General features: G+C 56.3%; 9 protein-coding genes, 1 long non-coding RNA gene and 1 other non-coding gene across 15 annotated transcripts; 7 read left to right on the plus strand and 4 right to left on the minus strand.

The window, feature by feature from the left end:
- The first annotated feature begins 14,493 nt into the window (after positions 1–14,493).
- On the plus strand, positions 14,494–17,400 carry ZBTB32 (zinc finger and BTB domain containing 32). 2 transcript variants are annotated; one of them, XM_058675207.1, is made up of 6 exons: positions 15,358–15,756; positions 15,951–15,998; positions 16,201–16,274; positions 16,372–16,440; positions 16,537–16,701; positions 16,835–17,400. In XM_058675207.1, the coding sequence occupies exons 1-6, from the start codon at positions 15,500–15,502 to the stop codon at positions 17,110–17,112; spliced, it is 891 nt and encodes a 296-aa protein (XP_058531190.1). In that variant the 5' UTR covers positions 15,358–15,499; the 3' UTR covers positions 17,113–17,400. The 2 variants fall into 2 exon arrangements, with proteins under 2 accessions (XP_004595197.2, XP_058531190.1); XM_004595140.2 differs by having other exon boundaries at positions 14,494–15,998.
- A 799-nt stretch (positions 17,401–18,199) lies between these two features.
- On the plus strand, positions 18,200–37,596 carry KMT2B (lysine methyltransferase 2B). 2 transcript variants are annotated; one of them, XM_058675205.1, is made up of 38 exons: positions 18,200–18,734; positions 19,801–19,873; positions 20,091–21,561; positions 21,856–22,429; positions 22,624–22,737; positions 22,834–22,984; positions 23,257–23,536; positions 23,710–23,765; positions 23,985–24,260; positions 24,454–24,548; positions 24,821–24,919; positions 25,031–25,144; positions 25,281–25,427; positions 25,520–25,615; positions 26,035–26,152; positions 26,613–26,726; positions 26,836–27,020; positions 27,096–27,185; positions 27,295–27,399; positions 27,519–27,592; positions 28,153–28,268; positions 28,351–28,442; positions 28,540–28,677; positions 29,237–29,395; positions 29,625–29,745; positions 29,822–29,900; positions 30,002–30,162; positions 31,102–31,329; positions 31,409–32,705; positions 32,789–32,866; positions 32,944–33,053; positions 35,256–35,393; positions 35,472–35,546; positions 35,639–35,816; positions 36,020–36,127; positions 36,250–36,333; positions 36,786–36,915; positions 37,007–37,596. In XM_058675205.1, the coding sequence occupies exons 1-38, from the start codon at positions 18,372–18,374 to the stop codon at positions 37,280–37,282; spliced, it is 8,163 nt and encodes a 2,720-aa protein (XP_058531188.1). In that variant the 5' UTR covers positions 18,200–18,371; the 3' UTR covers positions 37,283–37,596. The 2 variants fall into 2 exon arrangements, with proteins under 2 accessions (XP_058531188.1, XP_058531187.1); XM_058675204.1 differs by having other exon boundaries at positions 18,202–18,734; positions 20,091–21,223; positions 22,274–22,429.
- Positions 37,597–37,910: 314 nt separating this feature from the next.
- Positions 37,911–40,338, minus strand: IGFLR1 (IGF like family receptor 1). Its single transcript, XM_058674858.1, has 4 exons — positions 39,387–40,338; positions 39,001–39,185; positions 38,353–38,719; positions 37,911–38,272 (listed from the first exon to the last, which is right to left on the minus strand). The coding sequence occupies exons 1-4, from the start codon at positions 39,538–39,540 to the stop codon at positions 37,911–37,913; spliced, it is 1,068 nt and encodes a 355-aa protein (XP_058530841.1). The 5' UTR covers positions 39,541–40,338.
- A 2,869-nt stretch (positions 40,339–43,207) lies between these two features.
- PSENEN (presenilin enhancer, gamma-secretase subunit) lies at positions 43,208–44,084 on the plus strand. The gene is made up of 3 exons (XM_004595047.4): positions 43,208–43,413; positions 43,569–43,673; positions 43,786–44,084. Exons 1-3 carry the CDS (start codon positions 43,353–43,355, stop codon positions 43,923–43,925), a joined length of 306 nt encoding a protein of 101 aa, XP_004595104.1. The 5' UTR covers positions 43,208–43,352; the 3' UTR covers positions 43,926–44,084.
- Positions 44,085–46,232: 2,148 nt separating this feature from the next.
- Positions 46,233–50,768, plus strand: LIN37 (lin-37 DREAM MuvB core complex component). Its single transcript, XM_004595046.2, has 9 exons — positions 46,233–46,634; positions 48,544–48,619; positions 48,766–48,816; positions 49,082–49,111; positions 49,193–49,278; positions 49,385–49,551; positions 50,256–50,396; positions 50,475–50,548; positions 50,629–50,768. Exons 1-9 carry the CDS (start codon positions 46,289–46,291, stop codon positions 50,708–50,710), a joined length of 1,053 nt encoding a protein of 350 aa, XP_004595103.2. The 5' UTR covers positions 46,233–46,288; the 3' UTR covers positions 50,711–50,768.
- A 54-nt stretch (positions 50,769–50,822) lies between these two features.
- Positions 50,823–52,784, minus strand: HSPB6 (heat shock protein family B (small) member 6). Its single transcript, XM_004595045.2, has 3 exons — positions 52,557–52,784; positions 51,843–51,965; positions 50,823–51,761 (listed from the first exon to the last, which is right to left on the minus strand). The coding sequence occupies exons 1-3, from the start codon at positions 52,752–52,754 to the stop codon at positions 51,594–51,596; spliced, it is 489 nt and encodes a 162-aa protein (XP_004595102.1). The 5' UTR covers positions 52,755–52,784; the 3' UTR covers positions 50,823–51,593.
- A 705-nt stretch (positions 52,785–53,489) lies between these two features.
- PROSER3 (proline and serine rich 3) lies at positions 53,490–62,236 on the plus strand. Its single transcript, XM_058674790.1, has 11 exons — positions 53,490–53,842; positions 54,332–54,428; positions 54,656–54,843; positions 55,981–56,108; positions 56,228–56,331; positions 56,687–56,769; positions 56,869–57,005; positions 60,574–60,740; positions 60,845–61,760; positions 61,856–61,937; positions 62,068–62,236. Exons 1-11 carry the CDS (start codon positions 53,832–53,834, stop codon positions 62,207–62,209), a joined length of 2,055 nt encoding a protein of 684 aa, XP_058530773.1. The 5' UTR covers positions 53,490–53,831; the 3' UTR covers positions 62,210–62,236.
- Positions 62,237–66,512: 4,276 nt separating this feature from the next.
- On the plus strand, positions 66,513–79,391 carry ARHGAP33 (Rho GTPase activating protein 33). Of its 3 annotated transcripts, XM_058674661.1 has the most exons (23): positions 66,847–67,048; positions 67,775–67,857; positions 68,914–69,011; positions 69,103–69,187; positions 69,484–69,564; positions 69,672–69,809; positions 70,212–70,304; positions 70,859–70,981; positions 71,071–71,148; positions 71,230–71,296; positions 71,378–71,437; positions 71,536–71,688; positions 71,770–71,872; positions 72,893–73,037; positions 73,118–73,200; positions 73,285–73,392; positions 74,946–75,091; positions 75,719–75,872; positions 75,968–76,113; positions 76,193–76,267; positions 76,977–77,648; positions 77,741–78,132; positions 78,217–79,391. In XM_058674661.1, exons 2-23 carry the CDS (start codon positions 67,780–67,782, stop codon positions 79,000–79,002), a joined length of 3,864 nt encoding a protein of 1,287 aa, XP_058530644.1. In that variant the 5' UTR covers positions 66,847–67,048; positions 67,775–67,779; the 3' UTR covers positions 79,003–79,391. The 3 variants fall into 3 exon arrangements, with proteins under 3 accessions (XP_058530642.1, XP_058530644.1, XP_036348455.2); XM_058674659.1 differs by having other exon boundaries at positions 66,513–67,048; positions 77,741–79,391; XM_036492562.2 differs by lacking the exon at positions 67,775–67,857 and having other exon boundaries at positions 66,906–67,048; positions 77,741–79,391.
- Positions 79,392–79,437: 46 nt separating this feature from the next.
- Positions 79,438–79,798, minus strand: LOC131482222 (uncharacterized). The gene is made up of 2 exons (XR_009246817.1): positions 79,729–79,798; positions 79,438–79,645 (listed from the first exon to the last, which is right to left on the minus strand). It is a non-coding gene; the product is annotated as an uncharacterized LOC131482222 (long non-coding RNA).
- A 4,753-nt stretch (positions 79,799–84,551) lies between these two features.
- On the plus strand, positions 84,552–84,684 carry LOC118757723 (small nucleolar RNA SNORA29). The gene has a single exon (XR_004995336.1). It is a non-coding gene; the product is annotated as a small nucleolar RNA SNORA29 (small nucleolar RNA).
- A 3,382-nt stretch (positions 84,685–88,066) lies between these two features.
- PRODH2 (proline dehydrogenase 2) lies at positions 88,067–94,705 on the minus strand. Its single transcript, XM_004595145.2, has 10 exons — positions 94,532–94,705; positions 94,260–94,456; positions 94,015–94,153; positions 93,834–93,920; positions 91,171–91,251; positions 90,878–91,033; positions 90,621–90,787; positions 89,145–89,255; positions 88,700–88,785; positions 88,067–88,251 (listed from the first exon to the last, which is right to left on the minus strand). The coding sequence occupies exons 1-10, from the start codon at positions 94,703–94,705 to the stop codon at positions 88,067–88,069; spliced, it is 1,383 nt and encodes a 460-aa protein (XP_004595202.2).
- Between the last annotated feature and the right edge of the window lie 9,705 nt (positions 94,706–104,410).

Consider the following 104,410-nt stretch of genomic DNA (forward strand, 5'->3'; position numbering starts at 1 on the left):
ATAACTAGGGTTGGTGTTATAGCACAGAGGGCCAAGTCACCACCTATGGTACCAGCATCCGATCTGGATAGCACCTGAGTTTCAGCTGCTCTAATCTCTACTAACAATCCTGGGAAAGCAACAGAGGATGGCCGCTGACACCCATGTGGGAGACCCCGATGGAGCTGCAGGCTCCTGGCTTCCACCTGGCCCAGTTACAACCATTGTGGCCCTTTGGGGAGTGAACCACTGGAGGAACTCCTCTCGCTCTTGCTGTCTTTTTCCTTTCAAATACATAAATATAAAAATCTTTAAGAACATAATACAGAGAAAGCTTAAGTCACATCAAAGGGTACTCATTTAGTCATTTAGTTCTGTCAATACGAGGAGGTAAAATTTACACAGAATCACAGCTGTATTTGCTGGTAGAAACCATCTCCTCCAAGACACATGCTTCAAGACAGGACCCTTGGAGAACAGAAAAGACATCAGCAGAAAGACAAATGCAATTTCTTTTTTAAAAAGGTTTATTTGTTTTTATTTGAAAGGCAGATTTTATAGAGAGAAAGTCTTTTATTTACTGATTCACTTCCCAAATGGCTACAACAGCTAGAACCTAGAACTTCTTCTGGGGCTCCCATGTAGGTGCAGGGTGCCAAGGACTGGGAAATCCCCTGTGGCTTTCCCAGGTGCATTAACAGGGAGCTAGATTAGAAGTGGAGTACCTGGGACATGAACCGGTGCCTATATGGGATGCTGGTACCTCTCCCTCCCTTCCTGTCTCTGTAACTGCCTTTCGAATAAAAAATATTTTTTTTCCAATTGAAGATATGTCTATTTTTATTACAAAGTCGGATATACAGAGAGGAGGAGAGACAGAGAGGAAGATCTTCCGTCCAATGATTCACTCCCTAAGTGACCACAATGGCTGGTGCTGCGCCGATCTGAAGCCAGGAGCCAGGAACCTCTTCTGGGTCTCCCACGCAGGTATAGGGTCCCAAGGCTTTGAACTTTGAACCATCCTTAACTGCTTTCTTAGGCCACAAGCAGGGAGCTGGATAGGAAGCAGGGCTGCCGGGGTTAGAACTGGTGCCCATATGGGATCCCAGTGTGTTCAAGGTGAGGACTTTAGCCACTAGGCCACTGTGCCAGACCCAAAACAAATCTTTAAAACACACACACGCATACAAAAATAAGCTGAACCATAACTGGGAAAGGAGGAGGGAACTTTGGGCAGCACACTGTCATCCTGAGTGGATGTGGGTGCTTCCAGTAGTGCCATGAGGCGCTTCTACGTGGTTCCCTGCGGTCCTGGCCCTTGCTGTGCTGAGCCTGGGAACAGACTTGGCGGACCACTCCCAGGGCACACCTGAATCTTGGAGAAAGCAGCCTAGGAGCTGGGCAGGGCTGATGACCTGGATCCGACTGGAGTAGGGGGCCAGCCTTTGGGGGTAGAAGGAGGAGCCTTCCTCCCGGCAGCAGGTGATTGGTGACCCAGGAAGCACTTGAGACTTCCAGATGATCATGACTATCACCCTTGTCCTCCTTCACCTCAGGGGATCCCACCCTCAAGGGGCCATTTGTCGGCAGGCCCTAGGCTAGGCCTTGTCAGTAGAGGGCGCTGGAGGGACGCTGCTGGAGACAGGCGCCTTTTCCCGCGGTGGCTTGCAGGCAGTGTTGGCTCTCCTCTGCTCTGTAATCCATACTTGCCTGGCCTTTTTGGCCTAGCCAGGAGCACACCACTTAACTCAGGAAGGAGATAGGAGAATCTATTAAAAACATGAAGTTAGAATCATTACTTAGCGCTGAGCTGGCTGCAGACAAATCAGAGCTAGCAAAAGGATGGAAATCTGTTCTTTATTTAAAACGTAGACTGACGGAGAATGCTTTAAGAGGGAGAGATTTGCTACCTACTGGTTCACTCTCCAAATGCCTCCAAACGCCAACCAGGGCTGGGCCGGGCCAAAGCCAGGAGACTTCATCCAGGTCTCCCATGTGGGTGGCAGCTTCCTAATTACTTACTTGGGTCATCACGTGCTGTTTTTCCTACATTCCCTGTAGCCTGAGCAGGGAGCTGGATTGGAAGTAGAGGTACAGGAATATGGGATATGGACATTCGAAGCACCAGCTTAAGCCACTGTGCCACAATGCCCACTCCAAGAACATAATCTTTCAAAAGAGCTGTTGCCAGCTTTGCTGAGGGGAAAGGTCAAAAGAAAAAGCCTGCTACTAAGGCCTATTTCATAATTGTTAGGTTCAGAGAGTGGGGAGAGGCTTTTGTTCAGGCAACGAGTTTTATTAGGGGAGAGTCTGAGGGACTGCTCCCTGGTGGGAGACGACCCGGGACAATTCCACATGCGGGCTGTCCCTGTGAGGGAAATGACTGCCCAGGGTATGCAGCGTTGGGCTCTTAGAATCCTCGGTGTGGGGTGTGGGACAAGGCAGTAGCTTCTTGGGTTGCACATGTGTGTGAGGTGTAGCAGGCTTGCTCCTCCTGGCGGGTGCTGACCTTCTGCCCAGAGACAAGGTCAGGGTGATTCAGCATTCCAAACATTCCTGAAAGGGAGTGTCTGCTTGACCTCAGCAGGGTGTTGGAGTCACTTCAGCTCTGCCCAAGCTAACAATAGTTCATGGCAAAATTTGAGGAAACTGAAGAAACTTTTTAATCTTTCAAGTTTTATTTATTTTATTTATTTATTTGAGAAAGAGAGACAACACGAACAAGTGGCTTGGGAGCCAGAAACTCCACCCAGATCTCTCCAGTAGATAACAGGAAATCGCCAAGGCTTCCCAGAGTCCGTCTTGGTACGAAGCTGGGGTTAGGTGCCAGAGCCAGGACTCAAACTCAGATACTTGGATGTGGGAGACAGGGGTTTTTTTTCTTTGTTTGTTTAAGGTTTATTTTTTCACTTAAAAGCATAGTTATAGCGCCCGTAGCAGTTAAGTTCTCGCCTTGAACGTGCCAGAATCCCATATGGACGCCAGTTCTAATCCTGGTCAGTCCTACTTCCCATCCAGCTCCCTGCTTTTGACTTGGGAAAGCAGTCAAGGACGGCTCAAAGCCTTGGGACCCTGCACCCGCGTGGGAGACCTGGAGGAGGCTCTTGGCTTTGGATCAACTCAGTTCTGGCCTTGTGGCCACTTGGGGAGTGAACCATCGGATGGAAGATCTTCCTCTCTGTCTCTCCTCCTCTCTGCATATCTGTCTTGCAACCACTTGCTTTGGGTCAGACTGAAGCCAGGCGCCAAGAGCTTCTTCTACATCTCACACGTGGGTGCAGGGCCCCACATACCTAGGCCGTCCTCCATTGCTGTCCCCGGTCATTATCAGGGAACTAAGAAGTAGAGCTGGGACTCAAACTGGTACAATATCACATCCTGGCATCACAGATGAGGCTTCCGTTGCTAGGCCACAATGCTTGCCCTAGGACATAGGCTTCTTACTTACTAAGCCAAATGGCCATTTCCAAAGAAATTTGGAACTTTAAAAAAATACTATACTCAGGCCCGGCGGCGTGGCCTAGCGGCTAAAGTCCTCGCCTTGAAAGCCCCGGGATCCCATATGGGCGCCGATTCTAATCCCGGCAGCTCCACTTCCCATCCAGCTCCCTGCTTGTGGCCTGGGAAAGCCGTTGAGGACGGCCCAATGCATTGGGACACTGCACCCGCGTGGGAGACCTGGAAGAGGTTCCAGGTTCCCGGCTTCGGATCGGCGCGCATCGGCCCGTTGCGGCTCACTTGGGGAGTGAATCATCGGACGGAAGATCTTCCTCTCTGTCTCTCCTCCTCTGTGTATATCTGGCTGTAATAAAATGAATAAATCTTTAAAAAAAAAAAAAAAAGACTATACTCGGGCCCGGCGGCGCAGTGGCCTAGTGGCTAAAGTCCTCGCCTTGAACGCCCCGGGATCCCATATGGGCGCAGGTTCTAGTCCCGGCAGTTCCACTTCCCATCCAGCTCCCTGCTTGTGGCCTGGGAAAGCAGTCGAGGAAGGTCCAAGGCCTTGGGAGACCCGGAAGAGGTTCCTGGCTGTTGACTTCGGATTGCTCAGATCCGGCTGTTGCGGTCACTTGGGGAGTGAAGCATTGGACAGAGCATCTTCCTCTCTGTCTCTCCTCTCTGTATATCTGACTTTGTAATAAAAAATAAATAAATCTTTTAAAAAAGAAAAAGAAAAGAAAAAGACTATATTCGGGTCCAGCACAGGGCTGAATTGACTAATCCTCCACCTCCAAGTGCTGGCATCCCATACAGGCACAAGTCTGTGTTCCCGCTGTGCCACTTCTCAGTCAGCTCCCTGTTTAAGGCCTCTGAGAAAGCAGTTTTAGAGAAAATCTCTTTATTATGTTCAAAATCAACCCCCACGGCTGGAACGCTGGATTCTTCACCAAACAAGGTTCGAGTCCCAGTCATGCCCACAATCTCGCACCTTCATCTTTCTGACCCTCCGAGGTTAACCTGGCCGAGCGATCGTCGTTGCCCTCGCGGGGTTAGGGAGTGTTCCGTGGGGGTGAGGCACGAAGCACGGGACTCGTGAAGGGCTCCCCTGATTCTAGGGTAACTCGCCATGGGCGTGTCTGCCGTGACTGACAGACAGCTCCAGCTACCGTCCCAGGCCCTTGGCCCTCTTCAAGACGGCCTTCTTGCCCACCCCTATCCAGGTCGCCGTAGAGAAGGAGGAATCGATCACACATCGCAGAGCCGAGGAAGGTGAGTCTAAGCCAAGGAGAGAATCTCAAATCCCAACCTGAAGCCTTTCCTCCAAGCTCCAAGTTGTTTCGGCCGCCTCATCAATTCAAGATGAAGCCGCATCTTTGGGACCAATCAAAAGCGGCAGTGAGGGGCAATGTCCGCCTGCTGAAAGCACCCTGGGACCCCATTGGTTGCATCTGAGCGCACGTCCACGGCCAGCCAATCAGCGGTGCAACCGCTTCCAGCAGAGAGTGAAACCAGGGAGGCTGTGGACTGGAGATGGACCGGCTGTCCCCTGGCTGTGTGTGAGCAGCAAGGAGCTTCCCAAGCGGAAAGCTTGCGGGCTGGGCTCTCACCCCGCCGGGGCAGCGGCACGGGCTGTTCTCTCCGCTGCAGTGTGGTGCTGAGAGGCTAGTGCATGAAATATGTAGTCTCCGCTGCTGTCCAGGCAATCAGCAGCAAGGAAGCTGTGAATGGCAAGTGGAGCAGCCCCGGCAACAACGGGGCGAGCATATGGGAGGCTGGTGTTGCCCGGATACCACAACGCCGCCCCGAGTGAAAGGGTTTAAAACCATGGCCCTGGGCAGGGAAGCAGCGTTGAAGACAGTGGCATCTCTAAGCTCTTCCCGCGGGGGCATTCTGGGCTAGTCCAGCCAAGGAGGGTCTTGACAGAGAGAGTGGCAAAGGGCAACTCTGCAGCCAGTCTGCTTTGGGGTGGACTGAAAATCCGGATTGAGATTTCGGGCGCAGAGGCCCTGCGGGCTTGGTCCACCGGGCAGCTTTAGTCCACGGGTCAATCAGACACAAGTTCCTTGCCCTTGCACTGGCAAGGCGCGAGCTCCACAGAGCATGGCCAGTCAGCGCCCGCCCAGGGGAACCAGGTGTTTAGAAGCTGTGTGCCATCGACCCCCTTTTCTAATGTCCACTGTGACTTATGCTGACTGTGTGGGATGTGGCATGGGGAGGAGGCTCGGGGTCTGAGTGCGTGAGTATCATGGTAATTTCTTGTTTTCCTTCCGGCTAGGGTCTGAGCTTGGCCCACTGTGGTCTGGGTGCTCAGTTGTCTGCAGTTCAAGATCAGAATGTGAGGGTTGTGTCTAATCTCTGTCCTGGAGAGGCTGGAAATGGGGGGCTGCTGGGCACCTTTGGATGCTGGCAGGACAGAAGCCTGCTGCTCGTTAGTCCATGGTCCCTGGGGCCAGGTTAAATTGGAAGCGTGTTCTGGGAAAGTGAGAGGTCCCTATTTATACCCAGAGTCATTGGCCATGAGCTGCGGTCTTGGGATTGAATCTGGATTTGCTGACTGAGCAGAGAGGCCAGAAGCTTGCCGGAGGTTACAGGGAGTAGTCACCCTGCCAACTACTGCGCACTGAGGATGTGTTCTGGGGTGGTTGGGTCTTGCCTGGACTAGCAGTGAGTGTTGATGTTGGCCACTTGAAGTGCCACTGGGAAGTTAAAGGTCGCTGCATCCAGGCTGCTCTGAGAAGATGTGGTTGGAAGGTTTTTGGGGGAGTTTTCTGGACTTCAGCTTGTGGTGCTCACAGCCAGCAGTCTTTCAGTAGGAAATTAGGCCATCAATCCTCAAGAAGTCCTAGAGGGCCCAGCACGGTAGCCTGGTGGCTAAAGTCCTTCCCTTGCGCACACCACAATCCCATATGGGCGCCAGTTTTTTTTTTCTTTAAAGATTTATTTTATTTTTTATTGCAAAGTGAGATATACAAAGAGGAGGAGAGACAGAGAGGAAGATCTTCTGTCCAATGATTCATTCCCCAAGTGAGCGCAACGGCCGGTGTTGATCCGATCCAAAGCTAGGAGCCAGGAGCTTCTTCCGGGTCTCTCACACAGGTGCAGGGTCCCAAGGCTTTGGGCCATTCTTGACTGCTTTCTTAGGCCACAAGCAGGGAGCTGATGGGAAGCAGGGCTGCCGGGATTAGAACTGGTGCCCATATGGGATTCTGGGACGTTCAAGGTGAGGTCACTTTAGCCACTGTGCCACGCCACTGGGCCCTGGGCGCCAGTTCTTTTTTTTTTTTTTTTTTTAAGATTTATTCATTTTATTACAGCCAGATATACACAGAGGAGGAGAGACAGAGAGGAAGATCTTCCGTCCAATGATTCACTCCCCAAGTGAGCCGCAACGGGCCGATGCGCGCCGATCCGATGCCAGGAACCTGGAACCTCTTCCGGGTCTCCCACGCGGGTGCAGTGTCCCAAAGCATTGGGCCGTCCTCAACTGCTTTCCCAGGCCACAAGCAGGGAGCTGGATGGGAAGTGGAGCTGCCGGGATTAGAACCGGCGCCCATATGGGATCCCGGGGCGTTCAAGGCGAGGACTTTAGCCGCTAGGCCACGTCGCCGGGCCCTGGGCGCCAGTTCTAATCCCGGAGCCCCACTTCCCATCCAGCTCCCTGCTTGTGGCCTGGGAAAGCAGTTGATGATAGCCCAAAGCCTTAGGACCCTACACCCGCATGGGAGACCCGGAAGAGGTTCCTGGCTCCAGATCAACTCAGCTTTGGCCATTGCAGCTATTTGGAGAGTGAATAATTGGAAGGAAGATCTTCCTCTCTGTCATCTTCTCTCTGTATATCTGACTTTCCAATAAAAATAAATCTTTTTTAAAATTTTTTTATTGTATTTTTAACAATCTTTACATAGTTAATTAGGGCATAAAGGTTCAAGGGCTACAGGAAAGTGGGTAAGACTATCATTTCCACACATTTTTTTTTTCTATATCTGGGGTAAAGGGGGAGGTAAAGGGAGAAGCCCCACCCAGGTCCCCCATGTGGAGCATGCTCCGAGGGTCTTGCTCAAGTGGTTTTGATAGTTCAACAGTTATGGATTGCTGCCAATCTCGCCATTCCAAGCATGAAGAAAAAAAAAGTCTTAGAAATGTCTAAAGCCGGTGAGTTTGGGAGGGGTTCGGGCCTTGGGTTTGGGGGCAAGTGCTGCTCCTCACAGTGTGGCGGCTGTGGGTGGTGCCCCTGCCAGGTTGGACCCAATGCTGGGGGCTCACGCCAAAGACACTGCCAGAAGGCAGTGAGTCCTCGGCCTCCCCCAGGGCGGCCAGTGCACCATGTGGTGCCAGGCTTTGTCTGCTGGCCGCCCGGCGGCAAACTCTGGGGTTTTTTAAGATATGTTTGCTGCCTGGGGACACCCATTACTAAGTCCAATTTTAGTGTAGGTGATTAGTGTATCTTGGGTGATTCCCAGTGACAGGGTCATGGAAGTTTTAGGCATGCGTGGGGACTGAGACCTGGTGGTTTGGAGGGAAGTAACCAGGAGACAATTACGGTTAGTTAGATACACCAACCCAATTCGGAATACAGAAATGGCCGGTTTACCTAGAACATCACTGATCGTCACACACCAGCCCACACCAATGCTATGGATGGGGACCTCTTTGGCAGTGATGGGTACCATTACCCAACTGTTTGGTGGAATGGTGGAGTGGTCACATTTGGCAGGGTCAAGACTGTATCCAGCAGGCGAGAGAACTTGGTCTGGGGTTGTGTGGGCCCAACCCTGTGGAAATACAAGTTCCCCTGATTAGCTCACAAGCTGGGGTTGGGATGGACTAAGCTAGATGTGACCATGCCACCTGCCATCACACACGGGTGCAGGAACCCAAAACAGTCAGCGCAGGTCAAGGCAGCAGCACCTGAAAGTACATCCTTTAACAGGATGTGGGGTGGGCCGGGCTGCCACTGGAAGGGCACAGAATGGGCAGGGCTGAACAAACCTTAACTCACAAGAAACAACAGAAATGAGGTTGGAGCACAGGTCATGCCAAGTAGGTCCTTGCACCTACTGATCTGCGTAAGACAGGGATGCTAAGCCACAGCATCTAAGGGGACAGGAGAAGAGAGGGGCTCTACCAAGTTGAATCAGAGCAACCACTGGCCTTCACGAGATCTAAGGCTGGGAATAGGCCCAGTTGGGCAGTTAAGGGGATACTCTAGCTGGGTTGAGTTTCCCACCAATGAGCGCATGGGCTGTAAATGGGGCTGCGTTCCGATCAGGATACGAGTGTAATCCCACTTGGCACAAGTGTGGACTGGGAATGGAAGCACCAAGCCGGGCCAGACCCCAACACCATCTGGTGCTCTGCAGGAGCAGGGGAAATGTATGGCAGTCTAGGCTAGGTCTCAGCCCTTACTGAACCATGTGTAAGCTGTATGGGGGTATGGAAGAGCCATGGCTGGGTTGAAACATCCAACAATAAGAACCAGATTGGGTTGAAGAACAGTCAGGAAACACCACTGTTCCTGCTAGGACAGGAGGTAAACTGAACAGGGCTGGCTCATGGACCCACGGGCATGCGCGAAACCTGGCACTGGGAGAGTTTTTGATGGAGGAGCCTGGGCAACTCTTCTGGCAGGACACAGTCCCTGCAGGTAAGTGCAAGAAGCACAATAGGAAACAGCCCAGAACAGACTATGGAAATTATCCCCCTGGTATACACATGGCATGGGTTGTGGGCAGACCAGGCTGAACCTGTTCACATCACCCGCTGGTGAGTCCAAGCTCCAGAACAGAGTGTGGGTCGAGCCAGGTTCGGTTGAGACACATACTAGTACACAATAAGGAATGCCAAGGTGAGATGAGCCATACTAGATGTGGTTGCAGTGCCCAAACAGCACATGTGATAATCAGGGGGAGGAGGCAAAGCTGACAGGGGAATGTGGGCTCCCCTGCTGGACAACTACTTCCATTGGAAAGCGTGAGTCGGGATGGGGGCAGATCTGAATAGGCAGGGCTGTTACACCTGTGGGCCTCATGTGGGCTAGATAAGGGAAGGGCCACGGTGGGCTGACTGTTCCAACTGGTGCAAGCAAAAACTAGAGTGGGTGAGGGTTGGTTGGGCTAGCCGCAGTACTAGCTGGCAGAGGCTGGCACTTGGAGCTAATTCTGTCAAGTCAAATGCCAGAACTACCTGGAGAGTGCATAATCTCGGAGTGAGTGTGTCCTAGAAGGGAAATCGTGGGCACCTCCTTCGAGGCTACCACTCATTGGACAGCATGAACACCAGGACAGGGGTAGGGATGACTGTACAGAAGGGCACCTGCTAGTAGGTGTGTGGGCTGGATAGTAGGTTGGTTGGGTTGAGCTGGGCTTCAATGCCCATCGACACATGCAGGAGCTAAACGGGGTGTGGGACAGACTTGACAAGCCTGCAGTGCGTACTGGCAAGCATGGGAACCAGGGTAGGGGGCAGAACTGGTAGGGGTTATAGGGAGTCGCCCCAACCAGGCTGCAGCTCCAACCGGTTTGCGTGAGGACCGAGTATGAAGTGGGTGGGATCGAACTGGACTACAACACCCGTTGGTTCACGAGGAAGACAGGGCTGGAAACAGAACGAACCCAGCAATCCCAACAACCAGCATGAGCATAAGCTGATTGGTGTGACGGACGGTGTCGGACTCTGTACTAGCAAACTTGCACAAGAATCAGGCCTGGGATCATCGCAGACAAAGTTTCTTTGGAGATCCCTCCTACTGAACTGCTGATCTTAGAACCCCAACCATGAAGAGACTGTCAGCCAGTGGATTCTGAATAGGGTTCATTGCGATTGGAACTGAGAGGTTGGCAGCAATCCAGAACTGATGAACTATCAAAACTGTACGAGTGGGACCCTCAGAGCGCGCCTCCCGTTGGGGATCTGGGATGGGTGAGAGGTTGGGTGGGGCTTTTCCCTTTGTTTTTTTCCCTGACCCCAGATACAGGGTAAAATGATATTGATGTGGCAACTTTCACCCTGTAGCCCTTGACACTTTGTTCCCTAATCAACTAAGTAAGATTATTAAAAAATAATTTTAAAAAAAAAGAAAGAAATGTCTAAAGCCGATACAGATTTTTGCACTATATTGAGTAGTTTTGGCCTGTGGTGACTCTAGAATTTAGACTGGACTGCATTTGAGGCTTTTCACAGCCTCTGCCCTCGTCCTTCCCCCGCCCTTCCTGGTCATTCCCAGCAGCTACCAGGCTCTGAGCGTGGGACAGGTGCACTGGAAGATGAACAGCTTACTGGAACACTGCAAGAAGTGTTTGAGATATTCTACAGTTTAGAAAATCCCCTAGGTTGTCTTCACTGATGATCATTTAATATTTCGAAGAGAGGTTTTCCATTTACTGATTCCTCCCCTCCCCCAAAGCCTGCAAGTCAAGAGCTAGGTTAGGCAAATTCAGGAACTGGGGGACTCAATTTGAGTGTCCCACATAAGTGACAGAGACCCAAGTAACTTGACCCATCACCTACTTACTCCCAGGGTGTGCATTAGCAGAAAGCTAGAATTGAAGGTTGGAGCGAGGGGGTGGGGCAGCACTGGTATCCCATGTGGGTGCTGGTTCATGTCCTGGCTGTTCCACTTCTGATCCAACCCCATATTTATGGCCTAGAAAAACAACACAGGATGGCTCATGTCGTTGGGCTCCTGCACCCACATGGGAAGCCCAGAAGTGCCTGGCTTTGAGTTGGTTCAGCTTGGGATGGTGCAGCCATTTGGAGAGTGAACCAATAGATGGAAGACCTCTTGTCTCTTTTCTTTGTAAAATCTGCCTTCCAATAAAAATAAATACATCTTTGGGCCCGGCATGGAGGCCTAGTGGCTAAAGTCCTTGCCTTGAATGCGCCAGGTTCCCATATGGGCACCGGTTCTAATCCCAGCAGCTCCACTTCCCATCCGGCTCCCTTCTTGTGGCCTGGGAAGGCAGTGGAGGACGGCCCAAAGCCTTGGGATCCTTCACTCGCCTGGGAGATCTGGAAGAGGCTCTGGATTGGCTTTGCTCCAGCCACTGCAGTCACTTGGGGAGTGAATCAACGGACACAAGATCTTCCTCTCTGTCTCTCTTCCTCCCTGTGTATCTGACTGCTACCCCCCCACACAGAAAAAAAAGAACCTTAAAAAAAAGAGAGAGATACAGGATCTCAAACATCTTCCTCAGGAATGTGAGCATTAGAGCAGTGACAGGAGCAGTCACAGCCTCCTTTCCCCACAAGGACACGCCTCCTGCAGTCACGTGCTCCTTGGTTTCCCCTGCCTACTCTACCCCTGTGTTAGAGACAGGAGCGTGTTCTAACCTGTGGTTTCTATCCCGGGTGGACAGCTCTTGGAAACGATTCTTCCACCCAGACAGACTAGGAAGCAGAAGGCGGTCCAGGTGTCTGAGACTGGGGGGGGAGGGTGGTGGTGACCTTTCAAGAACAGCCGTGGTCAGCAGGGTCCCTCCCCTTCCACAGCCGAGTGCCTGCTTCCTCAGCGCAGGCTGGCTTGGGCTGCACTGCCAAACACGTAGGGGGAGGCTAAGGAGGGGGTTATGGTGTCACCAGCAGGCAGGCTGAAGCACAGGGGGCCCTCTAAGGAGGCGGTTTCTAAGGGGATAGCCTCTGGTCGGGTAGACACCAAGTGGGAGGCAAGCTGGGGTTTCCCATCCGTGGGGGCTTTCGCTCACTGAATGGGGAGTCCCCTTGCCCTTTCTCCCCTCCCTTTTAGGGTTCCCCGAAAGCCCACGGGCTCTCCACCCACTACGTTTTGCTGTGAGAGGATACTGCACTTTGAGCAAGTCTCCCACTCTCTTGATCATCAATAGACAAACCACACAGCAGTGGGGAAGCTGAGTCACACGCACATGATGTGCAGGGCCGGGAGGTGACGGTGGCTGCACGCCGCCGGGTGATGTAATCTTCAGACCCCTGTACCTTTCCTTTCCTCGCAGCTTCTCCTTCCTGGCTTTCCCCTACTCACTACTCATCTTCAGGGATTGTGTCTATCTATATTGCAGCAATGACGTTTTCCTTTGTGCATCTCCATGGTAAAGGGATTGATGGCTTACCTAGTTTATACAGGTGTCTACTGCATCACTGGGTGTGGCGCTGTGAGGAGTTACAATGCTCAGAAATGGAAACATTTAACATTCAGAGTAGCAAATGAATACAGCTTGCCCATTTGCATTTTCCCTTTCACTCTGACTCATCTTCCCCTCTCCCCACTCTGTTGCCCCCACCAGCCTCACCCACCAGCACACTCCGACCGATCTAGGAAGGATTAGCACCTGCTTGTGCCCAAGTTAGATGAGGGGAAAAGCACCTCGGGTCTGAAAGGAGAGAGGAGTCTAGTCTGAGGATCTCGGGCTCCTGGGGCCAGAGGGAGAAATGGAGGCTGAGGCTCACAATACCAGATGGAGGAGAGGAGCAGGAACTAGGGAAGAACTGTGAGGAACCTAACGGTCACCAGAGGAGCCATCCTGATGCCTCCAACTGCCTGTTACCAGGCATGATGTCACGGCATACTTTATCAGCGTTTGTCCAGTGAAGGAGAACCCTCCTGCGGGCTCAGGGGATGATGGGATCACAGGAGACAAGAGAAATTTGAATCTCTCAGGTCTCATTCCTTCCTCAGGTTACAGAGTGCTAAAGTGTGAAAAGTGGGGGAAATCTCTGGGGACCTTGACCTCTTTGTCAGGAAATGAAAGGAACTCCTGACTCCTAATTTCAGAGAAAAGCCATTTGTCACAGGCCCAAGAAAAATGAAGTTTTCTCTCTGAACACCACCGCAGGCCCCTCCTGGGGTTGCCCCCTGGAGTTTGACGGAAGGATCTGAGTCACTTGCACATGCTGTCCCCAGCGGTGGCCCAGATGACAGGGTCACCCTACACAACTAGTGACACTTGTCAGCATCAAGCTAGGGAGAAGGAAGACACACGTGCTTTTGGCTTTCCTGTTCATCCCCTTCCTTGGATTCTCAATGTTTCGATCTCTGCTTTTGAGGTCATGGTACTAGCTTCCCACGCGCCCCCCCATTAAGGTGACGCTGTCGCCTTGAGGCAACAGAACTGCCCTTCAAATGTGACTGTGTACTTATGAAGCACCTTGAAATTCATTTCATCATGGCACTTTCATGTTCCCCACTCCCTCTACATGAGGTGACTGAGGCCCAGTGGGGTGACTTGCCCAAGGTAACTCAAGGAGTCAAGTGCGTCATGACAGTTAAATGCAGTTGGGATTATGCCCAAGTTCTTCGGGCCACACATACATTTCTGTGACGCCAAAGAATTCACAATTGAAGTGAAGTCAGGGGACAGCAGGTTAGCAGGCAGAATGGTTGGGGTCTGGAAGGAGAGAGGCTTTTTCTTCTGCAGGCCTAGAACCAGGAGTATCAAACCACACCCCATGGGGCGGGTGCCTGTGGGGGGGACTGTGGCAGACTGATATTTGGAACATCCAATGGAGGACTGTGAGCTCAGGGGGGGCGGGACTAGCTCTGAGGTGGGAGGGGGACCCTGCAGGAACCCCAGCACTTCAGAGCATGCGGTGTCCAGGAGGTTCCTACACCCGGTGAGTGGTTGCTGCCCCCCCCTCCCCAGACAAGGCTTCCCTCCCATTCCTCCCCTTTCTGTCTACTCCCTGCCCACCTGCAGCCCCCTTGCCGAGGTGTCCCTTCCGCAGCATCTGGGCCTGCTGGGGGCTAATACACTCTCACTCTTTGTATTTGAGTTCCCAGTTCTCTTGTTAAAAGCCACTGTGGTCATTTTGATGTGTGATGAGCTCCTGTCTTGTTGGGTTGTCTTTAGTTTCTGGCTAATGAAAAAACAAAATTAAACCATCTGCTTATCCTAAGCTTGAGATGAAACTGTCTGTCCCGCTATAGTTTCCATTTCCTTTTCTCCTACTTCCTTGGGTGTGTGTGTCAATGCTTTCTCTAAAGCTTCCTGTCGTCCTCAACTAAGTCAGCGGTCTTCTCTCTGATGGCAGCTGTACCCATTCTCTTCACCCAGTGGACGGGAGTCTGGTCTCTTCTGGTTCCTTCTGTGAGGTGTACTTCAGTGTCAGGGAGACGGATCAAGGCCTTGGAGTAAGCCTGCCTTCCTGCAGCTGTGAGCCGTACTGTCCCGATAGGCATGATGGGCAGGTGGAGGGACTGGCTTCCTAAGCTCCCATATGAAGCAATGTCTTGCTCCCTCCTTGTTGACTGGCTTTTGCGGTGATCCCTTTTGGAAGGACAGCTTGGTTGTGTGGCTTGGGAATCTTGCCCCACCATGGAACTCCTGGAGGAAGTAGAAGTTTCAATAGTATCACCTGTTATTCTTTAAGCCAGAGCTTGCCAACTGGCAGGCTCCACTTAATGCTTGTTTTAAACACACTGTTTCATCCTTGTATTAATGGCCTGGCTCTTGTTCTTTTTTTTTAAGTCCTGAATTTGATGTGATCTCCATTTTTCCGCATTCCATCTCCACCGCTGGTTCCTGTTGATTTTTTGATAAACTCATATCGTCTTTTATTTTGCTCCATCCAGGACAGAGCTGTGATGCACGACCAAGAGCTAGCAACTCATTCTTTCCTCCCTCATCTTCACAGGCCCGAGAATATGCTGTTCCTCCTTTCCCACCCTCTTGTGGACGCCTCACTGTGGCCTAACTCTCAAAGCCTCTGACACTGGTACCCAGGCAAGGTACAATGTCCCTGCCGCCATCCAAACTGATTAGCCCCTATGGTTCTGACCGGCTGGTACGGCTTGCAGCCACGCTACGGCCAGCACTCTGCGACACCCTGATCACAGTAGGCGACCAGGAGTTCCCTGCCCACAGCCTGGTGCTGGCGGGGGTGAGCCAGCAGCTGGGCCGGAGGGGCAAGTGGACCCTGGCGGAAGGCATCAGCTCTTCCACTTTTGCCCAGCTTCTAAGCTTTGTGTATGGGGAGAGTGTGGAGCTCCAGTCCAGGGAGCTGGGGCCTCTAGAACAGGCAGCCAAGGTGCTGGGGGTACAGGCTCTGGAAGAGGCATGCCGGCAGGCGCAAAGGGATAGAACTGAAGAGCTGGATCACGGGCTAAAGAACCATGAGGAGGAGCCAGAGCAGCCCACAGGGGACCCTAAGAGAGGAAAAGAGGCTCAGAAACCTGGGACTTGTACAAGTGTTGGGCGAGAATCGGAGATGCCACACCAGCACAAGTTACCAAGAGATAGCCCTGAGATGCCAGAGGCAAAGCGTGAAGGTCAAGGTCAGTGGCAGCCCACGGGAGCAAAGGAGGAGAGCCGCAGCCAATCCCTTCCTGGCCATGGGGGAGCATATGGGAAGCAAGCAGCAGTGCTGCGGGTGAATGAGAGCTCTAGGGGCTCTGAAGAAAGTCTGCGGGAGTTCCCCGGCCCCCTTCCCCCGCCAGGTTCTCTCTGGGCCTTTGACCTCCCGGGGCCCCGCTGGGCTGAGGCCCCATGGCTGAGGGAGGGCCAGCCCGCCCTATGGAACATGCTGTTGTGGCCGCCCAGATATGGCACTCCTTTTTCCCATAGCACCCCAAGCACGGGAACCTGGCAGAAGCTCTGGCCTCTGCACCAGAGGTGAGTGGTAGGCCAAAGGGAAGGACTTCCAGAGAGGGAGGCAGGGTCCCAGGAGAGGAAGCCGGGATAGACCTCTACAGAGCTGAGGCTGGGACTAAAAGCTCCCACCTGCAGGAAAAAGTCAAAACCCAGCCCAAGAGGGGGACTGGGGAAAGGGTCAGGGCTTACATCCAGGCTGCGACCTCTTTCCTGTCCCTCCTAGGATTCCACTGTCCCTGAATGCCCCCAAAGGGCTCTGGAGTCAGAACCAGTTGGCCTCTTCCAGACCTACCCCAGGTAAGCCCTTCCCGGTGGTCCTCGGGGCTGGAGCTGGGGCTCCAGGAACCCAGCCACAGCAGCAACCCCCTCCCCATGCCTCCCTCCCTCCTTTCAGGTTCTCTGCCCCAGGGCCCAGCACAGCTGCGTCCAGGGGAGACACCACAGTCCCAGCAGGGGCACCCAGGTGAGTAAGCTGAGCTGTAGCCTAGTCTGCCTTTCCGTGGGGCTCCTGGCTGTGAGAGTCCTGGCCCAGGCCCATTTTGACTTTCTGTCCTCACAGGCGTGCCCACAACCTGTCTGGATCGGGAGGGCACTACAGGTCATCCACTTGGCCAACAACCTCCCCTGCCCCCTCCCGCGAGGTCTCGGCCCTACTCTTGTCCTGTCTGTGGCAAGAGGTTTTCACTCAAGCACCAGATGGAGACGCACCACCGAGTCCACACAGGTAGGGGCGCCCTGCCCTGTGGGAACTGCCCAGCTCCCACAATTACCCTGCCGACTCATCCTCCACCTTCGGCTTGCACGGGCTCCGGCCCGACTTCCTCCCATCACCCGTTTCCTTCTGCGCCTGCCCTTAGGAGAGAAGCCCTTCTCCTGTGGCCTCTGTCCTCAGCGCTCCAGAGATTTCTCGGCCATGGCCAAGCACCTGCGGACGCACGGGGCCGCGCCCTACCGCTGCCCTCTGTGCGGAGTCGGCTGCTCCAGCCTGGCCTCCATGCAGGCGCACATGCGCAGCCACTCGCCCAGCCAGCTGCCGCCCGGATGGACCATCCGCTCCACTTTCCTCTACTCTTCCTCCTCGAGACCGCCCCGGGCCTCGACCTCTCCCGGGAGTCCGTCTTCCGCCTGTCTCTGATGGGGTGTGGATTTGTCCTTTAAGTTTCTTTTAGCCTTGGCCAGGAATGCAACTAAAGAATGAAAGATGGGAAGGCTCCGCTAGTGATCCGGAAACCACAACCTCTGCTTCCAGGCGATTCTGCCGCCGGGGTGGGGGGGGCCTCGACCCGCCTACTACCATGCCAGCGAACCCCTGTGGAGTGGCGGTGATTCCAGTCTGCGAGAGCGCGGACGAACCGCAGGGGGAGGGAGGTTGTCGATTGCATCACCATAATAAAAGAATTTCCTGTGCTTTTCCGCTTAGGGCGAGTAAGCAGAGTCCCGACTTTTTCAGTGTGTGCGTCTGGTCCTGTAGCGGCCCCTGGTGGCCACGCGACTGCCTTCCAGTGGAGCGCACACTTCCTCCATCTCCCGGGGCTAGCTACTTTCCCTCAGAAGCAATCAGCCCCCGAGGGCTTAGTGCCCGGCGAACTTCGGTGCAGGCCCTGGGAGTGTGGGGGTTGTGAGACCCCCAAGTCATTGGCCCATTCCATGGCAATCCACCACACTCGGCCTGGAGCCGGAGAGGAACGCACTGCTCCGGCCCTGATAACGGCAAACTCCCGCTCCTCTCCCTGCGCACAAGGGTCTGTCCCAACGCAACGCTGGCATCTTCTCCGCGACGTGCGGAAGAGCCGCCGTGTGCAGCCAAGAACCGACGCTAAGCATCCACACACCCCCTCCCCCATTCGTTCGTCCACGCCTCGGCGGCGGACTGCATTTCCCAGGGTCTTCCGGGTTCCCAGGGTCCGGAGCCCGCTGCACCCAGGGAAAGGTAGTCCAGGCGGGCCGCTGGCCACGACGAGAACAATGGGAGGAGTCTGGGGCGAGAACCACACCTCCCGGAGAACGAGGGACCGGTCTTTCCGGGTCCGTGGCCGAGAATCTCCATAATCCCAGCTCTCTGGCGCCCTAGCTCCCGGGGGAAGGAGCGAGGCGGCCGAACTACACTTCCCGGAGGCCTCTGCGCCTCCCCCGCCTCCGGCCGCTGCGCGAGGTCTGTTGCTCTGGAGGCGCGGGTCTGAGGGTGGCGGCCGACGGGCCTCGGACTCCCGCTCCCGTGGTGCCCCGCGCGTGGCGGCCCGGCCCCCGGTTCCCGCCGACCCCGCGGCGGCGGCGCGGGCTGTTGTCGTGACCGCGGCCGCCCCGCCCCGGCCCTCCTCTCTCCCGCCCCTCCCCCCGGCCCTGCGCACGGGCCGCCCCTCCCCCCGCCTCCCCGGCCCCTCTCACGGTGCCAAGATGGCGGCGGCGGCGGGCGGCGGCAGTTGCCCCGGGCCTGGCTCCGCGCGGGGCCGCTTCCCCGGCCGGCCGCGGGGCTGCGGCGGGGGAGGGGGGCGCGGCGGACGGGGCAGCGGGGCCGAAAGAGTGCGGGTACCTCTGCGGCGCGGCGGCGGCGCGGCGGGGCCGTGCGGAGCCGAGCCCGGGGAGGACACGGCCCTGCTCCGTTTGCTGGGGCTCCGCCGGGGCCTGCGCCGGCTCCGCCGCCTGTGGGCCGGCCCGCGCCTTCAGCGAGGCCGGGGACGGGGCCGGGGCCGGGGCTGGGGCCAGAGCCGGGGCTGCGTGCCGGAGGAGGAGAGCAGTGACGGGGAATCCGACGATGAGGTGAGGCGGTCGGAGGCGTCCCCAGCGCCCGGCGGGGCGGAGGCCAGTGGTTTGCAGAGGGTCTTGGGTGGCCCTAGGGGGTGGCGTGGCCCAGTGGGGTCCTCGGGGGCCCTGCAGAGACTGGGTCGTGGAAGGAGATAGGTTGCATGGAGCTTTTCGGCGGCACGGGCCTGGAAGTGGACTGAGAAAAAACTGCGGCTGGCACTTGGGCCCGAGGCGGGTGCTGCGGGAGTGTCCGGGGCTGATCTTGCTCGGTTGCCTAGAAAACTGGGGCAGTGGAGGTTGGGGCGAGGAGGTTGAGGCAGTGCAGAGTGCACGCCCGGCGCATGGCGGTTGACAGCAGTGGCGTGCCTTTAGAGGCACCCGGGCTTGAGCTGGGTCCCCGGCTCGGAGCTGCAAATGCCTCTGCTCGTGCTCTTGCGCGGTCGGTGTGGCCCCGGTGCCGGCATGTCCTCGCTTCTCGTGCAATGAGGTGGACTGCTGGAAGATTTCCTCTTGCTGCTCTGGTTGGAGAGAGAAAAGAAGGTTGGGGCCAGACGCTCTGGAGCGGGTCCTACGGGGTCACCTGGGGGTTTATTGCCCCCCCCCCCCCAGCTTCTAGTCGAGGCTGGAAGACATGAGTTCCCTTGAGAGCAGCTGGTAGCCGCCTACCCCTCCACACACACTCGGGTGCCCTTGTCCCAATCTTCATTCAGAAAGAAGCCATGGCTTACAAGGGTGTAAATGGAGGTCCCACTCTGACTGGGAGCCGGCCCAGGGTTGGCTGCCTGCTACCTGGCCTGAGGACACCCCGATGTATTGTCTTGGGAGAATCAGCAGTGATTGTGCTGGGGTGCTTTGGTGTGGGGACGTGGGGGCAGGGAGAAGGGGGTGCTGTAGCAAATGCCCTGGCCCTCCATCCCTAGGGTGAACCTGTGTGTTCCACCCGCTGGTGATTTTTCCAGGCGTCTTCATTCTTTTGTAAATAGGCTGGGATAGCTGGGGATGCTCCCTGACCACCCAGGTGGAACAAATGTTTGGGCGCTGATGGCTGTTTCTCCCCTTTCCCCTTGGCCCCCCGAATTAGGAGTTTGAGGGTTTTCATTCAGATGAAGATGTGGCCTCAGGTTCGCTGCGCTCTGCGCTCCGATCCCAGCGAGGTGAGTGCTGGGAACTCTTCCTCTGGAGCTGTGCAGAAATGTTCTTCCCTGCCTGGGCGGGCGCTCTTCCCTGGGCGCCCAGTCTCCCTCAGTTCCAGAGCGTTTTCTGAGTTCAGAGGCTAGGCTGGACTGTGGAGGAGACCAGACAGGCTCCGTCCCTGCCCCCATGCGCCTGACCAGTTTGACCCTTCTCTCCCCACACCTGTTCTCCTTTTAGGTCGAGCCCCTCGAGGTCGGGGCCGCAAGCATAAGACAGCCCCCCTTCCTGCTCTTCGCCTAGCGGATGTGACTCCTAACCCCCCTAAGCCCCCTGCCCGGAAACGGGGTGAGGAGGGCACAGAACGGATGGTGCAGGCACTGACTGAACTTCTCCGGCGGGCCCAGGCACCCCCACCCCCCCGGAGCCAGGCCTGTGAGCCTGCCACTCCCCGTCGGTCTCGGGGACGGCCCCCAGGACGGCCAGCGGGTCCCTGCAGGAAGAAGCACCAAGCAGTAGTGGTGGCAGAAGCGGCTGTGACAATCCCCAAGCCTGAGCCCACACCTCCTGTGGTTCCAATAAAACATCGAACTGGCACTTGGAAGTGCAAGGAGGGGCCTGGCCCAGGACCTGGGACCCCCAAGCGTGGAGGACAGTCTGGGCGAGGAGGCCGCGGAGGCAGGGGGCGAGGCCGAGGCGGGCTCCCCCTGGTGATCAAGTTTGTTTCAAAGGCCAAAAGAGTGAAGATGGGACAGCTGTCTTTGGGAGTTGAATCAGGTCAGGGTCAAGGTCAACATGGGGGAAGCTGGCAGGATGCTCCCCGAGGAGTTGGATCTGGACAGAAAAGGGGCTCTTGCTGCAAGAATCGGGAGCAGAAGCTGGAGGAGGGAGAGGAGGTGAAAGAAGAAAACGTCAAGGAGGAGGGAGAAGAGAAGGAAGAGAGAGCTGTAGCAGAGGAAGAGGTGATGCTAGCCAAGGAAGAGGGCGACCTGCCATTGGCACCCCTGACTCCGCCAGCTCCTCCTCCTTCTCCACCCTTCCCACCCCCTTCAGTGTCTCCAGCCCCACCTTGTGCCCCACCACCCCCGGTGTCACCCCCACTCCTGCCATCCCCTCTGCCAGCCCCTGCCCCGGAAGAGCAGGAAGAACCCCCTGCTCCTGTGGTCCCTGCTGCATGCTCCAGGAAGAGGGGCCGGCCTCCCCTGACTCCCAGCCAGCGGGCAGAGCGGGAGGCTGCCCGGGCAGGACCAGAGGGCACTTCTCCTGCCCCAACCCCCAGCGCCATCGCAGGAAGCCCTCCAGAAGATAGTCCCACTGTGGCCCCCAAAAGTACCACCTTCCTGAAGAATATCCGGCAGTTTATTATGCCTGTGGTGAGTGCCCGCTCCTCCCGCGTCATCAAGACACCTCGGCGATTTATGGATGAAGACCCGCCCAAGCCCCCGAAAGTGGATAACTCCCCTGTTTTGAAACCTCCCATTGCCACTTCCCCTCTTGTTCCCCCAGAACCAGCCCCAGCCCCCTCTCCACCACGTGCTCCAACTCCCCCATCTACCCCTATCCCACTCCCTGAAAAGAGACGGTCCATCCTAAGAGAACCCACATTTCGCTGGATCTCCCTGACCCGAGAGCTTCCCCCTCCTCCCCCTGCCCCTCCACCAGCTCCAACCCCCGCCACCACCCGAGCCCCAAACCCTACCCCCGCCCCAACTCCTGCCCCCACTCGAGCCCTAACCCCTGCCCCTGCCCCAACCCCAACCCCTGCCCCAACCCCAACCCCTGCCCCCGCCCCAACCCCTGCCCCCACCCCAACCCCTGCCCCCGCTCCTGCCCCCATCCCCACCCTAGCCCCTGCCCCCACCCCCGTCCCAGCTCCCACCCTAGCCCCAGCTCCCACCCCCACCTCGGCTCCCTCCCTCGCCCCAGCTCCTGCCCCTGCCCCAGCCCCAACCCCAGCCCTAGTCCCAAGCCCACCTCTACCCCTACCCACTTCCACTCCCGCCCTCACCCCTTCCCGGAGGCCCCTGCTCCTTCGGGCACCTCAGTTTACCCCAAGTGAAGCCCACCTGAAAATTTATGAGTCGGTGCTTACTACTCCTCCTGGGGCACCCGAAACCCCTGAGCCAGAGCCGCCTCCTGCTGACGACTCTCCAGCTGAGCCTGAGCCCCGGGCGGTGGGCCGCACCAACCACCTCAGCCTGCCCCGCTTTGCCCCTGTAGCCAGCACTCCTGTAAAGGGCGAGGTGCCCCTTCAAGGGACTTTGGCTCTGAGCAGTGGGCCGCAGCTGCAGCCACAGCCACAGGCTCAGCTCCAGCAGCCGCTTCAGGCTTTGCAAACCCAGCTACTGCCCCAGGCACTACCACCACAGCAGCCACAGCTGCAGCCACAAATACAGCTGCAGCCACCGCCTTCACCACAGCAGACCCCACCACTGGAGAAAGCCCGTGTGGGGAGCCGGGCCCCGCTGCCGCTGTCTGGAGTGGAGGAGAAAATGTTTAGTCTCCTGAAGAGGGCCAAGGTGCAGCTGTTCAAGATTGACCAACAGCAACAGCAGCAGAAGGTGGCAACCTCGACGCCGGTGAGCATGGGGCTTGGCCACGCCCCTACCACGCGGCCACCCAGCCTTAATTCTCTGCTACCCTTGAGCTTTTTGTTTCCCTAGATATACTTTGGCCTGCAGGGACCACCCCTTGGTGCCAGTGCTTCCTCCCTGCACCCATCTTTCCCTGTCTTCCCTCACCTTCCAGCCCCTGAGCCTGTTTGTTCTTCCAGCCGAGCCCTGGGGGGCAGATGGAGGAGCTCGTGGGGATGGTCAAGCAGATCTCAGACAGAGGCTCTGTGCGGTCTGAAGATGAATCGGTGGAAATTAAGAGAGAGAGACCCTCGGTAGGCCGTGGGCGGAAGGCCTTCTGAAAGAGGGGCCTAGCTTCAGGAGCCCAAGGAGCAGCCCCAAACATATTCCCCTGCTTTCTCCTCTCCCAGGGCCCAGAGTCCCCTGTGCAAGGCCCTCGCATCAAACACGTCTGCCGTCATGCCGCGGTGGCCCTGGGTCAGGCCCGGGCCATGGTGCCTGAGGATGTCCCGCGCCTCAGCGCCCTCCCTCTCCGGGATCGGCAGGACCTTACCGCAGAAGGTAGGGGATGCTCTTGTGGGGAGATTTCATAGCCATGTCGGTTTTGGGGGTGAGTCGATAGCCTAGGGAGAGGGAGCCTAGTTGCGTAAGTTCTGGGGCAGGTGGGCTGGAGTGCAAAGTCTTAGCCAGAACAGTCGGTTTAGGAATACCTGGAACCTACCCGTCTGGGAAAACGGGCCAGTGGGTCAGTTGGATAAGATCTAAGGGAGAGTAGAGGAATGAGGTAAAATCCTTGTGATTCTGCGGTTCCATCCCCTTCTCTCTGCTGCCAGATACGTCATCAGCATCTGAGACAGAGAGTGTGCCGTCACGGTCTCAGCAGGAAAAGGTGGAGCCAGTAGAACCTGGAGGAGACCTGGAACCCGCGGGTTCTGGAGGGCCCCTGACCCCTACACCCCGGCGCACTCTGCCCTCCCACCATGGCAAGAAGATGCGGATGGCTCGCTGTGGTCACTGTCGGGGCTGCCTGCGTGTGCAGGACTGTGGGTCCTGTGTCAATTGCCTGGACAAGCCCAAGTTCGGGGGCCCCAACACCAAGAAGCAGTGCTGTGTGTGAGTAACTTTCAGATAGCCTCTGTCTCCACCCGTGGTCCTCTGTGCAGGCCTCCCGCCCTGGCCCTCTGCTGCCCAGTCAGAGCTCGGGGTTGGCATCCTTGTAGAGAGCTTCCTCTCTTCCCCCAGACCACCAATCCCCTACCCTGGTGACGTGCTGCTCCCCTCCCCAGATACCGGAAGTGTGACAAGATAGAGGCTCGGAAGATGGAGCGGCTGGCTAAAAAAGGTAATGAAGTTTGAGGTGCAGTCTTCCTAAAGCTTTCTGTAGGTGTGTGGATGGAGGAAGTGGTGTTTTCTTGGTTCTCCCCGTATCTTTGCAGTTGTTCACCTCTGTCTGTTCCACCGTGTGCTTTTGTATCTTCCCCCATTTCCTCCTGGCTCTTCTGTGCCCCAGTGTCCCATGTCTGACTAAGCTCAAATCCTATTAAGTCCCCTGTTCCCACAGGCCGGACGATAGTGAAGACGCTGTTGCCCTGGGATTCCGATGAATCTCCTGAGGCCTCCCCTGGTCCTCCAGGCCCACGCCGGGGGGCGGGAGCTGGGGGGCCCCGGGAGGAGGTGGTGGCCCTCCCAGGGCCCGAGGAGCAGGACTCCCTCCTGCAGCGCAAGTCAGCCCGGCGCTGCGTCAAACAGCGGCCTTCCTATGATATCTTCGAGGACTCGGATGACTCGGACCCTGGGGGTCCCCCTGCTCCCCGGCGTCGGACCCCCCGTGAAAATGGTGCGTACCCCCGGTGCCTCTGTCAGGCAGTCAGTTCTGAAACTGGTGTGGAAGAGGCAGGGCTCTAGCAGTCTGCCAATGCCACTGGCTAAGAGCAAGTAGGAAGGTGATACTTGGGACTTGAAGAATGAAAGGAGTTGGGGACAGAGCATGGAAGGGGATTGGGGCCTCACTGCTGCCATGTCCTGCCTAGAGCTGCCGGTCCCAGAACCTGAGGAACAGAGCCGGCCCCGCAAACCCACGCTACAGCCTGTGTTGCAGCTCAAGGCCCGAAGGCGCCTGGACAAGGTCAGCACGGCCCGCTCCAAGAACCCCGACCTTGTGTGAGGCGTGGCTCCTGCCCTCCAGGAGCTACCTGGCAAGTCAGGGTGACAGGCACAACTATGTGTTGTGGTGTGTTCCCACCAGGGGACAGGCCCGAGGGATGGTACAGTTCTGCTTGTCTAGAAAGCAGGGTGGGAACTAGCCAAAGGCAGAATCTGACTGCATGGGGACAGCAGTGAATAGGGAAGTGGAGGGCGGCGATGCCTGCCTCTGACTTCCGTACTGATCTTCTCTAGGATGGTTTGGCCTCTGGCCCCTTTGCTGCTTTTCCTAATGGTTGGACTGGAAAACAGAAGTCCCCAGATGGTGTACACCGGGTCCGTGTGGATTTTAAGGTACAGCACGGGAGGGTGGGCCCCATGGGAGCTCAGGGCTGGAAAAAGCCTGCTGCATCAGGTCTGTGGTGCTCAGACTGTTCTCTGAGCCTGTGCTTCCCCCTTCTGCAGGAAGACTGTGACCTGGAGAACGTGTGGCTGATGGGTGGCCTAAGCGTGCTCACTTCCGTGCCAGGGGGGCCGCCGATGGTGTGCTTATTGTGTGCCAGCAAAGGCCTGCATGAGGTGGGAGCTGTGGACAGGCTCCCTGGCCCCCCTGCCCTTCCTGCCTGATGGCTTACGACATTCCTCATTGCCTGAGCCTCAGACTTTGCTTGGTGCCCACTGGTACCCATTGTGCCTTCTCCCGCTCCGTCCCCAGCTGGTGTTCTGCCAAGTTTGCTGTGACCCTTTCCACCCCTTCTGCCTGGAGGAAGCCGAACGGCCCCTGCCCCAGCATCACGACTCCTGGTGCTGCCGCCGCTGCAAATTCTGCCATGTCTGTGGACGCAAAGGCCGGCCATCCAAGGTTTGGACTCAGCGGTAAATGAAAGTAGGGAGGAGGGAGCATCCCTCTGCCAGCAAATGTTGCCATTGCTGTCTTTCTCCAACATCTACTAGCACCTCCTGGAGTGTGAGCGCTGCCGCCATGCCTATCACCCAACTTGCCTAGGACCCAGCTACCCAACTCGGGCTGCGCGCAAACGGCGCCACTGGGTGAGAGACGACGCCCATAAGCTTTGCTTTGGTGTTGTGATTTTGCTGCCACCACCCCAGACTTGCTCTTGACCCAGCTCTCAGGAGGAGGAGGGTAGCGGTGGGGACGCCTTTTGAGAGTGTGATAAACATTTCCTTTTCGAAACTTTGATGTAGGCAAGACTTACATGCAGAATTTCTATGTCATGGGTTCGGGAACAAGTGGATTCCGTGTTTCCAGGCTCAGACCCCTACTCTCACCCCATATCTGCTCCTGCCCCGCCGTTCTTCCTTTGGTTTTCGTCTCCTGCCTAGTTTTCCTCCTCTTTCTTGCCTGCATCTGTTTCTTGCTTGCTCTCCACTCTTTCTTGCCCACCTTCCCCTTCATATTGCTCCAGCCAGGTGTTTGGCTTCTCCCTAACATTGCCCTGCTCCCCCAGATCTGCTCAGCCTGCGTACGCTGTAAGAGCTGTGGGGCAACTCCAGGCAAGAACTGGGATGTCGAGTGGTCTGGAGATTACAGCCTCTGCCCCAGGTGCACCCAGCTCTATGAGAAAGGTGGGGACCTAGCAGGGGAATGTCGCCCTGGGGGGCCCTAGGGGCGTGGGCCAGGCGTCTAGACAGGCAGGTAGAGCAGGTGTGTTCTCCTAGTGGCTTTCCTTTTCTTGGCTGTGGAACTGTTTCTGCAGTCTGTAAAGCAGGGATGCAGAACCTCTCCGAGGGCCATGGGAGTAGAGGACCTAGGACCCCACACTGCTGGTCTCCATGGAGCAGTCGTAAACCCCATGCTTTCCTCGTTTACTCAGGCAGTGTGTTCAGCAACGCCCTATTTTTAAATGAGGCATTGGGGCTGCAGATTTTGGACAAGTTGCTTCATCCTCAACCAGCTTTTTGGGAGTGTCAGGACACAGATGGGACCTGTTGGAGCAGACTGTGCAACAGTCAAGGTGTTGTGATTCTGGATGGGTGAAGAGTGACTCCAGCCCCTCTGACTCCCTTCTCTTCCTCTTTTCTCCAGGGAACTACTGTCCCATTTGCACACGCTGCTATGAAGACAATGACTACGAGAGCAAGATGATGCAGTGTGCACAGTGTGACCACTGGGTGCACGCCAAGTGTGAGGGGCTCTCAGGTAGGTAGACAAAGTGCCTTGGGTATGGCATCATCCCCAGGGGAATCCCTCAGGTGGGAACCCTCCCAGACTCCCAAACTGTTTTCTCCTTCCTGCCATACCACTCTAGATGAAGACTATGAGATCCTGTCAGGGCTGCCAGACTCGGTGCTGTACACCTGTGGACCTTGTGCAGGGGCCACACAGCCCCGTTGGAGAGAGGCCCTGAGTGGAGCCCTGCAGGGGGGCCTGCGTCAGGTGCTGCAGGGACTGCTGAGCTCCAAGGTGGCGGTCCCGCTGCTGCTGTGTTCCCAGGTCTGGAGGGGCCAAGAGGCGAGTTGGGTGGGCCCAGGTCCCGCTGGCCCCTTCTAACATTTGTCCTCTGTGCAGTGTGGGCAGGATGGCAAACAGTTGCACTCGGGACCCTGTGGTCTGCAAGCTGTGAGTCAGCGCTTCGAGGAAGGCCACTATAAGTCCGTGGTGAGTGGGACACGGGGAGGAGCAGGTGGGTGCCAGGAGGAGAGGGCTGGACTGGAGGTGGGGGTGAGGAGGGGGCTAGAGACTCAGACCCTGACAACCCCGCTTACAGCACAGCTTCATGGAGGACATGGTGAGCATCCTGATGCGACACTCGGAAGAGGGAGAGACCCCCGAGCGCCGGGCTGGAGGCCAGATGAAGGGACTCCTATTGAAGGTGAACTCTTTGGGGGAGGTCTATGGGGGGTAGGGCAGGAAGAGGGTGAGTCCCTCTATACCCGTCCCCATCAGTTCTTCTCGGGAAGCCAGTTCTTATCCTGTTAACCTTCTTCCCAGCTGCTAGAGTCTGCGTTCGGCTGGTTCGACGCCCACGACCCCAAGTACTGGCGACGGAGTACCCGACTGCCCAAGTGAGCAAGGCTGGTAGCAGGAGGGGAGCCAAGGCTAAGCAAGGGCTCTTGGGAGTCCAGGGGACAGGCTAGACTGAGAGTGCATGAAGAACAGAGTGATGGATTGGAGAAGAGGCAGGGAGAACCCAGGCGGGAATCCCCATTGGTTCCAGAGACTGGGATTGTATCCTTAGCTCTCACTTTGTTAGTATTCTGCACAAGGCCGAATTGTGTAAAGAGCACAGAACAGGTAAGATTGGACTCTGTTACTGCCTGGAGAGCTACTATCTAGGTGGACTAGGAAACACCACTGACCCAGATGGTTAGGGTGGTTTTGGGAAAGCCTATAGAGAGCACCTATGGGTCCTTCAAGGTCTAAGAAGGTTTCCTGAAAGAGGTTACCTTGAAATATAACTGTGGATGAAGTTAGCTGTAAGGAATAGTATTTCCAGTGTCAAAGAGGCCTGGGTTATTTGAGAGAGATGAGAATATAGGGTGTCATGGCATGCTTAGGCCAGTGTGGTGCTGGCGCAGTCCAGCCATCCTTGTTAGTGTCAGATGCTAATCCTGTCTGTCCACAGCGGAGTCCTTCCCAATGCGGTGTTGCCCCCATCCCTGGACCATGTGTACGCTCAGTGGAGGCAGCAGGAACTGGAGACCCCAGAGTCAGGCCAGCCTCCAGGGGACCCTTCGGCAGGTACTGGGAAGGGGACTGCAGGCCAGGGCTCCTGAAGTGGGGTGCCAGGCTGTAGGTCCTGATGCTCAGATCCCCCTCCCAGCTTTTCAGGGCAAGGATCCAACCACTTTCTCACACATGGATGACCCCCGTCAGTGTGCACTCTGCCTCAAGTATGGGGATGCAGACTCCAAGGTGAGGGCTACTATGTGTGTGAAGCCTCAGAGGTGGGCAGTGGCTCTGTTCTTACACACATTCACACACCCCATCCACCCACTCCTTCTCCCTGCAGGAAGCAGGGCGGCTCCTGTACATTGGGCAGAATGAATGGACACACGTCAATTGTGCCATTTGGTCAGCTGAGGTGTTCGAGGAGAATGATGGCTCCCTCAAGAATGTGCATGCTGCTGTGGCTCGAGGACGGCAGATGGTGAGGCTTGGGCCTTAGGCGGGGGCTGCTCCTGCTTCCCTGCTCCACTCGGATGTGTGCCCTTGCCATGGTCCTGGGTGCAATTGTGGTCATGCCCGGCCTCAGGTTTTTTCCCTTTTATACTCTCTGGCCTTATCTGGGCCTAAAGCCTAGGGGACCTGGTGATTGAACCCGTGCTGTTTGCCTTCCTGACAAAGTGGCATTTTGACAGTGGGCATGTTCATGCTGGATCCTCATAAGGGGAGGTTTTTAGTTGGGTTAAGAATTCCCCTGGGCCCAGTGTTGAAGAGTACCCTGTACCCTCCGCAGGGTGACTGGGGAAACAATAGAGGATAGGATAGCTACTGCGGGGTTGTTGAGGACTGTGCAGAACAATGTGGCGCCACTCAGGGTTAGCTGTTGCTCTCTGTTTGCTATAATCCTGCTGCTCCTGGCCCATGCTACTATGTCTGGTGCAGTCTGTGGCTATGGTACGTCCCGGGATAGACGGAACAAAACGGTTTAAGTGGTATGGAGCCTATCACCGGCTTCTCCCCTAAGTACTTCTTGCTGCCTGCAGCGTTGTGAGCTCTGCTTGAAGCCTGGAGCCACGGTGGGCTGCTGCCTTTCCTCCTGCCTCAGCAACTTCCATTTCATGTGTGCCCGGGCCAGCTGCTGCATCTTCCAGGATGACAAGAAAGTTTTCTGCCAGAAACACACAGACCTGCTAGATGGCAAGGTGGGCCAGCACGGCAGAGGCAACTTCTGAGTACAGTCTTCCCCACCGCTCGAGGGTCCCCCTTGTCCTCAGACCTGGTCCCTATTGCCCCTCGCTGGCTCTACCACATGTTTTCCCAGAGCCCTATGGCCGAACCCTGCCTGATCAGTCCTTTCCTATAGAGCCTCTCCCTTGTACTCCTCTCCCATCACCACGGATCTAGCAATCCCATTTGCCATCCAACTCCCAGGAGATCGTGACCCCCGATGGTTTTGATGTTCTCCGCCGAGTCTATGTGGACTTTGAGGGCATCAACTTCAAAAGGAAGTTTTTGACAGGGCTTGAACCTGATGCCATCAATGTGCTCATTGGTAAGCTGCTCACTCTTGACTCTGGTCTTCCCGACTGGCCTCGCCTGTCCCTCCTGACTTGTCTTTGGCTCTGCAGGCTCCATCCGCATTGACTCCCTGGGCACTCTGTCTGATCTCTCAGACTGCGAGGGACGACTCTTTCCCATTGGCTACCAGTGAGCAGTCCAAGGGGGTTGCTGGAGTGGAGGGATCCCAGGCCCAGAGCTCCTCTCCCAGATAAATCCTAACGCCCTTGCTCTGCGTGTTCCCCGACCAGGTGCTCCCGCCTGTATTGGAGCACGGTGGATGCTCGGAGGCGCTGCTGGTATCGGTGCCGGATTCTGGAGTATCGGCCCTGGGGGCCGCGGGAAGAGCCAGCTCACCTGGAGGCAGCTGAGGAGAACCAGACCATTGTGCACAGCCCCACCCCTTCCTCTGGTATGACCCTCGGGACCGCCTCTTCTTCCTGAGTGCTATTCTTGTCATGACAATCACAGATAACTTGCTGGCCCTGCGTGTCTGGCCATGGACTGTGCTCTGCATTTCCCAGGGAGTGAGGAGGCGAGAGTACTGTGCGCCTAAGGGGAGCGGTGGCTTGTGGAGGGAGCAGTGTTTACGGCCCTGTGGCCTGGACCACGTGCTCACATTAACACTCCCCAACCCTCTGGGGAAGGCACAAGCTCTGTGTAATGTGCCTCAGGAATGAGGAGTGGGGGCAGTTGCTCTTTTCAGTAGTGAGATAGTGAAATCTGGGTCTGCTGGGTTCCCAAACTGTCATCCTTAAAACGGTGCTGGCAGTTTGGGGTACAGCCAAGAGCTGGAGGGCACAGAACAGAGAATGGGAAGGGCAAGGTCAGCTTGGGCTGAGCCAGAGGCAGAAGCTGCTCAGGTGGTGTGGTTGTCTGTGCTCAATCAGAGCATGCTGTGGAGAGCTGAGGACAGTGCTCCCTGGCTGGGAAGAAGAAAAGAGTGGGAGGCAGAAACGAGTTTACAAAGGCTGTGTGGGGCGTGGCAATGGCTGGGTGGGGTGTGGCAATGGCTAGCCTCCAGCACTAAGGGCGGATGCCTTTGATGTGGCAAGGATGCACAGGCCAGGGGAGAGTGGCAGGACTGGCTGTGCTGAGAAGACATTGTCCTCCAAGGCAGGTGGGGCCTGAATCAGGCAGCCGGGAAGTGGGGGACTGGGAAAGGTGGACGGGAAGTCTTGAGGGACCTGAAGCAGGAGTATGGGAGACTGCAGATGCCCCTGGTGGAGCTCGGGGCCTGTATGGTCCCTGGTGACTGGGCAGTTAAGCCTCTGCAGGGTCCTGGAAGGGCATGTGAGAGAGGCTTGGACAAAGAGTCCCTGCTGTAACCTGTGTCTTCTTGTTTCTTTAGAGCCCCTAAATCCTGAGGAATGCCCCCCAGACACAGATGCCCTTGCCACTGGAGCTCCTGAGCACCATTCACCTGTACAGAACCTGGACCCAGTGCTGCGGCCTGATTCAGGCAGCGCCCCTCCTCCAGCCCCCCGCTCCTTTTCAGGAGCTCGAATCAAAGTGCCCAACTACTCGCCGTCCCGGAGGCCCCTGGGTGGCGTCTCCTTTGGCCCCCTCCCCTCCCCTGGTGAGTCCTGGGAGCATCTGGAGATGAGGGGAGGTGGGGTGCCTGGAGCTGTCCGCTGACAAGGTCCTTTCTCCCACAGGAAGTCCGTCTTCTCTGACCCACCACATCCCTACGGTGGGAGACCCGGACTTTCCAGCTCCCCCAAGACGCTCCCGTCGGCCCAGTCCCCTGGCTCCCAGGCTGCCATCATCACGGCTGGCCTCCCCGCCTCTCAGAACCTCCCCTCCGCTCAGGGTGCCCCCTCCTACCTCAGTCGTTACAGCCCTCACACCTACCTCAGGGGAGCTGGCTCCCCCTGGCCTCGCCCCTTCACCACCCCCGGAAGACCTGGGCCCAGACTTTGAGGACATGGAGGTGGTGTCAGGACTGAGTGCTGCTGACTTGGACTTTGCGGCCAGCCTGCTGGGGACTGAGCCCTTCCAAGAAGAGATTGTGGCTGCGGGCACCGTGGGGAGCAGCCATGGGATCCCAGGGGACAGCTCGGAGGAGGAGGCCAGCCCCACCACCCACTATGTCCACTTTCCTGTGACTGTGGTTTCCGGCCCCGCCCTGACTCCCAACTCCCCACTTGGCACTCCCCGCATTGAACAGCTGGATGGAGTGGATGATGGCACAGACAGTGAGGCTGAGGCCGCCCAGCAGCCTCGGGGGCAGGAGACTCCACCCACAGGGCCAGGAGTGGGCCGAGCTGGGGTCCTCGGAGGAGTAGGGGACAGGTCCCGACCTCCTGAAGACCTGCCATCAGAAATTGTGGATTTTGTGTTGAAGAACCTAGGGGGCTCTGGAGAGGGGGGTGCTGGTCCCAAAGAGGAGTCCCTCCCCCCAACACCTCCCCTGGCCAATGGCAGCCAGCCCCCTCAAGGCCTGCCTTCTAGCCCAGCTGACCCCTCCAGGACATTTGCCTGGCTTCCTGGAGCCCCAGGGGTCCGGGTGTTGAGCCTGGGCCCTGCTCCTGAGCCCCCCAAACCTGCCACATCCAAGATCATCCTTGTTAACAAGCTGGGGCAAGTGTTTGTGAAGATGGCGGGGGAGGGCGAACCTGCCTCCCCTCCAGTGAAGCAGCAGCCTCTGCCCCCTGCCGTTCCCCCCACAGCTCCTGCCTCCTGGACTCTGCCCCCAGGACCCCTGCTGGGTGTGTTGCCAGTGGTAGGGGTAGGAGTGGTCCGCCCTGCCCCGCCCCCTCCTCCCCCTCCTCTGACTCTGGTGTTTAGCAGTGGGCCTCCCAGCCCACCCCGCCAGGCCATCCGCGTCAAGAGGGTATCCACCTTCTCTGGCCGTTCCCTGCCAGCACCTCCCCCAAGCAAAACCCTCCGGCTGGATGAAGATGGAGAATCCTCCGAGGACAGCCCTCATGTTCCAGGACTTGGCAGCAGTGGGTGAGTGAGTGTGCTCAGCTGGGGAAGTGGGCAAAAGGGGGGTGAGCAGAAGACAGCTCCACCTTCTCGTTTCTCCACCCCAGGTTTAGCCGAGTGAGGATGAAAACACCCACAGTGCGGGAAGTTCTCGACCTGGAGAATTCTGGGGAGGAAAGCCCTGGGTGAGCGAGGGAACCTCTTTCCCTGGAGGTTTTGGGTCCCTTGTCCCTGCTCTGTCCTGACAGGCATCTCGTCACAGGTCCCTCCAGGAACGGTCCCCTTTGCTGCCACTTCCTGACGGTGGCCCTCCACGGGCCCCTGACGGTCCCCCAGACCTGCTGCTTGAGTCCCAGTGGCACCACTACTCAGGTAGGGACCAGCCTGTCCTTGTCACAGCCTCCTTCCCTGCCTGGCTCAGCTGGGTGACTGACACACACAGAGTTGGTGTCCTTCAAAAAGCAATGCATACCCATCAGGTTTGAGCCTGAGGCTAGGCACTTGAGTTACAGAGATGCCCTTGAGGAGCGTATGACCTCGTTGCAGAAAGAGACACAGACATGACGTTTCAGCTCCATGTGAGAGGTCCTTTGAAAATGTTTAGTCGAGCACGCCCAAAACCCCAGGTGAGAGCCTCAGAGCTTAGTCTGCCAGAATCAGTCCAATCACTCCTAAAGCCAATGATGAGCTAGGGACTATCCATAGGACCCGAATGAGGGGCAGGAACCATTGGAAGAGAGAAGAGAGAGGTGTTCAAAGGCTAAGGGAAGGGAGTAGGCAGCAGTCCCAGCTGCCAGGGCGAGTACCACGATCCCCTGGGGCTTGGATCCATGTTTGGTGTGAGTGGGTGGGGCCTCTCGTGGGGGGCATTGGAGGAGGGCAGCAAGGATGTTGTGTCAGAATTGAAGGCAGTAGTTGATGAGGAAGCTAAAATATTCAGCCTTAAGGAGCTAAGCTCCAGCTTGAAAGTGTTTCGTGTGAAGGCTGATCAGAAATGGGGGAGGAAGAGAGCAGAGAAGGTAACCCTGTGATGGAGGAAGGGAGTGAGATTGCTGTATATGCAGAGACATTAGTCCACAAGGGGAGGGCACTGGGAGTCAGGTTGGCTGAGGGAGTTGATAAAGGTAGAGTACAGTTCTCTGGTCACTGAAGGTGGGGAGAAGTGAGTGGCGGTGATTCGGGGGCCACAAACAGGTAAGCTGGCAGTGAAGCACCTGGAGGCTCAGATTTGGCTGTGGACAAATGCCTGTGTTACCTAATTACAAAGAGCTTAACTGCTGAGCGAAGTGTAAAATGTAGTATGGACTGAATAAGGAATAAAGAACATGAGAATGTGACAGTGAATGTGACAGAGGTCCCCTGCTCTTAGGGATCATGCCATGGGCTGATAGTGGAAACAGACATGTACATCAGCAAGTTTACTGCAGGTTCCAGGGAGCACCGGGAGAGAAAGCAGTCAGTGTGTTTGGATAAGCCCCAGTAGTTAGACCTGTGTGTTCAGGGAGCAGAATGAAGGGGGAAAAGTGGCCTCTGGGCACTGAGATCTGGGAATGACGGTGAGTCGCCTGGCAAGAATGTTTCAGAATCTCACTTAGCAATGGGGAGGGTGACCATGTAAGTCCTGCCTCCCCTAATGCGTGTTCCACTTGCACTCTGGTGCACTGCTTCCAGCACAGTGATCACTGTTGAGCAGACACCCTGCCTGCACCAGAGGTAGCGTGGGGTGCAGCCTCTGCTGGAGTCCTCCCTCCCTGGCTTCCAGGTTCCACACTGCTCTTCTGCCTCTGGTTGCCCTGACCTGCCAGCTGTAGTTTGTCACAGTGCCCTGCCCTTGACTTCCACCTGGATTCGCTCTCACATGATCTCATTTAGCTTTTGGGTTCTGAATCCACCTGGATTCTGATGGCTCCCTTGGGCCCAGACCTGGTCCCTGAACTCCAGGCTCCTGTTCGGTCCTGCCACCACTAAATCACCAAATCACCAGGGGTGGGTTTCTTTAGAGGCGTCTCAGAGTCAGTCTGACCGTTGACATGTGACTCGTGTTCTCACCATCTCGGCCAGCAGCAGTTAGAGCCTTCCAGTTGTTGAGGTCCTGAACCTTAGAACCTTAGAGTTGTCCTTTGATCATTTTTTGTTTCTCACAGCCACCTCAGCAAGGCTTGTCTGCTCTGTCTTTAATGTCTGTTAATCCCTTAAGTAGCTCATAATGTACAGGGTACTTGGTTCTGTGTATGTGAACCTATGTAATTGTAATGTTTATAGGGATTTGCTGCAGACAAAAAAGCACAGGCTTATAATGTAATTCTCCAGTATGTTTTTGATGAAAATGGATAGATAGGCATGTAGCATGCTGTCAGAGGGAGTCTTGACTGGGAGGCCCACAGAATGGAACCCCAGGCCCCTTAGGAAGAATAGGAGCTGTGCTGCAGGGCTCAGGGGCAGTTGGAGCAGAAAGAAGGGCATGAGACTCCAGTGTTTGCCCTTCTGCTGGGCAGGCAGTGGGGACCTCAGGACCTTTGTGAGCCCGGGAAGGGCTGTTCTCACCTCCTCCTCTGACTTGCTCCCTGGGACCAGGTGAGGCCTCAAGCTCTGAGGAAGAACCCGCATTCCCAGAGGACAAGGAGAACCAAGCCCCCAAACGGGCGGGCCCACATCTGCGGTTTGAGATCAGCAGTGAAGATGGGTTCAGCGTAGAAGCAGAGAGCTTGGAAGGTGAGTTGGGGGTGGCAGTGGCAGGAGGGAGAAAGTATCACTTGAGACACCATGCTGACTTGGTCCTCTCCCCTCTAGGGGCCTGGAGAGCTCTGATTGAGAAGGTGCAGGAGGCCCGAGGGCATGCCCGGCTCAGACATCTGTCTTTCAGTGGTAAGTTGTGGGGCTTCAGGGCTGCTGTGGGCTTGGGTGACCCAAGGGCATGGTGGATCTTCCGTGTGACTGGTGTGTCCTTCTCTCCTCAGGAATGAGTGGAGCTAGGCTCCTGGGCATCCACCACGATGCTGTCATTTTCCTGGCAGAGCAGCTACCAGGGGCCCAGCGCTGCCAGCACTATAAGTTCCGCTACCACCAGCAAGGAGAGGGTCAGGAGGAACCACCCCTGAATCCCCATGGGGCTGCCAGGGCCGAGGTCTATCTCCGGTGAGAACCCTATGGCAGCTCTCAGGGGTGGGAATTGAGTCTGCAGTGATTGAAACTGAGGCCACTGTAAGAGTGATGTGTAAGTTCTTAGCAGAAGCATGAGCTGCGCCCACTCTGCTGTGTGTTTTCTCTGCTTTGAAAATGGGTAGGTTATGTCTCCTTGAACGGATGGCCATGAACCTCCCTCTTCTTCCCATGGGCAGGAAGTGCACCTTTGACATGTTCAACTTCCTGGCCTCCCAGCACCGGGTGCTTCCTGAAGGGGCCACTTGTGATGAGGAAGAGGATGAAGTACAGCTCAGGTCCACCAGGTATGGAAGGCAAGCCCTGGTGCTAGGTGTGGTTTAGAAGGGTCCTAACAAGGGTGACGTGGGGTGGGAGAGGGCGGTCCCTCCTGAGTACCAGCTTGTGTGATGCTGCTGTACCCCACCAGACGTGCCACCAGCCTGGAGCTGCCCATGGCCATGCGCTTTCGCCATCTCAAGAAAACGTCCAAAGAGGCCGTGGGTGTCTACAGGTTAGTGGGGTTGGAGGTAGTGCCACTTGTACTTCCAGACAAGCTTCTTTTTTTTTTTTTATATATATATTTTTTTTATTTTTTATTTTTTATTGTATTGTTGTTGACAATCTTTACATAGTTAATTACAGTTAAAGGAAAAAGAAGGAAAAAAAAAAGGTTTAGGGGGATAGGAAAGTGGGTAATGCTATTATGTCCATATTGTTTCCATCATGTATCTGAGGTAAAGGGGGATATTGAGGGAGAAGCCCCACCCGGTTTCCCGCCCACCCTAAGTCCTGGATGTGGGGCATGCTTTGAGATATGTGTAATAGTTCTGCAGTTATGAATCGCTGCCAGTTGCGCTCGATGAGGTCGTCCACTGATTGATATGGTCCATCATGAAGTCTCCGTTTGCCCTATAATTTTCTCCCTACCCTCTGAGTGTTTTCCCTGTGCATTCTGCTGTGCAGATCAGCCATCCACGGGCGAGGCTTATTCTGTAAGCGCAACATTGATGCCGGCGAGATGGTCATTGAGTACTCTGGTATTGTTATTCGCTCTGTGCTGACTGATAAGCGGGAAAAGTTCTACGATGGGAAGGTGGGCTCCGTGAGGCCACAGGAGGATGGGGTGGGTGAGTTGGGCCAGCTAGTGGGGACAGAACCCTGATTCTGTCACCCCATCCCTGTAGGGCATCGGGTGCTACATGTTCCGCATGGATGACTTTGATGTGGTGGATGCCACCATGCATGGCAATGCTGCCCGCTTCATCAACCATTCCTGCGAGCCCAACTGCTTCTCTCGCGTCATCCATGTGGAGGGCCAAAAACACATCGTAATCTTTGCACTGCGCCGCATCCTACGTGGTGAGGAGCTCACCTATGACTACAAGTTCCCCATCGAGGATGCCAGTAACAAGCTGCCCTGCAACTGTGGCGCCAAGCGCTGTCGTCGGTTCCTTAACTGAGGCCGTGGCTGCCCACCATGACCCCTCATGCCACTGTCACCCCACATCTTGCCCCTGGCCTGGGGGCTTCCTGACCCCTCCCCAAGCATCTCACTCCCATCCTACTCTTCAGGTTGGATGTGGGCGTGCAGGTGGCAAGGAGCCTGCCTCCACCCTCCAGTCCTCCCAGCAGTGGTCCCCTTTCTGTCGTGGGGGCCCCGGATGTAGATATTGTACAAAGATTTCTAAATCCCTTCTTTTCTATGCACTTTTTTATTTAAGAGGGTGGGGTCCCAGGTGGGAACCCCCCACAATAAAGCCTGTCAATGTTTGGAGAGATGGTGTTCCCATTTGTACGCTGCTGGGGCAGGTGGAAACCCATGTCTCCATGCCCCATACCCATCCTGAACCAAGGAAGTCCCGTCAGCCACCACAGCAAGGTGAGAAGCCATCCAGAACTGGAAGTAAACCCTGAGCTCTGCTGCAGAGCCCCGGGGTTCTGTGTCTCCCAGCTGAGGCACAGCTGGGTCCCAGAGCTGAAGGCTGCTGCTCAAAGGCTCTTGAAGGTAGGGGATGAAGATGGTGGATCTTGTCCAGTTTAGGTTTTACTTCAGCGAGAACAGAGAGCCAGGGACAGCAGGCATATATTTCAAACAAAGTTTTCGTTTTTATTGAATAGAGTAGGTCCAGTAAGCCTGGAGAGTACCTGCAGTGCATCTGCCCGCCCAATCTGGGCCAGGTATGAACCAAACTGGCCCAGAGAGGCGCCTGGCTCCCTGGCCACCACCGTCTCTATCAGGGCCCGCAGTGGTGACCGGCTGGGCCGCAGTGAGTAGGCAAAGGTAGACCAGGTGGCAGGCAGCCCGTATCTTGCAGCTAGGTGTCTAGTGGTACCACAGGTCCCGCTCCCACCTGGTCCGGGCTCAGGGTCCAACAGCAAAATCAGCTCCTCCAGCACCTCGAGCTCTTCCAAAAGGCAGGACAGGGGCTGGGAAGCCAGGTTTGGCAGCTCTGGGAGACAGAAGGAGGGAGGGTGAGGGAAAAGCAGATTGCCTGATTCCCTCCCATCTCCTTGGTGCCTCGCCACTAACCTCTGCTCACGTGTCTCTGCAAAGAGTGTGCCACCCCTGTGCTCCCTACCCCAGATAGCACCAGGGTGCCTGTGGAGAAGGGCCAGGAGAGGCCATAGGTGTTGGGTCTTCCATGAACCGAGCCAGTGTTGGCAGTGGCTTCTCCCTTGGGTAGCCGATGCCTCCACAGAGCAAGCAGAATCACTGAGAAGGTCACAAGCAGGAGTGGAACCAGCACCAAGGGCAGGACAAAGTTTGGTGGAGAGATGTTGCTGTTGGTGGTCCACGACAGACTATCAGTTGCTGGTAAGCTGGGCTCATAGGAGCTACTGTGGTTTGGGTGGTTCAGTATCCTAGTCGCTGAGCAGCGATTTATACCAATGGGCCTCTGGGAACAAAAGAATGGGAGTAGAGTGGGAGGCCACACCCAACTCTTCTCATCCTAACCTGCGGATGATTCAGAGGGGCCAAGTCCCTTCCCAGATCCTGCCCTAAATGTGCCCACCCCCAATCCACCTTATTAACCCAGCTCTTCCTCAATCCCTGATTCAGGCCCCACGGTGTCCTCTTCATGGCGGCTACACCCACTTCTAGATGAGGGCCTGCCCCGCCTCTAGCAGGATAGGGCCCCTCCTGGGCCCTCCCCTCTCCCCAGAGTCTGACATGCACCTCTTTGCAGCGCTGCTGGGTTCTGTTACAGCTCCTGGCCAATGTGAGGGCTGGGGTCCCAGTGCCACAGGGCCTGCAGAGCTCCTCGCGGTCTGGGTTGCACTGGCCAGGAGGACACTTCTTGAATGGATACGTTTCCATATCTCCGACGTCATTGTACCCACAGTTTGTAGAAAACTCCTGATCTAGTGGGACACATGGACTCCAGTGGCGGTAGAGCCTCCCAGCCCTGCCCCTACCCACTTTGGCCCTCATCTCCTTTAGCTCCAGATCCAGCATCCCCAGCACCCAGAATGACATTCCATAAGCCCACAGTCCCATACTCCCATTGTCTGCTAAGACCCACTGACTACCCATTTGCCACTTTCTTAGCATCCTCTCCTCACCAGGGCAGGGCGGCCCAAAACGCCACAGGCAGCTGCTGCAGCACCTGTTGTCTGGGTTCCAGTACTCAAGGCTACAGCAGTACTGGGAAGCTTCCGGTGGCAGAGTCTGGGCCTGAAGCAGCACGGCTGCTAGGAAGAGGCGTGTGGGCACCATCCGGCAGAGCCTGCAGCCTGGGGGACAAGACCACAGCACTTCCGATCAGACCTAGGCACCTCTCCTCTCCTCACTCTGCAGGAAACCCTGGTGGAAGAAGTAAGCAGATGTGGGTGCAAAGAATACTGAAATCCCTTTAGGAGCTGAAAATCTATCCCACCCACTATCACCCACGCAAGCTCCTGGCCCCTTATCAGAGAAATGCCTCAGGTATCCATGTGCCTCTCAGGATCCTGGACCTAGATGAGCCAGTTTCATAGCCTCTGTTGAACCCACGCTCCATTTTCTACCCCTGATGTGAAAATCAGAAGCACTATGAAAAGTCAAGTATTGGGTGCTACCCACTCCTGTCTCAGGGTTGAGAGCATGAAGGAGCCAGCCCTAACTTTCACAGACTCCTTAGCTCCTAGCTACCTCTCCTGCCCTCTGTGGTAGTCAGCTTTTGGTTGCCATAACACCCAAAAGGAGCCACTTAGGGAGCAAGGGAGTTTGTTTTGGCTCAGTTTTGGGGTTCACAATCTGAGCTCTGTATCAGTGAGGGCAGCAAATCGTGGCTCCGACACCATAAGCCAGGAAGCAGCGAGGCTCAGCCAACCTGTCAAACTGCCTTTGCAGAGCGCCACCCAGCAGCAGCGACCTCCCTCCAGGTGGGCCCTCTGACCCATTAGCCAGTGCGCCCAAGGCTTTGGGAAGTGATCCCCCATATGCGGGCCTTTAAGGAACACCCAAGCTGTTAGCCAAAGCATAATAACCACCACAAGCAACCAAGCATCTGCCTCTTAAAAAAAAAGCCTTGAATGCAGGAGCCAGCCAAAGGTATCCCTGGCCCACCAGTGACAAGAGAGTCCTCAGTCCACCAGCTGGCAGCTCCTCCGCAGCAGTTGTGGTCAGCCCTGCTTCCTCTTTTGTCAAATGATGTACGTCTGTGGAGTGGGGGAGGGAAGAGGAGAGAGCTTTTTTTTTTTTTTTCTTAAAGACCCAGAAAACCATTATTTGGGGATAAGGGCCAATACATTCAACCCCAGAACTGAACAAGATGGTCAAAGAGGGGTCTTGGGACGGTGAAGGGACAAGAAGGCTGGAGTCTCAACAGCAGCCATGCAGGTGGTCTGGAGAAAGCCACCTATATTTTTTCTCAGGGTCGATGGCCAGCATGGGACCATGGCAGTGGCCTGCCAACAGAAAGTGAATTGGGCTAAGGCTATTGGCAGTGGGGCAAGCAACGCTGAGGCTTGCCCCTCTGGAATGGAGAGGGCAAAGTGGTACCAGGTTGAGATTTCCAGTAGGTGCTCTCAAGCTGAGTTACAAACAGCAGAATCAGGACCCAGCACGGTAGCCTATTGGCTAAAGTTCTCACCTTACATGCATCAGGATCCCATATGGGCGCTGGTTCTAACCCTGGCAGTCCTGCTTCCCATCCAGCTCCCTGCTTGTGACCTGGGAAGGCAGTTGACAGTTCACAGCTTTGGGACCCTGCACCCGCATGGGAGATCTGGAACAAGTTCCTGGCTCCTGGCTTCAGATTGGCTTAGCTCAGTTGTGGCTAATTGGGGAATGAACCAGCGGATAGAAGATCTGTCTCTCCTCTCAGTAAATCTGACTTTCCAATAAAAATAAATCAATCTTTAAAAAATTGCAGATCCAAGCTGATCCTGGATTTGAGTTTCAGGCTGGTGTGAGGGTTGAAACTGAAGTGTCAGTGTTTAGATGGAACTCAAGCCTGTCTGTAGGAGTCAGCAACTGTGGGATTAGCACCCGATCCTGGCTGCTCCACTTTCAATCGAGCCCCTGCCAATGTGCCTGGAAAGGTCGCAGAGTCCTTGGGTCCATGCACCTGTGTGGGAGACCGAGATGGAGTCATTTGGGAAGTGCATGAAAAGATCCCTCTTTGTATTCAAACAAAGAAAGCAGAAGTCTTGGGACAATGTTTGGAGCTTAGGGTGAAGCTCGTTGTAGAGTGTAGGTGTATATGAGATCTTGTGGGCTGGTCCTGAGGTCCCTGCGCCTAGGGCCCCGCCCATACAGCTGCCGCTGGAGAGTCCGGGAAACGGGTCACAAGCGCATAAAGTTGCAGAAGCCTTCATGGGTACACTTCCTGCGTAGAGAAAGAGACCACTGTCATTGACAGCCCCTCACCACATAAGTCCGGGGCTCCCAGTGCCCGTCCCGTCCTCCTGCCACCATACCCCCCCTCACACTGCTGACAGCATGACTCCTGAAAGTTGGTGATGGGACAGGTCAGCATGCACGGCTTGCCCATGAAGCAGCACTTGTTGAGTTCAGCAACAGAGCACTGTTTCCTCCCTCTGGAACCGGGGATGGGGAAAAGCTGGTGACAGCCAGCAGTTGCACTTGGAATGTCCAGAGGGACAGCTGCGCCGGGTCTCGTTGGTGGCCTTGGGGATGGGATATCCCCACTCCGGGCCCTAAGGTGGAACCAGCAAGCACCTTGATATAAACGTTGCCGACCAGGTGATCCCCCAGGTTGTTGCAGGCGTTCATCTCTCCAATCTCCCCGTACTTCTCCTGCAGTTCTGTGAACACCTCCTCTGGAAGATGGGCAGGTATTCAGCTCAGCTTCAGGTTCCAGGGACACCCAGCCCACCTGTGCAAGCCAGGGTGGGACTTCATCGTCACCTGGAAGAAGCGGTCACAGTGCTCCTGCACCTCCACGTTGCTCATGTGCCCTGGAGGACAGCGGAGGCGGGTAGGCAATCACGGAGTGGCCAACAACAGGAGGCCCTCGCCCTGCCCCTGGCCGCGATCCTTTACAGTGGGCTCCGTATCAGTCAGTTGTGTTCTGTGGGTGTCGATACAAGTTGAGCAGCACTATGGTCTGGACAGAATTTAAAAGGAACAGGGCCTCAGAGGGCTGGGCTGCACGCAGAGTGTGGTGTGAAGGCCGGCGATGGGAGACTGCACCAGGGGAGACCCTGCACCACAGAAGGAGCCGGCAGGTCACCAACCCAGCGGCGATGATTGTGTCTAAGAAAGGAGTACGCCCAGGGATTGATGGACAGCAGGGCGGCAGTCGGCACGTGCAGGGCGTGGCCAGGTTGCTAGGAGACGGATCGGAGGTCGGCGGCGGGGGTGGGGCTTCGACACCGGAAAGGGCGGGGCCTCGGGAATGATGGACGGCACGAAGGCGTTAACTCCTGGGGCTCCGAGCCGGGTCTCACCTGGCTGATAGTCGGTTTCCTGTGAAGCCGGGAGCACGTGTCCCTGTGCCAGCAGACCCCGCTCTTAAATCAAAAAGAAAGCCCTAGAAGAGGTGCAAAGACACGGGTGAACGGAGCCCTGGGGACACCCAACACCCCAGTCACAGCACTCCGAGCCGCACGGCCACCGCGGACTCAGACGCGTACCCCGGCACCCTGAGAGGCCACTCCCCTAGGCCCGATCTCGGTCCTTCTTAGTCCCGAATATCGAAGCCAAATATTCAGCCATATTTTGTTTTTTTTACTCCAAATGTACTTCTCTGACGTCACTTCCGTGGCTCTGGAGCCTTGGGAAATGTAGTTCTAGCTGCCTCCCGAGGCTCAGCGCGCGCTCGGATACACCCTCCCTCCCACCTTGTGCGCCTGCGCACTGCCGGCGCGTGCCCGGCTCCCACAACTCGGCGGCCTCCCGAAGGAGGCGCATGCGCACGGCCACAAGAGACTACAAACAGAGGAACCCGCGGCGTCTCCCGCAAACGTCCACTCTCTTCTTCGTGCTCCTGGCGTCTGCCACTTAAAGATTCAGGCTTGAGTTCTGCCCTCCCACCCCCACCCTGTCCTGACATTCGCGAAGACCCGGCCCCTAAGTCAAGGATGAACCTGGAGCGGGTATCCAATGAGGAGAAGTTGAACCTATGCCGGAAGTACTACCTGGGTAAGGGCCGAGCCCGCGGGGTCCTCGGAGAAGAGAGTGGACGGAGCCCGAGGCAAGACGAAGGCCCCAGCGCGGGATTCCTGGGTGGAGCTTCTAGGGGTTCGCTGGAGGGTCCGCATCGCCATGTGACCCAGTGCGCTCGTTTGTTTTCTCAGGAGGGTTCGCTTTCCTGCCTTTTCTCTGGCTGGTCAACATTTTCTGGTTCTTCCGAGAGGCCTTCCTTGCCCCGGCCTACACCGAGCAGAGCCAGATCAAAGGCTGTGAGTGGAGGGAGGCCTGCGGGAGGGTGTGATGGAGGCTCCCGGGGGCCTGGGAGAGAGGCAGGAGGGGAGGGCTGGTCCCAGCTCCCACCTGTTCTTTACCCCCTTGCAGATGTCTGGCGTTCGGCCGTGGGCTTCCTCTTCTGGGTAATCGCGCTCACCACCTGGATCACCATCTTTCAAATCTATCGGCCCCGCTGGGGTGCCCTTGGGGACTATCTCTCCTTCACCATCCCCCTGGGCACTCCCTGACGGCTCCTGTGCAGGCTGAACACCTGCTGGGCACCTGCTTAGTCCTGCGGGATGAACTGCTCTGCTCTCAGCGCAGCTCCAGCCCCCACACTTGCTTCCCTCTCCCGTGTTCTCTTTTGACACCCTTCCCTCATCCCCCAATAAAATACACCAGTCTTCCCTGTTGACTCCCTGCAATCCTTTGGAGGGTGAAGCATAAAATGGTTATTAATAGATTAAAATATGGGGCCAGTGCCGTGGCTCAACAGGCTAACCCTACACCTTCACACACTAACATACATCCCATATGGGCGCCAGTTCATGTCCCAGCTGCCGCACTTCCCATCCAGCTCCCTGCTTGTGGCCTGGGAAAGCAGCTGAGGACGGCCCAAAGCCTTGGGACCCTGCACCCGCATGGGAGACCCGGAAGAAGCTCCTGGCTCCTCTTCAGTTCGGTTCAGCTCTGGTCATTGTGGCCACTTGGGGAGTGAATCACCAGATGGAAGATCTTTCAGTTTCTCCTCTCTGTAGGTGTGACTTTCCAATGAAAATAAAATTGTAAGGATATTTAAAAATATACAGAGTGCTTACTTTTTTTACCAGGGTTAGTGCTTCATACATTATATGTGTTTTGTTGTTTGGTTGGTACCACTCATAGGAACTTTCAGTAATCCCAACTTTCCTGCTCAGCAAACCTGCTGTACATAGAAGGAGCCAGGAAGCACTGCCACCTCCATTGTCAGAGGCTGCGGTCCTGTGCTACTGGCCGTGAGTTTACCCCTCAGAGTACCCGGATCACGATGCTGGATCCTGAAGTTTCCCGATGTCTGAAGGTACTCGTTGCAGCAGCAGAAGCATTCAAGAGAACCTGAGAAGCCTTTCTTCCCCCTGACCCAAGATCTACTTTTTTTTATTGGAAAGGCAGATTTACAGAAAGAAGGAGAATCAGAGAAAGATTTTAGATCCTCTGATTCACTCCCCAAGTGGCCACAGTGGCCAGTGCTGAGCCAATCCAAAGTCAGGAGCTTCTTCTGGTCCTCCCACATGGGTGTAGGGTCCCAAGATTTTGGGCTGTCCTGCCTACTTTTCCCAGGCCACAAGCAGGGAATTGGAGCAGCTGGGATATGAACTGGCATCATGCTTGAAGGCTTCTCAGATCAGCCAGTTGAGCCTCTGCTGACCTGAGAAGCCTTTCTTGATTAGCCTATTTTAAAAATAGCCCAAGTACCAGCGCGGGAGCCTAGTGGCTGAATTCCTCACCTTACATGCACCAGGATCCCAGCTCTGGCCGTTGCGGCCACTTGGGGAGTGAACCAGTGGACAGAAGATCATTCTCTTCTTCTCTCCTCTCTATATATCTGCCTTTCCAATAAAATAAGTCTAAAAAAAGGAGGGGGGGGGAATTAAAGGACAAATGGTTTTTAAAAAATGTCAGTCTCCTAGAAGGACTCCTGGCTTCTGGCTTCAGAGTGGCTCAGCTCTGTTGTGGCCATTTGGGGAGTGAACCAGCTTCTGATCTTTGTCTCTCTTCTGCCAGTCTCTTTCCAACATTTTACCAATAAAAACAAGCTTTAAACAAAAATCTCAACTTTCATGCTCCGTGTGGTTTTTTTAGGAACTGTTTGATCTGCGGGTTTTCTCTGCAATCACTGAACCGGACAGCTGACTGCAATCCAGGTCTGCCACGTGGGTTGGCAGGACCAGTGAGTGAAACAACCGGTGCCTCCTCTCCGGGAGGAAGGAGAAGCTAGGAGCTGGCATCAGGAGCTACGAATGGAACCCACGCCCTCCGATAAGGGGTGTGGCATGGGCTTCCTCAACCACTAGACCAAACCCCTGCCCCCTCTGGCTGCAGTCTTCATCCTATCACATTTCACTTAAAATGTTTTACTTAAAATGTTTTACTTGCTTAGATGCTTGCATTTTTCTTGTTACCTGAAAGGCAGAAAGAGAAACTGAAGGAGTTATTCCATTCACAGGTGAAATTGGTGCAGGTAGAAGCCTGGAGGCAGGAATTCAAGTCTTCCAAGTCCTCTGCCTCTTAGTGTGAACCCCAGTATGTTTATCCTCTATCCTCTAAAACAAGTTCATTAGGGCAATAATTCTTTATCTGTTTTCTTGACTGTTTTGTCCCAAGGGCCTAGACTACTGTGTAGCAGCACCTTTACAAAAGTTTGCTAAATGACTGGGATTTGTGCTCAGAAGGAAACCAGCTTTTAGTTAAATCCTGTAAACAGGTAATCTGGTATTAAACCTAACACTACAAGTCCCAGAAGGCTTCGCGATGGCCCATCAATCGTCTCCCGAAGTGCCCCGCGCAGCGCAAGACCGTTTCCTACACCTCGTAGAGAGCTTTCAGAGTTGATGTCGGTTTGTTTCCGGAAATGACACCCTCCAGGAAGGTGGGGCTTCAGCCTGGGAGTAGAAGGCGGCAGCTGTTTATTTGTCAGGGCGCTGGATTGACAGCTGCTTTGATTAATAGAGAAGAGCAATTACCCGACGGGTCCGCCCACAGAAGGCGAGGGTGGAGTGGCCGCGGTGGCCGTAGCAGTCGCAGCTGGACATTTCTCCGGCCCGGTCGGTTGTTGGTCCGCAACTTGCCCTCTGCGTCTCCCCGCCTGCCCCGGGCCGTGATCGGATTCCCTACGCTCTGTTGTGCCTTTCCGATCCACTTAGCCAGATCCCGGACCCAAGCCATGTTCCCAGTGAAGGTGAAGGTGGAGAAATCAGGTGAGGACCCCGAGTTCGGGGACCTGTTTGGAGAGCACCGGGCTGGTGTGGGTGTTGGATGATCGCGAAAAGGCGGACTGTCGCTGTCCGGAGCCTCGGTCTTTGCCGCCACCTTCCTCTCCTGCCTGTGCTGCAAGCAGCTTGGAGGGTGAGTGGTGCTGGTTCAGCTAAGACCAGAGGATTCCTGAGCCGCTAATTCTGGGCAGGTTCCTTTTCTTTTCCCTATTTCCACTCTTGGCCATGAGTCAAGCATTGTGTCGTGAGCAGGAACTCTGAATCCTCATAATCACTACATTCCAAGAGCCCTAGCAGGTGCAGTAGGTGGGCAAATTTAAGCTCAAACCAAGGAAAGTATTTGAGGCTGCAGCTGGGGCAGGAGGGAGAGACACAGAAACCAAAAACCAAAGGCTAGGAGTAGGATGAAGTAGGGATTTTAGGTTATGTGGGATGAGACAAAGCTGAAGTGGGGAAAGAAGGCTGTGTGAGGAAAGAGTCCACCGAAGAGCACTGGACTCTCGGTGCCAAAGACAGAAGAGGTGGTGGGGAAAGGGTTTGGCCGGGGGGTGCCGCGGAGCAGTGGAGGGGGCAGGTTCGGCTGTGGTGGTCCTTGAAAGATTGCTCGTGGCTGCCTTGTAGGGAGGAGACGGAGGCTTAGGGTTCATGGGAGGAATGCACAGGGCTCAGGTGGGAACAGGTGGAAGGGGCATTCTTTTTTGTTTTTGCAAGGGGTGTTCTTAAGACCAAGTGGACAGGCTGGGGTGGTGGAAGGGAGCACCCTTTTGGAAAGCGTGTCCCTAAGGAGGGATAGGTTTAGAGAGGACCAGCTAATGGGCAGGAGGAGTCCAGGGGGAGGTGCGTTGGAGACCACAAGATTGCCAAGTTGGGGTTCGGAAAAGAAGGGGGGTGGGGCCGTTGGTGCCCTCCACCCTCAGCATGCTCACGCTAAGGCTTCCGTCCTTGTCCCCTTCAGGAAGTCCCCAGGGCTGGCCAGGTATATGTCCTTGGGGCCTTCCAGCTTCAGACTGAACTCCTTGGGAAAAGGGAAAGCAAACGCCTCCTGGGACAAGAAAGAATATTTATAACGTCTTCACTTGGTTCAGTGTTGAGTTGTTTCCTGCTGATGCAAAAGGTGCCTGGCAGTCAGGGCCCAGGATGTGCAGGGGGAGGGGCAGGGAGGCAGTCAGCTAAAGGACATTTTGGATACAACTTCCCCACTTGTCAGTTATGGGCTCCCTCAGATTTCAAATACCACTCAGCCGTGCAGAGCAGGTCTGCGTCCTGATGCTCTGTCCAGTTGGAGCCTCTGCCTTATGTCTCAGCTTTGGAAGCAGACAGGCTGGGTTCGGAGCTCTCGCTGTAGGGTTTGTTCTCAGTGTAACTTGGGGCATCCCTGAACCTCAGTTTCTTCATCCAAAAGGGGAGAGGAAGGTAACAATCCCATTGACCTGCTTGACTTGTGAGAATTCAGGGCGTTACTACTATATGTGGAATGGTTCCTGGCACATAACAAGCATTCCGTATCATTCCAATTCTAGCATGTGTGTTGCCGAAGCGAGCACATAATAAGCATTCTGAAGGTGTTACTTTTTATTTTCCTGTCGTTGATTCTGACTTTTTGAGCCTTGCAGCAGTTTTAGCAGGTAGATGACATGTGTTTGAAGAGGAAATGGGCCAGTGTGGGCAGGTGACACGCTTTACCTCGGGTAACACTGGGGACACCTGTAACAGCTCCAAAGCTCAGAGTTCTCGCCCTTTACTCCAGTTCCTGCCCACTGTGCCCTTTCTACACATCTGTGCACGGCCGGAGGATTGGCTTGGGCAGAGGAGATGCCTGGTAGGCCAGCCAGGCACTACATCCTTGGGCCCTGTGGCCTGATGCCCACTGGGCCTCCTCTCTCTCTGCCCCCAGAGTTGGAGATGGCCAAAGCCCGGAACCAGCTGGATGCCGTTCTGCAGGGTCTGCTGGAGAAGAGTCATATGGACAGGTTGGGACTGGGTCCAGGGTGGGGTGAATTTGAACCCTGTCTTGCTGGGTGGGTCTCAGGGGAAGGCAGCCAGTGGCCAGGTCACTTGGAGTCCCCCCACGCTGGCCCTCTGGAATCCCGAGCCAACAGTTCTTCTTTGTTCCCAGAGAACGGTTGGATGAGGAAGCTGGGAAGACCCCCTCAGACACCCAAAGCAAGTATGCGGTTTTGTCTTTTAGGGGGGATGGAACCTGGATCTGAGGGTTGTGATGGGTAACTTGTTCCCACGCCACTCTGCCCTGTGCATCTGTCCCTGTCCCTATGTACAGCGATGCTACATGGGGATATGGGCAGGGGCACAAGGCCCAGGTTGGCAGCCTAACCCTGGTGCCTTATGGAGAGTGGACAGTGAGCAAGCATTTGTTTGGGGGTCAGCCTACTGGAGCCCTCTCTTTCTCTCTCTCTCTGTCTCTCTCCCCACAGGGATTGCTCCATTGCAGCCACTGGCAAAAGGTAAAGCAGTAGGAACCCCAGCCAGCTTGAGACAGGATCCTGGCCCCTCCCCAGGCCCTGACACCTCCCCTCCCCACACAGGCCATCTGCCCGTTTCCCGCACCAGCGGAGGAAGAAGAGGAGGGAGATGGATGATGGGCTGGCTGAGGGGGGCCCACAGCGCTCCAGTGAGTAGGCAGTGTTGCTGGAGGGTGGGGCAGAGAGTGGCAGGGAAGGGGCTGCGGGGGGAATCCACGAGGATGCTCACATCCCATCCCCCGCCCCCTGCCACAGACACCTACGTGATCAAGCTGTTTGACCGGAGTGTGGACCTGGCCCAGTTCAGTGAAAACACGCCGCTCTATCCAATCTGCCGTGCCTGGATGCGCAACAGTCCCTCCGTGCGCGAGCGTGACCGCTCGCCCAGTTCGCCCCTGCCCCCTCTGCCAGAGGATGAAGAGGTGGGACGGCAGCTGGGAAGGCCGTGGGTAGACGTGATCTCTCCCACACCACCTAAGTTAGTGGGGTGGACAGGCATAGGTCCTGATGTCCCGACCATATGCTGGGCCAAGTAAGGCATACAGATGTGCATCCTTAAGCTGCAGATGTGGAGAAGGGCCCCTACGGCAAGCAGGCACCTGGCCCAAGGCAGAGGGAATGGGGCTTCCTGGCAGAGAGTGTGATCGCCAAGATGAAGGGTCCCTTAGAGCTGTGCAGCTGAGTGGGCTGTCGGTAGAGGTGGTGTGGCCATCTGGCCTGGAGGAGAGAGGAGGAAGGATGAGGGACTGTGTGGCGTCTGGCTGGGGATGGTAGACCAGGATCCCTAGGATGTACGGGGTGACCTTTCTATCAAAGGGGGCAAAGGACAGGAATCCCCAAAGCAGATACGGCTTCTTGGCCTGGGGAGTCATAGAAAGGGGTCCCCTTGTGATACCTGTGTGACCCCTCAGGAGTTCCTGAGAGGCAGACATGGCCCCCTGGGCTGACAGGTGTAAATGGCAGTATGAGGGCAGGCCTGGGTGACCAGGGAGGAAATGGTCAAGAGACCTGATTCCAGGCTGATGAGGTGCCAGCCCTTCAGGCATGGGTCCCTTGGGCAGAGCAGGAGGCTGGATCGCAGACTCCTAGCCCTCCCCCCTCCCTCCCTCCTGCGCCCGTATCCCAGGGTTCAGAGGCCGCCAACAGCAAGAGTCGGGATGTGTACAAGCTGCCTCCGCCCATGGCCCCTGGGCCGCCTGGAGATGCCTGCTCCTCCCGCGTTCCATCCCCACTGCAGCCTGAGACCCAGGGCTCCCCAGACCATGAGGTAGGCCGGCCCAGGCTAAGGGGACCTTTCTGAGGGTTGGGAAGGCTCAGCCACCCAGCCCGGCTTCTCTGTACACAGACTTCAGAGCCGGAGCCTTCACACTCCACACTCATTTACCGCAATATGCAGCGCTGGAAACGCATCCGCCAGAGGTGAGCAGCCTCCAGCCTGCTTGGCCTGCCCCTGCCTTGGCCTTCGTGGCCTGTGCTAAGTCCTCCCTCTAACTGACCAGGTGGAAGGAGGCCTCTCATCGCAACCAGCTTCGTTACTCGGAAAGCATGAAGATCCTTCGGGAGATGTACGAGCGGCAGTAATGTTCCCAGGTCCCTTCTGCTCCCTCTCCCCTCCCCCAATAAACATTCCTTGACTGCACACTGGCCTTCGCTCCCCCCACGCATCCTGCCCAACCCAGATATAGACAGTTGGCACAGCTCTAGCCTGTTTATTGAAGGGGGCAAGCCTTGGAGAGGAGTCGGGATCAGGCGGCAGGTGGGTACTGCAAAGAGGACAAAAGGTCGCAGGAAACCATAGTGGTTGTTTGTTGGGGTCTGGACAAGACAGTGTGGTGGGTAGTGTGGGGAAGGAGCTGCCCAGGATATCTTGTTGGAGATCTGGGAGTCAGAGCTACTGGAGGGCATGGGGAGGAGTCCCAGGGCACTTATGCAGTCTGGAGAGCTTGAGGGGTGTCTGTACAGTTTGAGGCTTGGGGTGCTGGTTGGATTAGGATAGGTCTTTCCAGGTGGACAGTCAGGGATTCATTCAAGAGCCTGGGGTTTAAGTCAGAAATGGGCTGCAGGAGGGTGGGCCATCTAGTGGGGTGTGTGGGAGGGTCCTGAAGCCTGGGAACACACTGGCTGGGGGATTATGCTGGGCTAGCCTAGGGTCTGGGCGGCGCCATCTACACTGCAAAGACTGAGGATGGGATGTGGGGTGTCTTTATGGAGTGGTTAGGAGAAGTTGAGTGGGAAGTGCCAAGTTAGTGGGGTCAGTGCAGATGCGAGACTGTAGGGAGTGAGGGGCTGGGGTCGGATAGTGGGGGTGTGGGTGTCATCTAGGGTGAGGGGGCAAGGCAGGCTTCTTGATTTTGTCGGGAATGGTCGGCGTGCTTGGGATTTCTGGCTGGGCGGAGTCAGATTAAATCGGCTTTAAGAGCAGGAGCCCCAAGAGGCTCCTCGGGTTCAGGCATGCCTGAAAGCCCTACTTGGCGGCAGGTGCTGGCGGCAGCGGGGCCTGCGCAGACGCTGGTGCAGCCTGGATGGACAGTACGCCCTCGGGTGATAACGCAGATGTCACGGCGTTAGGGTCCACGCCCGGTGGCAATCGGTAGCGGCGGTGGAACTCGCGTGCGATGAATCCGTGCTCGTCCTGGATCGCACACACAGGCGTGAGCGGGCCCGGGCCCGGCTCAGCAGCCCGCCTCCGCCCCGCCCCCACCGGCGGGCTCACCGGGCGCTCCTCGTGGCGGGCGTGCACCTCCACGTGGTCACCAACCACCTTGACAGCAATCTCCTCCGGCGAGAAATGCTTCACGTCCAGCAACACCGAGAAATGCCCGGGGTCCGACGGCGCCTGCGCACAGCCAGTGCGGGGGGCGGAGCCGTCAGGGGGCGGAGCCGTCAGGGGGCGGGCGGGGCAGCTCCGGACCCCGGGAGCTTCCACCCGGCACTGGGGAGACTCTTCTCCTTCCCAGAACCTCCGAGAACCTCTTTGTCTGGGATTCCCGGATCCCCTCACACGGGGTCACCGACTCCCTCTGTCTCTCCTGTCCTAGGGTCGCCCGGAGCCCTTTTCCCCACCTCTGCCAGGCTGCGGTGTCCCAGGCTCCCGAGCCCTCCTCAGCTGCGTGCTCCGCAGTGGCGTGCCCTTCCTCCACATTCTTAGGGTTCCAAGCTTCCTTCAGAGCCACCACGGACACCCCTCAAAGGGACTTTCTAGCCTCCCACGCCCCCTCAAGGCTGGTTGACACCCTCATCTCTGTCTCTCTTACCCCTCCCTCCCCCGCCCCGGCCACAGAGAATCCCCACCCGCTTCCTCTGAGATTCCTCTGAGCCGCCAACTCTTGTTCCCAAGTCAACAACGTTCCGGCTCCTCTCTCAGGGTGACCTGGACCCCAGGCCTTGGGAAGTGGTCCTTGCCGCCCTCCCTCCCCAGGCCTGGCACCTGAGAGGTGGGCAGCGCCACGCTGGGCGCGCGCAGATAGTAGGGGGCGAAGGCGGCAGGGCAGAGCGAGGCCAGCTCGGCCTCAAGCAGCCCCTCGCCGAAGCGCTGATCAAAGAGGCGTCCCGGTGCAGAAAATCCAGGCAAGGGAGCCGAGGCGCGGCGCAGCCAGGTCGGCTGCACGGGCACCGGGATCTCCATCCTGCTCCGCCGCAGTCCCTTGCCTGTGCAGCCACGCGCCTTTATAGCTCCGGGTGCCGGCCCGTCGGCGGGCCTCCCAGGACACCGGGACCATAGCCAGACCTGGCTACTAAGGCAGCCTTATTTAGAAACCCCAACAATGACTTGGCCATTTCCTCAGGGCCCGCTGGGTGCCCGGTGAAGGCCGCAGGGAAGCTGTCACTGACACCCTCCCCAACCCCCAACACACATGCAGTTTAGGGAAAAGGGGGCACTGAGGCTGAACCTCTTGGGGAAATGGGGGGACACAGCGTGGTGTTTGGGACCCAGGGCCCACGAGATCCACCCCCGCGCGCCGGGCTGGTGACTCTGGACATGACGCAGATACAGGTCTTAGGGGCCAGATGGACACGGAACAGAGCCATCCTCCCCCGTCCTGGGACTAATTCTGGGCCTCTGACTCAGCCTCGGGTGCGCGGCGACCAGGGGGCGTGACACCGACACTCCAGGCTGCGCGTCCCCCGCCTGCTTCACTAAGCCCTCCCAATCCAGAGGCCTCGCGCTGGGCCCGAAATAGCTCACTTTGATCCCACTACCTGGGCCAGGAGCCCAGCCTGGCAGCTGGTACAACCAGCTGCGCCTGCGTAAGAGGTGAGCGTTCAGACGACCTTCAGGGCTGGCCGGCTGGCCCACTGATGGGACGACTGTGACCGGGGAGGGGCAGACCCCTGACTGTCCCAGCACCGGTAGCACAGCAGGTAGAACGCGAGCAGGAACAAGCCCTAAGCAGCAACGCCGAGGGCTGCAGGTGAGCCCGGAGACCGGCTTACAGGCCTTCTCTTCATTGGTTCAGGAGCTTGCCAATTACGGCTACACACTGCAAATTCTCCAATCAAATACGCTCTCTCTAGCAGGTCAACGTCGTAGCCAATCGCTTTCCAGAGAGTTATGTTTTCCTCTCTATAATTGATAGCTTTGGAAAGCCACTCTTTTCCTCCCAGAAAGGGGCAGGACTTGATGGGACATTGCTAAGCGACCAAGATGCGCGCGGGGTCCGTGCGGTGAACCAAACAGCGGAAGCGCTGAGGTATCTGCGGGATGGACCGCAGGTGAGGCCACAGGGCATTCGTGACGACCCCGGAGGAGGGCAGCACAAGCCGGGTAGGGTCCAGAGTCCCTCGGGCACATAACTTCCGAGGCCGCCACCGGCTTTGGCCGCTCCGGCCTTAGACTTGAACAGCCCTCCCGCTCACGGTCTATGGGTAGCCCCGAGGGGTTTTTTCTCCCTAAGGGTGTTCGAGAGCATCTTGGAAGTTGAGTTTCGTGGTTTTGAAATGGCCTCGGACACACCCTTGAGTGCCTAAGTTTAAAGGCCTCATTTATGCTGGATTCAGGGTTGAGAAGGACTGGCTACCAAGGCCAAGGCTCTTCAAGGACTCCAGGGACTTGAGTAGTCAGAGAGGCTTCCGGAGCAACCCCCTCTCCAGGAATCCATGGCGATTGTATGGGTCTCATGCCCTCCACCGTCCCTGCCCCCAGCAGTCCCCAAGACTTCTGTGGCCTCGCTCAGCTAGCCAATTGCAGTCTCCCCCTTGCAGCCAGCCGCCTTTATCCACTCAAGCCAGCCCCCTTGGAGATGCTTCTCTGAGTGACAGCCACTACTGGTCGTCTGGAAGCCAGAGCTGGTGTCCTAAGGTAAGGACATGAGCACAGTAGCCCATAGTGACTGCTCAGGACAGATGGGCATGGATAGACAGACGCTCTTCTGCTACCCATCCTGGATGCCCCATGCTGACCCCAGCCACCTAGGCTGTCAGCCCTGTCCCCTCTGCAGGAGTCTTCCTGTGTCTCCCCCTTGCCTGATAGGGCGGGCGCTCCCTGTCAGGCCTCACTTCTTCCTGTGCTCTCTCTCCCAGCCTCAGGCCCGGAGCCCATCCAGGTCCCAGGCACCCAGACTCCCGCAGGCTCTCACGGACAGAGCCGCAGGGCCTGGGTCCCCTGAGCCATCCCAAGAGTCCTGGCCGTCCACGTCAGGGACGCCTTCTCCACCCCCCACCACTGAGGGCCCATCACCCACCCCAATTGACAGCGGGGACTCCGTGGTGGCCAAGTGAGTACCAACACCTACCCTGGTGGGACAGGGGTGTTTGGGTTAGAGGGAAGGTGGCGGTCCCCCGTGATAATGAGCACGGATGGAGTAGTGTATGCATCACCGTCTTGACACCCAGCACTTCCTGTGTGTTGTTGAGAAGCCTGGAGTCAGACTGCCTAGGTTTCAATCTTGACTCTGTGACCATGGCCTCTGCTGCCTTACCTGTGGACGGAGGCTATCGGGCACACATAATTCCTGGGGAGTAGTTCAGTGAGGTGCTGCGTGCCATGGTGTATGACAGCTCTCTTCACCTGGTGAGCGCTTGGAGGTGTAGGGTTCAGGTACACGTGCTAAAGCAGAGTCCTCAGTGAATTGTGGCTTTAGGACGGCCTGGACTGCTCCCTTCCCTGCATGTAGCAGCAGCCAGGGCTGATGGCGCAGCCCCACGTTGAGCTCCCAGGGACATAGTCTCCTTGGTCCCGTGGCTGTTGCATCCCAAGCTACTACACTTTCCTTCACGGAGCATGATAGCTCTTGCTCCCACTTGATTTTCCAGAATCACTTTTTTTTTTTTTTTTAAGATTTTCATTTATTTGTTTTGGAAAGGCAGATTTACAGAAAGAGCAATAGAAAGATTTTCCGTCTGCTGGTTCACTCCCCAAGTAGCTGCAATGACTGGAGCTGAGCCAATCCAAAGCCAGGAGCTGGGAGCTTCTTCTGGGTCTCCCGCACAAGTGCAGGGTCCCAAGGCTTTGGGCCATCCTATGCTGTTTTTCCAGGCAACAGGCAGGGAATTGGAAGGGAACTAGAGCAGCCAGGACACGAACCAGCATCAATAGGGAATGCTGGCACTTGCAGGTGGAGGATTAGCCAGTTCATCTGCCCCACCAAAACCACTTCTTCATATACCTTTGGTCAAGAATGTTAACAGTATGGCCACAAGACTACGGGGCACCCTGTGAATGTAGTCAACAGAAAAGTGGCTATGTACCCAGCAAAAAAATTGCATTAGTACATAAGAAAGGAGAACAGATACTGAAGGACAACGCCCTAGACCAACATGGTGCTTGTTAAACAATGGCTGCTATGATGATCACTGTTAGTCTTTTTGTTGGCACTTGTCAGTACCCTCCCTGTCACCTCGGATGTTCACAGGTACATCAACAGATTCCGCCAAGCTCAGCCTACAAGCAGGGAGGAGCGCCAGCCGGCTGGCCCAACCCAAGCTGACTTCTGGTGGCTGCAGCCCGAGTCTCCAGTCCCCAGTGGTCGAGTGGTAGCAGGCAGGTTCCTCCTTCTGTTCTTTCTCATGCTGTCACCTGCCACGGGCCTGAAACCTTTCCTGCCCCTTCCCCTCAGGAGCCACTCCCTGTTGCTCCCATAATGCAATTGGGCTTCTCAGCAGGAACTGACAAGCCCAAAGGAAGACGGGACCCAGCCGTCCCAGCTCCCGTCAAGGTGAACAGTGCATCCCTGGCCATGGCTCCACTTCAGGAAATGAAGCAGGTCGTCTTCCTGTCCACGTCCTCCCTGTTGAACTGAACTGATAGCTGCGCTGGGGGAAACACAGGGGCTTTCCCAGCAGTCCTAGAATTATCCCGCTCCACCCACCCTGGACCCAATCACCATGAACCAAAGGATGGGATGCTTGATTAGTCACGTCTAGTCGGGAGTCCATCCTTGGAGTGCACGTGAGGAGCCAACCCGGGTCTCTCTCCCCTGAGGATGAGAAGGAGTCGCAGCAGATTGCAGACCAGAATGGAGAGAGTACCATGGGGCAGCAGGGACAGATCTGCACTTGACAACCTTTCCCAGAAGCCTTTGGGATGGGGCCTGACGCCTGACCCCTCTCACCCCACAGAGCCTGAACACATGGAACTCGTCCCTGCTGGACCTGGAGACGCTGAGCCTCCAGACTCGGGCTGCCAAGCTGCTCAAGCGCAGGTGACCTGAGCCTGCCCTCATTCCTCCCGCTTCTGCAGCTCGGGGCTGGCAGCTGCTGCATGGAGACTCTCACGGCCTTACCTCTGTCTCTGTCCGCAGCAAAGCCGCCACCTCCTCCTCCTTAAGCCCCAGCAACACCGGCAGCTCCTCCTTCCCTGTCAGCTCCGATGGCATCTCTCACTGTTCCGTGACCCTGAGCCCTGAGTCCAGCGAGGGCTGTGTCCCCGGAAAAGATGGTAAGTTCTAGGAGGCTGGGACTGAGGGCAGCCTGTTAGTGGATCTTGTCTCTACTGCTTAGCTGCTGGTGACTTCGGACCTCTCTGGGCCCTGGCTCCACCCCACCTGTGAAGTAGAGATGGTAATTTTCCTCCTTTTCTCCCGTGGGCACTATGAGGATGAACCAAGGGCCCGGCAAGATGCATTAAGCCAGTTAAGCCAATGTGGCTAATCCTTTCCTATCAAGGGCTAGGATCGCACATGGGCACCGGTTCATGACCCGACTATTCCACTTCCCATCAGCTCCCTGCTGGTGGCCTGGGAAAGCAGTTGAGGACGGCCCAAAGCCTTGGGACCCTGCACTCGCATGGGAGACCTGGAAGAAGCTCCTATTTCTCGGCTTTGGATTGGCTCAGCGCTGGCCGTTGAACCACCTGGGGCGTGAACCAGCAGTAAATCTGCTTTTCAAATTAAAAAAAAAAAAAAATGAACTGAGTGGCTTCCCTCTTAGCACAACTTGGTAGGCAGCAATCATGAACGTGACTAGTCTACCATGTCCTGCAGTTCTGAAAACAAAGCTTTTAAATCAGAGGGCTTTTTGCCAGTTAAATCTGACCTAAAGAATAAGTCTATTTCTTTTTTTTTTTTCTTTTAAGATTTATTTATTTTTATTACAAAGTCAGATATACAGAGAGGAGGAGAGACAGAGAGGAAGATCTTCCGTCCGATGATTCACTCCCCAAGTGACCGCAACGGCCGGTGCTGCGCTGATCCGAAGCCAGGAACCAGGAACCTCTTCCGGGTCTCCCACACAGGTGCAGGGTCCCAAGGCATTGGGCCGTCCTCGACTGCTTTCCCAGGCCACAAGCAGGGAGCTGGATGGGAAGTGGAGCTGCCGGGATTAGAACTGGCGCCCATATGGGTTCCCGGGGGGTTCAAGACAAGGACTTTAGCTGCTAGGCCACGCCGCGGGGCCCAGAATAAGTCTATTTCTAATCTGTTGTTCTCACTTAAGGTGAATAGTCATAGCTTTTGCTATGTATATATTACTTTGAATCACCTGGAAAAAAAATTTTTTTAAAGATTTATTTATTTATTTTATTGGAAAGGCAGTTTTACAGAAAGAAGGAGCGACAGAAAGGTCATCTGTGTGCTGGTTCACTCCCCAAATGTCCTCAAAAGCTGGAGTTAAGCTGATTTGAAACCAGGAGCCAGGAGCTTCTCCTGGGTCTCCCACGTAGGTGCAGGGTCCCAAGGGTTTGGGCCATCCTCTACTATTTTTCCTGGGTCTCACACATGGGTGTAGGATCCCAAGAACTTGGGCCATCTTCCTCTGCTTTCCTAGGCTCCAACAGGGAGCTGGATAGGAAGTGGAGCAACTAGGATAGAAACTGGTACCCAGGTGGGATACCAGCACTTGCAAGAAGAGATTTAGCCAACGGAACTGTTATGCTGGCCCCATTTTTTTTCTTCTTCTTTTTTTTAAATGTAGAAGAATGGTAGGATATCAGCAGTCTCATGTTTTAGCTAGACATTAGCATGTTTGAATGTGACATTTGACCCCAGGCATTCATATCATGTGACTTGGCAAACTCACACAAGCTATGCAATTCTGGAGGCTTCAGGGGCAGGATGAAGACCCTGGGTGACTGTTACTGCTGCCATTGTATGACCAGCACTCTGTGGGCAGCCTTGGGTACAGCCAGACGCTGTCCATGGGCTCCCACGGGCTCCCACGGGCAGGGCTCGGCAAGCACAAGTTCACGAGGAGCCTTCTGTGTATGTTGAGCGAGCCTGCCCAAGGACCCATGCGTCCAAGTTGTTACTATCTTCACAGTTTACCTTTGTCCCTTGTAGGTCCAAGTTTCCTAGGGACTCAAGTCAGTACTGACATTCTAGGTTGTCTTTGCCATGAAGTTCATTCATTCATTTAACCGACAGTGAATCCTGCTGTGTGTGAAGCCCAGTGAGCAGGACTGACAAGTCCCCAGCGTACCATACACAGGATCCCACCTTTAGGGTCCCCCCAGCATAGTGGTCGTGGGACAGAGAATGTTACCTCGCCCCACAGGCCAGTGTGACATAATGAACAGGTAAGAGAGGATTGTGGAGCTTAGAAGCCAGGGGTTGGGCCTGGTGCAATAGCCTAGTGGCTAAGGTCCTCGCCTCGCATGCCCAGGATTCCATATAGGCGCTGGTTCTAATCCCAGCAGCCCTGCTTCCCATCCAGCTCCCTGCTTGTGGCCTAGGAAAGCAGTGGAGGACAACCCAAAGCCTTGGGACCCTGCACCCATGTGGGATACCTGGAGGAGGCTCCAGGCTCCTGGCTTCTGATTGACTCAGCTCCAGCCTTTGCAACTGCTTGGAGAGTGAACCATCAGACAGAGGATCTTCCTGTCCGTCTCTCTTCCTCTCTGTATATCTGACTGTCCAATAAAATAAATCTTAAAAAAAAAAGAGAAGCCAAGGGTCTTGCTGGACGAGGTACTGTTGAAACAGAGAGCTGAAGGAAGCAGTGTGTATGATGGGAGCCTTCCAGCAATTGCAGTGCACCCAAAGGGTTGGGGGCAGAGGCAGGGAGCGTGGCACCTGCAGAGGACCAGGGGTTGGAGCAGCGTGGCAGACGGGGCTCAGATGACACTGGGTTGTGCAGGTGTTGCAAGGCATCTGGTGGTTACGTTTTTGTCAGCAGGAGACTTGGCAGAGTTCTGAGCGAGGAGGGGACAGTGAGAGATGCTAATGGCTTGGCTCGGGCCAAGAAGCAGGCAGGCCCGGAAGTAGAGCCGCAGGCTGCAGGAGGGGGTAGGAAGGGAGAGGTCTTGGGGTATGACCCCCTTGTCTGTGCAGCACCCATCATGGCTGACAGGAGGGTGCTATGAGAGTTGGATGTCACCTCTGGGTGTGCCTCACCTGGTCAGTGCCTTGTTCTTAGGGATGGGCTGCCTGCACGGGGCACAGTTCTCTATGGTCCTGGAGAAGAGAGAGAAATCACTGTTTGCCTGACTAGTCATGCAGTTGGGAGGTAGATAGCAGGCATGACACGGAGCTCACATTCAGGGTATAGGGAGGGGCGCATCCTTGGGTGGAGGAGGATGGGAAGGCTGGGGGTGCTGCTGTTGCCTTTGGGGCTGAGATCTGAAGGAGTGGGCACCCCCGCAATGCATGAGGGAGAAGTATCTCAAGCAGAGAGGAGCCGGAGCCTTGCACCCTGTGTCACATGGCTGGGGACAGGACGGCAGGGTTTGTACCCAGAAGGGCCCTGCCTGGCTTTGCTGGCTGTTGTATGGAGGTGCAGGGCAGGGTGTGCAGAGAGGAGACTGCGTGGGGTGGGACGGGGGGTTCACTGGGTGCCCTTGATGCCCAGGACAGTGCCTGGGCCGTGGTCACAGCTCCCTGCTTGAAGAACAGCGGGGTTTGGGGAGTGTGTGACCGATTAGCCCAGGTCGCTGCGCCCTTTCCCTCCCACCCCCTCTGGAGAGGAGCTGGGACATGATGGGGATGGCCTGGGGGAGCAGCTCCGGCTCGAGGGAGGCTTTGGTGCCCGCTGTCCTTATGTCACTGCCTCACACTCTCCCTTCTGTCTCCCAGCAGCCCCTCCCACGCCCGCCCCAGCTGCCACCTCCTCCCAGGCCCCCCTGCGCCCAGAGGATGACATTTTGTACCAGTGGCGGCAGCGGAGAAAGCTCGAACAAGCAAGAGGGGGCAATGGAGATGGCCCCTGGGTGCTGCCCCAGACCCCTGCTCTCAGTACCCCTGTGAGTGGATGCGAGTGGAGAGCTGGGGGTGGGGGGGTTGGCTGAGGACCCTCCGCCCTCTTCCTGTCCTACTCAGGAGCCTCCTCCCTCCCACCTCTTCACAGACCTCTTCTGTCCCGGCTGTGATCCCTGGCTCCATGAGGACCCAGCCTAGCCATGTTCCTGTGTGTGGTGGTGTGGCTCAGCCTGGTGTCCCGGAGGCCTATCTGGAGAGGCCTGCTGCTCCTCCGGGGGTCTCTCCAAATGTCTATTGGGTCCCCAATCCTCAAGGATTTTTCTGGGCCCCACAGTCTGGTCCTTGGATGTCTCTTTTTCCTCCCTTACCACTCACATCTGCTACCCCAGTCCCCATCCCAGTTCCCCTGGCCTCTACCCCATCACCCTCAGCCTTCACCCCAGCGCCCCCAGGTTCCACCCCGGCACCCTCAGGCTGCACCCCAGCATCCCTGACTTCCTTTCCTACACCCTCAGCTGCTCCCCAGGGCCAACCTGTCAATGAGCCAGGCAGGTCCATGCGGCTTGAAGAGCCAGGTCCCCAGCCTCAGAGGAGCAGAATCCCCCGCTGGGAGGCTGCTGGCCAAGTCTCAGCAACTGGTGAGGTGCCCGACTCACCCCTCAGGGGTGCCCTAGGCCAGGTAGTGACAGATCGCCTGTTCCCGGACAGCCTGGAGGACCTGTCCCCTCACCTCGTGGGCCCGCCTCCTCCAAAGGCCAGATCTCGGAAAACCAAGGCCCCGCTGCTTCAGGCCAGGGCCACGCCCCCTCGCTCCGAGGCCCAGGGTGGATCTACAGCAGAGCCTGGGAAAGTTAAGGCCGTGCCGCCTGCTGAAGATGGGCACCGGCAGCCGGAGGTCCCATGTCCTGCAGCTGAGGAGGCCCGCACGATTGTCCAGGCACCACAACCCGGCTTCTTAGGCGCTGCCACCCTTGAAGCTGCAGCCACGCTCTCGCCTGCTGCTGACCGTGGCCCCTCAGAAGATGTGCTCTCCCAGGCCACCCGCCTCCTGGAGGCCGCTGACGGTGAGCGGCTCATCTTCTCTGGGAGCTCCGCAAGTGTTCTGCTCCCTGAGCCCACCCCCTGGAGCTTGTTCTGTTTCTCCCCCCGCATCCCCCAGACTCCGATGGCAGTGAGTTCCAGGATGACCCCGTGCTGCAGGTGTTGAGAGCTCAGAGGGCACTGCTGCGGCAGCAGAAAAGGTGACACCTCCTCCCCCACCGCTGGGTGGACACCCCCTCCAGCAGAGTTCCGTCCCCCAAACCCCATCTGCAGCCCCAGGTTCCTGTCTTCAGCCTGTGCCCCAGCATTTACTCCCTGGCTTTCCTCCAGGAAAGTGGATGCGCGATTGGCCCTCTTGCTGGACTGTGTGGAAGAGCCTGGAGACTGGTCCCCTCCAGCCGGCTCCCCGTCCAGGTCCCCAAGGAGGCGGCTGAGGAGGGAAGGGGCTTCCTTGGAGGCCCGACGACTCTGAGTTGAATACATTCCATCTTGCCCATGAGACACTGTGTGCAGGTTGCTGGTTGTCTGAGAAAAAGGGGACGATTCTGGAAAGGCGAAACCCATGCTAGCTGAAGGGAATCACCTCAGGTGGTACTGCCCTCAGTTCTTTCCAGACCAGCTGAAACAGAATCTTTTCCGGTTTTCTCTTCCTTGTGCTGTAGAAGAGATGTTCCCAAGGCAAGCTTGTCCAGTTATCTGCTCAGGAGCACGTGAAATTCAAGGGCCTGTCCTCTGGACTTGGAGCTACTGAGCTGTCAGGGTGCTGAGCACCCATCAGTCCTCAGTCCACCTGCTGTTTGTTCCAGCAGCTGTGCACACTGCACTGACCCCTCCTTGTTGGAAGTACTCTCTTTCCTCTGCTTTCCACACTGGGTCAACTTGGCCTCGTCCCGGGAGCCTGACTTTGAAGTCCCTCTCCACGATTCACTCCCAGGCACCTTCACCTAGGCGCTAAAACCCATCTATTCTGCAAGTCCCAGGGCTATGTTCTCCAGCCTAACCTGACCCCCTCCACCTGCCCCCTAGCCTTAGGTTCCTGTGTCCTATGGGCTGCCCACTGTCTCCATCCGAAAGTCTTAACAGGTAGTTCAAAATCCCATAGGCCCTAAGCTGAGATCCCTACCACTCTCCAAAACTGATGGTCCTTCCACTCACCTCTATGCTAGCTGCTGAGACCACAAACCCTTACGGTTGTCCTTGGCACCTGCCTTTCTCTGCCACTCAGTTCACTGATCCTGCCACCTCTGCCTTCAGACTCTTCTGAATTCAGTACCTTCTCCCAACTTCTGCACTGCTGTAACCTCCTGCCTGGACCATGGACAACTTCTCTCTGTTCTAATCACACCTCTGCACCTTCTTGGAGACACTTGCTGTTGGGAAGTAGAGTCTAGGTTCCATCACCTTGAAACCCAGCCACTTGACAAGCACAGTGGAGAGGAGGTAGGTGCTCTACGTCCAGAGTTCCATTAGAAAAGATGCTACCCAGGGGCAGGGGTATGGGCACAGTGGCTAAACTGCCACTGAGATTTCTGCATCCAATTTTGCAGTGCCTGATTGGAGTCCCAGGTGCTCCATTTCCAATCCAGCTTCCCGCTAGTGTGCTCCCTGGCAGGTAGCCATGAATGCTTAAGAGCTTTAGTTCCTGACACTCACATGGGAGACATGGAAGAAAATCAGGGCTCCTGGCCTTGGGGTGGCCGAACTCTAACTGTTGTGGACCTTTAAGCAGATGGAAGACTTTTTCTGTCTGTCTCTGTCTCTCTACCTTCCAAACAAAATAAAAATAACAAGAGATGATACAGTCTTTGTGGCTTCCTCTTAGAGATGATAGGCACATTAAAAAAAAAACTGGTTGTCAGGGGCTGGCATTGTGGCGCAGTGGGTAAAGCCATTTCCTATAACATCAGCATCCTATTTGGGCACCTGTTCAAGTCTCACCTGCTTCCTGCTGACATCCTGGGAACAGAAGATGACCTAAGTCCTTGGGCCACTGCACTCATATAGGAGACCCAGCTGAAGCTCCTGGCTTCTACCTGGCCATTGAAGGAGTGAAACAGTGGATGGAAGATCTCTCTATGTAACTTTTGTTTTACAAATAAACGTGCAAATCTTAAAAACAAAACCACCTAGTTACCATGTTGGGGAAGGTTTTAGATAATCAAACTCAGTAAAACTGGTGTATCTAATTGTATGTAAGATTTTCTTCAAAACAAAACAACCATACAATTCTCATTGTAGATATTCTGAGGAGCTGGGGTTGTGGCTAGAGATAGACAATATGTGATCAGAATTGATCTGGTATCTGTATTAAGGGATAGAATGAATTAGTAACAGCAGCTTTCTTATGTCCAAGTATGGTAAATTTTCAGCCTTTCTGAACAAGCCATATATTTAAATGAAATCTGTAAGAAGGAAATAGCTGTTTTGATACTCAGAGAAATGTGCCATGTTCTTAGTATAGAAACTGATTTAGTTGGGGGTTGGGGATAGAGGTCCTAGAAGGGTCCTGGAGCTAAAGAGAGGAATCAATCAAGTTGGAAAAGGCTACAGTAATTGTAATTCTAAAATATTGTAGTATTGTAAGATATCATAAAATTGTAACGTCCACCCCCCAGATTAAGCACCACAAAACAATTATTTTTTTTAAAGATTATTCATTTTGATTGGAAAGTCAGATATACAAAGAAGAGAGAGAAGAAGAGCTTCCATTCGCTAATTCATTCTCCAAGTTACTACAACGACTAGAGCTGAGCCGATCCAAAGCCAGGAGCCTGGAGCCTGCTCCAGATATCCCATGCAGGTGAAAGGCTTTGGGTTGTCCTTGACTGCTTTCCCAGGCCACAAGCAGGGAGGTAGATGGGAAGCAGGGCTGCTGGGATTAGAACTGGCACCCATATGGGATCCTAGCGTGTGCAAGGTGAGGACTTTAGCCGCTAGGCTCCAAAATCATTGTTGTACTATGTTCATGAGTACTGTGAGTCAGAAATTTGGACAGGCCACAGTTGGGGACAGTTTGTCTCTGCTCTATGGTGCCTGGTGAGTTTAATTGGGAAGACTCACAGGAGAGTGACAGCAGTGGGTTAGAATCTTGTGGAACTTGAGGTCAGGAACCAGGGCTGAGGTAGCTCAAAAGCCAAGCCTGCTCACTGTAGTACCTGCATTGTCTCTGTACTTGCTTGCACTTCCTCAAACATAGCCACCACCTCTGAAAGTCACACTTCTTACTCGCTACCTGCCTCTTGGCTCTTCAGTGGATCATCCCAGCAGTCAAGTAGGAAACTGCAACGCTTTTACCACCCAGCCTTGGGAATTATACACAAGCAAGCCCGCTATTCCCTTGGTTGCAACCTGTATAGGTTTGCCAGGATTTCTGGGAAGCAGGCACGGATGGGAACACCAAAGAATTTGCAGCTGTATTTTTTCTTAAGATTTATTTATTTTTTCTGGGCCCGGCGGCGTGGCCTAGCGGCTAAAGTCCTTGCCTTGAACGCCCCGGGATCCCATATGGGCGCCAGTTCTAATCCCGGCAGCTCCACTTCCCATCCAGCTCCCTGCTTGTGGCCTGGGAAAGCAGCCGAGGACGGCCCAATGCCTTGGGACCCTGCACCCACATGGGAGATCTGGAAGAGGTTCCAGGTTCCCGGCTTCGGATCGGTGCAGCACTGGCTGTTGCGGCTCACTTGGGGAGTGAATCATCGGACGGAAGATCTTCCTCTCTGTCTCTCCTCCTCTGTATATCTGGCTGTAATAAAATGAATAAATCTTTAAAAAAAAAGATTTATTTATTTTTTCTTAAGATTTATCTTTTTTTAAGATTTATTTTTCTATTATTTTAAAGATTTATTTGTTTTATTACAAAGTCAGATATACAGAGAGGAGGAGAGACAGAGAGGAAGATCTTCCGTCCGATGACTCACTCCCCAAGTAAGCTGCAACGGGCCAATGTGCGCCGATCCGAAGCCAGGAACCTGGAACCTCTTCCGGGTCTCCCACAAGGGTGCAGTGTCCCAAGGCATTGGGTCGTCCTGGACTGCTTTCCCAGGCCACAAGCAGGGAGCTGGATGGGAAGTGGAGCTGCCGGGATTAGAACTGGCGTCCATATGAGATCCCGGTGTGTGCAAGGCAAGAACTTTAGCTAGGCCACTGTGCTGGGCCTAAGATTTATTGACTGAAAAGGCAGATAGGAAGAGAGAGAGAGAGTCTTCTATGTGCTGTTTCACTCCCCAAATGGCCCCAAATCCTCCAGGTTTGGGCTAAGCTGAAGCCAGGAGGGCTGGAACTCCATCCAGGCATCACACATGTGTGCAGTAGCCCAAGGTCTTGAGCCATCCCCCTTTTTGCTTTTCCATGATAGAAGCAGGGAGCTGTTTGGGAAGTGGAGTAGCTGGGAGACGAACTGGCACTCATACGGGATGTTGGCGCTTGCAGATGGAAGATTAGTCTGTTGAGCCACCACGCTAGTCCAAAGCCTATTTTGCTTAGGACAGATCTGCACTTGAAATGACCAGAATGGAAGAGTGAATGAATGAACAAAGGGCGAATCCTTTCTGGTGAGGGCCCGGAATATTTGAAATTGGCTTTCCAGCATGACCATGGACTGGCCCTGCCCTGTTAGGTTAAACCCTTTCCTGGGGGAAAGGACACAGGAAAATGTACGGTGGGTAGGGTGGCACCAAGTCGCAAGGAGCCTAGGGGCAAATCCTGTCCATCACGAGGGAGGTGGAGCGCCCTCAGGGAGGAGTGACCCGAGAGGGCAAAGGACCAGGTCGTCGAAAAACTGCCTGAGGGATGGAGGGAAGTCCATCAGGAGTCCATTTAGGAAGGTCCGAAGAGCGGTCGTTAGGGAGGGACTAAGCAGAAGGGCCATTGCTTCTGGGTTGGCAGTGTCACAAGCAAAGCATAAAGAAGCTGGGGGTGTGTCCCAGGAGGAGACAACAGCCAATGAAAAGCAGCCATGGGCGTGGCGCTGTCAAACTTCAGGGGGCGGGGCCGAGGAAGACCGAGCCAGGGATGGGCCCCAAGGCGAAGCCAATGAAGAGCCGCCAAGTGGGCGGGGTTTCGTCTAAGGCCAAGGTCGGAACCAATGAGAAGCGGCGCCTCGTCTGTCCCCACCCCCGCGTTCCCCCGCCCGTGCAGGGCGCGCGCCGGAGCCACGGGCAGCCGTTAGGGGCGGGGCCTGCAGCCACCCGCGCGAGGCTCGCGCCCTCCCCTTTGTGTCGCCATGGCGGCGGCGGCGGCGGCGGCAGCGAAGAGGACGACGAACGAGGGGTCGAGAGCGGCTGGGGCCTGAGGGAGCTGCGCGACCATGGTGGTGAGGGGCCCGAGCGGCCGTTGGTCTGTCGGTCCGCGTGGCTGTCTGTCCGGGCAGCGCCCCGCCCCGCGCGCCCCGCCCCCGGCCCCGCCCGAGTCCGCGGCCTGCGCCGCCCCTCGCCCTGGGTCGCGCGGTCGCCTCCCGTCCTCCCGCACAGCCGTGGGTCCGAGCCGTTACCTCGACCCCGCCCCCTCGGCGCGCATCCCCTGCCACTGCTTGAATGGGGCTGACAGCGGCCGAGGACCGGGGCTTTGGGAGGGAGGGCTGGTCCGGGACGGGCTCGCACCGTCCTGAGGGGCCCCTCAGGGATCTGCTGCGGCTCCCTGGGGCTCCCCACCAGCCCGGGTCCCAGCGTCCCCTCGGCATCCTCATCCCCACCTTCACCCTTCCCTGGGCAGCTCCTCCTCCTCCCAAAAGCCCGTTCTCGTTCCCGAGCCCCGCCCCCACGGGCGCCAGCCTCAACCTGACCCTTTTCTTCTCAGCCATCCTTGCCCGGTTCTGTCCCCTCACCCCCATTGCCCCCCACCTCAGCGCCTCCACCCACTCCCCTCTCCCTGCTCCACCCCAACAACAGCACGGGTTACTCCACCGATCCTTGGGTCCTCTCCATCTTGTCCTCCTTCCCCCTCCCTGCCATCGTCTCCGCCGCCCACCATTCTGCTTGCTCCCGGCGCGTTCATCCATTCATTGCCTCGCTTCACAGACACTGAATCCTCCTCTGTGCAGGCCCCATGCTCCAGGCACAGAGAGAGTCAGCTCCCATCCTGCCTTGGGGAGCTTCCTGGGCTGGAGGGGGACACACCCTGAGGGTGAGACCCAAGAAAGACCTCCCGGGGTGGGGGCAGGGCCGTGGAGGAGGGAGAAGCTGGAACCCACGTTGGTCAGTCCCCATCTGGCAGCTGGTTAATGGATTCATCAGATCCCACCCAGCCCCTGCTGTGTGACTCAGCTAGCACCGTGCATGGGGTGGGGGGCACAAAGAGGAGCCCAGAGATGAGCACCAGCTCTGTGCCCAACTCTGTGCTGGGTGGGCTGGAGTCCTGCTTCTGGGAAAGGCAAAGTCCAGTGGGTGGGTGGGGGATTGCCCAGACATGGCATCTCAGAATGCTCACTGCTATGATGGGACAAGCTGGGGCAGTCCCCGTAGCTTGGGAGGAAGGTGCCTTGGGGGGATGGCAAAGGGCCAGAAGGGATGCTTAACGCAGCCTGGAGGGTCAGGGAGGAGTTCCATCGGGTGAACACATGACAACCTCGGGAGAGGCTGAGGAGAGCTCAGAGCACAGCCTTTGTGAAGGTCTGGAAGGAACTGGGGAGTTGGTACCGTGGCTGGGCTCAGAAGGGTGGTGGGAAGAGATGGGATGGGACAGGCAGGTGGACAGAAGCCAGCTGAGGGAGGATTTGAATATTGGACCAGAGAAGACAGACTTAGCTCCAGGACAACAAGGAATCAGCACAGGTCCAGAATCTGCAGAGACTGGGCCAAGTCTGTGAGTGGTGAAAATGCCCACCAGGCACCTGTGAAGAAGCAAGAGGGATGAGCTGTGAGCCGTGACAATGTGGTCGTAGCAGGGGGTGACTCAATTCAGAGGGCCTTGGACAGGTGTTAAACAGGAGCCATGGGATGGCATGCTCTGTCCCGTCGTCAGGCTCGCTTACAGCGCCTGTGGCTTCAGGCCCCACTGCCAACCACACACGAAAACGCAGGCTTGTCCCAGGCTCAGCCCTCGCCTCTCCAACCTTGCCCTGCCCAGGACAGCAATGAGGGAGAGCCCAGCCTCTAGACCCCAGCTGGCCATGACAACGCTCCTGTTGTCCCTTTGGTCCCATTGCTGGAAACCCCTGAGTCTTGTCTTTCTTCTCTACAGGCTCGCAGCACTGACAGCCTGGATGGTCCAGGTGAGGGCTCTGTGCAGCCCCTGCCAGCGCCTGGGGGGCCCAGTGGAAAGGGGAAGCCAGGGAAGAGGTGAGCAGTGAGGGAGGGACGGGCAGGGTGCGGGTGAGGAGGGTGCAGGTGTTCAGGGAGCCGCTGGCAACATGCATCCCCTATCTTCCAGGCTCTCCGCCCCTCGGGGCCCCTTTCCCCGGCTCGCGGACTGCGCCCACTTTCACTATGAGAATGTTGACTTTGGCCACATCCAGGTAGGCGGGCTTTGCCCCTGGGGGAAGGGGAAGGCGAGGTGTGGGCTGTTGCTGTGGCGGTCAGCAGCAGGACTGCAGGGCTGGTGCAGGTGCCAAGAGCTGCTCGTTCACTCAGCTGTAGATTCCTGCTGTCTGTGCTGAGCGGCTGTACTCTGGCCCAGCTGTCTCAGGGTCCTATTCTAGGGGAAGCCAGGAGGGGAGGGGCCACCAGAGCCATCCCTGGGCAGTTTCAGCAGGAGAGAACAGTGCTGGGCCAGAAATGAGGCCCTCTGTGGAGCCTTTGTCTCTCTCTACAGCTCCTGCTGTCTCCAGAGCGTGAAGGCCCCGCCCTCTCTGGGGAGAATGAGCTGGTGTTCGGGGTACAGGTGACCTGTCAGGTGAGGCCACCTCTGTTCTCAGGTAGCCTGCTGGTTTGGCCTCCATAGTCCTCAGCTCAGTGCAGTGAGGCCTCTGTCCTCTTCTGTTCCCACCTGCTGCACCACAGGGCCGCTCCTGGCCGGTTCTCCGCAGTTACGATGACTTCCGCTCTCTGGATGCCCACCTCCATCGCTGCATATTTGACCGGAGGTTTTCCTGTCTGCCAGAGCTCCCCCCACCTCCAGAGGGCGCCAGGGCTGCCCAGGTAACCTGCCCCTTGTCTAGGCAAAGTATGTTTTCAACAGTCTTGTGTGAAAACCATCAAGGCAGAGGTCTGGGTAAATACTAAAACACGGCCTGGCCCTATTTATGACCAATAAGAATAGAGAAGCCTTCAAGATGGAGCAGAATTCTGGGGGTTCCCTTTAGTGCTGGGATCATGAAGCAGTCCGAGGGAGACCATGGGAGGGTCAGCAGGACCCCTAGGAACCCGTTACCTCCTTTTTACTCCCTGAGGTGGCCCTGCTCCAGCCCTGTGCAGGTGCACGGCACCTATGCATTCAGGCTAAATGGCAGCCCTTCCCAGAGGCATGTTAGGGTGGTATGAGGGGACACTGGGTGCGCTCAGCTTTGCTCATGGCAGTCCACCCTCACCTCCGGCCCCCAGATGCTGGTGCCCCTGCTGCTGCAGTACCTGGAAACACTGTCAGGACTGGTGGACAGCAACCTCAACTGTGGGCCTGTTCTCACTTGGATGGAGGTGCGGCTCAGCAGGGAATGTGGAGTTAGGAGTGAGCGAGGGGTGTCAGAGGGGGGAGAACCAGCCAGCAAGTATGTGTGGGCGCAAAAAGGAAGGGGAAGCATTGGTATTTTAGTGTCCTGTGTGGGCGTGCGCCTGGGAGAGAAAGTGTGCGTGACTCTGTGTGTGTGTGTGTGTGTGTGTGTGTGTGTGTGTGTGTTAGGTGTCAGGCTTTGGGAGCTGAGGCTTTAAAGGCTTATCCACTAGAAATAGGACGGGCTCTAGCTCGCAGTGTACCTGGCTATGAATGACTTACAGTGGACGCTTGCCAGACAGCACGGGTGCAGAGCCCGTTGGGGAGGATAAAGGGGCAGGGTGCTTGGGGAGGTCTTGGCAGGAGAGCCCCAAGATACAAGAGGGGCATAAAGGGTTGTTTCACATGGGTGAGAAGTTAGGTGTTTGACCAACATCTGAGTGATGACAGAGGGGGACAGGCGGCAGGGGACAGGGACAGGTGCTGGTCTCACTGGGTGTGGAGGAACCTAGTGGTCTGCCACATCCTGCTTCCCTCTCAGCTGGACAATCATGGCCGCCGACTGCTGCTCAGCGAGGAGGCCTCCCTCAACATTCCTGCTGTGGCTGCTGCACACGTGGTTAAACGGTACACGGCCCAGGCGCCTGATGAGCTGTCTTTCGAGGTGAGGCTGTGGGGGAGCAGGCTGCCTGCCACTGGACTCGCTGTGCCGCCTGCCTCTGCTCACCCTCCTCCTCTCACCTGTGGCTGCAGGTGGGAGACATCGTCTCTGTGATCGACATGCCGCCCACGGAGGATCGCAGCTGGTGGCGTGGCAAGCGAGGCTTCCAGGTGAGCCTGGCTTGGGACAGGTAGGTGGGGCTGGAGCATGTGGCCATGGCGGTGCAGCCACTGACCCTGACACTCCCTCAGGTCGGCTTCTTCCCCAGTGAATGTGTGGAGCTCTTTACAGAGCGGCCGGGGCCAGGCTTGAAGACAGGTTAGTGCCAGGGACCGGGTGGAGAGGCCCACCTGCACCCGTTGCCTACTGGCCATCCTTGCCACCTGTTGTTCACCGTAGATGCCGATGGCTCCCTGTGTGGCATCCCAGCTCCCCAGGGCCTCTCCTCTCTGACTTCAGGTAATTGAAATAAGGGGTCCGGGCCCTGTGCTCCTGGCTCCCCTGCCCTCAACCCTGTGGCTAATGCTCTTCCTGTGTGGCCCACCTTCGCCCCGCAGCTGTGCCCCGGCCGCGGGGGAAGCTGGCTGGCCTGCTCCGCACCTTCATGCGCTCCCGCCCTTCTCGGCAGCGGCTGAGGCAGAGGGGAATCCTGCGGCAGAGGGTATTTGGCTGTGATCTTGGAGAGCACCTCAGCAACTCGGGCCAGGATGGTGAGGGAGGCCTGGCCCCACCCCCACCCTCAGCCTCTCCCTCCAGCTCTGCCCGGCCCTAACCTTGCTGTTCCACCCCAGTGCCCCAGGTGCTGCGCTGCTGCTCAGAGTTTATCGAGGCCCATGGGGTGGTGGATGGAATCTACCGGCTGTCGGGCGTGTCCTCCAACATCCAGAGACTGCGGTGAGGGCCTTCCCGGGCCTCAGTGGAGCCCCAGCCCCGTGCTGTGTGCTGGAGAGATGCTGAGCAGGAGTTAGGGAGACAAGACTGGGTGGACCAAGGCTGGGGTCATGTACCGTTCACACTCTAGCTTGGCCCTCACAGGTGTCCGCAGAGGTAGCCTTGAAGCAGAGGGATGCCAGTACTATCCCAGGCACTGGGATCCCAGCAACGAATGAGGCAACCTAAGAAACTCCTCATCTTTGGGGACTCTCTTGCCACAGGGAGAGGCAGACAGGAAGAGACTAGAAGTGACCGATGCTAGAGAGAGTACTGGGTTGGAGTAAGAAGGGTCATTATAAACCACGAAAGAGGTTTTGTGGCTTTCCATAGTGTGAGTAGAGAAGCCCCATGGAGAAGAGCTCTGGAGGAGACAAGGGAGCAGGCCATGTAAAATCCCTGGGGAAGTATGCCCCGTGGAGGAAGCAGCCAGTGCAGAGATGGCAGGAGAGGAGGCTGGGAGGCCACCAGGACAGTGTGTGCACAGCCATTAGGAAAGTGTTAGGCATATGGCTTTTACTCGGAGGGGAAACCACAGGAGGATTCTCAGCTTCAGAGTTTACAGGTGGAAGGAGTGAGGCAAGCGCCAGGGCCTTATGAGAGCCCATGCGACAAGGGTACCAAGCTTGGGGGAGCAGCGAGGTGGGAGGTTGCAGAGGTCAGGAGCTTCCAACCCACGAATGAGGGCTCTGTGAGGCAGCTGTGAGCCGGAGGAGGGGGCTGGGCCTCTAGCCCCACTTCCCAGCAAGCTCTGGGAGCCAGGGGAGTGACAGCTTTACAGCAGATGCATAGTGACACCACAGGCACAGGCATTTCTGGCCTGAACCTCAGTGGGGTTCAGCCTCCCCACAAAAGCCAAGCACGGGGTCTGGGGAAGAGCCTGGCATCCATTTGTGTACAGCTCGAGGAAGGGGATAGAGGGACGTGTCCAGGTAAACTGGCTCTGATCTGAATCCTTCCCCATCCCCACTCCGCTGGTCTCAGGCACGAGTTCGACAGTGAGAGAATCCCTGAACTGTCTGGCCCGGCCTTCCTGCAGGATATCCACAGCGTGTCCTCCCTCTGCAAGCTCTACTTTCGAGAGCTGCCAAACCCCTTGCTCACCTACCAGCTCTATGGGAAGTTCAGTGTGAGTAGGGGAGCTGGCCAGCTGGGAGGATCCTGGACTGTGTCCCACTCCCCTTGCCTCATGCCCGTCCACACTCTCAGGAGGCCATGTCAGTGCCTGGTGAAGAGGAGCGCCTGGTGCGAGTCCATGACGTCATCCAGCAGCTGCCCCCGCCACACTACAGGTAAGCCAGGGAAGGTAGGGCAGGGCTGTGGTGCAGCTGCAAGGGACTTGAGGCTCAGGCATCTCCTTCTGTCCCTACCCTCAGGACCCTGGAGTACCTGCTGAGGCACTTGGCCCGCATGGCGAAACACAGTGCCAACACCAGCATGCATGCCCGCAACCTGGCCATTGTCTGGGCCCCCAACCTGCTACGGTAAGCTGGCAGCTCACCAGGCTGCCCCCTGCACCTTCCCATGGAGTAGACCTCAGGTCTCCCTCAAGTACCCCAGGAACCCACCAAGCTTTTGTTCTCTTGTTCATTTATGCAATACAAATTGGTCAAGGAGCTGCCATGGAGTGGATCCAGTCCTGCTGGGGCACATATTCTGATGGGGGAAATCTGGTGGACGACAGACAGCAACGTACTGTACCAGAAAGGGAGGTCCTGGCAGTTGGAAGGCTTTTTTTTTTTTTTTTTTTTTTTTGTCATTGTTAAGACTTGTTTTAGACTTATTTATTTGAAAGGCCGAGTTATGGAGAGAAAGAGGGAAAAAGAGAGAAAGAGATCTTCCATCCACTGGTTCACTCTCCAAATAACCTCCAAAGCTGGAGCTGGGCCAGGCTGAAGCCAGAAGCCAGGAGCTTCTTCTAGTTCTCCACGTGGGTGCAGAAAGCACTTGGACTATCTTCTGCTGCCTCCCAGGCACATTGGCAGATAGTTGAATGGGAAGTGGTGCAGTCGGGACTCGAGCCAGCACTTCACTATGGAATGCTGGCATCTTAAGTTAATCTGCTGTGCCATAGTTCTGGCTTCTGTTTGAAGTTTTCCAATGGGATAGCAGCAAAGGCATCAGTCAGTCTTTCTGTGGCCAGAAGGGTAAGCCTAAGGAGTTGATGGTAACCGAGACAGGTGCAGTCTGTGCCCTGCAGTTCATGTTCTCCTGGGAGACAGATATGCAACTAAGCAGGCTAGATTGTATCAGGTGTGGGGCCTGGAAGCAGCCTGGGGCACAACTGGAAGTAAGTGGGCAGGAAGAGAGTCCACTGAGAAGGTTACATCTGAGTCAAGACCTGCCAGAGGGGAGGGAGGGACCCATGTGGACCCCTGGAGGGACCCCTCGAGTGTATGTGGCGGGGGGACAGCCACATACAGAGGTCAGGGCTCTGGGCTGCCACCTTGAGTCCAGGGTCACTAGAGCTGAGGGAGAATGAGTGAAACTGAGGCACGGTGATGAGGTCAGAGAGAAGTTAGGGACCACATAGGCAGGTGATTGATGGGTCATGGGAGGATTTGGCTGGCACTGGCATGAGGTGCAGCCAGGGCAGGCACTGGCTGCAGAGGCCCTGACCTCCACCCCACCTCCCAACTCCCTCCCGGTCCTGGATTTCTCTTCCTCCAGCTGCGGGGAGATAGTGGAATGTGGGGGTGGGTACAGGAGCCAGGAGCGGAAGACAGACTGGGCCAAGGAGAGGGCAGTGGAGTGAGAGGTTAGCTTTTATAGGTGGAGCTGCCAGGATGTGCTAAACGATGGAATATGGGTGAGAGAGAAAGCAAAGGGGTCGAGGAAAAGCTTGTGTGGTATTTGACCTTAGCCACAAGATGATCCGCACTGAGATGGCGAAGGTCATGGGGAGCAGATGTGAGGAGAGTGTGAGGCCAGTCATAAACAGGATGGTCTGCAATGGTCAGAGCTTGAACAGCCGGTCACTGCTTTCGCGGGCACCTCCCAGTGCCCAGACACGTGACCTTCCCTTGCCTCGCTCAAGGTCCATGGAGCTGGAGTCGGTGGGGCTGGGTGGGGCGGCTGCCTTCCGGGAGGTGCGCGTGCAGTCGGTCGTGGTGGAATTCCTGCTTACACATGTGGACGTCCTGTTCAGTGACACCTTTACCTCTGCTGGTCTCGACCCTGCAGGTATGCCCTCCCCGCCCGCTGACACCCTGGCTAGAACCTCTCCTTGTCAGGGCTGCATTGGGAGGGCAGGTGGGTTCCCGGCCCCCATCCCGGCCCCCGCGGACGCTGGACTCCCTCCCAGCTCCTTGCGGAGCCCGCCCCGGTGTCTCCCTCCCCGCGGCCCCCCTCCTTCTCATTTCAGCTCCTCGGGATCCCCACTTCTCCGCCCGCCCTGACAACCGTTCTTCCTTCACCCCCTTGTAGCTCCTGGGGGCGCTAGGGGCTGTGGGTCCACCCGGGAGGAGGTGGGAGGTCCCCAGATCTGACCCCGCCCTGGCCCTGCCCAGACTCCCCGCCCAGTCAGGATTCAGCTCGTCGGAGGGCCTTCTGGCCCGAGGTAACTGAAGTCAGAGCCGCTGCCCTCACTGGCTGCTGGGAGCTGCCTCCTCATCAGCTCGTTCTGCCTCACCCCTCCTTCTCACCTGCCTGCTGCCCACCCCCCATTCCCGCCTGATCCACTCTGGCCCCTGCCTTGCCAGCCCGGGTGGGCACGCTGCGGGGCCGGGGCTTTGAGCTATGGCGCTTGGCTTTGCCTGTGGCCTTCAGTGGCCCCAGAGCTGACAGGTGACCCCTTTCCTGACTCCCCAGGCCGCTGCCTCCTCCCCAGGCCCAAGTCGCTTGCTGGCAGTGGCCCCTCCACTCGTTTGCTGACACTGGAGGAAGCCCAGGCTCGCACCCAGGGTAGGCTGGGCACACCCACTGACCCTGTGACTCCCAAAGCCCCAGCCTCACCTGTGGAGAGGTGAGTGGCATGCTGGGGGTGGGGCGGGGCAGCCTAGCATCCCTGGTCCTTAGGTCTATCTGCACACTACCTCCTGTCTCTTACGCCAACTCCAGGAGGAAAGGTGAGAGAGGAGAGAAGCAGCGGAAGGCAGGCGGTAGCAGCTGGAAGACATTCTTTGCCCTGGGCCGGGGCCCCAACACCCACCGAAAGAAGCCCCTACCTTGGCTTGGGGGCACCCGTGCCCCTCGGCAGCCTTCAGGTCAGTGGCTGTGTAGACGGCAGGGTGGAGGGGCTGGCGCGGAGTGACGACCTACCTGCCACGTCCCTTCTCCTTGCAGGCAGCAGACCTGACACGGTCACCCTGAGATCCGCCAAGAGTGAGGAGTCTTTGTCATCACAGGCCAGCGGGGCTGGTGAGCACAGGCTGGCTGGCCAGGGCCAGGTGCAGTGGGGAGGAGCTGGGCCTTTAAATAGACTTTCAACATTCGGTTTTGCGTTTTTCAAATTTGGATTTCACCTGCAGTTCCTCATGCACAGTATGCCTTGATGCATGCAAGGACCCTTCAACTAATCTTTTTATCTATTTATAACTTTTGTGAAAAAGTAAATCCTATTAGGAGCCCTCAGGAGCCCAGTAGCCAGAACTAGGGAGAGCCCAAAACCTTACCTATAAGCTCACCCTTCAACCACCTGCCGCCTCCCCCAAAGATGCTCAGTTCTGACTGTTTCTCTAACCAGATTTAAAAGGTTTGCTAAGAAAGGGGCACCGTGCACATGTGGAACTTGACTTTTTCACTTGCCACTCTAAACATCCTGCATCATTGGGACACACATACACGTTCAAGTGCTGGGGACCAGCTGCAAGTGTTTTGAGTGGGTGTCACAACGTGCAGGCCAATGTGGGGGATCCTGGTGGCCTGTAACCTGCAGGGTGGCCATGCTTGCTCTGAGCCTGGCAGGGTTGTTGCCATGCCTTGTCACTCTGAGCCTGGACAGCTCTCCCTAGGTAACCCCGGGCATCCCGGGACGCTCCTCATGTCGCTGCCACAGGGTTCTGTGGAGCTGCAGGCCCTGTTTCTCCCTGAGGTTCGGGTCCTGACCTGTCCTTGTCCTCCCCTGTAGGCCTGCAGAGGCTGCACAGGCTGCGGCGACCCCACTCTAGCAGTGACGCTTTCCCAGTGGGCCCGGCGCCCGCTGGCTCCTGCGAGAGCCTGTCCTCCTCCTCCTCCTCCTCGTCCTCTTCTTCCTCCTCCTCGTCCTCCTCCGCGTCCTCAGCGGCCGCACTGGGGGTACTCTCTGGCTCCCCCTCACACCGCACGTCGGCCTGGCTGGATGATGGGGATGAGCTGGACTTCAGCCCACCCCGCTGCCTGGAGGGGCTCCGGGGGCTGGACTTCGATCCCCTCACATTTCGCTGCAGCAGCCCCACCCCGGGGGATCCTGCGCCTCCTGCCAGCCCAGCCCCCCCAGCCCCTGCCTCTGCCTTCCCACCCAGGGTGACCCCACAGGCACTCTCACCCCGTGTGCCCACCAGCCCTGCTTCACCCACTGCCCTGGACATCTCGGAGCCCCTGGCTGTATCCGTGCCACCTGCTGTGCTGGAACTGCTAGGGGCTGGAGGGACACCTGTCTCAGTCACCCCGACGACAGCCCTCAGCCCTGCCCCAAGCCCACGCCCCCACCTCATCCCCCTGCTGCTGCGTGGAGCTGAGGCCCAGCTGAGCGAAACCTGCCAACAGGAGATCAGCAGCAAGCTGTCACTGCCGAGTGCCCGGGGAACCCAAGACCAGCATGGTGAGTGTCACCTAATGGGCCCTGGCCACTGGCCTGGTCCCCAAGGCCACCCTAGGACTCTGATTAGCCCCTTCCCATTCCTTTCTGTGTAGGTTCTGGAATGGACTCACCACTGCTGCACCCACCCCTATCCCTCCTGCGCCCCGGGGGGGCTCCACCCCCACCCCCCAAGAATCCAGCACGTCTCATGGCCCTGGCCCTGGCTGAGCGGGCTCAGCAGGTAGCTGAGCAACAGAGCCAACAGGAGCATGAGGGCACCCCACCAGCTCCTCGTTCCCCTTTCCGCCGCTCACTGTCCCTGGAGGTGGGTGGGGAGCCCCCAGGGGCCACAGGGAGTGGGCCAATCCCCCACTCCCTAGCCCACCCTGGAGCCTGGGCCGCTGCACCCCCATCCTACCTACCGAGGCAGCAAAGCGATGGGAGCTTGGTGAGGAACCCACGGCCTATGAGCACCTCACGCAGGGGACTCAGAGGCCCTTCCCAGGTCAGTGCCCCGCTCAGGGTGAGTGGGGGGTGCATGGATGTGCCAGAGGTGACAACCCAACCCCCGTGTTCTGTCCCTTCACAGGTTCCTACCCCAGGCTTCTTCTCCCCAGCCCCCCGGGAGTGCCTGCCACCTTTCTTTGGGGTCCCCAAACCAGGCTTGTATCCCCTGAGTCCCCCATCCTTCCCGCCCAGCTCACCAGCCCCAGTCTGGAGGAGCTCTCTGGGCCCCCCGGCATCACTGGACCGGGGGGAGAACCTGTACTATGAGATTGGGGCAGCTGAGGGTTCCTCCTACTCTGGCCCTACCCGGTCCTGGAGTCCCTTTCGCTCCATGCCCCCTGATAGGCTCAATGCCTCCTATGGCATACTTGGCCAGTCGCCCCCCTTGCACAGGTCCCCCGATTTCTTGCTCAGCTACCCACCTGCCTCCTCCTGCTTTCCCCCTGATCACCATGGCTACTCAGCTGCACAACACCCTGCCCGGCGCCCCACCCGGCCTGAGCCCCTCTATGTGAACCTCGCCCGGGGACCCAGGGGTCCTTCACCCACCTCCTCCAGCTCTTCTTCCCCTCCCGCCCATCCCCGAAGCCGCTCTGATCCTGGCCCGCCAGCTCCCCGCCTCCCTCAAAAGCAGCGGGCACCCTGGGGTCCTCGCACCCCTCACAGGGCACCTGGGCCCTGGGGCCCTCCTGAACCACTCTTGCTCTATAGGCCAGGCCCGCCAGCCTATGGGAGGGGTGGTGAGCACCCCCGAGGGTCTTTGTATAGAAATGGGGGGCAAAGAGGAGAGGGGGCTGGCCCCCCGCCTCCCTACCCCACTCCCAGCTGGTCCCTTCACTCTGAGGGCCAGACCCGGAGCTACTGCTGAGCTAGAGCCAAGAGAGAAACCTTCCTGCCTGCCCCTCCCCTCGCTGGATGGCGCCTGACCAATCCCTTGTTTTGTATTTTTCTTGAGCCGCTGATCCATACCCCAAGTTTCTAACTTTGTAACAGGCTTCTGAAGTGTGTCCCTAACCTGTAATCATAGCCTATCTCCCCTGAGCTCAAGGGCATGCCCATCCTCCCACCCCTCTCCATCCTGGGGTCCCTCGCATAAATGGGAGAGAGGCCAGGCTGGCACCCCGCCCAATCTCTCTAAGGAGCCCCCAGCACATCCTGACCTGTGCAGGGGCTGAGGGGGAGGGCTCCTGCCCATCTACCCCCCACATCCCACTAAATCATCTGACAAAATTAATGAATAAAAATGGTGACAACGTGGCTGCTGCTGTCATGCTGGGGTCACACTAAGTGAATGAAGAAACAGGATACTTTATAGGTTTACTTCGTGTGGGGCAGACAGTGGGAGTCACTCTTGGGAGGCTCCGGCAGGGGTGGGGTCTGCAGAGAAGGGGGGCTGTGGGCACCCCAGAAGTCTGCATCGGTGAGCCAAGGCTGGGCTTGTCCTTGGGCTGGCATCTACTTTTTGGCTTCCACTTTGCAGCTCCACCATGATTTCCTGCAGTAGATCCATGCTGGCGAGCAGAGGGGCGAGGGCAGACCTGGGGTTAGTGCAGGGATGTAGGCAGGGACCCAGGGACCCCTCCCTGTTCCTCACCTCTGCAGGCTGCAGAAGATGGCCTCTCTGCTCCGCTCAGTGCTCAGTGCCTGCAGCAACAAACAGCTAAGCTGTCTGTCACCTGCTGGCCACAGAGTGTGGGTGGGCGGGGGGGGGGGGTACCTGGGGGTGTGGCACCAGGCACAGACCGGCTCAGGGGCCTTCCCTGCCAGGGTGGGGGAAGCTTCCGTGGGAGTCAGCAGGCAGGGGCAGGTCAATAGCTGGGAACTTCCTCTGGCTCCTCAGCAGGCAGGCTGCTTCGAGAAGGTACTCACGCCGGGCAGCGCCCTGGACAGGCAGGGTCAGTCAGGGCTCACAGGTTAGGGAGGGGAGAGCTGGGGGTTCTCTTGGCAGAGGAAAGGCAGCCAGGGAACATGGGGCTGGTGACCAGAGAGAGATGGAGGGTCAGAGTTGAGGGTGAGGGATAGCTATATGGGGCCCTGGGATGTCCATACTGTTGAGCCAAGTTCCAGGCAGCAGCACAGGCCAGGCTTGGCTGGGATGCTGGGACTGGGACTAGGGCTGGAGCTGCTGCAGAGAGCCAAGCTGCTGCCTGAGCCCCACGCTTCACCCCTCCAGGACCTGCTGTGACCCACAACTGCAAGAGTCTCCAGGGCCTGCAGAAGGCAATGGCAGAGAGCTGGCACGGGTTGCCCCAGGTGCCATGGCTTCCATGTTCTCCCCACCTCCCTCCCTGTCTCCTACCTGGCTTAGGATGGGGCCTGGGGATATCACTGGCAGCTCATGCCTGGCTGTGGCCTTGGCTCTGCAAGCTACCTCATAGTACAGTTTATCTGGTGGGGATGGAGCAGTTGGTTGGAACAGGGCAGCCCAGTCAAGCTGTGCCCAGCATCTTCCACCAGCCCATCCTTGCCATCTAACCTGGAGACAAATCCTGCGGCACAGGGGACAGGATGGTGTGCTTCACTGGGGAGGTCACCTCAGGAGCTGAGACCTGTGGGAATGAGAATGAGGGTGGGATGGGCCCTGCCTGGGCTCCTGCAGCCAGAAATGCAACCTGCTGTCTGGTCCTGTACCTGGGCCACAGCCTCCCGCAGCAGGTACCGAGTGCTTTGCAGGCTGCCACCACGCTCAGCAGGGCTTAGGCCCAGCCCAGCCCGAATGAGAGCCTGATAGGGGACTGGCACCAGTGGGTCCAGGGTTGGGCCCTCCCCTGCCTCCAGCTTAGCCTTCACCTCGGGCCCTGCCCTGCCGGCCCAGGGCAACTCTCCTGCAAGGATACACAGTCAGGGGACCCAAATGGGCTGGGTGCTTCAGTGGGGGCAGAGGGCAGTGCCACTCACGGACCAGTGAAGACCTCCTGGGCCAGGATGCAGAAGCTGTAGAGGTCTGAGGTGGTGGTGGGCATGTCGCTGTGGATCAGTTCCAGTGGCAGCCACGGATATAGCTCAGGGGGTGGTGGCAGCCCTGGGCCTGGACCTCCCAGAGGGTAGCCTTGCTGCGGCCTGTGGAGTCCAGTGGGCTTGGTGAGCCAGGGGGACTATAGGACAGACCGGCACACATATGGGGCAGGTAGGTGGGGCAGCACTTACCTGGGCCGCAGCCAGTGTTGTGGCAGGTCACGTCCATGCTCCAGGCTGCTCACTTTGACCAGGCCTGGCCGCACTAGCTGCACAGCATGGGAGCTGAGGCCACCGTGGACCCGCCCACGGGCCTGCAGGAACAGCAGAGCCTCCAGCACCTGCAGCAGCAAGTGTCCGGGCACCAGGCCTGGCACAGTCTGGGGCCCCTCCTTGCTTTGTCCCTGTGGGTGCAGCACCCTGTGCAGGGAACCCAACCACACAGGCTCAAAGACAAGGCCCAGCTCAGAGAGGTCCGCAGAGGGGCACAGCGCCATCAGCAGCAGCAGGTTGGAGTGGTGCAGCGAGCTGGGGAGGAGGCAGGTGGCTCACTCACCAGTAGGCCTCGGCTTTCTAGGCACAGATCACCCACCAAGTACTGGGGGCAGATCATCCACACCAGCCACCAGCAGAACACCTGAGTGTCAGCTCGCACGGCCCAGCAGGGCTCGAGCCAGCTCCCAGCTCATACCCTATTCACGGCACCCTTCTTTCCTTTCTGGGGCCCTCAGGGCAGAACACATGGAACTAGGTGCCCAAGTGACGTCCAGTGTGGAGGACACCCACTGGGGCTGCTGTCCTAGTCCCTAGTTCTCTGAATTTGTAATGTTGAAGTCAGGCAGGCAGGACAGACTGGCTGGGAGAGGCCAGGAGCAGGCACCTGCATTGCTGAAGGTCGGCCAATAGCACATCTGGCTGGGTTGCAGAGGCCTTCAGTTGCCGCACAGTGACGGGATGGCCTCTCCACAGGAGGCTGGAAATGGGAAGGGGGAGAAGGGGCAGGTCTGAGACCAGGGCACTTGGGAAGGTAGCAACAAAACTGGACTGGACGACCGGGAAGGGGAGGGGGCTCTCACTTGACCATGATGGTTTGGGAGCTGCTCTCGTAGGTGCGGTCAGGCTCGCCCTGTGCTGGCAGCAGCTCCTTGGGGTCCACCAGGGGAATGCCTGTTACCAGCCCCAGGGGCTGCAGGTGGCTCAGCTGCAGAGGGGGACCATAAGATATGAAAAGGACAGGGCTGGCTCCTGCCCCACCCCTAACCTCTCCCACTTACCTGGCCAAACCCCAAGGCTGGGACTGGGGGGGATCGCCTCCTCTGCTCGGGCCTCAGTGTTCTGGAGTAAAGAGCAGGCTATGGGTAACACTGGGGCAGCTGGGTGTGGCAGGAGGGTAACAGAGTGGGGGGCATAGTTACCTGTCTGCCTGCACCTGCCACAGTGAGGACAGGCAGCCACACAGGCTGTGCCCAGAGCTGGCCTGAAACGCACCCAGGGTCACTGGGGGTGCTAACTCACTGCCATTCACCAACGCTGATATGTAGGCACGGCAGAACTGCATCAGCTCCAGCACCTGGATGCGTGCATGTCTGGTGAGGCTGCGTACAAGCGGCTGATCTAATGCCCCCATCCCCAGCCAAGCCACTGCTCACCTCTTGGCACTGCCTGGCACGGCCCTGCTTTGCCCAATCATGTGGGGTGCGATCCTGCTGGTCATGCAGCCGCAGGTCACCCCCTGCCTGCAGCAGGTGCAGCAGAACCAGACTGCGGCCTGAGAAGGCACCTGCGTGCACAGGCGTGCTGCCGTCGAGGCAGCGGCTATGGCGAAACAAGAGTGGGGATGGATTAGGAAAGGGATGGGACGTGGACAAGGGGGGACAGGATGGGGCTGCTGGGGAACAGGGGAGGTGACCTGGAGGGCTCCCTCAGCGAGGGAGGTTGGAAGGGATGGGAGGATTACTGGAAGCACAGGAGGGCCCCAGGGGAATGGGGATAGTCACTGGAGGGCGAGAAGGGGCTCAGAGGATGAGGGGGTCTCTGGGGGCACAGAATGATGGCCAGGGGGCAGGAGAGTGGCCTCTGAGGAAGACAGCCCTGGATCTCCTGCTGTCCAGGGCTCGGGCCCAGGACCCTGGTGTGGGGGCGTGGCCACCTGCGCACTCACTGGTTGGGGTTGGCACCAAAGGCAAGCAGAAGCTGCACGGCAGAGCTGTGGCCCAGAAGCGCCGACAGGAAAAGCCCCGTCTGCCCAGCGGAGTTCTCACCATCCACCTGGACAACTGAGGGGCACAGGGGCTTAGCACACCGTCCCCATCGCCTGCTCCCCAAGCGGGGCCATGGCAGCTACTAAACAAACACCCCAGCCCACTCCCAGCCTCTATAATCCCTCCTGGCTCAGGCCCAGCAGGCACTCTGCCTCAGAATTCACCATGGACTCCACAGTAGGAACAAGATGACATCTACCTACCATGAACCCGTCCCTCCTCCTCCCGGAGGTGTCACCATCAATCATGTCAAGACCCCAGGGGCAGGTGCAAGTGGACCTCGCAGGGCCCAGGCAGGCAGGCTCCACCTATTTTTAATGCAGCATTGAACACACAGGGTCCTAGGTGGCCACCATTCAAACCCAAGAAGAATGAACATAGGGATTTGATTAGGAAGCTTCTCAAATTTATTTTCAAGCCTCAGGGAAGTGTTAAATTCAGGTAGCTGCCTTTGAACCCTTAGTGCAGTCCCTCCGCCAATCTGCTCTCCCGTCACCCTGCTCAGATCCCCCTCCAACAACGCAGCCCAGCCCCAAGCCTAGAGTTCCAAGCCCCATCGTCCCCAGCTACTCTTCTTCCAGGCCCCACCCCAGGGAGGCAAACACCAGGTGCCCTTGTCCTTGCCCTCCTATGCCCCTGGCAGACATGGCTAATTGATCTCCCATGTGACCCAACCCAGCTTGTTTTCTGCCCCCACCACATCCCCTCAAATGGGGTCCTTCAGGAGCCTCTGAAATCCACACAGACCACATGTTGCACCCTCTGCAATGCATCCCCACAGGTTTTCTGCACTCGTCTCGCCTCACCAGGCCACCTTCTGACAACGCAAATCATTTCAAGGACCCCATCACTGCAGGCAAGATGTTCCAGAACAGAGAGGGATAGAACAGGGCTTATTTTTTATGAGGTTAGGGTGACCTTAATTTCAAACCAGATGAGTTTCCAGGGTTAGAAAATAAAACTACATATCAATTCCATTTATGATCATATATACAAAAACACTAAATAAAGTAAAATGGATTTATTTCCCAAAGCACCAATGAGTCAAATAGGAGAAAAATCTAGCAACATTAGAAAGTATATTCCCGGACTATCAGCCAAAAATCACATTTAACCAATTAGATACAGAGAAAGCAGCTGAGAAACAAACACCCACTTATAAAGGGGGGGAAATCTCTCACTCGATAAAAATTACAAATAGTTTCCCGTTTGCCCATCACACTTCCTACAATTAATTGACTGTGCTTATGGGCTGGATTTAAAACGGCCATCATTGGCAGAGGAAGGAGGTTTTGCTATCCCTCCTCCTGCAGGAAATGGCTGAACAGAGAAAAACATTCTAAACTAAACCAACAGAAAGCCTGCACTTCATGTAAAAATACAGACTCATGTTTTAATTGCCAAGCACAAAGAGATGTCTACCACCAACATGATTTTGGAGTTTTGGCCAATACCTTAAGAAGAGAAAAAGAAATCAGAGCTTAAATTGATGCACTAACAGCAAACCAGCACCATCAGCACGTTAACAAAAGAAAAACTAAGAGACTGAGCAAGGAACCATCAGGCAAGTTCAGAAAGCCATTTGTTGACAAGAAATGCGTGACTGCAAAATCACAAATCATCAGTTTCATGTCAGCTGCCCCCGTGAGAACTCTGGTGGGCTGTCCAGTCACATACAGGCACAACATACACAAAATGTTCATGCTCCTTTTGGGATCCCCCAAGTCAGAGCCAGAGGTCGTGTTCACCCCTAGACCCCCATCCCGGATCACAAGGCCTGGCACATAGAGGCCAGCGTGGTGAGCTCTGCCTGCTGTCCCCGCACGCTGCCCCCTGGGGCACCCATGCCCTCACCTCTCCGCAGAAGCTTGGCCAGGCCCCAGCCCGGCCCCCCAGCCATAGCCAGGCGATGCAGCCGGCCCACCAGGGCGTCCGAGGCCGGCACGGAGCCCAGCTCCACCGGGAAGCTACGGGGTCGCGAGGGCATGTGTGGGCTGCAGCCTCTCTCAGCGCCTGGCCGGGGGTCAGCTGCAAGGTCTCATGAGGGCAGGACGAGGTGGAGAGCCGGCAGGATCCCTGGGGGCAGCACAGGCGCAAGGACAAAGCGGGCTGGTGTTCAGGGGAAGGGCGCGGGGATGAGAAAGGGAGTGGGCACCACACCTGAGTCAGAGGTCTCAAGGGGTCTGGGGGAAGGGTGCAGGGGTACAGGGGCCGGCAGAGGGGTTAATGGGGTTTCGAGGGTCTGGAAGAGGCAGAGGGCGCCCAGGAGAGGGTCTGCCGGTGGAAACGGGGGAGGGGGGAGGGCTTAGGCCCAAGTTAGCTCCACGTGGTGGGGAACCGGGTTTACAGGTGGGGGTTCGGGGCGTAGGAGGGGTCTGGGGACCCCATCCCTGGGCTGGGGAAGGGTCGGCGGAGCAGAGTCTGCGAATGGGGTGGCTTCCAGGTTGCGGGGAGGGTCTGAGGGACGTGGGAGGGCAGCAAGGGCGGAGGGTGGGGAGGGGGCAGAGGGCAGAGGGTGGTGGAGATCCAAGACCCTCAGAACCTGGGGATCCCAGACCCCGCTCTGGTTGGCCGGGCACCTACCGTTGGACTGGGTGGTCGCCACGTGACTGCCACGTGACCGTGCGTGCTGGCGGGAGGGAATCTGGGCGGGAATCCTCTACACACACATGCGTACTGGAGACTTCCTGTCAGGCCCTCCCAGCGCCCTCCCCAAGCAGGGAGCGTCCCACACAGCCGAAAAGAGCTCACAATGTCTGTTCCGGAGCGTTGGCGTGCACTCTGATGGCTCCCTGGCTCTTTCCTGCCTCACCTGGGCTTGTGTGGAGGGGATAGGGAGCTCTATACAATTGGCTGTCTTCTGGCCAGGCGCCCCCTCCGCCCCACACACAGCACATCCCTGCAGGCTTTCCCCCACAGTGGGGCTGATCCAGCCTCTTCCCCGATCCCCAGAGGATGTTCCCCCAGGAGTCACGGGGTCCCTGTCTCAGGGTGGCCCGCCCTCCCCACCCCCCCCGCCTCCAACACTAAGCTCTGGTCTCGCCGCGGCCTCCGCCCTCTTAAGCACCATCTGTGTGTGGACCACCCTCAGCCTCCCCACAGCCCTTTCAGCCAGCCCCCTCCAAGCCTCCTGGCAGCTCTGCCACCCGCCCCGGCCTGTCTCCACATTCCGAGGAACGGAGGAACTAAGCACTTTGCCATCCTCTGGTGCTTCCCCTGGCACATTAGCAGGAAACTGGATCACAAGTGGAGCAGCTGGGATTTGAACAGGTGATCATAAGGGATGCTGGTGTTACAGATGGAAGTTTAACTCACAGTACCACAACAGCAACCCCAGGGAAATGTTTTTAAGAAAGACTTATTTATTTTTATTGGAAAGTTAGAGCTACAGAGAGAAGTAACAGGAAGAAGGATCTTCCATCTGCTGGTTCATATCCCAAATGGTTGTAACAGCTGGAGCTGCGCCAGTCCAAAGCCAGGAGCCCCCTCCTGGTCTCCTACGCGGGTGTAGGGTCCCAAGGCTCTGGGTCATCCTCCACTGTTTTCCTCCAGGCCACAAGCAGGGAGCTGGATGGGAAGTGGACTAGAACCGCGCCCATATGGGATGCCAGCACTTGGAGGTGGAGAATCAGCTTGTTGAGCCACCATGCAGGCCCCTCCCCAGGAGGTTTTAAGATGAGACTGAGCCTGTTCCTCCCCTGCCCCAAAACCCTGCCAACCCCTCCAATGTTCCTGGGTCTGAACCAGAGCTAGCAGTCTGGTCCTACCTGCCCAGCATCCTTGTGTCCCTTCTCCTCCAACTGTATCACACTTCTGTTTACACATGTACCCTTGTCAGTCTTAACTGGTTACTCACATGTATTTCCTGGGACACCCTCTGGATCACTCCCAGTCTAGGTCAGGTGCCCCCTCTGGCCCCACTTAGCCCCTGGGCTACCCCTCCTAGTGCCCTGACCACTAGGAGGCGATCACCAGGTGACCCTGGGAATGCTGTTCCCACAGCACTGAATTCCCTGGATGCAGGGCCTGGTGCTGTCTCTGTTGTGTCCCCAGCACTGCTGCGCTCAGGGGCCTTTCTTGATGCTTACTGCCTGAGAGCCTGCTGGGACTGTCCCTCGGTTCCTGCCCAGAACCGTGGCCTGGCAGAGCCTTTTGCAGGCACTGCTCTTCTCTGTGTGTCCACTGGGGTGTGGAAGCTCCCAAGGGTGTCTGCCCAGGCTCACCCCAGGAGTATGGGCTGCCTCAGTGTCAGGGGAGGCCACCTCTGGCCTCAGTGTCAAGCCCTGAGGGTACTGTAAGATCTCTCTCTGGGCAGGGATTAGGCGTGGAAGTCAGCTGCGTGCTCTGTTGGAGTTGCTGGTTCAAGTCCTGGCTCCTCCACTTCCAACTTGCACGTAAAAAAATATATTGTTAATATTTATACAATCAACACTCTTGTGACTCTGTAGTCTGGGCGGCAGCAGAGGGTGGTCCAGTTGTTTAGGCCCAGGCCACCCACACGAGAGACCCAGACGAGCTCACTCTCCTTTTCAAATAAAATGATAATAAACGTGCTGTGTTTTGTTTTGAAGAAGGATTTCTCTCAAACTGCAGGGTGCCCCAGCTTAGAGTGGCTGAGCTTGAGACTGTCCCTTCCCCAGGAATGTGGTTTCAGTGCAGCCTGGCTGCTTGGCGGTAGTTTGGGGATCTTTATTTACCATAAGACTCCCAGGGGTACTACTGGGTGGCCCTCGGGCCTCCTCCCAGCAGCCTCCGCCAGAGCTCCTGGCGGAGAAGTACTTGCTCCCTGCGAGCGCCCTGAAGCACACTGCGGTTCTCCTGGGCTCTCCGGATCAGGTAGGGGATCACTTCCTCCAGGGAGCCGTAGGGGATGGACTTGTATACGGCATAGCCGGCCTGTCCTGCGCAGAGAGGGCCGGGGTGAGGGAGTGTTGGCAGGGGTGTAAGTGTTGGCTTGGAGGCTGCTGTTTTGAGAAGGCGGCTGATGTACAAGCCCAAGACACCTGCTGCAGACCTTGCTAAACATCTTCAAAAGTTATTAGAGTGCTTCTAAGAGAAGGATGAACTGACTCATCCCGAGAGGGCAGGAACACACAGGAAGTCATGGGAAAGGGACTATGATACAGGACTAGCAAATGCAAGGGGCAGCTGGCACGGAGGCCCAGCCCCAGGGCCTTGGATCCTGAAAGCACACATCCATCCCAGCTCTCCAGGACTCTGGGATGTAGGAAGAGCTGGACGCTCAGCCTGCTGCAGGCTCTGGCCAGGCATTGGTTGGGAAGAGCAGAGGCATCTGGCTGGGGTGGGGAGACAGGGTGTGAGGGCATAGTGGAGGGCCCGTTCACTTACCCAGGGCCAGGGAGACGTGGTCACACATGCCCAGAAGTTGTCCGAAGCAGACAGGCCCGTCCTGAGGAATGCCCAGCTCCCACATGCTGCAGAAGAGACCTCAGCGTCAAGCCACCTACAGGTGACACCTAGAGCTGCAGATGTACCCCTGTGGCAGTTGCAGAACTCGCAAAAGGAAGTGTTTCCCAGCTGGATAACAAAGTAAGGAGCCCTCTGCCAGCCACTTGGTGAGCCCTCAGGCCACACGGGACCCCAACATGCAAGGCTCAAGGTCTTGTCCAGCCAGGGCACCTGCAGCATGGTGAGGCTGCAAACTCTGGGAATGCTGTTCACCTCTTCGTTCCAGAGCCACCACCCTCGGCACGTCCCTGGCGACATGCGCAGGGAGTGGGAGGGAGGAGGCCCTTTGGGTGGGTGCCCACTTGCCCACCCCCTGACCTCCTACCGCTTGGTTGCCTGGCCAACAGATTCCTCATTGTGGGAAGCCACCATGAGTTGGCATAGGGGGCCCCGGTGGGTCACATGGGTCAGCATCAGCTCCAGGCAGCGGCTGTAACTGAAGGGATACACTCCGTTTAACTCCACAGGCCACCCCCAACAGTGATCATGGGGTCTGGCCCCCCGGATTGAGATGCTGTCATGGGAGGGTTTCTGGGGCCAGAAAACTCCCCTACCACCTGTACCAGCCGCCAGGGACATCTTGTCTTGGGGTCACTTTCCTCTCTTGTAGCAAGGCAAGCTGCTGGGAGGGTGGAGCGGTGTGTGTGTGTGTGTGTGTGTGTGTGTGTAAACTCTTGGCACAGAAAAGGATCCTATCCCACACTCCAGCTCCTTCAGTGCAAGTGCCCTTAACAGGGAGCGTAGCTCAGAGCACCTGGGCAGGTGTAGGAGCGGGAAGCCATGGACAGAGAGCGAGGTCATGGCCTGGAACAAGCCACAAAGCAAGCCTGGCTGGTGTGTGGTGGGTTGCACCGCTTTATCCACTAACGCTGCATGCCCGAAGTGCTTCCAGATCTCCCTCAGGAGAGTGGGGGAACAGTTTTTCGTGTTCTGTCAGCCATGGCTCATGGGCAGAAGTCAAAAGGCAGGAGCAGAGCGAGCTTGGGTGTTCTGCCAAGAGCTTGGGGATCACTGCTGTGTTCTTGGGGTGCTCATGGCTCCCCTGGCCAGCCCCCCTCCCTCAGCTGATAAATGGGTTAAAACAAAATGTGGTCCAGCCATGCAATGAAATAGTATCATAAAAAGGAATGAGTCAGGCCTGGTGTGGTGGCCCAGTGGCTAAATCCTTGTTCTGCACATGCTGGGATCCCATATAGGTGCCAGTTCAAGTCCTGGCTGCTCCACTTCCCATCCAGCTTCCTGTTTCTGGCCTGGGAAAGCAGTAGAGGATGGCCCAAGTCCTTGAGACCTTGCACCCAAGTGGGAGATCGGGAAGTGTGATTCTGGTTTTGGAACAGCTCAGCTCTGTCTGTTGCAGCTGCTCGGGGATTGAACCAACAGATGGAAGATCTTTCTCTCTGTATCTCCTTCTCTCTAAATCTGCCTTTTCAAGAAAAAGAAATACATTTTTACAAAAAAAAAAAAAAAAAAAAAAGAAAGAAAGGTCTATGGAACTGTATCCAAGAAAAAAAAAAATGTGCTACTTAAAAAGAAAAGAAAGTTGTGGGCCGGCACAGTGGCTCGACAAAAGAGCACCAGGTGGAGGCGCAGGAGAGGGGACAGGGACTAGCTCTTGGGGCTGAAGGAACTGAGGGGCTACGGAAGAAAGTAGGGGCAGAACCTGACCTGGCTCCCTCTGGCTGCCGGTGGGGAACAGACTGGGGGTGGTGACCCAAAAGGAGAGAGCCGGAGACACCTGGCTTGCTGGGCTCAGAGCTCTGCAGTGTCATGTCACTCGGGCTTCTTTCTGGCCCAGGCCTACCTCCTGCTGGTGGCCTCGTAGTCGGCCTGTGTGGGATCTTCCGTCCCCTGGAGCCGGGCCAGCGCTCTCTCCTTGTCCAGGTAGGCCCCTCGGACCAACTTCACTCCGAAGGCCAGACCGGCCTTGTGTGCAGCCTCGGCGTCCCGCCCAAGCCGCTCATGTGTGTCCTGGGAGCGGAACAGGGAGGACATGCAGGCAGGTTGGAGTGGCGCAGGGCGCAGGGATCCCACCGAAGTCCCGCAGAGCACAGCGCCCACCTTCAGATAGGCCTGGTACGTGTTCCACACCCAGGGGCCGCCTTCCCCGGGCCGGTTCCAGCGCACAGCCAGCGCGGCCACCAGCAGAGAGAGCGCGTGGTTGATGGAGCTGTACTCGGCGTCCACCAGGAGGCGCACGCGCTGCTCCCAGGCACGCTGGGCAGGCCGAGAGAGTGGTCAGGGCCCAGAGAGGGTGGTCAGGGGCCCCTGGCACGCTGCGCGGGCCAGGGAGTGGTCAGGGCTGAGGCATGAGGCTGTAAGAGCAGCGAGCCCACAGCGGCAGGAAGCCTTACCTCCGCCACCCGGTGCAAGCGGCTCAGGGAGGCCTGCAGGTGCAGGTTCTGTTCGGCGTTGAGGCAGGAGATCTGAGGGTTCTGGAACAGAGCAAGGGAAGGCGAGAAGGGCTCAGGATCATGGGGACCTGGTCCCCCTATTCCGCCACCTCCAGGAATGGGCAAAGTCAGACTCTTCAGAAGAGTGGCTATGGATAGACTCTGTTAACTGAGCTGTAACCCATGGGTCACAGTCTGGCTTGGAACCCTGGCTCTCCCACATGCTGTGTGCCCCCAAGCAGATCTTATAACCTCTCTGGGCCTGTTTTTACTTATTTTTTCCTCTGTAAAATGAAGACAACAGGGTCGGCATTGTGGCCTAGCGTGTAAAGCCGCCCACAATATTGGCATCCCCTATGGGCATTGGTTTGATTCCCGGCTGCTCCACTTCTGATCCAGCTCCTTGCTCGTGCGCCTGGGAAAATAGGGGAGGGTGGCCCAAAGCTTTGGGACCTAACCACACTGCCCTCTGCTCCCCGTCAGCTTTTTTTTTTAAAGATTTATTTATTTATTTATTTTTATTACAAAGTCAGATATACAGAGAGGAGGAGAGACAGAGAGGAAGATCTTCCGTCCGATGATTCACTCCCCAAGTGAGCACAATGACTGGTGCTGTGCCGATCCGAAGCCAGGAGCCAGGAACTTCCTCCAGGTCTCCCACAAGGGTGCAGGGTCCCAAGGCATTGGGTCGTCCTCCACTGCTTTCCCAGGCCACAGGCAGGGAGCTGGATGGGAAGTGGGGCTGCCGGGATTAGAACCGGCGCCCATATGGGATCCTGGGGCGCATTCAAGGTGAGGACTTTAGCCACTAGGCCACGCCACCAGGCCCTCCCCATCAGCTTTTAAGGAGGAAACCAAGGGATAGGAACTCTGTCTCTTAAATAAATTAAATACAATTATTTTGCCTCCTAGATTGATCGAGAAGGGTATGAAGAAGCTCTCTGCAATGATGGAGCTATTTTATGTCTTGGTAAGAATTTGGGTTGTTCAGGTGTGTGCATTCATCCAAGTTCATCAACAGGTACATTTAGACTGTGTAGATTTAATTACAAGAACATTCTGCCTCAAAAGGAAAAAAGGAACCGTAGCTATTGTTGAACTCCAATGATTTGCTTCCTGGTACAATTAGGGGGAGAAGTACATTGACTCTAAAAATTACTTAGAAATGCATCCGAAAGTAAGATGGTGGTGGATGTTTGGCCAAAGAGGTGAGACAGCCAGGTCCTGTTTCAGAGGGTCTGGGTTCAGTTCCCAGTTCTGGCTCCTGACCTTAGCTTCCTGCCAGTATACATGCTGGGAGCAGCACGCGATGGCTCGAGGATCTGGGTTCCCACCAGCTACATGGCGACCACACTGCACCCCGAGCTTCTTGCTTTTACCTGACCTGCCAGTCACACGCCAACCCGCATTGCACCCCAAGCTCCTCGCCCCGAGCCCGGCCCGGCCTAAGCCACGGGGGGCATTGCACCCCGAGCTCCTCACCCGAGCCCGGCCCAGCCTAAGCCACGGGGGCATTGCACCCCGAGCTCCTCACCCGAGCCCGGCCCGGCCATTTCAGCATGAACCAGGAGCTCTCTCACCTGCATGCTCTCATTCTTTCTGTCTCTTGAATAAAAAGAGATAATAAAGTGAATTGATGGATGGAGAGAGGAATAAGTAGCAGAATAGATAGGATTTAAAGCAAGCACAGTTAAACGTTAAAGGTGATAGGTATGTGAGTGTTTGCTTTATTTGTATATTTGAAAGTTTCTGTAGTAAAATTTGGGGGGATATGCACCCTATCCCAAACAGTACAAGAAGGCTTCAAAAAGTTCATGGAAGACACACGCTCTCTTTAACTCCATTATTTTCCTGCTGAACTTCCTGAAGCTTCTAGTGTCTCCATGCCAAAATAAAATCACAGCAACAGAAGAATCTATAATATACGGGATGGAGTCATTGCTGGTGGCAGGGAGACAAGCAATGGGATATGGAGATAAAAGGGAATGAATGAACAAACTCAAATCCCTGTTCCAATCACTCAGCTCCTGCCAGCACACATGGTGTGGGACGCATGCGGACACACTGTCTTTGGGACCACAAAGAGCTGCTGCCCCAGCCCCTGCTCCGAGAGCACCCGCCCCCAGAGCCCCTCCCCTGGGACTCTAGTTGTCCACCTGTTGCATCAGCACACCAGCGCTGCAGCCACACTGGCTCGGCCTGTGCTAAACCAGGAAATGATGGTGGTGAAATACAGTGCTGCCTGGGGGTGGGAGCTGGTGCAGCAACAGAGCACTCCACGGGCCATGTGTGTCCCAAAGGGCCGGGCTTTCCCACTCCGCGTGAGCTCCTAACTCCAGGTTCCTGCTAGGGCAAACCCTAGGAGGCAGTGATGATGCCTCAAGGAATTGGGGGTTGCGGTCACCCATGAGGGAAACCTGGATAGACTTTGGACCTTTGTGGACATCTGGAAGAGTGAACCAGCTGACGGGAGCCACTCTGCAAATACAGAGACAGATGGGTGTAGGTCCTCATTCATATAAACACAGGACTTTCTCTGCCTCCCTAATAAATAAACACATAAACAAATTCAGTGCAATTGGAACTTGTCCGAGTGCAGGGAACTCGGTACCTGAGGTCCTTACCTGCCCAGAGTCCATGACATCCGCCAACCTCTCGGGACTCAGCTCCGAGGAGGCCCCTGGCCTCGCGAGCTGTGAGGTCAGCTCCTTCTGCAAGAGGCGGGTGGACACAGAGGTGAGGGAGGGGCCCGCTGGGTAGCCACACCCTCCCCCACCCCACCCCACCCCCCAATCTGTGCCTTACACAGAGCCGGGTGCTGGCCAGCGCCGTCACCTTCAGCTGCATGAGGTTGTTCCCAGCCAGGCCTGGGGGCTCAGCGAGGCTCCGCTGCAGCTCCACGCAGCGCAGCATGGTACTGAGGTTCCCCTCGTACCAGTCCTCACTGCCCAGTCGGCCAGCAAGTGTCAGAGCTGGAACCCATCAGGGGGTGGGCTGCTCCCCGCCCTCCTCCCACCTCCCCTGGAGATGGGGGCTGGCCTTCTGCTCACCCAGTCTTTGCAACTGAGTCTGGCTCCTCCTCAGTAGGGACTGCTAGCAGGGGCTGGAGGCCCAGAGCCCGGAGCCGCCGGACACAATCCCTCACCTCGTCTGCCGTCTCCCCGGCCACGAACTGCCCATAGAAGGATGCTCGGAGAAGCTTGCCTGAGAGCCAGGAACCCAGGAGGTGCTGAGACCAGGCCTGAAGCTGGGAGACAGGCAGCGAGGGCTTAGAGTGGGCTGGGGGCAGCCTCCAGGCCAGCTCCCTGGGGTCCCTACTCACTGCAAGCCCGTGGGTGACCAGAGGGGGCCAGGCACACAGCCGCAGCACCAGCAGAGCCCGTGCCAGCTCCCCTGTGCCCTTGAGATGAAAGGCCCCGCCATCGAAGCGCAGGGGCTGCCAGCTGCCCGCGGAGGGGCTGGCTGGGGCACGGAGCGCTTGGCAAGCCCGAAGCATCAGGACTGTCTAGCCACGCTGCAGATTTGTAGGGGTGCCAGCTGCCCCTTACCCAGCCGAGGGGCAGTGACTAACGAACTGGATTGAGCTTTCGGCTCATGGGCTGCTTGCTGGGGAAGGGGGGCAGTCAATCATTAACTCATGGGGACAGAGTTCAGACTAACGGGAATAGGAGCAGCACCTCTCAAGTGCCAGTCCCCACATGAGCCTCAGCCTGACCCCACACACCCACTAGGTGCCCACCAGGTGCCAGGAGGGCACGGGGCAGGCAGTGTGGCTTTGTGGCCTTGAGCAAGCTGTCTACCCTCTCTCCCTGTAATTGCTTTGTCTTGCAATGGGAAATGGTATGATGGCACCGAGCGAAAACACACAGAACCTATAACCCAAGCGCTCCAGGCCATGTGTGTCCCCTGCAGACCCTGAGCGTGAGCAGGGAATCGCTGTTTATCGCAGTCCCAAATCTGCCCCCATGGGAGGAAGCCGGATGAGCATGCCAGAAACATGTTTGCGAGGGGATGCCAGCGGTGCTGAGAAAGCTTCCGCCTTGCAGGAGCCTGAGGTCATTTGGGGATCTTCTTTGCTGTCATTTGCTTTCTTTTTTCTTTTATTTATTTTAATAGAGTTACAGAGAGAGAGTGACAGAGGAAGAGACAGAGAGGACAATCTCCCTTCTAGCCACTGGTTCACTCCCCAGATGGCTCCAACAGAGTTGAAGCTGAGAGCCAGGAGTTTCTTTCCAGTCCCACATGAGGTGCAGGGTCCCAAGGCTTTCCCTGACCATAAGCAGGGAGCTGGATGGGAAGTGGAGCAGTCGGCACGTGAACCGGTGCCCATATGGAATATTGGTACCACAGGAGATCAGCGTGCTACACCACTGTGCCACCCTCCCCTCCTTAAAATAAAGAGATTTATTTATTTTTATTGAAAGGCAGAGTTACGGGCCTGGCGGCGTGGCCTAGCAGCTAAAGTCCTCGCCTTGAAAGCCCCGGGATCCCATATGGGCACTGGTTCTAATCCAGGCAGCTCCACTTCCCATCCAGCTCCCTGCTTGTGGCCTGGGAAAGCAGTCGAGGACGGCCCAATGCATTGGAACACTGCACCCGCGTGGGAGACCCGGAAGAGGTTCCAGGTTCCCGGCTTCGGATAGGGGCGCATCGGCCCATTGCGGCTCACTTGGGGAGTGAATCATTGGACGGAAGATCTTCCTCTCTGTCTCTCCTCCTCTGCGTATATCTGGCTGTAATAAAATGAATAGATCTTTAAAAAAAAAAAAAAAAAGAAAGAAAGAAAGGCAGAGTTACAGAGAGAAGCAGAGAGAGGGAGGAACACAGAGAGATCTTCTATCCACTGGTTCACCTCCCAAAGGGGTGCAATGGCCCGAGCTGAGCCAGTAAGAAGCCAGGAGCCAGGAGCCAGGAGTTTGTTCTAAGGCTGCCACCTGGGTTCAAGGGCCCAAGCACTTGGGCCACCTTCTGCTGCTTTCCCAGGCTATTAGCAGGAAGCAGGAAACTGGATTGAAAGCTAAGTAGCTGGGACTGGAACCAGAGCCCATGTGGTGTACAGGTGATGGCTTGACTTGCTGTGTCCCAGTGTCAGTCCCCCGGCCCATGCTGGTTATCTGGCAAGTGTACCAGCCAGTAGAAGGTCTCACTCGCTCTCTCTGTTTCTCCCTCTCTCACTCTGTAACCCTGCCTTTCAAATACAAATACATAAATAAAATCTAAACTTTTTAAAAAAGAACAAGTCTTGTTGTAATCAATTTTGGGGAACAGTCCGCTGCCGCTACCAACCAAAGGTCCGGACCCGCACAATTTCAGCTATTGGAATTGTCAGCCCCAGATTATAAAGCAGGCTTTTATGAAATGCCCGAAGAGACAACACAATTACATACACGAGCCAGCAACAAGGCAGTGCCCTCAATGAGCAAAACAAAGCAAAAAAAGTGAATCTGGAAATTACAATGGTAGATGAAACTTGCGGAGAGGCAAGAGGTAAAAATATAATTGCCAAAACGAACACCAGGACTCACCGGTTAGACATCGCAGGAGGCAGAACAACCAAGCTGGAAGGTGTCAACGCTCCAACATACCAAATATATCAAACCGAGAGGTAAGTACTTGTGACAGAGCCGAGGCACAGCGAGCGCCTGGGGCGAGTGTCACCCGCAGGATCAGAGAGAAGAGCGGAGAGGCAATCTCTGAAGGAATGAATCATGGCCGAGAATCTTCTAGAACTGATGAAAAGCACGAAACCACAGTCCAGGCAGAAAACATCTCTGAAACCAGCTGAATTCGGAGGAACCCGTGCTGAAAGGTAAGACCATACCAATCCTGAAGTGGTAGGACACCGACGCTGGTGAGGTGTGTCGCCGACCGCTGCCTCCTCCGGGGGAAGCATGAGGGGCCAGGATGGCAGTCCCCAGGGGAGACCACACACATCAGAGGAGAGGAGACAGAGGCTAACAGCCCAGCCTACAGGAGACACATGTCACCAACAAAGATCAGAAGAAACTATAGCTCATGGATTTTGATGGTTTTTGTTAGTTTCATCTCTTCAAAACACTTTTTCTGATTAAATTCTTCACTGACTCGTAGATCATACAGTAAGATCATGTTCTTCAAGAAGGTTCTTGATTTCCTTTTTCATTTCTTCAGCGACACATTAGTCATTCAGTAGCATGATATTTAACTTTATGGCATCGTAAATTTCTATTTTTCTTCCTGTTGTTGATTTTGTATTGTGGCTTTTCATTTAAGGGGATGTGTGGTGACTGTGTAATGGAGATTACCATGTCCAGATGTGAGGATGCAGTGTGGTATGCAGCTCTACTTCCTGACAAAGATGGACTCCCATTAAAACTGTTTACTATATCTTGACAATAGGATGCTGGACTCTCTGCCATTAACTCTCTGCCCGCAATAATGAGTGTGTATGAAGAACCATACCATAGTAATGATATAGGGGAACTCAGTGAGGGGGGAGGGAATTGGGGAGGGGGATCAGGGATATCCCAGGGCCTATGGAATTGTAACAATAAAAAGAAGTAAAATAAATAAATTAATAATAAAAATTTAAAAGATGACTTATTTACTTGAAAGGCAGAGCAATGGGGAGGTGAAGCAGATTTTCCATGCACTGGCTCACTCCCCCAAATGGCGGCCATGGCTGAGGCTGGGTCAGGCTGCAGCCAGGAGGGCAGGAGCTCCATCCGGGTCTCCCATGTGGGTGACAAGGACCCAAGCTCATGTGCTGCCACCTGGTGCTTCCCCAGGTGCAGCATGGTGTGCTCCCAGGAGGGTTTGCCAATATTACAATGAGTGGCTTAACCCACAGTGCCACAATACAGGCCCCAGAAAACCCTTCTTTTCCCTACCTGAAGCACAAACCTGGGGCTGGGGCAGAGTGAGATTCAACGTGAGGGTGAGGGAGGTGGGACACCAGGTAGGGAACTGTGAGTATCTGGCAGAATGGTGGGCTTGCTACTGGTAGCAATGGAAGGTTCTTCAATGAAGCTCCCAAGCGGTGCCTCTGTGGGTGAGTGCGCTCACTGTGTGGGTGCCAGCACAGAGGCCAGGGTCTACATGGGAGGTCAGGCCCAGGATCCGAGTTCTCCTGCAGGGGCTTTGGCCGGGTGGGCAGATGACCTCGCGCCACGTACCCATCACCTGTTGCTGTGACTTGGCCTGAGGGGGCACGCCTATTCTGGGAGTGTCCAGCAGAGGGGGTCACCCGGAGCTCAGAGCCTCCCTAGAGCAGCCCCCTGGGCACTGGGCTTGGAAGATTCTGAGTTGCCATGAACGTTCTGGGCGGTAGCACACGTGGCCGGGCAGCTCCTGCCTGCTGTCTGTGCGCACCTGCTCTTCCAACTATGCAGGGGCTGCTAGTGTGGACAGAAAGAAGTGTGTAAATCCATCTAGCCCATCTCGGGGGCCAACATTGTGGCACAGCAGGCACCCCATATAGATCCAGTTCAAGTCCCGGCTGCTGCACTTCTGATCCATCTTCGGGCTAATGTGCTTGGGCCCAGATATTTGGGCCCCTACATCCACGTGGGAGACCAGATGGAGTCTGAGATTCCGGGCTTCTGCTGGCTTGGCCCAGCCCCACCTGATGAGGCATTTGTGCCTTTCACTTTTTTGAGCACTCTGCTTTTCAAAGAAATAAATCTTTTTGAAAAATTCTTGTCCACGCTAATGCTGTGATGTAGTCAATACAGCCGCAGTTGGCAGCACCAGTATCCCATTACCGGCACTGGTTCCCCACTGCTCCACTTCTGATCTAGCCCGCTGCCTGGGAAAGCAGCAAAAGTAACCCAGCTACTCCAGCCCCTGCACTGCTGACTGCTATTCAGCAGCCTTAGGGTAAGAAAAACCCTTCTCACAGGGCCCTCCAGCAGTCCTCTCTAGCTCGACGCTGGCGCAGCGACTGAGCCTTTAACATTCGGTCTGATGATCACCTCGGGCAGCAGACACGCACGGACGACCCGCGCGCTCCTGCAGGAGCAGCAGGATACTCAGAGCGGATGCACGGTCCCCGGCTAGCTGGGTGCTTCTCAAACGTGACAGTACTGCCCCCTGGTGGCGGACCTGGAAATTTACACCAACATTTTCGGTTGCCGCCGTGATCTCTGCCTGGGTTGTGTTTGCACGTCCTGAACAACTTGGAACGTGTCTTCATGAGTATTCGTGTGAGTTTCGAGAGAAAGCTTACACATGTTTAAAATGTACCGACGTTTTCTGACGTGAAAGCACCAGGTAAAAATGGTGAAGAGAGCATCTTGGATGTTGTTGGAAAGTTACCAAAGGTTTGCCTACCATATTGGAAATTCACACTTCTAACTATAGTGCTGTCTCGCCTGCACTACCAACATCTCATACGGACACAGATTCAAGACCCACTTGCTATACTTCTGATCCAGCTCCGCCTAATCCACCTGGGAAAGTGTTTGGGTTTCTATATCCATGTAAAAAAAAAAAAAAAAGAGAGCTGCCATTCCGTGCGGACACTGGTTCATGCCCTAGCCGCTCCACTTCCCATCCAGCTCCCTGCTTAGGACCACGCACTCACCTGAGAGACCCAGAGGAAGCTCCTGGCTTCTGGCTGCAGGTCAGCTCGGCTCTGGCTGTTGCGGCTAAGTGAAGTAAACCAGTAGATAGAAGAAGATCTTTCTATCTCTCCTCTCTGTAAATCTGCCTTTCCAAGAAAAATAATAAATAAATCTTTGAAAAAAGTGATTATTTTTAAGATATTTTTAAGTTGGAAAGACAGATCAGTTTTACAGAGAGGGTAGAAAGATCTCCCATCACTGGTTCACTCCCAAAATGGCTACGATGGCTGGAGCTGAGCCAGAAACTTGCTCCAGGTCTCCCGCGCAGGTGCAGGCTCCCCAAGGCTGTGGGCCGTCCTCGACTGCTTTCCCAGGCCACAAGCAGGGAGCTGGATGGGAAGTGGAGCTGCTGGGATATGAGCTGGTGCTTGCAGGTGGAGGATTAGCCTGTAGAGCCACCATGCCAGCCTCAGATTCTGTTTCTCCTCCTCTCTGTTTCTCTGCCTTAAAAAAAAAAAAATTAAAAAACTAACACTTAACATTTAAAACAAAGGTTGTATGCTTTGTGTACTTATTTTAATAAAACAGTTCATTGAAAATGGAAGAAAAGATCGACTAAGTAAACAGGGCCTGGCCCATAATGCATCATGAACTAGAGGTAATGATTAATCTCTTCTGTATTGCTGAGGTTCAGGGGGAAAAACGATCGAACAAAAAATGTTCAGGAACAGCCAAGTTCTTGGGGGGGTGGGGGAGGAGGAGAATTGACAGGCGCTGTGTAACGGTGTCTGACTGTGCCTATGCCCTGGGACCCTCTAATTACAGACCCACTTGGAATGCTTGCACATGGGGACAGAAGGACTGGAACCTCAAAGTCCACTGGTGCCTGACGCGGAACAACCCAAGTGCCCACGACAGGAGGTTAGAGTACTCAGTCAGGCATTACTCCAGCAGATCAGTGAAGGTGCCACCCCAGCCCCAGACGGGGGTACCCGTGGGAGAGTGTCTGGGATATGTTGGAGTAACGGCTGAGGGCACGTTTCACAGGGAAGGAATGACTTCTGGGGTCTTCCACGGACTGGGTCATTATCCTGGCAGGTAAGTGAAGAAGCCGAGACAGAGTGATGTATAGAGGGGGGAGAGACCGGAGGGCATGTCAGGGTCAAGCCAAGGCACCCATCCACATGGGAGACCTGGGCTAGGCTAAATTAGCATCAGCTGCCACAGCTGGCTTAGCAAAAGCTGGGGCTCGGGGACATGCCTGGCTGGGCTATACCGCAGTACCTGCCCGCAAGTGTTAGAGCAGGGTTGGCCCACTTCAGGCTGGGCTGCAGCATCCACCAGAATGTGAGGGAATTGGGTCTGGGGGCAGATTCTGTAGGATACTGGTGGGTTCACCTCTGTGGGACTGCAGAATCCGCCAGTTTGCATAGAGAGCTAGGGGTGGTGATGGGTTAAGCAAGGCTGGACTACAAAAATCACCTGGCAGGAACCCAGCTGGGGCTAGTAGGAGGCCAGATGGGGCCAGGCTGCAGCACCCACTGGCACTTGCAAAGGCCAGGACTGAGGGAAGATCATGCCAAGCAGGGCCGCTGTATCTACAGGTACACATGGGATCTGGGGCTAGGAGCAGGCCTAGTAGAGGAATGTGGTGAACTCCTTTACTAGGATGCAGCTCCCCCTGGAGAGCACCAGAGTCGGAGCTGGGGTAAGCCAGGCCAGGCTGCAGCACTTGTCAGGCATTTGTGTGGGCTGGGTCTGGGGCCAGGCCATGTTGGGCCAGGCTGCAGCACCCGCTGGTACACACAAGAGTCAGGGGCCCGGTGGTGTGGCTTAGCGGCTAAAGTCCTCGCCTTGAATGCCCTGGAATCTCATATGGGCACTGGTTCTAATCCAGGCAGCTCCACTTCCCATCCAGCTCCCTGCTTGTGGCCTGGGAAAGTAGTTGAGGACGGCCCAATGCATTGGGACACTGCACCCGCGTGGGAGACCCGGAAGAGGTTCCAGGTTCCCGGCTTCGGATAGGCGCGCATCGGCCCATTGCGGCTCACTTGGGGAGTGAATCATCGGACGGAAGATCTTCCTCTCTGTCTCTCCTCCTCTGCGTATATCTGGCTGTAATAAAATGAATAAATCTTTAAAAAAAAAAAGAGTCAGGACAAGGTGTGAGCTGTGCCTGGGTGGGCTAGGCTGCAACACCTGCCAGTGGGAGCTGTGCCTGGGAGCAGGCCATGTCAGACTGGGCTGCAGCACCCATTGGCATACATGTGAGCTGGGTCTGGAGGTGGACCAGGAAGGGTCAGTCCACAGCACACAAGCATGAGTGAGAGCCAAGATGAGGTGCAGGCCAGGCTGGGTTGGACTGTAACACCCGCCAATTCACATGGGGGCTTGGGTGGGCCAGGCTGGTCAAGATAGCAGCACCTGTTATATATGACGGTTGGATCTAGAAGTGGGTTGGGTTGAACTAAGCCACAGCACCTAGGGATGTGCACAAGAGCTGGAAGGGATGTGGACTGGACCAGGTTAGGCTAGAGCAGAGACTGGCACGTCCATAAACCAGGGCTGGGGGTGGTCCTGGTGGGGGATCTTGGGGGTCGCCCCAACTAGTTGCAGCACCTGCTGGCTTGCGTGAGAACAAGGTGTGTGGTGGGCTGGCTAGGCTATGCTGTAGTATCTGTCAGTTTGCATGAGACATGGGGCTGGAGCAGAACTCACCAGGCAGCTTGTGTCTACCGGTATGTGCAATGGCCAGTGCAGGTGACAGACAAAACCTGACCCTGCACTAGCTGGCACACAGAAGAGTCAAGTCTGAGGTCACCCAAGGCAAGGTTTCTTTGGGAACTGAAGTGCTGGACTCAGAGACCCTGGCCACAGGAAAGCCATGGATGCATAGTCCATTCTTGGAGTGTAGTATTGGAACTGGGCCTCCTCAGTTGCTGATGCCTGTGCAGTGGCCAGCATGTCCAGATGCACACAGGAGCCATGATGGCCAGCTCATCCAGGCCAGCAGGGGACGTCAACTGCCTCATCAGAAATGGAAAGCAGAACAGCTTGGACAATTCTCTTGGTCAAGTTTGGCAGAAGCGTCCACGGAGGCACACTGCGGTGGATTTGGCTGCCTTGTCGACCTTGCACTGGATGTACAGGTATCTCTTTGAGAGCCTGCTTCCGATTCTTTTCAGTCTAAACATGGAAGCAGAATTGCTGGGTTAGGTGGCATTCCATGTCTAATTAAAAAAAAATTACTGTTTGTTTGAAAGTCAGATAGAGACCAGGAGAGATCTCCCATCCACTGGTTCACTCCCCAAAGGACTGCAACAGCCAGGACTGGGCCATGCTGAAGCCAGGAACCAGAACCCCCTTGCTGGTCTCACACGTGGGTAGAAGGGGCCCAAGAACACAGAGTAGCATCTCTGAGTAGGTGCATTAGCAGGAAACTAGATCATAAATGGAGTAGCCCGGACTCAAAAACCAGCACTCTGATATGAGACACCAACATCAGAAACAGTGGCTTAAACCACTGTATCACCGGTTCTAATCCCAGCAGCTCCAATTCCCATCCAGCTCCCTGCTTGTGGCCTGGGAAAGCAGCAGAGGACAGCTAGAAGCTTTGGCACCCTACACCCACGTGAGAGACCCAGACGAAGCTCCTGGGACCTGGATTCAGATCGGCTCAACTCTGACGTTTGCCGTCATTTGGGGAGTGACCCAGCAGATGGAAAATCTTTGCCTCTCTTTCTCTCTGTACATCTGCCTTTCCAATAAAAATAAATAAATTTTTAAAAATTATAAAAAATAATTGAACCAAAAGTTTCAATAATGCAATTAATCAAACAGCATCAGAAACCAAAAGGAAGATCACATTTAACTATTTTCCATTATTCATGGAAACAGGTAGGTTTCTTAGCTATCCTGACAGTCAATATAAGTAAGGATTCTCTTGCTGACTGATTTACTTTTTTTTAGATTTATTTTATTTTTTACCGGAAAGTCAGATATACAAAGAGGAGAGAAAGAGAGGAAGATCTTCTGTCCTATGATTCACTCCCCAAGATGTTGCAATGGCCAGAACTGCGCCGATCCGAAGCCAGGAACCTGGAGCCTCTTCTGGGTCTTTCATGCAGGTGCAGAGTCCCAAGGCTTTGAGCCGACCTCGACTGCTTTCCCAGGCCACAAGCAGGGAGCTGGATGGTAATCGGGGCTGCTGGGATTAGGACCGGTGCCGATATGGGATCCCGGCATGTGCAAGGCGAGGACTTTGGCTACTAAGCCACCATGATGGGCTGACTGATTTATTATGGAGCCTGTTTTAAGATCATCTTTTTTGTGGTATGACTTATATACAGTAAAATGCACCCATTTTAAGCGTACAATGAATTTTAGCAAACTTGTGTATCCTGGCCACTATCAGCTTATCATGGTATAAAATATTTCTATCACCCCAAAACTCCTCCGCGCTTTTAGTAGTTTATTATTTTCACAGTCTCAGGTAACTTTGATGTGCTCTCTGACCCATAAGTTAGTGTTTTTTTTTTTGGTTCTATAATATCCATAAATGACATAATTTAGAATGTATTCTTTTGTAAATATCCTTTTATTTAGAAATAATCATGCATACATGCGTGTCATAGTTATATATCATATTTTAGGGAACT

The sequence above is a fragment of the Ochotona princeps genome, chromosome 16 (assembly GCF_030435755.1).
Source record: "Ochotona princeps isolate mOchPri1 chromosome 16, mOchPri1.hap1, whole genome shotgun sequence".
Taxonomy (NCBI): Eukaryota; Metazoa; Chordata; class Mammalia; order Lagomorpha; family Ochotonidae; genus Ochotona; species Ochotona princeps.

Coding starts and splice junctions, on each gene's coding strand:
- ZBTB32 (XM_004595140.2), top strand. CDS start 15,121: ATGTCCCTGCCGCCATCCAAACTGATTAGCCCCTATGGTTCTGACCGG. Junction 16,275..16,371: donor CTCTTCCAGACCTACCCCAG/GTAAGCCCTTCC, acceptor CCCTCCTTTCAG/GTTCTCTGCCCCAGGGCCCA. Junction 16,702..16,834: donor GCACCACCGAGTCCACACAG/GTAGGGGCGCCC, acceptor GCCTGCCCTTAG/GAGAGAAGCCCTTCTCCTGT.
- KMT2B (XM_058675205.1), top strand. CDS start 18,372: ATGGCGGCGGCGGCGGGCGGCGGCAGTTGCCCCGGGCCTGGCTCCGCG. Junction 24,261..24,453: donor TCGGACCCCCCGTGAAAATG/GTGCGTACCCCC, acceptor TGTCCTGCCTAG/AGCTGCCGGTCCCAGAACCT. Junction 32,706..32,788: donor CCAGGACTTGGCAGCAGTGG/GTGAGTGAGTGT, acceptor TCTCCACCCCAG/GTTTAGCCGAGTGAGGATGA.
- IGFLR1 (XM_058674858.1), bottom strand. CDS start 39,540: ATGGTGCCCACACGCCTCTTCCTAGCAGCCGTGCTGCTTCAGGCCCAG. Junction 39,186..39,386: donor TTTTGGGCCGCCCTGCCCTG/GTGAGGAGAGGA, acceptor GTGTCCCACTAG/ATCAGGAGTTTTCTACAAAC. Junction 38,720..39,000: donor CCCAGCAGCGCTGCAAAGAG/GTGCATGTCAGA, acceptor TTTTGTTCCCAG/AGGCCCATTGGTATAAATCG.
- PSENEN (XM_004595047.4), top strand. CDS start 43,353: ATGAACCTGGAGCGGGTATCCAATGAGGAGAAGTTGAACCTATGCCGG. Junction 43,414..43,568: donor ATGCCGGAAGTACTACCTGG/GTAAGGGCCGAG, acceptor TTGTTTTCTCAG/GAGGGTTCGCTTTCCTGCCT. Junction 43,674..43,785: donor GCAGAGCCAGATCAAAGGCT/GTGAGTGGAGGG, acceptor ACCCCCTTGCAG/ATGTCTGGCGTTCGGCCGTG.
- LIN37 (XM_004595046.2), top strand. CDS start 46,289: ATGACACCCTCCAGGAAGGTGGGGCTTCAGCCTGGGAGTAGAAGGCGG. Junction 49,552..50,255: donor CTCTGCCAGAGGATGAAGAG/GTGGGACGGCAG, acceptor CCCGTATCCCAG/GGTTCAGAGGCCGCCAACAG. Junction 50,549..50,628: donor TGGAAACGCATCCGCCAGAG/GTGAGCAGCCTC, acceptor CTAACTGACCAG/GTGGAAGGAGGCCTCTCATC.
- HSPB6 (XM_004595045.2), bottom strand. CDS start 52,754: ATGGAGATCCCGGTGCCCGTGCAGCCGACCTGGCTGCGCCGCGCCTCG. Junction 51,966..52,556: donor TGGCGCTGCCCACCTCTCAG/GTGCCAGGCCTG, acceptor GGCTGTGCGCAG/GCGCCGTCGGACCCCGGGCA. Junction 51,762..51,842: donor CCCGCCACGAGGAGCGCCCG/GTGAGCCCGCCG, acceptor TGTGCGATCCAG/GACGAGCACGGATTCATCGC.
- PROSER3 (XM_058674790.1), top strand. Junction 56,332..56,686: donor CACTTCAGGAAATGAAGCAG/GTCGTCTTCCTG, acceptor CTCACCCCACAG/AGCCTGAACACATGGAACTC. Junction 61,761..61,855: donor CCTCCTGGAGGCCGCTGACG/GTGAGCGGCTCA, acceptor CGCATCCCCCAG/ACTCCGATGGCAGTGAGTTC.
- ARHGAP33 (XM_058674659.1), top strand. CDS start 66,679: ATGAAAAGCAGCCATGGGCGTGGCGCTGTCAAACTTCAGGGGGCGGGG. Junction 71,297..71,377: donor GGGGCCAGGCTTGAAGACAG/GTTAGTGCCAGG, acceptor TGTTCACCGTAG/ATGCCGATGGCTCCCTGTGT. Junction 77,649..77,740: donor GGGAACCCAAGACCAGCATG/GTGAGTGTCACC, acceptor CTTTCTGTGTAG/GTTCTGGAATGGACTCACCA.
- PRODH2 (XM_004595145.2), bottom strand. CDS start 94,705: ATGCTTCGGGCTTGCCAAGCGCTCCGTGCCCCAGCCAGCCCCTCCGCG. Junction 94,457..94,531: donor TGGTCACCCACGGGCTTGCA/GTGAGTAGGGAC, acceptor CCTGTCTCCCAG/CTTCAGGCCTGGTCTCAGCA. Junction 88,786..89,144: donor GTTGGCCAGGCAACCAAGCG/GTAGGAGGTCAG, acceptor TCTCTTCTGCAG/CATGTGGGAGCTGGGCATTC.